Consider the following 137957-nt stretch of genomic DNA (forward strand, 5'->3'; position numbering starts at 1 on the left):
GAACTCTCTTGCTTTTTCCGTGATCCAGCGGATGTTGGCAATTTGATCTCTGGTTCCTCTGCCTTTTCTAAAACCAGCTTGAACATCAGGAAGTTCACGGTTGCAGCAGCCCTCACAAACTCATACAAGGACCTGCAATAGGAGCCAGGCTGCACTAATGTTACAAAGATTAAACAAGCTTTTTTCTGCTTAGAACCATCTCTGGCACATAGGTGTTCAACAAATGCCCGGGCTTGGTTCAGTTTGAGACCTGTTCGCCCTAGAGGCTCAGCGGTAAAGAATCTGCCTGCAATGCGGGAGACATGGGTTCAACCCCAGGGCTGGGGAAATGGCAACCCACTCCAGTGTTCTTGCCTGGGATACCCCACGGACAGAGAAGCCTGACAGGCTGCGGTCCGTGGGGTCACAGAGAGTCGGACACAACTTAGTGACTGAACGGCAGCACCTACACGCTGCCCTCTGGCCGATGGCGTCCACCCAGCGAGGGCGAAAATCGGGCAGTCAGGCAGCTGGCTCATGGGGTCCCCGTCGGCTTGCTTCGGTCATTTTCCAAAGGGTTTTTACAGTTCGGGATGACATGACGTGACCTGAAATGCAGTGGTTCCAGCCGGCAGGGCCACCTGACATTCATCAGGCTGAACACCTTCTGCTGTATCACGAACCTTCCAGGCACATGACCCAGTTCTGCAGCTGATCCCCTGATTTATCTTGGCCATTCAAACTGTCTTTTGAGCTCACCAGAAAGTCACCTGGCTTCTTGGCTCCGTTACTGCAGACGCAGGTGAACATCTGTGAGGCCTGCAAATGTTCATTCTTTTGCCTCTTCCTCTAATCTCAAAGCCGTATATCCATCCTGCCCATGGCCAGGGCAAAATGGAATCTCTGCAGTAGACGGCTTTTATTTGCAAACTTGGATAAGGGATAGTCTTAAACAATGACTGGAGAGCTATTGATTAGAGACCAGTTCTGCCAACTGGGGTTCTGTCACAGGCTGGGAATGCGCCATGAATTGTAAGCATCGTTGCAGAGGCAGAGAAGGGAGCGACTGGAAGATATAAACAACATACAGACATTGATGCAACTGATTTTGGTCTTGTTTTTCCTGGATCTGAAAAATCAGACTGGACTCCCAAGGTGTACCTGGTTCCATTCAAATTTCTCCTGGAGTCTCTGACATGAAAGCAGGGACAGTGCTCAGGTGAAGGCTAACTTCTTCCTTGAGGTGCTGTAAGATCGTGACCCCCTCAAACCCTCAGGAAGAAAAGCGGGTGTACTGGCTGCAGGTGCTGGACAGAGCAGAGGCCCAGCCAGTACTACCTGAGTGCCCTTCAGTCTTAGTGTTCCTTAGCCAGCATGGAGTCTCGATGACTAGCATTCTATACTCTACTAATAGACTAGAGCATAGGGCATAGCTGGAGAAGGGAATAGCAACCCACTCCAGTGTTCTTGCCTAAAGAATCCCATGGACAGAGGGGCCCGGCGGGCTACAATCCATGGGGTCGCAAAGAGTTGGACACGACTCTGTGACTAAGACCCACGCGCTATGAAAGTGAAAGTGAAGTCGCTCAGTCGTGTCCAACTCTTTGCAACCCTATGGACTGTAGCCTATCAGGCTCCTCCATCCATGGGATTTTCCAGGCAAGAGTGCTGGAGTGGATTGCCATTTCCTTCTCCAGGGGATCTTCCCGACCCAGGAACCGAACCCCGGTCTCCCTCATTGCAGGCAGATGCTTACCGTCTGAGCCACCAGGGAAGCCCCAAGACCCACGCGCTACAGAGCACAGGGATGGCAGCTGGGCTCTCAGCGGACTGCTCTGTTTATTTACGTGTTTGTTTGGCTGTGCCGGGTCTATGCTGTGGCGAGCAGGATCGTCAGCCTTCGTTGTGACAAGCAGGATCTTTGGTTGCTGCATGTGGGATCTGTTTCCCTGACAGGGGATCAAACCCACGCCCCCTACGTGGGGAGCATGGAGTCTTAGCCTCTGCACCACTAGGGAAGTCCCTGGAAATAGACTGAATAGCTTCTGCAGGGCACAGACAGGGAGGCTTTCCTTGAGGAAGGTGACATGACTTCAGGTAGCACTTTTCATACTTTAAGATGCATACAAATCGCCTGGGGGATCTTAATAGGAATGCAGGTTCAGAGTCGGTAGGGCTGAGGCCTGAGATTCTGTTTCTAACAAACGTCCAAGTGATGCAGCTGCTGCTGGGCCAGGGACCACACCGAGCGTCTACCAAACTGATTCAGGAGGACTGAGTTCTTCCTGACTCTCCTCCCAGCCTGCTGTGTGGTCTCAGGTACTCTCAGTGCCTCTCTCGGCTTTGGTTCTTCATCTGGATATGACATAGGTCAACAAACATACATGGGTGGCTGACTACATGCCAGGCTGCCCTGGGTGGTTGCTGGAGAAACAAAGACGAATGAATCATAAGACTAGTCCAGGAGAGGCTTACAGACTGGGGAGCTTAAAGATCCAACGATAACATTTAAACCCCTTTGGATTCTAAAATTTCATGACTTAATGGTAGAAAAGGCCTAAAAGATCTTCCCTTCCTAAAAAACATCTTTCCAAACAGTATGACAGGGACCCACCACCAACCATTGTCCTCAGAATTAGGGAACATTTAATCTAGAAGTAACACCCCATCAGTTTAGCCCAGACCCTTTCTTGCCATTTTACTGATGGGGAAAACTAGAGAATAGAGGCAGAAAGCGCTGGGTCCAGGGCAAATTGCTGGGTTCCAGGCTGTTTCATTTGTCTGTTTTTCCACCACATCGCACGTGGTTGGGGAGCTCAACTCCGGGTCCGGGGTTGGTCCCACTCCCGTGGCAGAAGTCTCCACCGTTGGACTGCCGGGAAAGTCCTCCAGTCACACTTTCAAAGGTAGTGTTCTCTAATCAAAATAAAATAGGAAGAACCACAAAATTTTATAAAGGTCATTTAAACCTTTATAAAGGCCACACTGAAAAGATGAAAAAGAAATACTACATTTACCTAAAGGTCAAAAATGTTATCATTCCAACATGGGATCGATACAATAAAATCAGTGATGATCGATTCCGTACTCCTTTATGCTGCCCTGAGACTTGGAAACCCAGGGTGAGCACACCAACGGTAAACCTCATTTGCACTGGTCACATTTCCAGCATGCTCCCCATGTTGGATGGTGAAGATGCAAGGTGTATTTCCTTCTCCAGAGCATCTTCCCAACCCAGGGATGGAACCCAGGTCTCCCGCATTGCAGGCAGACGCTTTACCATCTGAGCCACCAGGGAAGCCCTATATTATCTTAGCCTAACCCAGAGAAGGCAATGGCACCCCACTCCAGTACTCTTGCCTGGAAAATCCCATGGACGGAGGAGCCTGTTAGGCTGCAGTCCATGGGGTCGCTAGGAGTCGGACACGACTGAGCGACTTCACTTTCACTTTTCACTTTCATGCATTGGAGAAGGAAATGGCAACCCACTCCAGTGTTCTTGCCTGGAGAATCCCAGGGAATGGGGAGCCTAGTGGGCTGCCGTCTCTGGGGTCGCACAGAGTTGGACACGACTGAAGCGACTTAGCAGCAGCAGCAGCAACCCAACTGCACAGAGACCAATTTTTCAGTGGGCAGTAGCATCATTACCTAACCCATATCAGTGATCATTTTTTTTATAGATACTGGACCAGAAAGTTAATCTTCCAACAGGAGGTGTAGCCTCCTGTGGCCGAGTTGAATAGCATTCCGTCTTTGGGAGGGGCCTTAATCGGAGACTACTCTCACTTGAGTATGACTGTATGAACACTCGGGGAGGCAGCCTTGGGTCCTGGTGATGGCGGGCTGGAAGGCAGAACCCACACATCTGAGGTTCTGTGCTTGCAGTGCCTACAATGCAGTGCCAGCCACCCAGCAAGTGCCTGAGAAACCTTAGCCACCTTCTCTCCTTTCTCCTCTTCCAGTTTTGCACCAAGCTGGTCTGTTCCCGGAGAAGTGGCTCCATTCAAGTGAGATCCAATCAGAGCCCATCTCGGAGGTGGAAGTGTCATTTCCAGCCTGTCTGGTAGGTGCGTCTCCCTGGGTGACATTCGTTACATAAGCCGCAGCACGGCACACCTAAGTGATGAATGTCGGCCGCACACCCATTTGGAAAGCCACACCGGCTTCCCCTGGGAGAACACTGGTGTGGAACTGAGGCATGTAGTTGCAAACATTAATTCTGCCATCTGACAAGTAGGGCCAGTCTCGGGTGTTCTACCCGAAGCGCTTTTCTATGGCAGCACAACCTCAAGAAAAACCAGTTTCAGGGGCACCACACCTAGGATCGTATGATGCAATCTGATATGAGCGTCTCATTGCATCAGTGTTTCTGACGCCGTGTCTTTCAAGCCGGCAAAAAGCTTTATAATGGAGAAATAGAAAAAAGAAAAAGACTCGCTGGCTGACATCTAAAGGTCCTGTCTGTACGGCTCCTAACTGGCCACACAGGGTGTTGGGCGGATAACCACCCACCCACCCACCGCAGCCTGACAAGCATTGGCATGCCATTTCCTGGAGGGGTCTTGATGGCATATTCAGGCAAAATTCTTGTCTGGTTGGCTCTGCTTATGTTTTGTATCAAAATATCAAGGTTTAATCTCCTAAATCTTTTTAAAGGCACAACTATTAAGAAGAGGCTTTCAAAGGGTGTTTCTACAGCCTGTCTTGACCTTTCTGAAAATCTCTGAAATGCACCAGCTGATTTCTTATTTCCCAAGTTCTTTTACATAAACGGCCTTGGCCCCCTGGACACACAGACTTTCGAGTCTGATCAAATGCTTTAGGTTTAGGCCTCTTGCTTTTTCTGTCTTCCTTTAAGCATTTGTTGCCGCCTGAGTCCTGCTTCTTGTAATAATGGTTAAGAAATGAATCAACTGCAAAGAATCCTGGTAGTCTAGCCATCTTCAGCAAGTTGCCTAAAAGAGAAATTTCCTTGTGCAGAACGCTTAAGGAAAAAGAAATCAGGTAAAAATCGTTGTAGGAGGCTGAGTGATGTTGGAATAAAGATGTGGAAAGGCGGACCAGGAGGAAAGTCAGCCTTTCTCCTCCGGTTCCCAGACTGAGGTAACAAGATCTTCCAGCAAAAGGCAACCCTTAACGTGGCAACCAGGCTCTACACGAGCTAGCACTTGCCTGTCTCTTCAGCTCAAACCACACTGTTCTTCTCTACCAACCCTGTAAGTGCTCCTGGTGGCTCAGATGGTAAGGAATCCCCCTGCAATGCAGGAGAGCTGAGTTTGATCCCTGGGTTGGAAAGATCCCCTGGAGAAGGGAATGGCAACCCAGTCCTTGAGGATTTTATGGACAGAGGAGCCTGGCAGGCTACAGTCCATGTGGTCGCAAAGAGCTGGACTCGACAGAGTGAGTGACACACACACCAATCCCATGGGATACCTAGAAAGCAGGTCTCTCAAGGTCCCTAGACTTTTAAAAAACATTTATTTATTGTGGCATGGGGGATCTAGTTCCCTGACCAGGGATCGAACCTGGGCCCTCTGCATTGGGAACGATGAGTCTCAGCTACTATCCCAGGGAAGCCCCAAGGTCCCTAGGCTTTTGTGTGAATTGTTCCCTCCATTAAAGCTCAACATTCAGAAAACGAAGATCATGGCATCCGGTCCCACCACTTCATGGGAAATAGATGGGGAAACAGTGGAAACAGTGTCAGACTTTATTTTTCTGGGCTCCAAAATCACTGCAGATGGTGACTGCAGCCATGAAATTAAAAGACACTTACTCCTTGGAAGGAACGTTATGACCAACCTAGATAGCATATTCAAAAGTAGAGACATTACTTTGCCAACAAAGGTCCGTCTAGTCAAGGCTATGGTTTTTCCTGTGGTCATGTATGGCTGTGAGAGTTGGACTGTGAAGAAGGCTGAGTGCCGAAGAATTGATGCTTTTGAACTGTGGTGTTGGAGAAGACTCTTGAGAGTCCCTTGGACTGCAAGGAGATCCAACCAGTCCATTTGAAGGAGATCAGCCCTGGGATTTCTTTGGAAGGAATGATGCTAAAGCTGAAACTCCAGTACTTTGGCCACCTCATGTGAAGAGTTGACTCATTGGAAAAGACTCTGATGCTGGGAGGGATTGGGGGCAGGAGGAGAAGGGGACGACAGAGGATGAGATGGCTGGATGGCATCGCTGACTCCATGGATGTGAGTCTGAGTGAACTCCGGGAGTTGGTGATGGACAGGGAGGCCTGGCATGCTGCGATTCATGGGGTCGCAAAGAGTCGGATACGACTGAGCGACTGATCTGATCTGATCTGTTCCCTCCATCCGCCCTGGAAGTCTTCCTACCCCAGTTCATCTGGTGAGTCTTACCCACCTGTCAGTAACTCGGCTCAGATGATCTTTCTATAGGGATGCCCGTCCCTGACCCAGAATAGGATGGATTCCCTTGCCAGGGCAGTCCTACATAAGTATCACTTTGCAATGCTTATAGAAAGAAAGTGAAAGTGAAGTCGCTCAGTCGAGTCCGACTCTTTGCGACCCCATGGACGGTAGCCTGCCAGGCTCCTCTGTCCCTGGGATTGCAATGCTTATGGAGGGAGAAAAAAGCTGTCCTCCACCTGGTCCCTGGCTGGGTTTGAAAATTTTGCTGACAAAGACAGATCAACAGGAAGAAAAGCATTACAGACTTATTTTAACCTAAGTTTTAGGTGACACAGGAGACTTCATAAGGAAGTGAAGTCCCAGAGAAACAGCTGTGTACTTTACTGCGAGGTGTGATGACGAGCGGACAGTCTAGAGGACCGGGAGAGGGGGACCAGCGTGAGGTTAGGTGTAGCACACTGGAGGCAATTTAGCAAGTCTTGTTTATCAAGATTCTTCCGAGTTTCCCTTCGTCTTCAGAGATAAGGATGTTCCTGTCGTCCTGGAATGTGAAGGGCATCTCTCACCTGAGGGATTTATGATTGGTTTTTGGGAAGAAGGTCAGCATGACCTTCTGATTCCTTCTGTTTTCTCAAAATCTTTTCTTCAGTTTATTGGTGGCATAATTTGGGATAGCGCGTCCTGAACCACATCACACACTTGGAAGAACTCGTTTAATCTTTCCCGTTACACTGTGCATTCCACTAGGGCAGAAGCCTAGTTCTCAACCTTTGCACCTAGCACTGCGCGTCTTGCATGTACGGGGGCCTCAGTAAGTACTGGTCTCTAAGTGAAAATTTTCCATCAGGAATTCCAGTGCCTCCCTGGCCTCCAAATTTATTACTCTTTAATTCGCTAATACAGGAAACATGTATGTATGTAACTCGACCATGTTAACAGCATCTTGCTATAGTGGGGCACGTTCACAGGCAAGTAAAACACACAACTTCTCTCGGCGCTGGAGACAATTATTCAAATTGTATTCATCTTTCATTCCAATCACTCAATTAGGGCACGTCCCTTGTTGGCAGATTCGTAAGAAAAGTAACTGTTTTCCAGCGAGTGTCCTCAGGTGACCTGTCTAGACGTGCCCGGGAAAAACAGTCCAACACTCGCCTAACCCCCAAAGTAATGTCTGATGCGCGGGGCACGTGGCACCGCCCACGAAACGCGCAGAGGGGAGCGGTGCCTGCCGGCGGGGCGCCGGGCGCAGGCTCCGGTGGGCCGCGCTGCCCCGGGACCGCAGCGAGGGCCAGGCCGCCGGGTCCGCCGGCCGGCAGGGGGCGCGCGCGCCCCGGGCCCCGCGCCGCCCGCCCTGCCGCGCTCGCTTGCCGCCCGGCCGCACATGTGTTTCTGTTTTGTGTTGTAGCATTTGTTCTGGAAGCTCGTATTTACATTTTAAGTGTATCTGGTGAGTGGGCTGGAGCCCTCGTCTGGGCCGGGGAGAAAAAAAAGCCCTTCGGTTCGTCTTTTAGCCTCGCCTCTTCCTTTTTCTGTCCGGTTTCTCATTACTCTGAGCAGGTAGGGGCTGAAAATGAAATCGACAGCGATCAGTTTGTGGGGTCTGGGAAAGTTTGTTGGGTTTTTTTTTTTTTTCCTCTTTTTTTTTTTTAAAGAGGAGAAATGGTAAAAAAAAAAATGGGGAAGGGGGATGGGGGAATTGAATGAATAAAAAGGGGAAGGAAGGCGGATCCACGTGGTTTAATCGGAGACAGACAGAGATCCCATTGTTCAAAATCAATAAAAAAAAAAAAAAAAAAGGGCAGACAGGGCTGAGGCGCGGGGACGCTGGGGAAGGTAGCGGCGGAGCCGGCCACTCGGCAGCTGGGATCGGGGGACCGGCCGAGCCGCACGCTCGGGGAGGGGCTGGGAGACAGGAGAACACCATTAAAGTTATTATTTTTCGTGTCTGCGAGCAGGTGTTTGGGGCTGGGGGCCGGCTTTATTCGCGCCGCTCCTCACTTCTCCGCGGGGGACAGCCCCCCCACCCCGAGGGGTTCGGCTCCTTAGGGCCGGAGGTCGGAACCCCCTGGCTGGAGCAGAATTGGGGATTCAGGCGGGCGGTGAAGAGAAGCGCATTTGAGTGGGCTTGGGGAGGGGGTCGCGGAGACAAAAGCAGCAGGTGGGGCCGCCAGAGAGGGGTAAGCTCCTTCATCCCCCAGGTGCCGAAAGGGGACCTCTGAAGTGCCCCGAAGCCTTCTGTAATGAAAACCTGGTGGACCAGAGACTCCCTTTTTCTCTCCCATTACTTTTTTGGGCACCGGGCTGCAATTAGGATGCGATGTGGGCAAAGCTAACTTGAGGATGGGCCTTGGGGGCTTCCCATTTATTTGTTCTTTGCTTGAGCGGATTGCAGTCGGAGACCTGGGCTCCCGTGCGGGATTCCCCGGAGGCGGCGCGATTTCCTCCGGGCTCGCCCCCTCTCCGCCCGCCCCGTGGCCGCCACTTCGGGGCGGGCAGGGGAGGAAGTGGAGGCCGCGGGCTCGGCTGGCTCCCCTCCCCCCGCGCGCTTTATAACCCGTCCATTGTGCGCCGCTGCCCCGTGTCTCCTCCAGCGCGACCATGCCCAGGAAGAAGGCGGCGGCGGCCTGGGAGGAGCCGAGCTCGGGCAACGGCACGGCCCGTGCGGGGCCCAGGAAGCGCGGCGGCCCGGCCGGCAGGAAGCGCGAGCGGCCGGAGCGCTGCAGCAGCAGCAGCGGCGGGGGCAGCAGCGGCGACGAGGACGGCCTGGAGCTCGACGGGGCCCCCGGCGGGGGAAAGCGCGCGGCGCGGCCCGCGGCGACCAAGGCTGGCGGCGCGGCCGCGGTCATCACCGAGCCCGAGCACACCAAGGAGCGCGTCGTGAGTGCGGGGCCGAGCCGGGGGGCGGCGGGCGGGGGCCGCGGCGCGTCACCGCGCGTCCCGGCCGGGGGCGGCGGGGCCGGCGCAGGCCGCGGGCTGAATCATCGCCGCCGCCGCCGCCGCGCAACAAAAGGGCGCGGGCCGGGGCCTACCCGACCGCGCGGCCGTTGGCCGTTGGGGCGCGCGCCCCGGGCCGGCGGGGGAGGGGCGGCCGGAGCCCGCCCGCGGGGGTCAGGGCCCCGCCCCCGGCGCCGCGCCCGCGGACGCCCTCCGCCTCCCCCGCGCGCCGGGAAGGGGACTTCTGCAAGTTGTCTCCGGCCGGAGGCGCGCGCGGGGCGCGGAGGCGCGCGCCCTCGGCCGTCCCCGGGCCCCCGCGGCCGCCGGGCAGCCCGGGTGCTGCGGGAGGGGTCCCGTCTGCGCTCCCGGGGCGCGGCGATCCTCGCCGGGGCTTTGAGGTTCCCGCCGCCTCGGCTCCGGCGCTCCGGGGGGGCGGGGCCTGACGGCCTCGGCGCATGCCCCGTGCGGCTCCGCGCGGTCTCGCGCCGGCGGGGGTGGCGGGCTCCGGGGCCCGGCGCGAGGGCGCATGCTCTGGAGAGCCCTCCCCCTCCCCGAGGTCGGGAAGAGGTCCCCCCCCCGCCCCCCCCAGAGGTGTCTGAGCTTTGTTCGTCGCTTGTGGTCATTGTCAGAGGGCCCGGGCGCTCCGTGTGGGCTCTGCACAGGGTTCTCCTCCACCTCCCGTGGCCTGAATGGGCTTTAATTTGCTCGTTAGAGTTGGATCTTCCAATCTTAGTTAAGGTTGTGACCAGTCCATGTGCCTGCAAAACCTTGCAGAGCCATAGATCTTAATCTGGTGTCAGGGGGACATGTGTTTAGGGAGAGGGCCAAAGCTTTCAGCAGATGCTCAGATAACTCCAAATAGTGCGAACTTGCACTTGGGCTATAGGGTCACGGTCTGGAGGAATCCTTTTCTCAGTCCCAACCAGCGTGATTTTCCCCAGGGAAGCTCAGGCAGTATTTAAATGGTTAACAACCGTGCCCTTCTAGGTCCACTTTATAGGTGAGGAAATTGGGGCACAGAGTCTGAGGGCCTGACCCAAGATCACATGGAGCTAGATTTCCACTGGGCTCAGGGTTTTTTTCTCCTGATGTCATCCTTAACACCTCTGCAGATTGTGAAGAGACGCTCTGTAAGTGCCATCTCGTCAGAAGGGTCAGTGTGTTGGATGGTGGAGGAGGGTGATGAAATGTGTCACCTCGGCTTGGGGACCAGCCCAGGCCAATGTGTTGAGAAAAGGAGCACAGGGACAAGCATGACCCTCTGTGCGGGACTCTGGACATTTTTTCCCTCCAGCCCGGAGGGAGCGGAAGCGAAGGGCCAGTGCTTCCAGTGGAAACAGTGGGCGTTTCAGAGCAGTGAGTTTAGTTATCCCGAAGTAGGGGATTCTTACCCTGCTGCTGAGACTGACCCCAGGAGGCAGTCATGGGGAGAGCATGTGCAGTGAGCTGGCCAGCACCCCGTCCTCGGCTCAGGGCACGCAAGAGACTGAGGGTCCGACGAGGGATACTCCTCAGTGTTTCATAGCTCAGCCTTTAAGTTCCTTTTAGCATCAGTTGGTCCAAGGTCAAGGCCAGGGCCAGGCTGCCCCCATTGCATTCCCAGTGCCTTGCCATACGTGGGCACTGCCCCTCTCTTGGGTGTGTTCCTGGACTCCAGGGCAAGCACCCAGGAAGCAGCCCTGGGAATCCTGTCTGCTTCTGCAGGCTAGCGACCGTCCTCAGCTCGTTTCAGAAAGAGGCTTTTTACTGAGATTTTCACAAGCCTCGCTGCCTTCCAGGACTTTTGGAAAGAGGTTTGCGTGAGGGCAGCTGCCAGGAGTTGTCTGAAGCCATGCTGCCTTCAGTTAACAAAGCTGCAGATGTTGGGTTTGTGAAAGATAAACCCCAAATACTAATATGGTTGAGGGACGGAGTCACCTTGAGGAGAAGCTGTGTGTATAAAACATTCTTAGCATTTCAGTCTCGGAAAATGCTCTCTCCGAGGACCTCAGGTTTCTATGTGGTTGTATCAGATGAGCATTCTCCGATCCTCCAGTGTCGGTGCAGCCTGAATTCCCTGTGAACTTCACAACCCTGTAGGTAAAGTGAGCAGCCTTGGGTGACTCCTGGAAGACAGCTGAGTGTCGCCAGCTGTCCAGGTCTTTGTAGTTCGTCCCGCGTTGGGTTGCTCAGGTTTTGTGGACCCTGAGACAACTCTGCCTCATCTGAAAGGACCAGATAGATGCAGCTGAAAACTGAGCTTGGAGCCTGTTTCAGTTGATAGCCCACTAGGGAGCTGCTGCTGGCCTGTCTCTGAATGGTCTTCCCTCTGCCGGGAGCGGCAGCTTTCTAAATGGATGTATGTTCACGGCTGACTCTCAGTCTTGTAAACACGCTTCTTGCACAAGGGCGGTAAACGTCGTGTTGGACCAGAAACCCCACTCTGTTGACTGAAGAAGTTCAGTAGGTGTGTCTGCCGTGGCGTTCTTCCGCGGCCCACAAAATCTCACCCATCCTGGTGGGAGACTGTTCGCCCAGCTTTTCTGCCACGTGATCTATAGGCACTGGCAGCATGGCTGCTGATGGCAGCTACAAACCAGTTTCGGCCCCACGGTGAAGGCCGGTTACACCTGGGCGGCCCGGGACCCTCTGGGGCTCACAGCCCTGGCAGCCGTCCTTGGGGTGCCCTGCGTGGAGCCCTTCCACGTCTGGGGTCCCCCACGAGTGTGCAGGTTCAGCTCTGTGGCAAAGAGGAACCTGGGCTGTGATCTTTAAGGGATGTTAGAGGAGTTCCAGTCCTTACTTGAATCTTTTATTTCATGTCATGTGAAGGGAAGAATGGAATAATAAAGAAATAAGGATAGGCAGCCTACAGCAGAGAGTTAGGTACATAATACAACATTTCGTGTGAATGTTGTGTTAACCCTAACCATGAATGTTGTATTCATGGGCCATGAGGCCCATGGCATTAAAAACCCAGACGGGTACCGCTCACCCTCCTTCCAGGACCACTGACCCTGGAGGAGACACAGCTGACCAGTTCACCAAGGATTCTCACAGAGCATCTTGTGTTCCCCCGAAGGCTTGGGGGTTTGTGTAAATGCTCAGCTGGCTCAGTGGCCACTCATGCAGCTGCTGGCACCTCCAGGGCACGGGAGACACTTCTGCCCAGGGTGATGGCGCTAGTTCTGGAGGACTGCAGGTCCTACAGCGGCTGCCAGCGCCGTGGCCTGTTAGTGTGTCGAGCGGACCGTGGTATGGAGCGGTTTACCGGTCTCTGCCCGCCTAGGGGGTCATGGGCAATTCCGGTCTCTTCTGTCCACTGTTCTGGCCTGATAGCTCATTCCATGGTGCTTAGGTTCATCCCGAGTCTCTGCTGCCCCTCCACGCGGACCTGAGAAACAGTGGAGAGCAAGTTGGTAATGAAGGCAGAGACCCGGGGCTGCTGCATCCACGGGGGCTTGATGGTCTCCTGATGCTGTTGGTCTCCTGCAGTAGACCTGCAATGTTCCAGCCAGGGCTGCCGGTTAAACAAAGAAGGAGAGATAACTGGGGGAAACTCGGCTCCCGTTCAAGTAATCGGAGTCTGGCTGCTGTGGGGTGGACTACCCCAGCTAAGGTCATTCTCTGAATAATTGAAATGTGGCAGAGTCGCTCTGCAGCCCTGGCTGCTTCGTGGCCCTTTGCACGCAGACGGCAGATGGACTGCCTGCCTCCAGCCCCTGCACGTGGCCAGGCCAGCGAGCACGATGGGATTGGGGCGGGGGGTGCCTGTGACGTCAGGTTAGGTCACAGAGTTCCCCAAGAAGTGGAATCCGGCCCCCCGCCCCCACCACACACACGCTGGGCTGCCAGGACGCCTTGCCAGGGCGGTCAGCGCATAGGGTTAGATGACTGGAGTTGCAGCTGTTTGGTTTGTTTCTTCTCAAAGCCTTCCAAGAACTTCTCTAAACTGAAGGAAAACCCCTTCTTTGCCTTTAACGCCCTGGGACGATGATGGCGTGGAGGATGAGAGCAGAACAGGAAGTAACTGCTCCCCTGGCCTGCGTGGAGCCGAGTGGAGACTCAGAAGTGATTCTGACAAACGGTTGGCCTTAATGAGTGTACCGGGCCGATCTCAGAGTGAATCCAAGGCGGGACTGGACAGTAGCCTCTTGAAGCGGCACGTGCTCCCCCGACGGTGGGCGCCTGGCCCTCAGGACAGAGGTGTGCTGGCCCACAGCCCCTGGCTCTGGGCCAGGAGCGAGGACAGGCCCGCCCAGCCCGCCCGCCCTTCCTCCCTGCTGTGGAGCCCTGGACCCAGGGTGCTGCTGTGGCCAGGAGCGCCCAGGGAGGGTGGGGAGGCGCCGGGCCCCAGGGTACAGGTGCACGTATGGCTCGCCGCGCTCATGTTGGGAAGGTGCCGCCTTGGCCCCGAGGACAGTGGCTTTAACGCGCTCCCTGCGTACCGTGGCAGGCCTCTTGCAGACACCTGTGTGGCAATCTGCAGAGCCGAGAGGGCGAATGTCATTTGGCTGCTTTTGCAGTATTTAGCCAAAGAGATCTTAAAGAGAAATCAAAGGATAACGCCGAGCCTGGGCTCGACTGGTGAGTTGCTGGGCGCTCACCAGTTTCCACTGGGAAAGCGATGGCTGTGCCAGGCCCCTCTGTCTGCTGTGCAGGCCTCTGGGGGCAAGCATTCATGTTGCATTATTACTGTTATCTTGGTTGCTGCTGTCGTTGGACAGGTGTGGGAAGTTAGAAGCAGCACTGCAAGCTAATTTTCCCCCCTCTCTCTCTCTCTCTAGAAACTTGAAGGGTCTAAGTGCAAAGGGCAGCTTCTGATTTTTGGGGCGACCAACTGGGACTTGATTGGTCGAAAAGAAGTGCCTAAACAACAAGGTGAGAACCGCGTCTAGAGCCGGAGGCGCTCACCACCCCGGTGCTCCCCGTGTGCGTCACCGCCCGGGTGCTCCCCGCGTGCGTGTCCAGCGTGGTTCCGCCCGAGTGCTCCCCGCGTGCGTCACCTCCCGGGTGCTCCCCGCGTGCGTCACCGCCCGAGTGCTCCCTGCGTGCGTGTCCAGCGTGGTTCTGCCCGAGTGCTCCCCGCGTGCGTGTCCAGCGTGGTTCCGCCTGAGTGCTCCCCGTGTGCATGTGTCCAGCATGGTGCCGCCCGAGTGCTCCCCGCGTGCGTGTCCAGTGTGGTTCCGCCCGAGTGCTCCCCGTGTGCGTGTGTCCAGCGTGGTTCCGCCCAAGTGCTCCCCGCGTGCGTGTCCAGTGTGGTTCCGCCCGAGTTCTCCCCGTGTGCGTGTGTCCAGCGTGGTTCTGGTGTGCCTAAACAACAAGGTATGAACCGTGTCTGGAACTGGAAGGCACTGTCACCGACCGAGTGCTCCTCGCGTGCGTGTGTCCAGTGTGGTTCTGATGGCTGCCGCCAGGTAGGTGCTGTTTACAGAGGCGCTCAGAGAGGCCACATGATTGGCCCAGGCCACACAGCCACTCTGTGATGGGACTGGGTTTGAACCCAGGTCTTCAGCAGGACTCTCACTTGGGCACAACTCTGGTTTTGATAATTCTGTTGAGATAAAAATATAAATATTAGCCTCAGATAAGCATTGATACTCTTTTCCCGTTTTTCTTTCCATGTCACTTGGCTTCATTAAAACGGAGAGGCTGGTGCTGTGGAATGTCAAAGTGTCCTCAACATGGGTCGCATGTCAAATGTCAAACTTGATACACATTTCAGAAGAGCTCATGTTTCTTTGCAAACTGCCAAATGGTTGCAGAAACGGGTTTGACAGAATAAGGAACAATCTGGAGTTGGGAGTGGAAAGGTCCCAAGAAGTATCTTGGTCCCCAAATGGTTTTTGAAAGGTGGTGTCTTTCCTTGGGATGAATACCAGCCCGTCCAAGAGGAGTGAGGCTGGCGCTTTGCCATGTCTTATGGCTTCTTGATTTCACTTGGAAAGATTCCCAAAGTACTTTCCAGCATTGCCCAGTGAACAAATATTTGCACGCTGACACTCCCTGGGGCCTCAGGGCAGGCATTGGAGATCATCTTAGTCCATGAAAACAGCAGGCGGGGGCTTTGGTGACTCAGGGTCCAGCTGAGTTAGAAATGGGTTTGAGCCACTTCCCTCTTGGGGCCAGCGCCCAGCCTTCAGGACCCAGCTGTCTGGGCCCGAGCTGCCTGGTGGCTGGTGGCACCTGGCGCCTCTCCCGGGGCGTGACAGCATCAGTCCCCCTGCCAGCTCCTGTGCAGGTGCTGCATTTTCTCGAAGCTGCTCTGTAAATGAGAGGCCTGTGTTTGCGACTAGAGACGCTCGGGGCCCTGAGTAGGAAGTAGATTCCAGAGGGGAGCCCTTGGCAGAGCAGGGCAGCGTCTGGTTTGGGAATAGCGCCCTGCTCGGCCTCGCTCTAAGAGTGCCTTTTTGTCTTCTCCCAGGCCTACCTTTGCTTCCCAAATGTTTCTCCCTCTGAATGAAACAAAGAAAATTTTTAAGTGTTTGCGTGTCTTTCGGCTGCCATGAACTTTCCAGTGGACATGAAGGGAAGGGAGGGGGAAATAGGTTTCCCACCTGTGCCAAACCTCAAGGGAAGGAGGGTCTCACCGCCTGCCCCAGCCTCCCCCCAGCAAAGCGGCCTCCCGTCCAGAGCCCATCTGCCCTCGGGTACGCATCGCTGGGCCTCAGACAGGCAGCTGCTTCCTCCCTTTTCAAGACGGCACAGGGATGGCGTGCTCCCCGACTCGGCCCAGGCCCGGGCATTAGTGAGCTCCAGCCTGGCCCGCTTGCCTGGACCGCTGCATTGCCTTTCATTGGGAGGCCCTGAGAACTCCTGCCTCTCACGAACTGATGACATCTTGGCCTCTGACATTTGTGGAGCTCAGCCAGAGAAGACGCTCTGGCAAATCAGACCTTCCACCAACCGTGAGGGTCCGTTTAGGGCCATTGGGTCGGCCGTGGTGCCCCGGCCCTGTGTGTTGTCCACAGACATGGTGCCCAGCACTCACGCCACCGTGATGAGCCGCCCTCAGCACAGGCGTGAAGGCTGTTGTTTCCAATGTGCTTTTCCCAGGAAGTTGCTGGGTCTCCTCTCACCTTCTAGTAGTAGAGCAGTGTTTGCAGGTGGAGAAGCCCAGGGGGTCCTGAGTCGTGCTGGAGAACTTCTCACTGTTGTGGGACCCTGCCCGTGTGACTCCCCTGGAGAAGGAAACGGCAACCCACTGCAGTGTTTCTTTTCTGGAAAATCCCATGGATAGGAGCCTGGCGGGCTGTAGCCCGCAGGGTCACAGTCAGACTGAGCACACACACGCCACATGCTGTGGAAGTGAAAGCTGGTTGCAGTCATGTCCAACTCCCTGCAGCTCCACGGACTGCAGCCTGCCCCTGCCCCTCTGTCCACGGATTCCCCAGGCACGAGTACCGGGTGGGTTGCCCCGCGCCCGAGGCCCCGTGTGAGTGCATGAGAGGCTGGCCTGGCGCCCTCTGCTGGCGGGGCGCTCGGCGCGGGGACTGACTGGGCCCGCGAACAGACTCCCCCTGGAGCCAGGTGCACGACGGCCAAGTCGACCTTTCAGTCAGTTCCTGCCTCCAGGTCAGTCTGACACGGTTGGTTTGGCAGCAGCTAGAAGAAGATGGCAACCCACTCGAGTGTTCTTGCCTGGAGAATCTAAGGGACGGCGGAGCCTGGTGGGCTGCCGTCCATGGGGTCGCTAAGAGTCGGATACGACTGAGCGACTTCACTGTCACTTTTAACTTTCATGCATTGGAGAAGGAAATGGCAACCCACTCCAGTGTTCTTGCCTGGAGAGTCCCGGGGACGGGGGAGCCGGGTGGGCTGCCGTCCATGGGGTCGCACAGAGTCGGACACGACTGAAGCGATGCAGCAGCAGCAGCAGTATTTCATGAAAGTCACCACAGGCCTAGAAACGAGCTCGCTTTTCTGTCTGAGCGCCTCCAGTTGATAGAATTAGGCCAGAAGTTGGCCACACCCTGTCCACTAGGAAGGCGAAGTGGGGCTGTGAAGGGGGCCTTGTGCCTGGAGCAGCACGTGGGGCGCGCTCAGGGCAGGAAGCAGGGAGGTGAAGGAGGCTCAGTCCGCGCTGGCTCGGAAGGGCCGAGCTGGAAGGGGCCTGTGGGCAGGGAGGGCCTCCCAGCGCAGGCTGCGGGGTGGGCGGGGCCTTCGGGGCCTCCCCGGACGGGAGGGAGACGCGGGTCTGCAAGCCCCGGGCTGCGGGAGGAGGGCGCTTGTCTTCGGTCGGCAGCAGCGTCCCGGGCGAGGCAGGGCCAGAGACGCGAGCCGTGTCCTGACGGCCGCCCTGGAGCCCCCGAGGGGGTATTGGAGGGGGGAGGGGGTGGTGACCCAAGGGCGGCTCTCCCATCAGTTGAGCTCTGGGGGTGTTTGACGCGCGGTCCTTTGCTCCCCGCAGCTGCTTACCGCAACCTGGGTCAGAACCTGTGGGGGCCCCACAGGTATGGGTGCCTGTCGGGGGTCCGGGTGCGGACGGTGGTTTCGGGGTCGTGCGCCGCGCACAGCCTCCTCATCACCACGGAAGGGAAGCTGTGGAGCTGGGGTAAGTACCTGGGGTCGCGGTAACTCACGGAGGGGGTCGCCGGGGGGCTCGCGTCCTCCGTCCCCTGGGTGAAGACCCTCAGCTGCCCCTGCTCCTGTGTGTCCTCTTCCCGACGCCCAGCCAGCCTGCCCCCAGAGCAGGCCACTGGTCTCTGCCCTCCTGCCCCCGCTTTCTCGGAATCCTCTTCTTGAAGCAGCCCTCTCCCGAACGTTCTGCCTGAACCTGCAGCTTTCTGAGATCGAGGGGCCTAGAACTGAATCCTGTTTTATTTTAGGCTTGCGGTCCCCCCCAGCACCCAGCACAGTATGACGTAGACCTCTGTTCCTGCCACTTTAAATGCCACCAGCTTTTACATCCGCCACGCGGTGACACAGCCCGAGTCTCTGCTGGGCTGTTCCGCAGTTTCTTATTCCGTTTGCCCAGAGAGTTGAGTTAACTCTCCTGAAGTCATCTGCTATCACTGCTCCTGGCCTCCCTGGCCTGGGTGCGGGGGGAGCTGTCCCTGGGTCTTCACCTCCCTCATTTCAGGGTCCCCTGCAGGGGGCTTCCGTGCCAAGTGCCGGATCCCTCTTGCAGATCCTTCGTGCAGGCTCTGGCTGAGGCTCTGTCTCCTCCACGCCCTCTGCTGGCTCTGGGACTCTTCTTTCCGCGGGGGGTGTTGGCATTGATCCTCACCCTTTGTTTCTGGCCCTTTGGCTAGCTTTGAGTCCATATGACTGCATTTTTATTTTGGGCTGTTTGAACCATTTTTTGCAATTTCATGAGCGGCTGTACCAAAGTCCAAATACATTAACATCTGTTGTCTTCCCTGCACTCTGCTAATTTTGTGATTCTGTTGGAAAAAAGCTAAGCAGCGTGTCTGGCCCAAATTTAAACTTTGTAGTTTCTTGGTGACACAGTGGCACTGCACGATTGCCATTCTCTCCCGGGGGTACCGAGGTCTCTCCCCCAGCGCCCTCCTCCCGGGGGGCACCGAGGTCTCTCTCCCCCAGCGCCCTCCGGGGGGCACCGAGGTCTCTCCCCCAGCGCCCTCCTCCTGCTCACTGTCCCCAGCTCTGGGTGCAGCCTTATGTGTCGGGGTCCCCAACGTCAGGTGTCTTTATTTCTCATCTTTCTGCTGAATTTCACTCGTGGTGTTTCTGAAAATGTGCCCTCTCTTGACCCTGTGGGCAGAGAATGACTGTAAAAGCTGTGCATCTGACCTGGCCCCAGAACCCAGCTGTGTCCCGTGAGCACGCTTGTCACTGTGGGGCGGGGCAGGGCCGGGGGGACAAGCTACAGGGGGTGTCCCGAGGCCTGGGAAGGTCCCGGGCCCAGTCCAGCGCCTGGGAGCATTGGTGCAGGGCCCCGGAACTCACGGGGTCTGCACGTGCCGGCCACCCGGGCCCCTCGTGTTTGTAGAGGAATTGCGCCCCGGCGTGTTCCCGCCTTTCAGTGAACTTGGGCAGTTTCCACTTGACCTGGTGTCCCTCTGCCCTCCTGGAGCCTGTGATCAGAGCCCGAGGATGGTTTTCCTCTCGTAGTGGCAGCCAGTCACCCCTTCTTGAGCCCCGTCCAGGCCAGTTGGGGCTCGCCTTTGTGGCTTTCCTCGCCCTCTTTCATGACTGCAAGGTCAGAGTTCATTGTTGGGAAAGGATATGGAAACCTCCCACGGTTTCCAAATTGCTTGGCTTTCTGGCCCCATAAAATCTCCCAAAATGTTTATTTACAAGTGTGGTTCTTAGAGAGACCTGGGAGAGGCCCACCAAGCTGTTTAGATTTGGAACTACTGTGACCTGAGTTGAAAACTTAGGGAAGGTGAAGGGCAGGCCAGCCTTCTGGTCCACCCAGCCCTCCCTGTTCCCTTGGAGCTGAAAGGCTCTGTTAGGGGCTGGATGTGGGTGTTGTGCTCAGTCATGGGAGACTTTATGACCCCAGGGACTGTAGCCCGCCAGGTTCTTCTGTCCATGGGATTTTAAAGGCAAGAATACTGGAGTGGGTTGCTATGCCCTCCTCCAGGGAATCTTCTCAACCCAGGGATCGATCCTGCGTCTCCTGAATTAGCAGGCGGATTCTTCACCACTGTGCCACCTGGGAAGCCCTGGGGGCTGTGCAGTGCAGGGGGCCGGGCAGGGCCCAGCCTCCTGGAGCCTTCCTGCCCCGAGTCCATGCCAGCACAGCCAGCCAGAGGCGGAGGTGGACCCGTGTCCAGGAGAGCCTGTGTTCAGAGCTCTGTGTTCTGACCTTGGGCCCTTGCTGGGGTTCACATGGCTCAGGGTCCTGTGAAGGCTGACCAGCAGGAGGTGGGGTTGGAGAGGAGAGAAGTGCGGGGTCTATGGTAGATGCCCGGAGCACTGCGGGAGTCAGACTCCTGTGAGGCAGGTGTTACTGTCTTAAAATACCTTGGAGTGGAGCGGATGAAGGGATTGGCGTCTGGCAGGAACGGGGAGAAGCGAGAGCTGTGAGTTTCCATGAGCTTGTCTGCTCGTGTGTGACGTCCTGGCTGAACCTGCTTTATATCATTTCCCTGGAGGACAGAGCTGACGAAAATGCCAGGATGGGTCCTAGCCCTGCCCCAGAAAAGGTCAGAGCAGGTGAGGTGGTGGCTGGCGGCTGCCCGCAGAGGTGACTCTAGGGACAGCTCTGCACATCTTACCTGGTCACCCAACCCAACCCCACCCGGCAGCCTTGAAAGGCTGGCATCGCCTGCAGAGCTGGGCTTGCTGTCACCCGGCTCTCAGCTGTAGGTTTGGAGGGCGCCTTTTGGGAGACCCCGACTCGCCCTGCAGCTGCTCTGGCTGCCCTGTCTCCTCCTCCCCACTGTGTCTGTCCTGCTCCTGACCCACAGGGCGAAATGAGAAGGGGCAGCTGGGCCATGGCGATACCAAGAGAGTCGAAGCCCCCAGACTCGTCGAGGGGCTCAGCCACGAGGTGATCGTGTCTGCGGCGTGTGGGAGGAACCACACCTTGGCCTTGACGGGTAAGGAAGGGCCACTTCCCTCCAAATGGGGTCAGAGGCCAAATAGTCCAGCTGGGTTGGGGGTGGCGCTGCCCCCTTGACTCACTGTCACGATCATAAGGATGCCCAGGGAGCCTGGTGGGCAGCTTCTCAAGGCATCATGAGCCACACCCACGGGTGTCAGTGGCCAAAGCTATGGGAGGGTCTGTGCCGGGCAGTGGTTCTGCTCTGAGGTGTCCATCCCACCCCCTTGTGGAAAATTGTCTCACTTGCGTTCTTCCTGGCAAAGGAGCTGTTTTTCTGATTTTAGAGTCTTTGATTCTCAGTCTTGTTCAGGGTCCTCAGCATTGTTTTCCCTTTGCTAACGATGTCGTTCTCTCCTTCCAGAAACGGGCTCCGTGTTTGCCTTTGGAGAGAACAAGATGGGGCAGCTGGGCCTCGGCAACCAGACCGACGCCGTCCCCAGCCCCGCGCAGGTGCTGCCCGCGCCCCGCCTTCAGGGCCTTTGCTTCTCTTTGTTTCGGGGGTGGGTTTTCGAGGGGAAGATCAGGCATCTCTCCCCCTTGTTTGAGTTGCTGGCTCCTTTCTAAAAGCAAGGTCTCGATGCTTTTGAGTGGATCGGGTTTAATAGACAGCCACAGTTGAAGAACGCCCTAGAAACAGTTTTTTATTCTGACTGGAAATAATTTGTTCCAGGGGCCTGTTTGAAGCCTGTTCTGCTCTGCAGTGAGAATTGTTCCATGGATGTGATTTGTCTTTGTCTGAAAATACTTTTGAGTTTTGACCTCATAACAAGTGACTTGCCAGGTGCTCAGCACACAAATAGGTTAGGCCATCTCTTGTTCCTGAAAAACTCTGGAGTCAGCTGGGGGCTGGGATTTATACCTAAATATTGAACTTCTGCCATAAGGCAGCAGGAGGCTTGTTAGTATCTTTGAGGGGAGGGACTTTGACGTCTTAGTCTTAAAAAGAGACCTTGGACAAACAGACCTGTCGTTCGGAGGATTTTTGAAATGTTTTGTCAGCCATTTGCTCTGCAGTGGGATGAGATGGTTTCAGAGTGAGCCGGGCCGGGTCAGAGCCCGAGGCTCAGCGCCCCCTCCCAGTCTCATCGCCTTTCCCCACGATTTCCTGCAGTGCTGACACTCCTCGCCCCCTGGTTCCTCCAGTCTGGCTTCCCCAGGCTGATTAGTTTGCAATAGAGAGTCTTAAGCGCTTTGTCAGATTTGTGTCCAAACCCCATGTTAAATTAGTCAGGGCCTTTGCTGTCTTCTACTTCCTAATTTCAAACCGTTACATTTCCTATTCACACTTTCAATTAAGGCTAATTAGCAAGCAGCTTTTACGGTAGTAAAAAAGAGTGTAAACCAGTTCATTTTACTGGTTAGTAGTAATGCTTATGAAAGCTTTTCTTTTAGTCGCCTAACATCCGAGGTGGTGAGTGGAGGGAAATCTGTGGACTAAATGTGATTATAGCTTCTGTTTTCTTGTACCCTCTTGCCCACACCCCCAGTCAGTTGAATTCAGCGTTCACTGGGCACTAGAAGGTGTGAGGCACGATGTTAGACATTTTGAGGGTTAGAGAGGCCCAGCGGCATGGTTTGCCCATCTGCGAACGGATTCTGTACTGCGTGTGTTTTTTTACATATGTGCAAAGCCTTGCCTTCAGCGTTGTGGCATTGTGGAGTCCATTAGAAATCCTTAGTAGCCTAGTAATTGTTTCACACCAACCTGTGGAGACTTTATCAGTCTTTAAAAAAAAATATGTCTGCAAGTCTGCTGTCTTTTCTTTTCAGATAATGTACAACGGCCAGCCAATTACCAAGATGGCCTGTGGGGCTGAATTCAGTATGATAATGGACTGCAAAGGAAACCTCTATTCCTTTGGGTGCCCTGAATATGGTCAGCTGGGTATGCAAGTACATTTTTAAAAAGCTCTGTAATATAACTGTATGTTTAGAACCAGCAGTCAGCGCGGGGCTGCACACACATGGTAGAGATGTGGGTAATTGATCGCAGATAATGGCCTTGATCCATTACGTGGATGTCCCGTTTGTGGAGCAGCTGTCGTAACTCAGGGGCTGCGGAGTCTGACGGGGACTTGCCTTAATGAAAGTCAGGGCGTGAGTCTGTCCAAGGATTTTTTTCTCATTTGGGAATTCATTTTTGTATAAAAGGATTTCAAGTTTTGCTTTTCTTTTCCTTATCAATTTTTAATCAAACCTCTGTTCATTCATTTTCATGTTTAAAGATTTGCCTTTATCAAAAGTGAGGAACTTATACAAGAGTAAGGTTGTTTGGAGCGCCCTGGCCTGGGCCACTGTTTCAGGTATACGGAAGAGCCAAAGTCATTTCAAAGTAGGATTCCCTTCCGGATTTTCACCCCTGAACAGAAGGGATGAAGCTGACTCGCATTTCACCGAGTAGAAAAGTCAAACGCAGAAGGAGCCGGCAGTGAGTGGCGGGCCTCCGTGCTCGCTCCCCGGCGCCTCCCAGCCCCGCGCGCGCGGGCGGCGCGGGCGCCCCCTGCTGGCCGCGCGGCCCGCGCGCAGGCTCCGCGCCCGGCCGGCCGGAGCTGCCGGGCTCCGCGTCCCCGGGCGCGCGGATGCGAGGCGGCATAAATAGACTCGGAACAGCGCCTTTGTGAAACTAAATATACCTTAGTCAGAAGTGAGAGAGCAGGAACAGCCCCGTGCACACGCCTCTTGGTTGCCAGGGAGTTGCCAGAGCCTGCCGGAGAAACCTTCTCCGTGGCCGTGGGTGCCGGTGCTGGCCGGCGAGGCGCCGGAAGTGAGCCTCCGGCCTGCTTCCGGGACCGCCGCCTGGCTCCGCTGGGCAGCCCGCTCTTCGGGCGGCCGGCGGGCAGCTGCTCCCTCGGGGACGCGAGGCGCCCTTGGCGACGGCGATGGCGGCTGCCGCTGAAACGTCAGCGAGTCCCGGGCGCCCGCCCCCGCTGCGGCGCGGATGCCTAGACGCCCGGGCTTGGTACCCTCGCCGGAGGGGCCCTGCGGGACTGGCCTCGTGTGTGTCTGGAGCCCGTTAGTCCTAACTGCCCAGCTTGCTGGAGAACAAGCCCTCAGGCCCGTTGTCTGAACCCACGGTGGTCTCGGGGAGCTAGAGCTTGAGTTCCGCGCTGTGCACGCGCCCCCGCGACAGACTTCCTGGGTCAGCGCAGCAGAGACGACAGCGTGCCTGGTTCTGACAGCCACTCTAGTATGTGGGGTCGCTGGGGACGGGTTGGCCTTTCTGGCCCGTGGAGGCCCCCGGAGGCCCCAGCGTGGGCACGGAGCAGACCAGCCTGTGGGTATGAGAGCCTCCCGCGTGTCTGGCCCCAGCCCAGCCTTAGCCACGCAGACAGGGGTTTTCACAAATCTCCCTGTTAGGGACCGTGCCCTTGGGTGTTTCTTATTCTGATTTCTGTTCATTTTTTAAAGTAACTGCTTTCAACCCACAATATCAATTCCATGCCCTGGACATGCCTCAGATAGGAGGATGCTACCTTGGCTGACCAAAGTCCCCGTGAGGCCCGGCTAGACTGGACAGGTGCCCTGCGCTCTGGTCCCTGCTGACTGATGGCTACCTCTGTGGTCACTGCAGGACACAACTCGGACGGCAAGTTCATTGCCCGGGCGCAGCGGATAGAGTATGACTGTGAGCTAGTGCCCCGGCGTGTGGCCATCTTCATCGAGAAGACAAAAGACGGCCAGATCTTGCCCGTCCCGAATGTGGTGGTGCGGGATGTGGCCTGCGGCGCTAACCACACGGTAAGGCTTCAGTGCTTCTCACCTCAGTGGAGACCCTGGGCTTTGCAAAGCAAATAACGGCCCCTGGCCGCCTGGAGGGCGCACACCCTCGGATGTCTGGGGGCATCATTTTCACCTGCCAGCTTCTGCATGGCGTCCACAGACGGGGCTGAGTGGACTGACTGTAGCTTGGGGTCAAACCCTTCAAACAGAAGGGTTTTCTGTTTCTATCTTTTGTCTTCTGTCTTTCCAGGTTGATGGTATCTCAGGGTGTTGAATGGGTTCAGGCACTGAGGGTGTTTACTTACAGGTCAATTCGGATCAAGGCGATGAAACGTGTGTGTGTGCATCTTTTATCTCAGTTGCCTGCAAATGGCTGAGCGTCGGACTTGGGGCTCGTCTTCCTTGTCCTGCTGAGCGTTGAGGAACGGGTCAGTCTCTGTATGTGGGCAGCTGGCTGCGTGACCTCAGGACTGGGCGGTCTCAGTCCCTTCACGTCCAGTGCTGCTTCTCGCACAGCGTGTCAGAAGAAGCAGATCGTACTTACGCCTCACCTCAAATCATGTTTATGGGCTCTACATTTACACGATCCAAACGCCAGACGTCAAGGAGACGGGAGAGAGGAAGATGGATTTTTAATTGCAGTGTGGCTGGGTGATCGCGTTGTGCTTGTTCATGCTTTCCAGCAGAGGGGTCGTACGCGTTCCGTGTTCTTTTCCGTATTCCTCCCCATGAGGGTTTGCTACAGGACACCGGGTGTAGTTCCCTGCGCTGCAGCAGGACCTTTCTGGCTGTCTCCTTGGTGTGTGTCTGCTAACCCAGACTGGGAATTTACTCCCCTGCCCCCCACTTCCCCTGTGGTCGCCGTGAGTTTGCTCTCTTGGTCTGTCAGCCTGCTTCTGTTTCATAGATGAGCTGCTTTTCGTTGTGTTCTGGACCACTGATGCCCTGTGGCTTTCCCTTCCTGACTTGGTCTCACTTCCTGTGATGGCCTCCAGGCCCCTCCGGCCACTGCAGACGACAGTCCTGCTTTGATGCTGAGTCGTAGTCCGTAGCGTTTGTATCTTTTTTTCCAGAAGAGGAATTGGTGTTTTAATTTTAAAATTTTTTTAACTTATTTAATCTTACACTGGAGTGTAGCCGGTTAACAGTGTTCTGTTCATCTCAGGGGCATTCTCCCCTAAACTCCCCTCCCGTCCAGGCTGCCACGCAAACACCTCGTTTACCCATTCATCTTCCGTGTAGTCCATTCAGCTTCTGTGTTGTCCGTTCGTCTTCCGTGTTGTCCATCCAGCTTCCGTGTTGTCCATTCAGCTTCCGAGTTGTCCATCCAGCTTCCGCGTCTTGCCTGTTGTAAGGAATGCTATGGTGAACGTTGGGGTGCACGTGAAGATGGGTTAAATTGTGACTTGTCACCACGCGCACTGCGCCTTGGCCAGGTGGACATCAGCTGTGTGATGTGAACCCGCCTGAAGAAGGATGCAAGGTGGGCAGGGCTCTTCCTCGGGGGCTCTGTCTGCAGTTGAGTCAGGGCTGAAAGAGGAAGTGGAGTGCGGCGGCCTGCTCTTAGAGACATCACTGAAATGGGGAAAGGGGAAGGCTTACACCTTGAATAGCCGTGTCTTAGGGACATCACTGAAATGGGGAAGGGGAAGGCTCACACCTTGAATAGCCGTGTCTTAGGGACATCACTGAAATGGGAAGGGGGGAGGCTTACACCTTGAATAGCCGTGTCTTAGGGACATCACTGAAATGGGGAGGGGGAAGCCTTACACCTTGAATAGCCATGTCTTAGGGACATCACTGAAATGGGGAAGGGGAAGGCTTACACCTTGAATAGCCGTGTCTTAGGGACATCACTGAAATGGGGAAGGGGAAGGCTTACACCTTGAATAGCCGTGTCTTAGGGACATCACTGAAATGGGGAAGGGGAAGGCTTACACCTTGAATAGCCGTGTCTTAGGGACATCACTGAAATGGGAAGGGGGGAGGCTTACACCTTGAATAGCCGTGTCTTAGGAACATCACTGAAATGGGGAAGGGGAAGGCTCACACCTTGAATAGCCGTGTCTTAGGAACATCACTGAAATGGGGAAGGGGAAGGCTCACACCTTAAATAGCCATGTCTTAGGAACGGCCGAGGAAGCAGTAGGCGTCCTGGCTGTGCCCCCTGCTGCTGGCGGGCCCCTCCCCTGTCCGAGGCAGGCAGGGGTCGCCTCGCTGTGTCTGCCCTGGGCCCTCGGCCACGGCCGCAGACTCGCAGAGCAGCAGCCCCCTGTGCGTCCCATCCCAGCGCTGTGCTTTGTCCCTCCTGCAGCTGGTCCTGGACTCCCAGAAGCGGGTCTTCTCCTGGGGCTTCGGAGGCTACGGCCGGCTGGGCCATGCCGAGCAGAAGGACGAGATGGTCCCTCGACTGGTGAAGCTGTTCGACTTCCCGGGGCGTGGGGCGTCCCAGATCTACGCTGGCTACACCTGCTCCTTCGCCGTCAGTGAAGTAGGTCAGTGATTCCTTGTCTGGGCCTTGGGAGGATGGCGTCCAGAGTCCCGGTTTCCCTGCCTGGCTGCGTGCTCTACTGGGGAGACCAGTGGCCATGGCCTCTGCCGTGTTTGAGACCAGGGACCTGATTTCGTCAACCGCCCAGGCTCTTTGGCCAAAGCTCTCTGTGGTCCCTCGTGCCTCGCGGGTCCCCTTCCTCTCCTTCTCTCGTCGATGCTGCTGAGATGAGGAGGCGCTCAGCTCCTGAGATGACTCGGGTCATCTCAGCGGACCTTGCGGGTCCCCTTCCTCTCCTTTTCTCGTCGATGCTGCTGAGATGAGGAGGCGCTCAGCTCCTGAGATGACGCGGGTCATCTCAGCGGACCTTGCGGGTCCCCTTCCTCTCCTTCTCTCGTCGATGCTGCTGAGATGAGGAGGCGCTCAGCTCCTGGGATGATGCGAGTCATCTCAGCGGACCTCGCGGGTCCCCTTCCTCTCCTTCTCTCGTCGATGCTGCTGAGATGAGGAGGCGCTCAGCTCCTGAGATGACGCAGGTCATCTCAGCGGACCTCACGGGTCCCCTTCCTCTCCTCCTCTCCTCTGATGCTGCTGAGATGAGGAGGCGCTCAGCTCCTGAGATGACGTGGGTCATCTCAGCGGACCTCGCGGGTCCCCTTCCTCTCCTCCTCTCCTCTGATGCTGCTGAGATGAGGAGGCACTCAGCTCCTGGGATGACGGTGACAGTGGGCGTGTTTCTCTTTCCCAGGTGGTCTGTTTTTCTGGGGGGCCACCAACACGTCCCGGGAGTCCACCATGTACCCGAAGGCCGTGCAGGACCTCTGTGGCTGGAGAATCCGGAGCCTAGCTTGTGGGTACGTGACCGTATCTCCCGTAAGCGGGACGTCTGCCCCTGCCTTGGGCATGTTGGACACACACAGGAGGTGCCCTGTTCCTAGAGGGCTCCACTCTTCCACTGGGGTGTCAGGTGCCCCGAATTCCAGAGTCTGGACGGGAGGGACTCTGCTCAGAGCAAGGGGCGTTGGGAGGTCCTTGGACAGGTGACTCCCTTTCCTGCCGCTGCAGAAAGTCACTGAGGGTTTCACTTTTCAAAGTTGATGTGCTCTATCCATGGTGCAGGTTCAAAATCCTGTTTAGTTAGGACATTTTAAGTTACTGTGATACAGTGGGACTGAGAAAGTGATTTTAAGTCGGTGGTTTTCTGTTTATTTTGAGGGTACTTGTTGAGCTATGTAGCACTTCTCGGGGAGGAGTTTGGTGATGTCCGTCACCTGCCAGGTTTGGGGGAGGTGGCTCTGTGGTGGTTGGGTCGGTGTGGCTATAATCTGAAACCTGTGGCCCCACCCAGGTTCCTGTCCAGCAGGTTCCACCCCTTTGGAATGAGCTCTTCATCCTGGTTTGGGGTGTCTTCCTTTTCCCAGTGTGTTTGTTGCTCTGAAAGTGACCTCCTGCCCTAAGGGCCCAAGGACTAAGAGTGGGCATGGGGGGGAGATGGGGGCCCGTGTTTCCAGGCGCTGAGGGCTTCTCCTGTTTGGGTCTGCTCCAGATAGCGGGCTTCAGGAGGCGCTCCCTGGCCCCATGCTGTGCTGGCGCAGATGGAGGCTTGGTGGGGCCAGCTGGGTTTATGCTGATAGTTTCGCGCCCTTCAGGGAGCCCACGAAAGCGCCTGGGGCCGCTGGGTGGTGGGGTGCAGGGCTGGGCTGCTGGACGCCGGGCTGACGGCTGCACCCGTTTGCAGGAAGAGCAGCATCATCGTGGCTGCGGACGAGAGCACGATCAGCTGGGGCCCCTCGCCGACCTTCGGGGAGCTGGTAAGCTGGCCCCTGCCTGAGGGGCAGAGCCCCGCTTGGGCTCCTGAGCCGCCTCCTGAAAATGCGCAGAAAGGAGGTGTGTGCGTGTGTGGGTCTGTGTCCTTGTAGCATGCAGGTCTGAGGTCGCTTCAGCTTTCAAAGATCAGGTGCTTTTTTGAAAGTCCTTTTTGGCCACATTGTTAGTGGAAACTGGGAAGTTCCAGGTCCTATTTCCCCTCACATTGTGTAAACGGTACTTGTGGGATGACGCGATAGGAGAGAGGCTGGTTGCTCTTCGCTCTCCCCAAGAGGGTTTCAAGCTACAGGATCAGCGTGTCCTCCTAAACCGTGGGCCCAGCGGTGACCATGTATCCAGTCTTCCTGGTTTCCAGCCTCTGAGGTCATTTGGGGACATTGTTCCCTCATTTTTCCCAATAAGTTTGTCTGTGTTCCTGCTTTTAACCTCAGTTACTGGACTGATTAACCTTCCCCACACGCTTGGTCTTCTCACCCAGAGCTTCTGGGCGTGATGAGTTCCGAACTTTCAACGTCTTCATCAAGAACAGCTGGGCCGGGGCTCACCCTGACGCTTGCCTGTCCTCGTGGTTTGATCATCAGCCTGGCTCTTGTGTTTCCTGCTGGAAACGAGGCCTGTTTCCTGTCCCCCTGCCATGGGTGTGGGGCAATGGGGTGCTTCTCGACCCCTGTGCCATCTCCAGGGCCGGTGGCCTTGAACATGCTGGAACCTTGAAAGCGATGAGAACCTGGCCAGTCTTTACGGGCCGTTCTCAGAGATGTCCCTAGCATCTGTCAGAAATAGACTCTGAGTATCGATTTGGAGACTTGGAGGGAACAAGGTGGACTTTGGGGGCAGCCTCTCAGAGCTGAGGAGCCCGTGTGGCCCTTGGCTGGTGGCGGAGGAAGCTGGCCCTCCGTGGGGGCCCTTGTTGGAGCTGGGCTGGAAGGCCTTCACACCGTAGCACGTATTCTGTGCCCCCCCTGCTCCTCCATCCCCAGGCCCGGGCTGCCCCTCCGTCCCATGTCCTGGAGTCCCTGCTGATCGTGGACACAGGTGGGGAAGGGGACAGCCAGCACGTGCGGCCTAGGAGCCCTGGGGGCTGAGGCCGCCTTTCCCCCGGGCTCACCGTGCTGCCGTCTGGGGACTCTCCCCAGAAGGCAGCAGAAACCCTACAGCTCACGTGTTTAGCACCTCGGTCCTGGGGTTAGGACAGGGCACCTGCTGGCGCCTGGGGGTGCCCGTTGCTGCCCAGGCCTGGCCTCGGGTCTGAGACGGCGGGGCTTAGCCACAGAGGCCCTGGGTCCATGGGAGGCCCAGGCAGGCTGCCTTGGTGCCCACTTTCCGGCTGGTGTGCACGAGCATCCCTCTCTTTGCCTCACCAGGGCTACGGGGACCACAAGCCAAAGTCTTCCACAGCAGCTCAGGAGGTGAAGACGCTTGACGGCATCTTCACAGAGCAAGTGAGTGGGGAGCCCTGGGGAGCAGGGAGAGAAGGTGGCCCAGGCCGTGCTCGTCTGCCTTTGCCCTCCGCACGCTGCCTGGTCTCGCCTGCCGTGTCCCTGTGCACCACTCTGGGGCTTTCTGGTGGGCGACCAGGCTGGCACAGAGGCGAGCCGCACTCACCCTGAGGGCCACCGGCCATGCCCAGCACAGCCAGTTCGCTCCAGTGTGGGCGCCTGCTCCTGTCTGCATCTTGCCTTCCCCCGAGGCTGTGGGGCAGGTGGCGGGGTGAGGCCCCTGCGGGCGCCAGCCCTTGTCACTGAGACGCGAGGGGCTTGTCCTTCCCACGAGGCAGGGCTGTGGTTCAGAGGGGCAGAGGGAGCCGCTGGCCTCTGCTGGCCGTCGGTGTCCAGGCCTGCTGGGGGGGCCCAGACGGTTGGAGGCGGTCTCGCCGACACTGGGGGTCCTCAGTCGGGGCCTTTTTGAGCTTTCCAAGGTGCTTCCGCTTTGACCTCTGTGCTGACCCCGGCCAGCTAGCTTCCCAGTGTCCCACGGTCAGCCTTGAGCTTGTCAACCCCAAACTCAGTGCGTGGCTGACGCGCCCTTGCCCACCCGGTGCCCGTGTCCCCCTAGGTGGCCATGGGCTACTCACACTCCTTGGTGATTGCAAGAGACGAAAGTGAGGCGGAGAAGGAGAAGATCAGGAAACTGCCAGAGTACAACCCCCGGACCCTCTGACGCCCCGGAGCCCCCACTCCACACCTCTCGCGGCAGCTGGCATGTCCACTTGCACTGGGACGGGAAGTCAAGCGAGGAATTTCAGAAGCAAAAGTTGACCGAAGGTGCATTTCTGTTAGACTCCCTGAGGCTCCGTTTTATAAGTGATTCAACGCCAACTACCTTTTCTGTATGCTTTCCAAAGTGGGTTTTTTTCCCCCTCCTCAATGTTTAATTAAAATATTTGCTCATAGTTGACTTACCATTCCTACGAAAGAAGCAGAAACTTTGAGCAATCTAGGCTTTTTTTTTTAGGCCCCCCCCCTCCCCCACCCTGTACACTTCTCAAAAACACCCCTTTCCATTGTGGTGAGCATTGTGAGCCCAGCGGGTGCCGCCTGGCACAGGTCTCCACGTGCTCAGAAAACACATCAGCCGTGGGGGGCAGCCCGGTTCCCGCGGTCCCCGACGCCTTCCTGCTTCTCCTTCTAGACTGGCCGCGTGCGCTCTGCTCTTCCCCCGGCCGCCTGTAAGCCCGTGGCCTTTTGGCTGTGACATTAATAGAACCTGCCGTTTCCCCCCGGTGGGGGCTCGTGGGTCTGTGTTTAGCCATTTATATCTACTTTAGGTGTCAGAGAAGTCCAAGTGAAAACCAGGTGATCATGGAACCAGTGGGGACTTGGGGGTGGACAGACGTGGTTCCAGAGCCGGGGTCGCCTCGCCAGTGCCTGCCGTCGGCGGCTGACCAGCAGGACAGTGCGTTCTGGAGTCCCCGCGGAGGAGGCTCATCCTCTGTGTCCCGGCCTTTATCGCCTTCGTGTTTCTGTGTTTATCCCGAGCCCCTGGCTGGATCCTGCTGGAACAGCCCAGTCTGTTTACGAGGCCCAGGTTCCTGCTCCATGAACCCAACTCTCTAGTCACATTTGCTTGGCTGTGCTACCAAATAGTTGGGATCGTGGAAGAAGTCCCCTTCCCCGAGTCAGCGCAGAGGCTGCGACCAGCTCCCCGCAAGTGCCCTGCGCACCAGCATGTCCCTGGCGCTGCCTGAGTTACGAGGTGCCTTTCCCGGAACCCTCCTCTTGCTCGGACCCGAGAGAGGCGGCGGCTGTGGCCAGGTTCTTGGTTTCGAGAGGGTCTGGACTGGTTTGGGTGCTTTAAAATAGCCGTTTAGGTCAGTGGTGCTTGTGGGGAGACGGGAGAGAGGTGCAGTGTGAGATTGGGTGGAAGGGAAAGTTCAATATTGGTCTTTTTTATTGTTTTTTTTCTTTGCTTTGCTCTTGTTACCATTTTTGTCTCGATGTTAAAATGCCAAAAATGACTAGTCGTTGCTTTTCCTCTTCTCTTCCCTCCCGCCCCATCGCTCCTGACGGTGGCTCCCTCCTCCACGGGGATGTGGTCGCTCCTGTCCTGGCCAGTCCTGAGGCCTCGTGGCAGGAGGCCGGCCTGCACCTTTGCTAAGGTTTAGTCTGACTTCACGCTCGTCTCTGCTGTCTGTGTTTATAGTCCAGGGGAGAAGCTTCTGCAACTCCAGAGCTTCTGCTAAACTAACCTGATTGGTCCAAATCACCCTCTAACCACCATCTCTGACTCAAGCCTCCCCGCGTAGAGCCCCTCAGTTTCCCCCGACAGAGCTCTTCCTGAAGCGGGCCTGGCGCCCGCGCTCCTGGACAGTGTGCGGCTCCCTGGGGCTGTGCGCCCACCCGGGTCCTGGCCCCTTGCCGGGGCTGGAGCAGGAAAGGGACGTCCCCTCCACATGAGGCTGCCCCGTTCTCTCCCAGTCACTGCTTGGAGCTCAGAATTGTAAAATGAACTTCCTAACTGGGAAAACCCTTTAGAACAGGGAACTGGGAGACAACTTGGCCCAGGGAGCGGGTGCGGCTCAGGAAGGAGACGTCGCGGAGCCTGGGCGTGAGGGGGAGCCCAGGAGGAGGAGGTGGTCCGGCTGAGGTGCCTGGTTTAGTGCTGTAACTGTCTTTTTTATATATATATTTCTCGGAGTAAACATTTTAAATAAACGGCATCGTTGTTTGCTCTGTTTCGGCTTCTGCATTTTTTTTTCAGTGGAACAAGGAAGAGCACAGAAGTGCTTCCCAATGTGCCCCGCCGCCCCCTCCACCGCAGTCCCTGGAGGCTCCCTGTGACCCTCAGGGAGGCTTCAGGCCCCATTGGCCCAACTCAGCTGGCTAAGGGTGAGGCGGGGGAAGCTTCCTCGCCCCGCCTGCCTCCCCCGCCCTTCATAGGGAGCCCTGCAGATCCCCACCTGGCAGTGTGGCGAGCTGCCCACCAGGGGGCACCCTGTGGACTCTGTTCTGCCTGAGTTGACAGCTTCTCCAAGCCACCCGCCTTCCAACACCTTCCCTGAGATGCCAGCTGCTTTCTGTACTCAGATCAGCCCCTCCTGTCGGCCCCACCCCACTCCCAGTGTCTGGACTGCTTGGAGCTTCCAGGGGGGCAGGGCAGGAGCAGCTGTGGTTAAACCTCAGCATCTTCATGCTGTGGACACAGGAGTGGGCCCCTCTCTCCTGGACATTTCAGGCTTCCTAGGGACTGAGGCACAGCTTGCCCTTTAGAGGCTATACCTGCCCACCCAGGAGACGAGCCTGTCCTCGCTGAAGCCCCCTGTCCACAAGGCCCAGGGTCAGTTCCTTAGGACTGGCCCCCAGCAGCTCCCACCTGGCCAAAGGGGAGCCCTCTCCCTTCTCCCAGCCTAGAGTCTCACGTGCGGTTCAAGCATCAAGATCCACTGGGGAAGATGACCGTGACCCGAGCCGAGCCACTTCCTGCTCCAGGCAGCTCCGAGGCAGCCTGACCCCGGGTGTCCCAGCTGTTTCACTTTCCGTCCTGAGCGGTTAGTCCCTGTCCCCACCACCCCCCGCCCCAAACAAGGAGGTCACGGCCAAAGTGCAGTCAGAACAGCTAGGACTTTACTGGGCCCTCAGTAACTTCTCCACTGAAGGCCGTTTCCAAGCTTTCCCCAGGGGCTCAGGCTGCCAGCGCTGCCACCACTGAGCAACGGGGAGCTGGAGACGCATAGGGAGAGGAAGGGGGCCCCTGAGCAGAGCACGAATCACGCTGTCGGGGGGCGACAGCAGGCCTTGCATGCTGCGCAGGGCGGGGCGGGGCTGGCGGCGCTCACGTGGTCTACGGGACCATGCCCCACCACTTGAAGGCAAAGGGCACCCGGCGGATGTTGGCACAGGAGCAGAAGTCTCCGATTTCGGTCAGGTAGCAGTCGAAGTCATCGATGAAGGTGCACTGGAAGCCCAGCGGCTCCAGCAGCTGGCAGATCCGCTCCTCCAGGCAGCAGGTGCCATTGATCCGGGGCCCGAAGGGCTTGGGGATGCCCAGGTTCAAGCCCATCACGACCATCTCCAGCTGTCGGGGGGCGGTTAGGTGGGTCAGGCCTGGACAGGGGTCAGAGCCGTGGAGGAAAAGCCCCCCAGTTCTCTAGGCTTCAAGGAAGACCACGGGGTTCAGTGCAGGGAAAACGCAGCTGCGTCTGCGGTTGGGCTAGGAAAGACGAGCACAGCGCACCGTTCCCCGAGCCTGTGCTCAGGCAGGTGTTGCTCATCCCTCTGAGCAAACCTCCCCACTCCGCTGAACCCTCCAGTGACTCCTGCATTTCTCAGTAGCAAGACCAGATCCTGCCCGGCCGGGGCCCAGCTTCGCAGCTTCCCCGGCCCCCTGTACTGCATTTCTCCTGCCTGGACGTTCAGTCGCGTTTGTGTCCCCTCGCCTGCCTCTGCTGGGATGCTCTCTACCCCTGGTTTCGTCACTGGACTTCTGTCCACTTCACACTCCAGCGTCTCTTCCTCAAACACAGCTTCTCCCACCATTACCCACACCTCCCTTCTCCCCGGGCCAGGAAAGTCTCCTATATTCCACGCCCAGAGGGCCTCCCTGGTTTTGTAAAAAGAACCATTAGCGATTGAATGCAGGTCCTGCGTCCCCAGGGCTTAGAGTTTAAGAAATTGACAGGTGTCTCAGATCGTTTTAGGCGCCTCCATCAGGAGTCACAGTGGTAAGAGAAAGGTCAGGTGTAGACCACGGTTGGAAGAGGCTTGGCCTAGCAGAGGTCTCTCATAATACCCACACTGCCAAATGCCCCATTCCTGTTCTAAATCGGAGGGTGCTGCAGATGCACGAAGACCCCACGAGAGAGACTGTCTGGTCTTGTGGCCAGCAGATGGGCCCCGCTCACCTGCTCCCTGCAGGGGTCTCCCCTAATGGGGGGCCGCCCCTTCCTCTCAGGCACCCCTGTCTGCGGGCCCCCTCCTCTAGTCTAGCCCCGAGGCCAGCCAGCCCACAGCCCTCACCAGGTCGGGGAAGTAGGGCCGGGCATAGAGCTTCTTGGTCTGCTCGCTGGGGGGGGCGTTGGCGATGTGCTCTAGGCAGAAGAGCTGTGGGACGGGGATGATGTCCTCCTCCTGCAGGCCCAGCTCCCTCTTGAGGATGCCGCGGTTCAGATGGATACACTTCTGCAGGGGATGGGGGCAGGAAGGGAGGGCGCTCAGGCGCAGCACCGAGGAGCTGGCCTCCTTGGCAGTGACTGTGGGCAGGGGCCCGGCCCTCTGCAGCGGGGCTCAGCGCAGACGCCTGGTCTCTCAGGCCAGGATCTGCCAGCTCGTCAGCACTGGGCCGGCTCCTAGTCCCAATTCCATGGTAACGTGGGGGCCCCCTGGGCTTTGATCCTGGCTAGAGTGGGGGACCTGGGCGAGGGCAAAAGGGGTCCTCAGGTCGTTGTCAGGGAGACGGACACCAGCAGTGGACTGCCGGGCACGTCCCTCCCCAGACCAGCTAATACCCAACGCCTGAGCCACCTCCCAGGTTTATGACAAAGGGCTCATGACCCTACGCCCAGGGTGCGTGTCACAAGGACTCAGGGGTGCTGTTTGGACCCCCACCTGGCTGCTGCCCACCCTGCAGTGCCCAGAAGCTTCCCCTGCTTCCAAGGTCACAGCACAGTGCATGCCTTGGCTGGGAGCCCTAAGGACTCAGTGGGGCAAGCAGCGTTGTGCTAACGGGTGACCTTGGGCCTGTCCTTGCCCTTCAGGCCCCAGCTTCCCCATAGGAGGTTGTTTACTTTCTGGGACATCCGCTTCTCACAGCTCATGATTCGCATTTTCAAAGATTTGAGGTGCCGGGCAGTTTCATCCAGGAAGAGTCGAGAAGGCCCCGGGGTGCTCTGGAGCTCAGAGCTTCCTGGAGAAGCTGGGGGTGCTGAGAGAGCCCCGACTTTGGTCCAACACTAGCTGACTTGGGCCACCCTGGGGTTCAGACCAGTCTCCAGCTCACTGGCATCAGCTCTGAGCCTCGCCATCGCGTGGACAAGGCAAGGTCACTTCATAGGGTCCCTGTGAGGACTAGAGTCGGGTGTTGTGCGTGATGCTCGGTCAGTTATCACTGTGCAGTTGGGGACCCGTTGCTGAGGTGGTCCTTGCCTTCCCCTGCCTTTTGGAGCAGGTCCCCCCACCATCCTTGGTCCGTACCTCTGCATAGTCATTCTGCTTCCTCATCTTCTCGTCAGCCAGAAGCTGGTTGATGGTAATGGCCTCCCTCCCTGTAGGAAGGAGGAGAGGGCAGGCAGGCTGGGCGTCAGGGGTGGGCACCGTGGTCCAGGGCTGGGCAGACTCCTGTCCTGGGGACAGCTCACTAGTCAGGCTGCCATGCCAGCCAGGGGCTGTGGCGGGTGGCCTGACTCGTCTCCAGGGGCCCACTCTAGGTCAAATGTCACAGCTGGAGACCCAGTGGGGTCCGTCAAAGGCCAAGGAGGACGCCCACCGCCACAGCCGGCCCCTCCGTCCCTGGCTGGAGTGGGGGAGCCTGCCACAGGCTGTGAGGCAGGCAGTCTGGGCCAGGTTAGTGGCGCCGTCAGCCCGCGCCCGCCTGGGCGCCCCCTGCCTCCCGACCTGGCTGCCTGCCGCCTGTGGTCTTGACCGCGTTATTCAACGTTGTTCTTCAGTTGCCCAGTTCTGCCATCAACTGAGACGACAGGGTCACTGGTGTGTGATAGGCAGTTCGTGCTCAAGGTCGCCTGCGCAAGTCCTCAGACAGTGAGATCCTGAGCCCCACCCCAAAGACTGGTCTGAAGTTCTGCGTTTCTAGCAGACTCCCAGTTGGAGCGCTAAAGCTGCCGTCCTCAGGCCACACTGAACGACAGCAGCACCCCACTCCCCTTCCGGGTCCCCAAAAGGCAGAGGCCCCAGTCCGCCCACTTCGTCCTCCTGAAGGGCGACCAGAGACCCGAAGTCCCCACGCCCAGATACGTGATCCGGCGTTCCCAGGGAGGTCCAGACGCTGGCGTTGGTAGCATCTGGTTTGTCCCCCTGGAGCACGCGCCGCCCGTGTGTTAAGCTCCCCGCTGCATATATCCTAGCAGCCTCTCAGCTGCCCCAGGGTTTCTGGCTGATCTGCCCTAACACCACCAGAATTACCCTGAAAGGGAACACGACGTTCCAAGATGGCGTGTTTTATGCTCCCATGCTTCTTGAGGACCCCTTCCATCAGGAGGGACAAAGCGGAGGTGGCCGTCTGGAAAGGACACAGGGGCCCGAGGGGCTCCCTTACCGTTAGAAAGGAGCTGGTCCTTCCTAAGCCCTTCAAAGAGCATCGCATCTCCATAGCCCTCCTTCTGCCTCTCCTTGAACAGTTTGTAGCAGGAGCTGGGGCTGGCCAGGAGCAGCCGGAAGTCCTGGGGAACAGAGGAGGAGGAAGCTTGCAGGAGTCTTCGGAAGAGGGCGGGAGACATCCCCGCCTGCCCCCGACACAGACCTTTTTACCCTCCACCTTGTACTGTGCGGGGATGAAGCGCATGAACTCGCAGGCATGGCCGGTCATCAGCCAGTCGGAGAAGAGCTCCACCGGGGCCTGGACTTGCTGGGCACGGAGGAAGTCCTGGAGGCTCCGACTCATGTTCCGGGAGTCCTTGCTAAAGGGAAGGTGGAAAGAATAGCCCCGGGGGTGGTGTGGCCCAGGTTGGCGGCCAACTGCTCCCTGAGAGCCAGGCAACCTTCAGGTAATACGGTGCGCTAACCATTGGCCAGGCCGTGGCGGGGGACGGTGGTTATTAAGAATCCCTTACTACTGCACAGCGCAGGGCACGACATTGGACATCCTGCGATAAGCCGTAATGGAGAAGAATATGAACACGTGTATGTATAACTGAGTCGCTTTGTACAGCAGAAATTAAGACATTGTGAGTCAACTACACCTCCATAAAAATTGAAATTCTTTACTCTGGCTCCACTCAGGACTGAGCCAAGGGATTCTAGATAAAGACTGAGCCCCAGGACGCAAGTATTTCCTGGCTCTATAACAGATGAACAGCCACCAAGAAATCTAGCCACACCGCCTGTGGCAGTACATCCTGTTGGGTCAACAGGCCGACCAAATGTGATGTGCTTCCTTTGAAACCCTGGAAATCGCCACTCGGAATGAGTGGTTCGTCTGCCTTTCTCCCGCCAGTCTCCTACATGAGGACTCAGGGGGCCTGACTTGATGGGTTAAGGCCCAGAGCAGATGACCCGTTGAGTCCCCTGGGAATCAGGTGGATCCAGGCGAACTCTGAGGGTCCCTCCCCTTGGTTTTAAGGCAGCCACCACCTGGCCTCCTGCCTCACCTGGGGTAAAAGCTGCTGCCAATGAGGACCCTGCCCAGAGGGTACTCTCTTCCTTGGGCCTTCACAGGGGGGGACACCATCAGTTTCCCAATGACATCTATGCTGGCCACCGTGTGGTCCTGGGCGTGCAGAGTCAGGTAGCCAACCCCAGGGCTCTGGAAGGAGACCCGGCCGGGGTGGCCGTCAGGAGACAGGGGCTTCAGGCCTCCGTCTTACCCATTCCAGACTCCTGGTAGAGTCCCAACGCCTCCCCCAGGCACCACCAGGGCCCTCTCCCCGGCACCCATCGCTTCCCGGCAGGCACCAGACCCGAGAAGGCGGACCAAGTTCAGATCAGTCAAATCGAGCCCCCACCAGTGAGTATTTCATGGGGAAATCGTCAAGCTTGGCGACCCGAGGGGTGTCCAGGACCAAGGAGACAGTCTTGTGGGGAGCCTGGGTATAGCAGAAAGCCATTTCATCCTGGAGGAGACAGGGAGATGGGGGGTGAGTTTCTCTCGCTCCATCAGCTCCTTTCCCAATGCTCCCTCTACCCGGGCCCCCTCTGGGTCCAGAGAGACTCCCCCTGGCTTCCTGCAAACTCCTGCTCCACCCTCAAAACCCTGCTCAGGCATTCCCCTGCCTTGGGGGCTTTCCCTGACCAGTCGCCCTGATGAGTCATCCAAGATTCTTCCTCCTCTCGTCTCCCTAGTCCATGAACAGACCTCGCTGGCTTTATTTCCAAAATCTGTTCCCAGCGGACTCCTCTCTGGGACTGTTCAGGTGAAGCCACCTGGGGTTGACGGCCTCTTGCCTGTATGACTGCAAGACCCTCCAATCAGCGTCTCTTCTGTTCTTGTCCCTTCCTAAGGTTGGCTCTATTTCTCAACCAGAGGGTCTCTTCAAAACCTAAGTCAAGGACTTCCCTGCTGGCCCAGTGGTTAAAAGACTCCACGCTTCCCCTGCAGGGGCACGATCAGGGAACTAAGACCCCACGTGCTGTGCAGCACAGCCAAAAAGAAAGTTTTAAAACCCTAAGTCAGAGTATTCAACTCCCCTGATTCATATCTTTCCGTGTCACCTTGCTTGGGATTGGTTTCTCCCCTTCCTTAACTTGGCTTAATATTTCCCCAATAAATAAAACTCGGCTCTTAGCTCTGACGACTGTTGGGTCTGGTCTGGCCACACCAGCTCTTCTGTTCCACACGGGGTGGATGTCAGCTGTTTCTGTGCCCGAAGGCCTCCTACTTCCAGCCCACCCCCACCCCAACCTTTGCACAGCCAGCCCCTGCCTCCTCAGCTTGAGGATCGTCGTGAGCACCCACAGCCCCGAGGCTGATCTAGGAACTCATCCGATCGTCTCGCTTTCCCGCTCTCACAGCACTTAGAGTTCTGCTGAGGTGAGATCGGGGCAGAGGTCGGTATTCTTTCATCTCTGCCACATAGAGCGGGGCTCGTTTGTGAGCAGAGAACCGGGCCTCAAAAGGCTGGGCTCGACACTTCGTGCTCAGCCAGGGCTGAGCTGGACCCTGTAGCTGGAGATGTCAGGTCCTCGGAAACCTGGGGCTTAGGGCTGTGTGTCCTCTGGTCCCGAACATGAACATTCCGGAAGGGGAGGAGGCTGGACCCTAAGCTTTACCCTTAGTGGCTAGGGCTTGGGCAGGTCATTTCATCTCGGCCCCCGCTGAGCACAGGGCCGTCCCTGGCCGGCTTAGCTCCGCCGGGGGGCTGAGTGAAGCTGGCGGGGCCTGCTGTGTGTCGCTCCTGGGCCCGCCCCCGCCCCTCGCCACAGGGCTGTTACCTGGAGCCACCGGCCCAGGCGGTTGGGGTCCTCGTAGACGGACGCCACCTGGCTGTTGCTCCTCTCGCTCAGCTCCGTCACCGTGCTCACGAAGCCCTGGACCTGCAGCTCTCTGCCACGGGAGACGCGCCGGTCTGGGGAGGCCGCCAAACTCTCCCACCTGCCGTGACCTCTCAGTCCCAGAGGAAAGGGGTGCCCCTGCCCTCGAGGGGGGCAGAGTGCTGTCCCCCCACTCATGGAGCCCCGGCTAGCACGCCCAGGGTGTGCCCGCCCCAGCCTCACTCTGCCCAGCCCACGGCGAAGTCAGATCAAGAGTTACTACCGTCAGTCTCTGCTCTGGGGTCCTAGGACCGGCTCGTCCCTGCCCTGCAGTCCCTTCCGCCCGCTGCCCAGCAGTCTGGGAACTGCCTCAGTCTACCCAGGGGTGGTCTCTTCTCTCCCCACAGAGGCTGCGTTTTTTCCCTCGAGAAGCCGAGTTCCCCCTTGAGATGGCCCTGCGGCTGTCATATTCACAAGGGGGTCGGGTCTGGGTGCTGAGCCCCGAGGCCTTATCTGCCCCTGGGGCTTTGCCCCAGGCTGACAGGCCCACAGCGTGCCCCCGTTCAGTGCTGGAGAGAAATGAAGATGTTTGAGGCGGACACTGAGACCACCCCATTCTACAAACAGGTCCTCATGAACTGAAGGCCAGCACGGTCACCCTTGGGAAGTGTAAACAATTTGGAGTCTACTCCAGATCCAAAACTTGAATTGCTCTTCCATGCTCGTGTTCCAAATGAACCTATTTCTCAGCTCTATACAGACAAGACTACAGGGAACGGAGCAGCTTGATAAGGTCTGGGACGTCTGAGGTGCGTGCTGGGGGGGAGATGCAGCCCCAGGCTCGCACACCATCTGTGGCAAGGCTGGGTCAAGCCATGCCTGAATACCTCCCCCACGGGCGAGTCTTCAGATCAGAGTTTCAGCAGATGCCTCCTGTGAGTGAACTTCTGTCTTCAGATACAGAAGGCAAAGACACACCCGGAACCTGGATATCTGTTGTCAGAATACCTCAAGCTCTGCCCTCCTCCCTTCTCATTCTGAAGCCTGGCTTTCCTCAGCAGACCCTACTCCCCTATCAGCCCCTTCCACGGCAGAGCTGTTTCTATCCTTTCCCTCCACTGGGTTTGGAGGAGGGACGGAGGTCCTTGCCATAAGATGCTACATCCAGGCCACCGGACCTCTTCTGATCCTGGACTTGACAAGGTCTTATCTCTGCCCTCCCATCCCGGTGGTCTCCCCAGCTCCAAGACCAGCCGTCCCGCTCCACCACCTCCATCTTCCCCTCACTCGGTCTGCTCCCTGGGTCCGCAGCTCGACCTCACCGGGATGCCTGGCTCTCAACCGCTTTTATCCCATCGGCCCATGTCTTCGCCTTTCTCCATATCCTACGTCGAGTCTGTGATGCCCCATAACAATCACATGCTCGTCCTTCTCCTTGGGCTTATCTGCCTGGAAAAACCCCCACCCTGGTTGGATTTAGTTCTGTATTTATTCTTCTCTAGAACTCTTTACTGAAAACAGTTGGGGAAACCCCACACTGGCAAGTCTCTAAGGTGGCAACTTCACCAGGTCCTTGGCGCCAGGCAGCCTCTCACCTCTGACACTTCCTCCCATCAGTGCGTCCCGCTTTCCCTCCTAGAAAGTGGGTGGGCTGGCAATTTAAGGCCATGTGACTTGTCTGCTCTTTGCCCCATTAAGTTTTCCTTTCTCCGCTGGATCTTATCCATTACCATTATTTTTTGCTTCCCTTAAAAAAAAAAAAAGACAGCCTTCCTGGGACTTCCCTGGTGGTCTTGTGGCTAAGACTCCATGGTCCCAATGCAGGGGCCCTGAATTCAATCCCTGGTCAGGAACTAGATCCCACATGCCATAACTAGAACCCGGCACAACCAAATTAAAAAAAAACCCAGTGTTTGAGGGTCTGTTGCAGCCTCAGAGGCTACAACCTAAGCACGCCCAGCCCTGTCCACCTCGCCTGTCGTCCTCCCCGCCCCCTCTCCCCACCGTCTCCTGGTAGCTCATGCCTCCTTGCTGGAACAGTCCCAGCCTTACCCTCTGTCCCTTTATTAATACCTGGCTTTATAGCCCTCGATCCTATGGGGAACTCTGCTGTTTGCCTCTTAGTAAGAGCAGGCGGGGACCGTCGTGGTCACTGCTGCAGCCCTTCTTTAAGTATCCAAACAAGCCCTGGATGACCGTCTCAGGGGGAGGAGTTCGCCTTCCTGGTGGGAGGTCTAGTCGCCCTTTCCCGCCCTGCCGCAGACATAGCAGTTACGGAAGCGGCCCGGCCCGGCTGCCGGGGTCTCCTACCTGCACAGGTACACCTCTAACGGCATCTGGGTGCTGGGGACAAAGATGCAGGGGGCCACCCGGAACAGCACTGTGTCCTTGCACAGCACGGCCTCTGGGACCAGCTGCAGTGCGAGACGAGGTCCCGCTTACACCGCGCTGCGATGGAAGACCTGGCTCCCGCCCACCCTCCCCCGAGGCCTCTAGCTGTTCAGCTCAGCACACCCACCCCGGCCCCACCGTGCCCCCATCTTCTGCCCGGCTGTGTGAGGTCTCCTTCCTCCACAGTCCCTGCCCCGAGGGCTGCTTGGCTACTAGCGGGGTCGTACCGGGTCTTGAGACTCTTCCACCAGCGAGGCCGAGAAGGAGATCAAACCCGAGAAGCTGGCGGATGGAAACTCTAAGGCTTCAACGTAGAAGGTTTCCCTCAAGGTGCCCTTCACTTCATCCCACTGGGGCGCCAAGGTGTAGGCGTGCTGCTCAGGCCCCAGAATCAACTCGAAGGTCATAGAACCATCATCTAGAAGGAAAGGAGGGCAGACCACACCCGATGTCACGTTCCTCGGGTCAGAAGCCAGGCTGGGAGCCCCGGGCTGGCTGTGCCCCTAGGTTCCTGGCGTTTGGGGCTTAATGAATAGTTAGATGTTTGTTCATCAGTGAGGGCCAATTGCTCTTTAAAGAGCTGCCGGGGGCTGGGACTCAGAAAAACACCTGCCTTCAGGAAGTGAAGGCTCATGGTGGTTCTATGCTTTGACCCACTTGGGAAGAGTGTTATAAGTCTTCAAGGTGAAAGACTGTTCAGAGACAGGCTTGGGAGCCTCATCCAGTACAAGCCAGGGCCCAGGCCCGGGCCACCAGCCTCTTGCTCTAGGTTGTAACAGCGATCACCGAGCAGGGCTGTGGCTCCCAGGCAGACGGGCTCCAGGCGGCTCAGAAGAGCCTCGTCACAGGCACTAGGGGTGCCGGTGCAGGCTTGGCCAGGGTGTGCGGCGGCCCAGCCGGCCACCCCAGCGCTGGGGACGCATGCTCACGGCCCCTGCTCCCTTCTGCCTGCGGGGCTCCTCGCTGGCCCGGGCCCGGCCGTGATGGAATGAGACTGCCCCATGTCCCCTGCTCCCGTCTGCCTGCGGGGCTCCTCGCTGGCCCGGGCCCGGCCGTGAGGGGGTGAGACTCCCCCACGTCCCCGCAAGGCCCCTGCTCCCGTCTGCCTGCGGGGCTGGGGTGTGGCCACCCGCCCCTGGGTCTTTCCCCTCTGCTGGGGCCTTCTCTCACATCTAGAAGCATAGCCGATTTCCCCGTGGGCTTCCCTATAAACTGGCCGCTAAATGGGGGGTTGGGCTCACTGGCATCCTCGCCCCTTTGGGGGCAGGTGCTTAACGACCATCCGCGTCACACAGAAAAAGCAGCCGGGGACTTCCCTGGCGTCCAGGTGGTTAAGCATCCACCTTGCAAGGTAGGGGATGCCGGCCCAATCCTCAGTCAAGTGATTAAGACCCCACATGCTGCGGAGCAGCTAAGTCCACATGCCACAACTCCTGAGCCCTTGTGCCCCAGCCCCCACGCACCACAGCAAGAGCGCCTGCGAGATTCAGCAAAGACCCAAGAAGGCCAAGTTAAAACAAAAATAAGGCGGCAGCAGGACCAGCCACAGCGGTTACCTTCGCCTGGAGGCCCTTCCTGCTCTCGTCCGCCCGGGCCTGGCCCTGCTCAGCCTGCCTGGAGGCCCTTCCTGCTCTCGTCCGCCCGGGCCTGGCCCTGCTCAGCCTGGCTCCCCCGTGCCCTCCCCACCTCCATCCCAAGCCCCTGCTCGGTCCTGCTCTCGTCCGCCCGGGCCTGGCCCTGCTCAGCCTGGCTTCCCCTGTGCCCTCCCCACCTCCATCCCAAGCCCCTGCTCGGTGCTTGGCTTTCTGTCCATCGCCCTGGGCTTTGGGAGCAGGCGACACGCTTATCCTTCTAGAGCTGGTGCCCCAGGGCACCGAGTAGGCACTTGCTTGAACCGTGCGGCTTTCTCCTACCTTCCGTGGACCACTGGCCTGGAGGTGGGGCAGATGCCCTCTGATCTTCGATGGCACTTCTAGACCACCTCTTCATTCCTCAGGACTCCCACTCCTCTGACGGGCATGCTCTCAGATAATGCCACCTGCCGCCTTCCCCCCCGTACCCGACTACCCCCTCACCATCCTCCGTGGGCTGTTCCAGCAACGGCTGTCTCTACCCCTAGCGTGGTGGGAACCATCTCCACCAGAGACCAGACCCTCCAGTCCACTTCTGCCACCTTATTTCAATGAACTCGAGGTCTGCACCGCCTTGGACGCCGGCGTCAAGGCTCACAGCTCAGACGCCCCCTGCAAAACAGAGCTGGCACCTTCTTCAGTCTTCTCGGCTCCCCACACTCTCATCCCAGCCTCAGACCTTTCTACGGGCCCATTTCCAGCCTTCACTGCCCTTGGTGTTCCCTTGTCTTCCAAGACCCGTTACCCCCACGCCCCCACACACACTGCCAGCTGCCCACCGAGACCTCAGACCCTGGCATTCAAGCCACTGGAGAAACCGCCACCCTGCAACCTCTGAGGCCGTGATCAGTCAGAGCTGCCTCACAGCACGTGTAAACACTATTCTGTGTCCACTAACTCGTGCACTTCCTGTATTCAGAGTACTGATTACTCATTCCTGTAACTTCTCCTAAATCCACGTCCCACCTCCATTGGGGGGTCCCGTCTGCACACGGATGTGCTGTGTTCCGCCACGTTTAGATCCAGCCCCCACCCCGCTGCCCGGCTGTGCCAGCCCTCAGCCAGTTACTGCCGCCATACACGTCCCTCTACGGTAGGTCCCTTCCGTGGCCTGTGTCCACTCGGCTTGCCTGTTTCACTGGCTTTTTGGCCACGCTGCATGACTCGCGGGTTCTTAGTTCCCCAAGCAGGGACTGAACCCGGGCCACTGCAGTGAAAGCTCCAAGTCCTAACGACTGGGCCACCAGGAAACTCTACTCGGACTGTGTCTCCACTGTTCTTCTCAAGGGCGTAATGACCGGCTCCGAGGACCGAGACTTTCCTGTTGACTTGGCATCATCGTCTCCCAACCACATCGGCTATCGTCAGTGGCGGCTTTCACAGCAGCGGCTCTGTTTCTAGAACCACGTGGGGTTGGGGGGCGGCAGCCAGAGGGCCTCAGGGACACACGTCCGGCTGCAACAGACCCTGAGCTGCTGCCCTAGGTCCCTAGCAACCTGACAGGAACCCTGCCCTGGGCGGCGATGGCCACAACCTGCCCTGACATGCTCACACTCACTCACTCTGTGGCCGGTAGACTCTTGCCTTCTCCGACTCTTCCTTGGAGGTGTGGAGAACCACCCGGTAATTCTTTGTAATGCAGCTGGGCCCCTGAACTTTCAGCACCATCTGGGACAAACTCTTTACTTCTGAACAAGAGAGAAGGTAAAGGTTTAGGGGCTTCTGGAGGCCAGAGCCCCAGGGGTGGAGGGGGCAGTAGGGCTGGGGTTCGGGGGCTTGTGTTAACAGTGGAGCTCCAAAGACCCCTGACCTCCTGCCCTGGCCCAGGCCCGCGTCACTGTCTCTGCCACTCGCCTCCCACATGGCCACAGGCAGCTTGCCGTCCTGGGGGCCTACTCCAGTGAGGCTGGCAGTTACCCTTTCCGTTGTAAGGGGCAGATGGGTCCCCACAAACTCCTAGATCAGGGCCTGGCACATCAGCCCAGCCGGGGTTCCCCTCCAGCTTTGGTGTGAACCAGGACACCCCATCCTACAGCTGAGACTTGGGATCTACATCCTGATCACAGATCAGGACCAGATCTAAGAGGGCTTTTGTCAGGACACTCAGGGTCCTGCCCCCAGGCTACAAGTGGGTTTTCAGGAAGTGTCTGGCCTACGCCTTGTAGGTCCTTGTTTAGTCCTCAAGCCCCCACGATGTCCTTTGTATGACCCCCGTTTTACAGGTGGGGAGACAAAACCAGGAAAGTTCACATACTCAAGTTCATGGCCAGGAAGTAACAGCAGTTTGTTTTCTGACATCGGAGCCTGTGTTCCTGCCTCGGGCCCCTTCCTGCCCAGTTACCGGCTCGATCCATTGACAAGAGGCCCAGAGCAGGGAGTCAGCTTGGAGTCTGGTTTGCTGCAGGGTGGGGCGGAGCCCAGGGAGGGGAGGGGTGATGGGCCTCGGTCAGAGGCCCGTTCTCACCTTCAGAGGAGAACACCTTGCTCTTGTTCACGGGCTGGCCTGAGACAGAAGGGCTGCAGTTCACAAGCAGGATGGCACCCCAGCCACCAGGGCCCCAGACCCAGGTTTTCTGTAAAGAAGACAGGAACACTTGTTCAGGCCAAAGCCAGGTGCATCCTCAGCTTTAAAGATACTGCTCCACCTCAGGGCAGAGTCAAGCCTTCCTCCAGGGTGAACTCTTCATCAGAGTCAACTCAAAGAGCCTACAAAATGGGACAGTAGCATCAGGTAAGAGCGCTGGGAGGAGGGCAAAGATTTAGAGGTAGGTTACTAGTTTCCAACCTTGGCTCAGGGTCCCAGGAGGTAGGGTTTGAGGAAAGTGTAACTCACTCAGTTGTGTCCGACTCTTTGCAACCCCATGCACTGTAGCCCAGCAGGCTCCTCTGTTCATGGGATTTCCTGGCAGAAATACTGGAGTGGATTGCCATTTCCTCCTCCAGAGGATCTTCCTGACCCAGGGATCAAACCTGTGTTTCCTGGGTCTCCTGTAGTGTAGGTGGGTTCCTTACTGGCTGAGTCATAGGGGAAGCCCCTGTGGGTTTGAGGAAACATGTTCCATCTGAGGAGAGAGCTGACCCTCTGGCCTACCTGGCTACATGACCAGGCTAGGATGGGAGCCTAGTGACACCTAATTACTGACATTTTAATTTTTTGAAAGTGTTAGAAATTGATGCCACCCGTTCTGATTTGTATTGATGCTTTTGAACTGTGGTGTTGGAGAAGACTCTTGAGAGTCCCTGGGACTGCAAGGAGATCCAACCAGTCCATCCTAAAGGAAATCCGTCCTGGATATTCATTGGAAGGACTGATGCTGAAGTTGAAACTCCAAAACTTTGGCCACCTGAAGAGCTGACTCATTTGAAAAGACTCTGATGCTGGAAAAGATTGAGGGCAGGAGGAGAAGGGGACGACAGAGGATGAGATGGTTGGATGGCATCAGAGACTCAAGGGACATGAGTGAGTAAACTCAGAGTTGGTGATGGACAGGGAGGCCTGGCGTGCTGCAGTCCATGGTGTCGCAGAGAGTCGGACACGACTGAGCGACTGAACTGAATTTGACTTAAGAGACACTAAGACCTCCCTAGCATTGCAGTGGCTAAGTCTCCATGCTCCCAAAGCAGGGGGCCTGGGTTTAATCCCTGGTTCGGGAACTAGATCCCACATGTTGCAGCTAAGACCTGGCCCAGCCAAATATATATGTGTGTGTGTGTATATATATATTTTATAGAGACACTGTGGACACAGGACTTCCCGGCAGTCCAACAGTTGGGACTTCACCTTTCCCTGCAGGAGTGTGGGTTCAGTCCCTGACTGGAGAGCCAAGATCCTGTATGCCGTCACAGCAAAAGAAACCAAAGCATTAAAAACCGAGAAGTAATATGACAAATTCAATAAAGACTTTAAAAATGGTCATTAAAAAATAAATCTTAAAAAAAAAAGAACTACAGAGGCCACAATGGGCCTGTGGGCCAGGCCTGGCCGAGTCTGCGCTTGCTTCCAGCCTCACCTTAGCCTGTTTGTCGGCCGCCTCAAAGCGCCCGCTGCGGTAGATGTCCACGTCCAGGGAGAGCTCTGCAACAGAGGGGACGCGGTCTCAGCCACTGAGGCCTGCGGACGCAGCCTCTGAGCTGAGGGCAAGGACCCTCCGGGTGGCCTCCGGCTGGTGGTAGGGTCCTCCAGCCTTTGGGGCAGGCTGCTGGCTTAGAAGACCGTTCTTCAGAGACAGACGGCGTCTCGTGAGCCAGCCTGGAGGGTCCCAGGCATCCGTGGGTCTCTCCCAACCTCCCGGGGGCCCACAGAACAGGGGCACTGTGGTCACGATGCCGTTTGTGCCTCTTGGCTGCTTCCCCGGTGATGCCTACTTGGAAGGCCCACCTCCCTAGACATCAGGAACACTCTTGGCGCTGAGTCACAGCCAGGGCTCAGTATGTGGGAATTCCAAGCCCCTTTAGGGCTGAGGATCTAGCCTGCTGCCAAGTATCACCATAGAGGCTCCTCCTGGGTCTTTATTTCCCACCTCCCGCACCCTCCTCCAACCCTACTGATTACCATGTGGCTTTACCCCAGCTCATAGCTCTTGACATCTAGGGTGCTCTCTCTCAGCTGGAATGTCAGGGCCAAGGGAACAGCCCTCCTCTGCTGCCGCCCACTCAGTGAGGCCTGTTGCCAACCAAGTACCGTTCTAGGTTCTCGGGATCCGGCAGCACACAGACAGGCCCTGTCTGCTTTGATCTTAGGGATGCGTGCGTGTGCCCAGGCACACACCACAGTGGCAAGGGGTGAAGAAACAAAAGGCACGTCATGTCCGATGGTGACACGCTGCAGGAACAAGGGGACAGCGGGGTGTCTCAGAGTCAGATCAGAGAAGCCTCCTAAGTGTGAGCAGAGGCCTGCAGGAGACAAGTGACCTGTGTTAGATCAGAGAAGCCTCCTCAGTGTGAGCAGAGGCCTGCAGGAGACAAGTGACCCATCTTAGAATCTGGGGTAAAAGCTGTTAGGATAAGCAGCGCACGGGGGCAAGTTCCAAGATCAGAGGCCAGAGTACCTAGAACAGGATGAGCAAAGTAAGAGAAAGAGGGGTCAGAGGGAGCCTGGAGCCAGGCTGGGTAGGTTGCGTGGGCAGTGATGATGCCAGCTTTAACCTGAGCATGGGCAAGCAGGAGCAGGCTCTGATTGGATGAAATGTTAGACAGCCTTCTAAAGAGGGGGCCTCTCTAGGGGCCGAACTGAGACTGGACCTGCAGAAGATCAAAGACGGAGCGGGGAACCCCCTTGAGGACCTCGCCAAGGGCTGATCAGTGACCTGGGCAGAGGTGACCGGGCTTAGGCCAGGCTCAGAGCTTCAGAAGCGGCGGGTGGCTGGACCTGAGCTAGACTTGAGGTAACCCGGCAAGATTCACAATCAACTCGGGGAAGAGAATTCAGGGTGAACCCAAGGGCTTGGCCCTGACCAGCTGCAAGGACGGAGCTACCATCGAGCCGCACGCCAGGACTATTAGGAAAGAGACGTCTGGGGTAGGGGGAGTCAGCCCAGTGTCATTCGGTGTGAGACTTTGCTCAGACAATCAAGGGGCTACGCTGGCCGGTAGGCCTCCGAGTTTATGGGAGACGCTGGGCTAGGGGGTTTTGAGTCACCCACGGGCTGCCCGAGCCTGCAGCACTCCGCCAGGCGGGTTGGGGGCGTGGGTGTGGCCAACGAAGGATCTGGAACCGGAATCTGGGGAGGAAAGGGCAGCCGTGGAGGAGGAGATCTGGGCACAGGGGCTCTGTAGTGTTCCAGGTGAGACGGCTCCAGAGAGGACCGCCAGGGTCACGAATGCTGCAGAAAGGCCCAGAGGGAGGAGAGTGGGCCACTGAGGTGAGGACAGGAGAGGCTGTTCTGGTACCTGGGGCGGTGGGCATCTGGTCTGAGCAGGCTCAAGGGAAGGTGAGGAAGGTGAGGAAGAGCTAAGGATGCAGAGAGGCAGGGGGCAGAGTTTGAAGACACCATGGAATTAGGTCTAAAAGCAGACATTATAGCTAGTTCCTTAAGAGAACAGGCATCACAACTTGTTTCTATTAAGGGAATAGTTTGCTCTGGAACAATCTAAAAAAGGGCAGGGACTTCCCTGGCAGTCCAGTGATACAGAACTCTTCTGCCAGTGCAGGGGACACAGGTTCGATCCTCGGTCCCAGAGGATCCACATGCCGCGGGACCACTGAGCTCCGTGGGCCACAGCTACCGAGCCTGAGCTCCAGAGCCGGTGCTCAGCAACAGGAGACGCCCTGCCGTGAGACGCCCGAGCCCCGCAGCTGGGGAGCGGCCTCTGCTCCCGCAGCCATAGAAAGCCCCGGCACAGCAACGAAGATCCGCAGCAGCCCAAAATACAAACAAAAGTTTTTTTGAAAGAATACAGTGGAGGGCAGGAGGGGAGGTGGCTTGCTCCAACAGTAAGAGCTGCTGAAGGAATACTCTTGAATGAGGGAGAGTTTGTCATCGCTAAGATCAGCTTGGGACCAGACATCACCGACTATTAAGAGAAGCGGCCGTAGGGCCCTGACACAGGTGGCTGGGGGACGTGAACACGAGGGGTCCTGACGGCCTGTGTTCTGCTTAGAGAGCGAGTGAGGCTGGCAGAGCAGCGGCTGAGCTTTGAGGGAAGCGGGCACCGAATGAGCCCACAGGGGCGTCTCGTTACAGGGAGAGCCCCTGCCATTCCCCCTGGGCCGGGGGACACTCACCAATGCCTGTGAGGTGGAGCACAGCTGTGGCCATGGGGGCATCCTCGTCTGGCTGGTGGTAGAAGATCATGACCTGTGGAGACCCCCCAGGACCCCCGGAGCATTAGTGGACGGGCCGGGGACAGGGCCCCGTACCCGGCTCCGGCCGTTTGCCTTCGGTCTCATGTCACAGCTTCTGAGCTTCCAGTGTCTCCCGGGAGCCAGCACAGGGTGACTGGGCTGTTAAAACCCCCGGTGTAATGCGCCACGACCCTCCACCAAGCCCTTCCACACCAAGGCCTCACCACTGCCCGTCCAGGCGGGCTCTAACCACAGGACAGAGAAATCAGGACTAAACTATTAGCCAGTAAAAGGGGTGGAACCGGATTTATGATCTGGGCTGTGCAGCTCTAGAGGTCAAGCTTTAAGTTGCCCTCCATGTCCTGCCCGCTACACCACCCCTCCTAGGACCCCATAAGATGGGCCGTGAGGATGTGGGGCCTCTGACGGGCCAAGCTGCCCAGAAAGAGGCTGCTGGGGGTAGGGGGTGCCTGTCCTGGGTCTCACAGCGACCTCTGCTTGCAGAGGAGTCTTCATACTTTCGAGAAAGCTCTGGCCTTGACCACAGGCCTTCATCACGAAGCACAGAACCAGCTGTTAGCTGGAGTCCAGGGTAAGCATCTCAGTCCTGGTGCTGCTGAGGCGGAGCCCTGGGCAGAGGCGCTTCTCAGGCGCCCTGGGCTCAGCTGGGCCACATCACAGCCTCAGTCCTTATCTGAGACGCTCGATAAGTGTCCTACCTGTCTCTTGGGCTTCCCTGTGGCTCAGCTGGTAAAGAATCTGCCTGCAGTGTGGGAGACCTGGCTTCAATTCCTGGGTTGGGAAGATGTCCTGGAGAAGGGAAAGGCTACCCACTCCAGTATTCTGGCCTGGAGAATCCCATGGACTGTATTGTCCATGGGGCTGCAAAGAGTCAGACATGACTGAGCCACTTTTTCACCTGCCTCTTGGGGAGTCACCTGCCCTGGGCACGGGTGTAGAGGGTGCTGTGTACTCCCTCTCAGTCATCCCAGCTTAGCCCCCTGCTGACTATCCTCTGGAACGTTCTGGCAACAAGAGCCCCTGGGTCCTAAACGTGCTTCCCTCAGCTGTGCTGGCTCAGCCTCACACGGGAGTCACCTGGGAGCTATGAGGCCCAGGGGATGGTTTGGCTGGCAGGGGCCGAGGCCTGGGCATCGGGTGATTTTAATTACTCAGCCACCACTAACCGCTCAGATTTAGCTGAGCCCATCGTTCGAGCTGAGAGTCCACCTCTCTGCCACGGGCCCCATCAGGGCGGCATCCCGCCCAGAGGATGGGCTCGGGCTCGGATCCTGGGTCTGCCCCCTTAGGCTGGGGCTCCGTTTCCTCACACATGAACAGAGGGAACGCCGACCTCGGGAAACGTGACCTGGTAATCGGACCTGTGGTAGCTCTTAAGTTTCATCAAGAGGCTCCATGTCTGCGAGACCAGCCTGAGCCAAAAAGCCTGAGTCCTACTGCTGAAACCTTTTAGGCCAGACTTTAAAAAAGCTAATTTGGAAGCTAGTGCGGTGGTCAGAAGCACGAATGCAGGAGACAGACACACTTGAGCTTGAATCCCTGCTCGGCCAGCTACTGGCTTGGGCAGGGTGCTTCCCTGACTCTGTGCCTCAGTTTCTTCGTCTGTAAAATGGGGTCAAAGGTTGATTGCAAGCACTGAATGTGATCAAAGCATTTGGCTCTGAATTTTTCAGACTCGGAGCTCAGGAAACCCCAGCTGTCAGGAGGGAGCCCCCAGGGCTTTTGTTAGCGCCTCCTGGGAGAGCTGCCCTCACCTCCCCCAACCCCAAGGCCTACCTTGCCCTCGTCTTCGGCGAAGTTGGGGGACGTCATCGCCACCAGCACGTCCGTGGGGCGCGACAGGGGCCAGCGGGGCGCGGCCGACTTCTCCCTGCTCTCCACCGGGTCTGCGCCGCAGACGCGGACCACGACCCCCAGAGACGCGTCCACGGAGAAGGACTCGCACGCCCGCGGGGCACACCTGGGGGCGGGCGAGCAGACAGAGCTTGGCGCACAGGAGCCCCGCCTTCTCGTCCCGGAGCCCAGCTGAGGGGGTGCCCCCCGCCTCTCCGCTGCTGAGGCCCTCCAACTCACAGTCAAGGCACTTTTGGGTCCTAACATGTCAGCCTTCCCCTCACCACGCCCTGCTCCCAGGACCCCTGTGCAGGCCTGAGACAAGCTGCAGCCCAGACCCCACCTCCCACGGATGCTCTGGAAGTTCCCAAGCTACATCTTATTCATGAACGCCCACCTTCCAAGGAGGGGAGGGCCCCCTGTCTGAGCCACGAGGGCTCCCTACGGGGGAGAAGCAAGGCCCGGCAGGTCTGTGCCATGACCAGGGGGAGGCAGGGGCCTTGAGAGTCACCTCCCATGGCAGCTCCAGCTCACAGGAGCCTCCTTCATCAGTCCGCACAGCCTCCTCAGGGGTCACCCTCACCCCATTTCATGGGGAAGGGGACCGAGAGAGGGCAGGGCACGTGCCTCCAAGGCCCCACAGCCTAGGAGCAGTAGAAACAGGACTGGGAGGCCCTAACAACCCAAACTCGGCTCCTTGAGATGGAGCAGGACAGCGGGGTAGGTTACAGAGCGTGCAGTTAACCCCCGACTCCCGCATAAGCCAAGGGCGCCCCAGGCAAAGAGCCTCGCCAGCCTCCCCGCCCGGACCCGCTCCCAGCTCCTCACCCGCTGATGTCTAAGAAGATCTCCATGCCCAGCACACACACAGCGTGGGTTGGGCTGTCCAGGGACAGAGGGACGATGTTCCGGAAGGCCATGGCACAGCCCTCTGGGCTGACTACCCCCACCCGGCACGGTAACCTCTGACAACCCAGGGGTTGCTCCCACCGCCCGCCCCTCTTATGGGCCAGGGCCCTCCCCCTTGCTAAGGAGGCTGTAGCAGCTGCTGGAGGTTTGCTGGGAGGAGAAGTGCTGCTGAGGAGCAGCTGGGGTCAGAGCCCGGGCAGCACCAATTCATTAAGCAGCTAATGCCTGCAGACGTGCAGGGGCTGGGGTTGGCTGCCTGGAGCTCTGGCCTCCAGCTGGAAAGCTGGTGCCTGGGATTGGTCAACCTGGCCTTGGCGCTGGAGGCTTAACTAAGCTGGGAGCTGTCAGGAGCAAGGATCTGTAGGGGGTGCATGGGGCCCTGGTCAGGAGAGGGGCACGGGGCATCCCCTCTAGACTTTGGGGCCTCCATCCTACGGTGTGGGCTTCCTGGAAAGTGGTAATTGATGGACCAGTGGTTCCCAGGGCTCTGATGGCTGCAAAACTGACTAGGGGGTGGCTCCTGTTAAAGCTGCAAACTCCTGGGGTGTGGTCCAGGCAGCTGCGCCCCTCCCCAGGTGATTAGGGGGCTCCTTGAGCACAGCTGTGTCAACAGCTCCCAGCAGGGGGCAGGCAGGGATTGGTGGAAAGAGCGGACGAAGGACCCCAGCTGCACAAGGTCGCCAGCAGCTCCGCATCTCTGCTGAGTTCACTGAGCCAAGAAATGAGAACACCTGCTCTAGCCCACGGGGCTCACCAGCGAAGTTTAAGACTGTTTTAAGGGTGGGTTAATCCAGTACTTTGGCCACCTCATGCGAAGAGTTGACTCATTGGAAAAGACCCTGATGCTGGGAGGGATTGGGGGCAGGAGGAGAAGGGGACGACAGAGGATGAGATGGCTGGACAGCATCACCGACTCGATGGACGTGAGTCTGAGTGAACTCCGGGAGTTGGCGATAGACAGGGAGGCCTGGTGTGCTGCGATTCATGGGGTCGCAAAGAGTCGGACGCGACTGAGCGACTGAACTGAACTGATGGTTATTCTTGAATACATATGACAGTCATACGGGTCCAAGTTCAAAAGGGGGCTTGCAACAGTTCCCCTCCTCCTGTCTCTCCCATTAGTTCCCTAATGTGGATGCAGCCAGTGGCATCGGGTTCTAAATCTTTCCAAACAGATGTTACAGGTCACGAAGCCAACAGAGCCTATGTCTGCCCCTCCCTTCACTTTTATACTGCTCAGTGTTCCATACCTTGCTACATTCACTTCACAGTATAACTCAGAAGTTCTTCACATCATGTACGTATGAGGTGTGTGAAAAAGCACCCCCGATCCTTTTTCAGGGCTGTGTAGTATTCCGAGTAAGTCTCATCATTAACAGACATTTGTTTTCAATCTTTTGCCCTGGCACGTGATGCTGTGATGATTAAGCCACATATAACAGCCTGGGGGGACATAAATTGGGTACCGTGTGAAGGTCACTCAGTGAGCCAGGCTTGGTGAATTTGAGATTAAAAGAAAAACCTTTGCTGGAGGTTTCAAGTTTGCAGTGTAACTGTCAGGGGTGGCTTTGTTCTGGGGGCTCTTGCAGGCAGAGGGTGGCCAGGAAAACTCTAAAATTTTAGCCCCTCAGATAGGAGGCACCGGCCATGTGTAAGCTCACACCCCAAGTGACTCACTCACACCCAGCCATCTGCTCATACACGTCAGCCAGAGGCTGGCTGGTGGGTGGGGCGGCCTGACTAGGGAGGGCTCGAGAGGGCTGGGCTCAGGGCTCAGGGCTCTGGAGCAGAACAGCTCGGGAGCTCGGTCCCTCCCACCCGGGGGCAGCCCTGCCTTGTGTGGGGCTCCGAGTATGGTTGTGGGGGGGCCCTCGGCCTGGTGCACAGAGACATCTCAGGCGCAAGAGGGGCTTGTCTGTGTCTAGCGCAGGTCCTACTCCCCCTCTAGGGGATGCTTATTCGCCACTGACTCCCCAGCACCCACAAAAGGGAGGGGCCTGGACACAGTAGGTGCTCAATACACTCTTGTGGCCTCAAATGACTAAATGACCCCCACTCCCCTCCCCATGACGGGTCGAAATAACCCAGTGGGCTTCCCCAGGTCTCCCAATGAAGCGAGGTGTTTGTGACCTTAAAACAGCTCTGCATGGATCTCTACACTTCCACGCATGCTCATCCCATGTAGGAAGTCCTGCCTCAGCCCCGCAGTGACATTTCCGCATCACTCTGAGGTGGTCAAGTCCCAGTGTCCCTGGCGGACACCGTAGTATTTGGGGCGGAGGCACTAACTCCCCACCTGCTGCAGGCGACGGCTTCTGGCTGCTCGAAGCAAGTCCCCTCCTAAAATCGTCTGCTGCCAGTTCCTGAGGTCATCATCACCCCGCCTTGGGGGCAGCTACACCCACCGTGGGGAGACAACGGGCAGGCTGCTTGTCTCAATTCAGGACAACTCTGAGGACCCAGCCCCAGAGCGTCCCGGGGGGGTTTCCCAAACCTTCGGTGGCCGCTGCTTCCCAGCTCATTATCTCCTGCTGCCCCGCCCTCATACCCTCCCAGGTGTGGTTCCTAAGAGCACCCCCACAGCCCCCCAAAAACCTCCTGCGAGGAAGCCTTCATCTCAGAATCTGTTTCCAGGAACCAGACACAAAACAGTCACCAATCTCAATTCAGATGTTTGAAAGTTGCTGTGCTGTGCTCAGTCGTGACTGTCTAGTCAAAGCTGTGGTTTTTCCAGTAATTTGATGTGAGAGTTAGACCATAAAGAAGGCTGCTGCTGCTGCTAAGTCACGTCAGTTGTGTCCGACTCTGTGCGACCCCATAGACAGCAGCCCACCAGGCTCCCCCATCCCTGAGATTCTCAAGGTGAGAACACTGGAGTGGGTTGCCATTGCCTTCTCCAATGCGTGAAAGTGAAAAGTGAAAGTGAAGATGCTCAGTTGTGTCTGACTCTTAGCGACCCCATGGACTGCAGCCTACCAGGCTCCTCTGTCCATGGGATTTCCCAGGCAAGAGTACTGGAGTGGGGTGCCATTGCCTTCTCCAAAAGAAGGCTGAGCTCTGAAGAATTGATGTTTTCCAACTATGGTACTGGAAAAGACTCTTGAGAGTCCCTTGGACTGCAAGGAGATCAAACCAGTTAATCCTACAGGAAATCAACCTTGACTATTCATTGGAAGGACTGATGCTAAAGCTGAAGCTCCAATACTCTGGCCACTTGATTCGAAGAGCGGACTCATTGGAAAACATGCTGATGCTGGGAAAGACTGAAGACAGGAGGAGAAGGGGACAACAGAGGATGAGATGGTTGGGTGGCATCACCGACTCGAGGGACATGAGTTTGAGTAAGCTCCAGGAGATGGTGAAGGACAGGGAAATCTGGTGTGGTGCAGTCCGTGGGGTCGCAAAGAGTCAGACACGACTGAACGAATGAACAACAACAACCCACTCCAGTATTCTTGCCTTCTTGCCTAGAGAATCCCATGGACAGAGGAGCCTGGCGGGCTAGAGTCCATGGGGTCACAAAGAGTCAGACACAACTGAGCGACTAACAGAAGGGCTGCTCCGGCTTCTCAGGTGACTCAGTGGTAAAGAATCCACCTGACAACTCAGGAGACACAGGTTCAATTCCTGGGTCAGGAAGACCCCCTGGAGAAGGAAATGGCAACCCACTCCAGTATTCTTGCCCAGGAAATCCCACGGACAGAGGAGCCTGGTGGGCTACAGTCCACGGGGTCGCAAAGAGTCGGACACGACTGAGCGACTTCGCTTCACGACTACAGATCTGCAGTACTGTTGTCTCACGTCCCTCTAAAGCTGAGACGGTCTGTGTTTGAACTGTCGGTTGGTGTGAGTCCTGGAATGAGTGACTGTGTCCATCGAGAGCGCCAAAAACGGTCCTCATGGCAGCTAAACCTTGAAGTGGTCTTTGAATACCTTTAATAAATTTATTTTGATAAATGATGTTATCGAATATTTGGTCCAGATGTGTGTTGGGGTGTTTTTTCGGTAATTAAATCTGGCAGAAACAAGTATCTCCTCTAGGAGAGAGGAGGTATCAGTTGATGGGCCGGTTGAGTAAGAATTGACCATCCTTAGAACTGGGAAATCACAGCTGCTGGAAAGATGCTGCTCCCATCTCTAATGCTTTGGTGGGTCACAGGAGGTCAGACCATCACCCTGGGATCAACCTTCTAACATAGTCTTGTAAAAATCAAGCTTATTGTTGAAAATAGAAGAACATTGCTTTAAAGCCCTTCGTGAGTATAGAACAGCTAAACATGAGAAGTAAATTGCTGTAACAGAGACAAAGCACCGAAATTATTCACGTAACTAAGCCGGAGCCAGGCCAGGCGCCTCCCGAGGCGGCCGGCTCAGGGCTCCATGTGCCACCGAATCCAGGCCAGGAGCCTCCCGAGGCGGCCGGCTCAGGGCTCCATGTGGCACCAAGTCCAGGCCAGGAGCCTCCCGAGGCGGCCGGCTCAGGGCTCCATGTGCCACCGAATCCAGGCCAGGAGCCTCCCGAGGCGGCGGCTCAGGGCTCCATGTGCCACCACTTGAAGGAGAAGGGCTGCCGGCGCACGTTGGTGCCGCAGTGCACGTTCCCTTGCCGGACGTGGTAGGCGTAGTAGTCGTCGAGGAAGGTGCAGTGGAGGCCCAGCGGCTCCAGCAGGGACCGCACCTTCTCCTCCAGGCAGCAGCGGCCGTTGATGACGGGCCCGAAGGGCTTGGGGATGCCCAGGTGCTGGCCCAGCACCAGCATGTTCACCTGCAAAGCGGGCGTCCAGGTCAGGGGCAGCCGAGTGTGGCTTGCGGCACCACCTGAGTGTCCCCTATAACAGCCCACTTCACAGACCAGCAAACGGAGGCCCGGAAAGGCGATGTGAGCTACTGAAGGCCAGGGAGTGAGGCTAGGTCCTATACCCAAGCCTTCGGACTCTGGGGTCCACGTTCTCAACCCTTTCCCCCTCTCCTCGATGCCACCCTCCGGCAAACTCGATTCCTCAAGGCCCGGCTCCAATGCCACTGCCTCTGTGAAGCAGCCTGTGACTCTCCAGACTCTGGCAACTGGTCATCCTCTGGGTTCCCACAGCCCCCAGCTCAGTGCCTGGCACACAGGAGGCACTTAATGCAGATCTGTTGATACTACGATCCGGTGAATAAGTGACTACACACTTTATAGCACTTTCCATACACAATGCGTTATGTAAACGACCGTGTTTCCTCCACAGTGGTTTAATAAGGTATTACCCTGGGAGGCGGCCTGTGGATTCGAATCCCAGGACCATTCTACAGCTGTGCGGCCTCGGGCAAGTCACTTGGCCTCTGCGCCTCATCAGCAGAAAGAGCCAACCAAACACATTTCCAGGTGTGACAGCTGGATGAGGCTGCAGCCTGGGCACCGCGCAGTGAGCTCAGGGTCAGTCTCCAGGGCTGAGTCACTGAAGGGACATCTCGGCTCTCAGACTCGTGCCGGCTGCCTGGCACTCTCAACTGCTCCGCCTGCTCCACACCCAGGCCCTAGCCCCAGCTCCCATCACGGCACCCTGTGAGGCCTCACAGGGAGGAGGAACCGAGTCAGCCCTCAGGGTGGCCGATTCTGAGACGCTGCAGCCCCAGCCTCAGGCACCCGCTTTCTTTCCCCCTGGGCTAGACTGCAGAAAGAAATGAAATGCTTGGGGCCAAGGAACTATTTAGCAGTGGGGGTTAACAGGATGGTGCTCCCTCCTGTCTTGTTTGAGCCAAGGAATCTTTTTTCTAAGCAAAATTTTCTGCAATATCTCAAAGCGTAAAACGGAGATGAGTCTAAACCATGCGAGGGAGGCCCTGTCTTGGAACCCCAGGGTCCCGGAGAACCCAGTTTGCAGACCACCCGGTCTGACACAAGGGAGCCCACAGCGGGCAGTGCAGCCACACCCCAAGCTCTGAACCCCAGCTCTTGCCAGAGACCTGACTCCCCTGCGCATCATCTGTAAAGCGGGGTGACGACAGTCATTCACCCCTAGGTGGTTGCCTCTTAAAGGCGCTGTAAGCTGGAGAGGGCCACGCAAACCCCAAGGGGTGAGGAGACAGCCAAGCCTGCTGGATCCACAGCCAAGTGGCCTCTTGGGCTTAAGACTGCGGGCAAAGCTGGGCGGGCTCAGGGGTCTGCCTCCTCACCATGTTTGGGAAAAAGGCTTCGGCCTTGGGGGTCCCTCGAGAGTCTTTGATGAGCCTGAAGAGCTGCGGGATGTCCACGATGTCCCGCTCGGTCAGGCCCAGCTCCCTCTTCAGCACCGCCCGGTTCCAGTCGATGCATTTCTGGGGGGCGGGAGGAGGGGCGGAGGTGGGGCGGCGGTGGGCGGGGCAGGGCGGGGACTCGGGGTTCGGGGGTGGGGGTGCAGGCCGGTCGGTTTAACCGGAGGACCTGAGACAGGGCCAGGAAGGCAGCGGGGTACCTCCTGGCCCCACTCCTGCTCGCCTTTGCTCAGCCCCTGCCCGGGCTCTGCTTCAGTGTCCTGCCTTTCCCGCCACTCCAGCGCTTGGCCTCTTGCACGCCTCCGCGCCTGTTTCTGAGTCTGCCCTGTCTTTCTCTGACTTTGCCAACTCTTCTCTCTCTCTCTCTCTCTCTCTCTCTCACACACACACACACACACACACACACACACACTGACCCAGATCCCGGCACTGATCACCCGGAAGGCTCTGTCCTGGGCTTCTAACCTCGGGGAAGAGAGCCGGGCGTGGGGGTGGGGGCGAGTGTCAGGTGGCCGGGGCTGTGACGTGCCCTGAATGGCCAGGCTAGTACCTCCACGTATGAATTGTGTTCTCTCAGTTTCTTGTCTGACAGAATGTCCTTTATTTTCTGCTGTTTTTTTTCTGTCATGGAGAAAAAGAAGCAGGTGAATTCAGAGATCCACTTTGCTCTTCCCAGAAGGTCCAGTAGGGACTCAGTTTTCCCATCTATAAAATGGGGGCAGTGATGATTCAGAACACACAGGTTTGTTATGAGTATCTGGGAGGTAAATGACTTTAATAAAGTAGTTTACACGGGGTAAGTTCTTAAGAGCATTACTTTCAGTCCCGTAAATTCTCTCGTCTCCAGAGGGATCCTGTTTCCTGAGGGGCAACACAGGCCTGACCATTGCCTGACACTCCAGGACTTGTACAGACACTACGTGAAAACCCTCAGCTGTAGTGACTTCAACCTCTGACTCCAGCCTCAGTCTGTGCACATCATTGAAAAAAATATTTCATTCTCTGCTCCATCTGGATTAAACTTTTTTTCAGGTCCTCTTGCTTTCTCGTGCCTCTGAGCCTTGGCTGTTCCTTCTGCCTGGATTATCTGGACTATCTTTAGTCCCCATGCCACTGCCCCGTTTATCTGGCCAACTCCTGCTCACCTCTCATACTCAGGCCTGATCTTTGCCTCCTCCAGGAAGCCTTCCTGGGGCTCCTCCCAGACACCCCTCAAAGCCCCTGTGTTGCTGCCTCCTGAACTCACTCTCCCCGGACTGTGAGTCCCGAGGGCAGGGACCTCCCCCTCCCTGTTCACGAGGCACCCCCAGTGCCCGGCACAGCGCCGGGTGCCCGGTGGCTGGGCGGAAGATGCCAGCGGCCTGAGTGATTCCATCTGGGGATGGGAGACCACGTGCAGGCAGAGGAAGCTTCCCGGGGAAGGACCAGGCGCGGCCGACTTACTCTTGACCCCTGGAAACAGCAGGGCCTCCCCGTGGCCCTCCTTCAGCTGCTCCTGGAACAGTTGGTAGCAGGCCCTGGGGCTGGCCAGGAGAAGCCGGAAGCCCTGGGGGCAGAAAGCCTGCGGTCAGAGGTTAGTTTGGTCCCTGGGGCTCCCGGGAGGAAGGCTCTGCCAAGGGTGTGGGGAGTGGGGGCTTGGACCTAGGCTGGCTGCTTCTTCCATGCCCCCTTCTGGGTGAGGGAGAAAGATTTGGGAAGATAAGGTCAGTGTCCCCCACCCTCCCCGGCAGAGGCAGAGCTGAGTCTGGGAACCTGGGAAGGAGGCCTGTGGCTTCCTTCAGGCAGCCCCCCCAGACCACACCTTCTTTTGCACCGGAATGAAGCTCAGGAACTCGTCCACATGGCCCACAGACAGCCAGTCAGAGTAGAGTCTCAGCGGGGCCTGCACCTGCTGGGCACCCAGGAAGTCCTGCAGGGCCCGGTGCATCTCCTGGCTCTCCTGGCTGCCAACACAGGGTGTTATGGGGAGACAGGTATGCTTCTGGGCTGTGGTGCTGGAGAAGACTCTTGAGAGTCCCTTGGACAGCAAGGTCAACCCAGTCAATCCTAGAGGAAATCAACCCTGAGTATTCATTGGAAGGACTGACTCTGAAGCTGAAGCTCCGGTACTTTGGCCATCTGATGCCAAGAGCCGACTCATTGGAAAAAGACCCTGATGCTGGGCAAGATGAGGGCGGGAGGAGAAGGGGACGACAGAGGATGAGATGGTTGGATGGTATCATCGACTCAGTGGACATGAGTTTGAGCAAGATCCAGGAGATGGTGAAGGACAGGGAAGTCCGGTGTGCTGCGGTTCATGGGGTCACAAAGAGTTGGACGTGACCGAGCAACTGAACAGCAACAGCAGCAATGGGAGATGGGCTTCCCGGGTGGCTCAGCTGGTGAAGGATCTGCCTGCAGTTCAGGAGACCAGGTTCAATCCCTGGGTTGGGAAGATCCCCTGGAGAAGGAAATGGCGATCCACTCCAGTATTCTTGCCTGGAGAATCCCATGGACAGAGAAGCCTGGTGGGTTACAGTCCATGTACTCACAAAGAGTTGGACACAAGTGACCGAGTGACTAATGCTTTCCCTTAGTGGGGGCGTCCACAAGGGTGGGAGTTACCAAGGAAGTCTCTGAGGGCCTGGGACTTGGTGAAGCGGTCAGGATTCTTCAGGGAAGGGATTCAGACCCTGGGATGCCTTTTGTTATTATCATATCTCCTACCACCTGAGAAGTTTAGAAAATGTCACCCCAGTTTTACTGGGGACAACCGAGGCATGGAGTCAGTGAAGGACGTAGGACCAGTCCTTAGCCTCTGCAAGTGCTGCCTGTTGACTCTGCCTGGATGCTGGTGTCGTGAGCAGCGTCGCGGGGGGTGTGGAGCTGGCCCCACCGAGTCCATGCCCCCTTGTCAGCTGTGCGTCCTCGGGCACACCCCTTCACTGTCCCGGCCTCCGTGCTCCCCCTGCCCTGACCTCCAGGGACCCTCGTGACCCGGCCTCCGTGCTCCCCCTGCCCTGACCTCCAGGGGCCTTCGTCACCCAGCCTCTGTGCTCCCCCTGCCCTGACCTCCAGGGGCCTTCGTCACCCAGCCTCTGTGCTCCCCCTGCCCTGACCTCCAGGGGCCTTCGTCACCCAGCCTCTGTGCTCCCCCTGCCCTGACCTCCAGGGGCCTTCGTCACCCAGCCTCTGTGCTCCCCCTGCCCTGACCTCCAGGGGCCTTCGTCACCCAGCCTCTGTGCTCCCCCTGCCCTGACCTCCAGGGGCCTTCGTCACCCGGCCTCCGTGCTCCCCCTGCCGTGACCTCCAGGGACCCTCGTGACCCGGCCCTTCACTCTTGCTCGGTTTCTGTTTTAGCCTCTCTGACCTTGAACCCACCACGTTCATTTCTGCCTCAGGGCCTTTGCCCATGATCTTTTAAAAAAACTATTCATTTATTTGGCCGCACTGGGTCTTAGATGTGGCTTGTGGATGCTTTGGTTGCAGCCCGCAGACTCTTAGCTGCTGCATATGGGATCTGGATCTCGTTCCCTGAGCAGGAGTCGAACCCGAGCCCCCCTGCGTTGGGAGCTCGGAGTCTCAGTCGCTGGACGACCAGGGAAGTCCCTGCCCAGGAGCTCTCTGCTCCAGATCTCCACGCGGCCACGTCCTGCTTGTCATTGGGCCTCGGGCCCCACCCCAGAGAAGCCCTCCTCGGTCTCCCTGCCCTGCTTCCCTCTCCTCTTCTGCCCCACTTTTGTGCTTTCTTTATTGCTGGAAATTATTTGTTAGCTTTTCTGTGGCACATCGTCCCCACCAGGACAGCGGCAGGGCTTGCCCGTCCTGCCCAGGGCTGCACTCCCTGCCGGCTCCTGGCACAGGGCCTGCGCAAAGCAGATGCTCAGCAAACATTCACCGACCCGCGGCATGCAGGTGGCCGAGGTGAGCTTGGTCATGCTGGGCTCCTCACTGGGTGTTCTTTGCTGTATGCTTTGATTCCCCACAGTCCCTCAAGTTTGTTGAGTCCTCTTTTTTTTTTTCTGCACTGAGAAGCATGTAGGGTCTTCGTTTCCCAGCCAGGGATCCACCCCACGCCCCCCATGTTGGAAGCGTGGAGTCTTAAACCACGGGACCCCAGGGATGTCCCCTATGAGCCCTCTTGGCCAGGAGCCAGCAGGGAAGCCCTCTGCTCTGGCCTCTGCTGCGCCCCACTCCCCTGCACCCCTGAGTCCGCCGCCCCCTCCCCCCACCTCTCCTTACCTGGGGTAACCGCTGTCTCCAATGAGAATCCTGCCCAGCGGGTACGCCTTCCCCCTGACCGTCACGGGGGGGCTCACTTCCAGGTTCCCAAAGGAGTCGAGGTCAGTCACACTGCCCGTCTGGGGCCCGCGAGTCACGTAGCCAAAATCTGGACCCTGGGGTGAGAGGAGCAGGGGCCAAGAGTTAGAGAACCCAGGGTCTTGGGGAAGAGAGTGTGGGGTCCAGGTTTAAAGATGAGCTTGGTCTCAGAAGAAACCCCTCGGCCACTGGTTCAGAGCAGGTCCCGTTACTATCTGAGGGATTCTGAAGGAAGGCTGAGTCAGCGCGGGCAAGAGAGGGGGTTTGTGAGTCTCTGAGGGGCGCCCGCGGCTTCTAAACCTCTAAACCTTGTGTGCGTGCTCAGTCGCTCAGCTGTGTCCCACTCTTTGTGACTCCGTGGATTTATAGCCTGTCAGCCTCCTCGGTCCACTGGATTTCCCAAGGAAGAATACTGGAGTGGGTCTCCATTTCCTCCATCAGGGGATCTTCCTGACCCAGGAATCAAACCCATGTCTCCTGCATCTCCTGCGTTGGCAGGTGGATTCTTTACCGCTGAGCACTGGGGAAGCCGCATCATAAACCTTAACTCGGGTGTGAAAATGAATCTGCTAGGTACCATCTCTGTCCTCGGAGCAGAAACTACGGTCAGGAAGACTGCGACTCGAGCTGTCTCTATAGCAGATGCTCCTGGTCCACACGGGCGCGTCCTGACCTGGGGCTGCAGCAGGCCTCCCCACGGGGCTGCGGCCCCTCGTCCTCGTGAGAAGACCACAGGGGCGGCGCCCCTCCTACCCCGCGTTGGTTTCCGGCTGCCGCTGTGAGCCGACGGCTCTGAGCTCAGAGGTCTGAAGTCAGCCTCACGGGACTGAAATCAAGGGGTGGCAGGCTGGCTCCTTCTGCAGGCTCTGGGAGAGAACCCGCTTCCTTTCCTTTTTCAGCTTCTAGTGGTCAGCTGGCTGGCGGCTCTTCTGCCATATTCAGTGCCCATCACTCCAGTCTCTGTTGCTGACATCAGAAGTCTTTTCCCATCCCGACCCTGCTTCTCCCCTTTCATGAGGAGCCTTGTGATGGCATAGAGTCCTCCCAGATCACCCAGGGGAGTCCCCATCGCAAGATCCCTGACTTAATCTCATTCACAAAGCCCCCGTTGCCATGTAAGATGGCATCTGCTTCTGGGGGTTAGGGCCCATTTGAGGGGACATCGTCCAGTCCACCCACTGAACCTCTAACCCTCTGCTTCTGTGCGTGCTCAGTCACTCAGTCATGTCTGACTCTTTGTGACCCCATGGACTGTAGCCCACCAGGCTCCTCTGCCCATGGGGACTCTCCAGGCAAGAATACTGGAGTGGGTAGCCTATCCCTTCTCCAGGGGATCTTCCTGACCCAGGAATCGAATTGGGGTCTCCTGCATTGCAGGCCATTCCGAGGGATCAAACCTGCATCTCCTGCATGGCAGATGGATTCTTTACCAACTGAGCCACCAGGGAAGCCCACCTCTAACTCTACTTCCTACAGATTGATGATTTGTACCCTGGGGCTTTACGGGGGCCACAGACGCCCTGAAACTAGATGCCAAATAGTGGGCTTGGGTGCATTTTTTGTGGGAAGATGAGTAGTCTGAAGGGGGTCTGTGACTCCACAGGTCTAAAACCCATTATTTCCAAATCCTTCTTCTCTCTCTAAAACCCTTGCCAACCTGACCTCCTCCCCTGCTGGGCCATCGAAACTGCTCCCTTGAGCTCCTCTGGTGGTCCTGTGGTTAAGAGTCCACCTTGCAATCCAAGAGACACGGGTTCAATCCCTGGTCCGGGAAGGTCCCACTTGCCACAGGACAACGCAGCCCGTGCCCCCAACTACCGAGCCTGTGCCCGAGACCTGGGAGCTGCAATTACTGAAGCCCGAGCGCCCGGAGCCTATGCCTTGAAACAAGAGGAGCCACTGCAGTGAGAAGCCTGCCCCACAGCTGGAGGAAGGCTGTACACAGCGGAGAAGCCCCCACAGCAAACACCAACCAAGCAACAGTCAGCATGGAAAAGATGCCGCTCGGGGTCTCTGTGGCCGCAGTTAGCTCAGCGGGCAGTGCCTGGGCTCCCTTGTCCACGAGACCTGAAGGTGGAGGAGCAGCCAGACCCTGAACGGGGCGAGCACTGCAGGCAGCAGAAACAGCAGGTGCAAAGGCCCGGGGTGAGCACAAGCCGGGCACATGTGAAGACCAGGAAGGAGGCCAGTGGGGCTGGAGCCAGGAGAGGGGCAGGGAAGTGGCCCAGGGCTGGAGAAGCAGATGCGGCTGTAGCCTAGTGAGGAGGTTGATTCTTATCCCAATTCATGTTATAAAATTTATTTTTATTTACGTATTTGGCTGCATCAGGTCTTAACTCCCTGACTAGACGAGGGGGAGTCTTAGTTCCCCAACAAGACGTTGAGCCCGCATCGCCTGCATTGCAAGGAGGCTTCTTAACCACTGAGCCACCACGGAAGTCCCTCAAAAAGTAAGTGAAAACTGTTAGTCACTCAGTCCGGTCTGACTCTTTGCGACCCCATGGACTGTAGCCCTCCAGACTCCTCTGTCTGTGGAATTTTCCAGGCAAAAATACTGGACTCGGTAGCCATTCCCAGGGATCGAACCTGCATCTCCTGCATGGCAGATGGATTCTTTACCATCTGAGCCACCAGGAAAGCCCAGGGAAGTCCCTATCCCCTATCCCCAATTCTTTTCCTGAGTGATTTGAATCAAGATACCCCAGACCTGGTGGCTCAGATGGTAAAGAATCTACCTGCAATGCAGGAGACCTGGGTTTGATCCCTGGGTTGGGAAGATCCCCTGGAGGAGGGCATGGCAACCCACTCCAGTATTCTTGCCTGGAGAATCCCCATGGACAGAGGAGCCTGGTGGGCTGCAGTCCATGGGGTCACAAAGAGTCGGACACGACTGAGTGACTAAGCACAGTGACTAACACCCCTGACTGATGTGGGGGGCTAAGGGGCCACCACAGCCTCCCTCCACCTGAGGCTGTCTATAGGAAGGTCAGTTTTCATTCCAATCCCAAAGAAAGGCAATGTCAAAGCATTTTCAAACTACCGCACAATTGTACTCATCTCACACACTAGCAAAGTAATGCTCAAAATTCTCCAAGCCAGGCTTCAACAGTACATGAACCGTGAACTTCCATATGTTGAAGCTGGATTTAAAAAAGCCAGAGGAACCAGAGATCAATTTGCCAACATCTGTTGGATCATCAAAAAAGCAAGAGACTTCCAGAAAAACATCTTCTTTTGCTTTATTGACTACGCTAAAGCCTTTGACTGTGTGGATCATAAGAAACTGTGGAAAATTCTTAAAGAGATGGGAATATCAGGCCACCTTACCTGCCTTCTGAGAAATCTGTATGCAGGTAAAGAAGCAACAGTTAGAACTAGACATGGAAAAACAGACTGGCTCCAAATTGGAAAAGGAGTACATCAAGGCTGTATATTGTCACCCTGCTTATTTAACTTCTGTGCAGAGCACATCATGTGAAATGCCCAGCTAGATGAAGCACAAGCTGGAATCAAGATTGCTGGGAGAAATATCAATAACCTCAGTTATGCAGATGACACCATCCTTATGGCAGAAAGTGAAGAAGAACTAAAGAGCCTCTTGATGAAAGTGAAAGAGAGTGAAAAAGTTGGCTTAAAGCTCAACATTCAGAAAACGAAGATCATGGCATCCGGTCCCATCACTTCATGGTAAATAGATGGGGAAACAGTGGGAATAGTGACAGACTTTATTTTTGGGGGCTTCAAAATCACCGCAGATGGTGACTGCAGCCATGAAATTAAAAGACACTTGCTCCTTGGAAGAAAAGCTATGACCAACCTAGATAGCATATTAAAAAGCAGAGACATTACTTTGCCAACAAAGTTCTGTCTAGTCAAAGCTATGGTTTTTCCTGTGGTCATGTATGGATGTGAGAGTTGGACTATAAAGAAAGCTGAGCGCTGAAGAATTGATGCTTTTGAACTATGGTGTTGGAGAAGACTCTTGAGAGTCCCTTTGGCTGCATAGAGATCCAACCAGTACATCCTAAAGGAAATCAGTCCTGAGTATTCATTGGAAGGACTGATGCTGAAGCTGAAATTCCAATACTTTGGCCACCTGATGTGAAGAACTGACTCATTTGAAAAGACTCTGATGCTGGGAAAGATTGAAGGCAGGAAGAGAAGGGGACGACAGAGGATGAGATGGTTGGATGGCATCACCGACTCGATGGACGTGAGTTTGAGCAAACTCTGGGAGTTGGTGAGGGACAGGGAAGCCAGGTGTGGTGCAGTCCCTGGGGATGTAAAGAGTCAGACACGACTGAGCGACTGAACTGAACCAAATGGCAGAGACGTCATGACCCCAACTAAATCCCTGCGTCGGCAGCACGCAGCACAGGAGAGCCAGTGAGTTAAACTCAGGTTTCCTTTCAAAGCCTCCTGCGTGGGCCAGGTCACCCCCTTTCCCTTCGGGAACAGAGGCTCCTTGGAAAGCCGTTCACCGCAGCACAGCGTTTACCCCGTGGTCTTTCCTTCGTCTTCTCTGGGTGCCTGAGGTCAGGGGCTGTCAGGGCTCAGAGCACAGGCCTGGGGTCTCTCTGACAAAGCAGGGGCAGGGTGCTCACGGCCTGCTTTGCGTTCCAACTTAGCTGTCTTTTTGTGTGACCTCGAGAAAGCCGCTTCACCTTTTGAGCCTGAGTTTCTTCATCTATAAAATGGGCCTAGTAATAGCACCTACTATTAGAGGTTGTCAGACAAATTAAATGAGCTCATGTAGGCATTCAGCACTGTGACTGCCCCAGGACGTGAGCCCCCAGATGTAACCATTATTATAGTTGTTATCATTTTTATTATTCTGTGCTGAGTTTGCAGGAAGCTACCCAGTTAGTCAAGCATGACTCAATAATTTGTCACCCTCACCTGACCCCGTAAACACATGTAGAGACCTTGGCTGATAAAGTCACACTGAGGAAATGCCCACTCTGGTCCTGAACACCCTGCGTGTCCCAAGGGGAGCCCCTGAAAGTCACACTCCCACCCAGAAGACAGAGCCTCCAGCTGGATGCTGAGGAAGCTTCTGGTCCGGGCCCTACCCCCACCTTGCAGAAGAGCATCTTTTTTTCTTTTGGCTACACCACAAGGCATGAGGGACCTTAGTTCCCTGGCCGGGGACTGAACCTGGGCCCCGTTCAGTGGAGGTGCAGAGTCCTAACCGCCGGACACCAGGGAGGTCCCAAGAGCATCTGCAGCGGAACAAGGATGCCCGCACCCCACCTAATGCTCAGCAGGGTTTCTTGAGGGAGGCTTGAGCTCATAGCCAGAAAGGGCTTTGGGAAAGGCAAACCCAGATCTCATCACATAACAAAAATATCCCAGCCAGAGCCTTTCTGAAGATTCAGTGGCTGAGACTCCGCGCTTGCAACACACGGAGTGCAGGCTTGATCCCTGGTCAGGGAACTAAGATCCTGCAAGTCAAGCCATGCGGCTGAAAAAGAAAATTAAAATAACATAGTAACTTTAAAAAGGGCTTCCCTGGTGGCTCAGCAGTAAAGAACCCGCCTGCCAATGCAGGAGACTTGGGTTCAATCCCTGGGTCAGGAAGATCCCCTGGAGGAGGAAACGGCGACCCACTCCAGTCTTCTGGCCTGGAGAATCCCATGGACGGAGGAGCCTGGAGGGCTACAGTCAAGGGGGTTGCAAAGAGTTGGACACGGCTGAGCATGCACACACACAGAGAAATACAAACTTAAAAACAAAGATAACGACAGATAAGATGGATAATTTAATAAAACTGCCCCTCCACCCGTGCAATGGCCGCTGGGCTCCTGCGGCCCTAGGCACGGGCGGCCGCTCAGTGCGGGGTCGGGGATGGGAGCCAGGAAGGAGGCGGGAGCCGGGCGTTCACCCTGCGCCCAGCCCGCGCAGCACGTACCAGCATGCACTTGATGGGGAAGTCCTTCAGGCCTCTGTTCCTCGGGGAGTCGAAGACCACGGGCAGCGTCCTGTGCGGGGCTTGGGTGTAGCCAATCTCCATCTCATCCTGCGCAGGGACAGGGGCAGGGAGGCTGTCACGCCTGCTCCCGTCACCCGGGGTAGGGCCGGGGGCTGGAGAACCATCTGCTCTCTCTCCCCGTGGGGTCAAGGGCAAATGCACTGGGTTATTCAACCCCAGAAGAGAGGCTCTGGGAAAGCAGAGCTTACTGTCCTGTACTTGAATCCACGTGCAGTGGAATCAACCTGGGTGCCCTTCACTCTTGCTCCTGATGGGTGCCAAGGACGGGCCCTGAGCTTGAGGGGCAACCCTAGAGCTGGGCGTTCAGCACCCAGAGCTAGGAGGGGAGGGGAGGGAGGGGAGGTGTCCGCGGGAACACAGAGGGGGACTCCCAACGCAGCCGGGATGGCGCAGGGGAGACTTCTTAAAGAGGTTCTAGGATGGTGCAGGGGACTCTACCCCGCGCTCCATGATGACCCAAATGGGGAGAGAATCTAAGGAAGCGTGGATAGACGTGTGTGTGTGGCCTTCCCTGTGGCTCAGTTGGTAAAGGACCCGCCTGCCCTGCAGGAGACCCCGGTTCTATTTCTGGGTCGGGAAGATCCCCTGGAGAAGGGATGGGCTACCCACTCCAGTGTTCTTGGGCTTCCCTGGTGGCTCCAGTGGTAAAGAATCCGCTTGCAATGTGGGAGACCTGGGTTTGATTCCTGGGTCAGGAAGGTCCCCTGGAGGAGGGGATGGCAACCCACTCCAGTATCCTTGCCTGGAGAATCCCATGGACAGAGGAGCCTGGCGGGCCACAGTCCACGGGGTCGGAAAGGGTCAGACACGACTGAGGGACTAAGCGCAGCCCAGCACATGTATGTGTATAGCTGACTCACTTTGCTGCAGAGCAGAAACTAGCACAGCACTGTGAAGCACTGATTCTCTAATACAAATGAACGATGAGAGTGAAGTGAGAGCTGCTCAGTCATGTCCGACTCTGCGACCCCGTGGACTATACAGTCCATGGGATTCTCCAGGCCAGAACGCTGGAGTGGGTAGCCTTTCCCTTCTCCAAGGGATTTTTCCAACCCAGGGATTGAACCCAGATCTTGCACATTGCAGGTGGATTCTTTACCAACTGGGCCACAGGGAAGCCACAAATGGATAATAATAATAATAAAAAGTGCATCTGAGTTGGAGCCTTGAGGGCAGAGGTAATCCTGTCCCAAAAGAGGGCGAGTAAGGCCCCAGCTGAGCCCCTGGGACAGAGCTGGGAGGGTGCAGGTCGGATCGGGGCACACCTGGCTTGTATTCCAGCCGGCAGGCGTGACGTTGGCCATAAAACACTATTAAGCTGGACCATCTTGGGGGTTCAAACTGCCGTTCTCTGAGATAAAGAATGGTGACGTTTCAGCCATTTCATCTGTTTGATCTAACACACGTAGAATGATAGGAGAGGAAGAGAGGGCATTATTTGGGGGTTGTGTGTGTGTCGAGTCTGACTCTTTGAGGTCGACCCCGTGGACTGTAGCCCATCAGGCTCCTCTGTCCATGGGATTCTCCAGGCAAGAATACTGGAGTGGGCTGTCATTTCCTTCTCCAGGGGATCTTCCTGACCCAGGGATCCTCCTGACCCAGGGATCCAACCCGGGTCTTCTGCATTGCAGTCAGATTCTTTACCGTCTGAGTCACCAGAGGAGGCCACATTTGGGGGTTAGAAAGGAGTGCTGATTGAGGGTGGCAGACGTGGGGCCACTGGATCGGGAGGTAGCTGAGAGGGGGAGACGGGTGCCTCGGAAGACGCTGGAGCAGGGCCGTGGCCTGGCCTGGAGGCAGGCCGCTGGACCGGCCGCTTGAGCCCCAGCCCCCGAGCTTCGCAGCATTTGTTCAGTTTCCTGAGGTCGTCTGAGAGTTTTCAAGCAGGAAGGAGGTTATCTCAGTGACACAGCTAGCAGGCTGTTTAAATGTCAGTAGGGTCACTTTCCTGAGCCTTCCCCGTCTGCGGGGACCCTAGGATGCTCTTAACTCCTCGCCCGGGGAGACGAAGGGTGGCCAGCAGGGTGCGGGGCCAAGCCCGTGAAGCCGGGCCCCGTGTCCCTTGACCCTCGGAGCGTGCGTCCCGAGTGCCCAGCCCGCCTGCCCCGAGGGCACACACCTGCATCCACCGGTCGTCCACGCTCTCCTCCTGTGCACAGACGGTCAGCTTGCAATTGGCTTTCTTGGCCAGCGCGGTCAGTGATGTCAGGAAGTCCTCGTTTTCAAATACCCTAGAACGATCAGGAAGAAAGAAAAGGTCCTCGGTGCCCCTGATTCCGCACCCAGCGGCCTTGGCTGGGCTCTGAGGAGGCCGGCTGGACTCAGGGTGGAGCAGGCGCAGGAACTGAGGCCGGGACACAGGCCGGGACCCCCGCGGTGCGTGCTTCGAGACCCCTGGAGCCCGATGGAGACCCCCGCTTGCCCTGTCTGCCTGCTCTCAGCACGCTGCCTCCCTGAACTCTGCTGACAACCCGGGGGGGACCAGCGGGCAACCTTCCAGCGAGCAGAAGGCAGAGCGCGGAGGTGAGAGTCAAGGTCATGCCACACGCATTCAGGTCCAGGCCTTGCTGGCTTCCAGGTTGCATCCTGAGCACCAGGTTACACTCGCAACCCTCCTGCCCCCAAGCGACAGGAAGAGGCCGGGGGGAAGGGGGAAGGCCCCCGAGGCCCTGGGTGGTTATCAGGGGCTCTCTGACTGCGGGATGGACGCCTGGGGCCCCCCGCCGTGTGTCCTGCCCCAGGGTGGGGAACGCGAGCTCAGAGGTTGGTCAGGAACGGGCGTTTGAAATGAGTGTCCGGGGTTCCGCGTGCAGGGCCGCCCTCGTGGGAGCCCCGAGGCCTTGCCCAGAGGACCAGAGCTCTCATCTTCTGGGTCTGGTGAAGTCCAAAGTCCCCCAGGCGCTAAAGCCACCCTCAGGATGCCTTGGGCCAGACAGTGACAGGGAAACAGTGCCCACGATGTTCCCTGCCTGCTTACGGCTCCAACCAAGCCCCCGCCCTCAGCCGGCCGCAGCGGGAGCACCCCTGCCCCCATCCACACCGCCGGGCACGAAGCACTCTGGGGTCCTGCTCCAGGTTCTCCCTGGGGTGTGTGTGTGTGTCTGGGCCCTGCCTCAGCCCTCCAGGGCCCCTCACCTGCACACGTACACCTCCTTCGGGGGCTGGGTGTTGGGGGTCATGATCCAGGGGGCCACACGGAAGACCACGCTGTCCTGGAAAAGCAGGCTTTGGGGGAGCTCCTGTGGGAGGGGGGAGGGCGAGAGAGGGGCTGTGAGAGCAGCCAGGCATGCGGGGAGCCCCTCCCCAGCTGGGCCGGGGCCTGGAAGCCCAGCCGCCCCCTGCTCCCCAGGCCTACCGGGTTGGACACGTCCAGCAGGGAGAGGTGGAGGGAAACGAGCCCCGGGAAGCTGGCGTCGGGGAAGGCCAGGCCCTCCACGTAGAAGTGTGTGCTGTGCTGGCCGCCAGGGAGCTCCAGCAGGTGAGACGGGCGCTCTGGCCCCAGGACCGCGCTGTACCGGGAGGGCTGCTGGCCCCCTGGGAGTGAGCAGGGGGTCAGCGCTGCGTCCCTGTTTCTGAGGAGCCCGAGCCCCTCCTCAGGGGGAGAGGGCTGAGCCTCAGCCGCGACATCACCGGATGGAGGCCCAGGACCGGCGCGATGGGGGTGCCTGCGTCCCCCCAGTGCTACAGAAAGCCCAGCATACGTGATAGTCCGCTCTTTCTCTCGTCCACTCCCTGCCTTTCACCTGCTCGCAGCTGACCCCGAAGGATCAGGGAGACAGCCTTTGTCCTTGGCCCCAGGGAGCCCACGGTCTACTGGATAAGTCACTCCAGTCGTGTCTGACTCTTTGTGACCCTATGGACCCTCGCCCACCAGGCTTCTCAGTCCATGAGATTTTCCAGGCAAGAATACTGGAGTGGGCTGCTGTGCCCGCCTCCAGGGGATCTTCCCGATCCAGGGATCGAACCCATGTCTCTTATGTCTCCTGCATCGGCAGGCGGGTTCTTTACCACTAGGGCCGCAGCAGGGAGAGGAAAAGACAGTCAAAATCACAGACAGCAGTAAGTGCTGGAAGGTCAGGGAGGGCTTCCTGGAGGAGGTGATACCTCCACAGAGGCAAGGAGTTGGTTTGTGGCCAAAACAATGTCAGTCTAATCCCTGCGGTCTGAATGGAAGTAAGTCAGGTCGGGCTGCTCCTCGGCACAGCCCTCATAGGCCCCCACCCCGTACAGACGAGAAGCCACAGTCATTCCCTGCCTCTGAGACCGGCCCCTCCCCTCTGGCCTCTCTTCTCTACCCTGTTCACCCTCGTAAACCTTGTCTGGTGCTCAGCACACTGGCCTCCCTGCATCCTCGATCCCGCGGGCACATCCCACCTCAGGGCCTTTGCACCCGCAGTCCCCCCTGCCCCAGAGTGCCTGATGTTCCTCCATCTCCCAGTACTCAGCGACCTTCTGGGTGGTCTCCCCGACCGCCCTCCCCCTCCCCTGCTGCATCCCTCTGTGCAGCATTTAGCGCCGTCTGAGGCTGCAGACAACGATTTTTCACGTATCATCACCCCCATCCCGCCGAGGGCAGAGACTTCGCTAAGTTCTTTGCTCTGTTCCCTGTGCCTAGAGCCAACCTAGCACGGGGTGGTGGGGGCTCCTGAGCCACTGAGAAGCTACTGATGCTTCTGATCAGCAGATTGTTGAACACATGGTTACATGTCACAGTTATTATGTGCAGTCGGCTTGGATTCAACAACCCCTGTGGGAACTTCTTCGGCAGCCCCTTGGGTAAGACGCCGCACTTCCACCACAGCGGGAGGAGGTTCAGTTCCTGGTTGGGGAACTAGGGCCTTAGCATGCCACATGATGTGGCCAAAAAAAAAAGGAAAACAAACAAAAACCCAATTGCTTTAAGAAACAAGAACAAAACAGCTCCTGCAAGAGTTTGCGCATGTGTGTGAAAGAGAGAGAGGAGCCGGACACACAAGATCAGCTTCGGCAGTGCTTGGGAGGGAGGGCGGGCCCTTCTCTGCATTCGCCCAGCACCAGATCTCGTCTGTTGCCTGCGTCTTGTCTGCCCCCTTTCTGTGCCCATCCGTTCAGAGAGGCCCTCCAGCTCGCTCCCTGCTGCTTCCTCGATTCTTAGACCCTGGCACGGGGGAGGTGCTCGGGAGTTTCCCCCCGAGCAGGGTGTGGAGAGGCTGAGTCCCTTTGGCGGGGGCGGAAGGCGACACTGAGGTAACAGCCGGAGACGACTCACCGTTGTCTTGAAACACCCGGACTTTGTCCATCTCAGCTTTGGCCACGTGGAGCACCAGCTGGTGCTTGCTGAAAAAGTCCCCGGGGGTCCTGGTGCTCAGGGTCACCAGGGACAGGTCCTCCAGGTCTGCAAAGAGAAGGGCGAGGCCTGAGACAGCCCCTGAGGCCACCCTCCCCCCAAGACCACCCTTCATCTCGTCACCTGGCTTTATTTTCTTTACGCTCTTTCCAGTTTTTAAGTGACAGTTTTCACTTTAGAATTAAAGCGAATCAGGGTTTGGACATGACCTCTCCCACCAGGATGAGCTTAGGATGTTAGCTTGGTGAGGCAGAAACCACATCTGTCTTGCTTGTTGCTTTGTTCCCAGCTCTGAGAAGCATCCAGACCAAGGCCGAGCGCAAGGCAGATGCTCAGTAATTGTGGACTGAATGAGTGGAGAAGTTTCTCCCCGGGGCCCGCGGGAGATGAACCGGCCTGAGTGGTGGCTGACAAAGACGTGGGGAAAGCAGAGCCGGATAAGAGTCGCGTGGTTAAGGGTGCTGGAGTGGGCGGGGCGTGAGCCCTGGGTCTGTGTGAGCTTGGGGAGTCGCTTCCTTGCTCCACGCCTCTGCTTCCTTGTCAGCACACAGGGCTAAGCACAGAGCCCTCGCGGAAAGGGTGCAGTCACAGGCCCAAAGTCCGTATTACAGCGCCTCACCCTGGGAGGGTCCATACAGGCACGTGTGTGCCAGGCGCCATGGAGACGCGCTCCCTGGCATCAGGACACACCGACTGCATGCAACTTCAAACCGCATCCATCTAGGCCATTCCAGCAAGTCCCGCAGGAAGGCAGTCGCGGCTGCCCTGGCCAAATGACCTCACTCCCTGGGCGCCCTCCTCCAGTGCAGCTGAGCCGAACATCTCCCATCCTGGCCCCCACTCGGAGGTGTGCCAGCAGGGCTCCTAGACCTGCCCTGGTGCCAGGATGCCCTGTGACCCGGAGCAAATTGCTTAACTTCCTGTGCCTCGGCTTTCCCATCTGTAAAGTGGGATGAGAACCATACATACTTCTGAAGGATCAATTGAGTTAATAATTCTGAACTGGTTGGAGCAGTGCCCAGTCTGGCCGGGGCTCAGGGCCGCTCTGACCTGAGTTTGGGGCTCTAGTCAGGCTTTTATTTTAAATTATTTGGGGCCCCAGACTTGACCTGAGAGCAGAAGTTTGGATTAGGCAACAGGCTAGGGATGGAACCTGGGCCCTGGAGGAGGCGCTGGGACACTTGACATTGCCCCCAACCCTCCCCTGGCTGCTGTGTGAGCTTGGGCGGGTCACTTGCCCTCTCAGGACCCTTGTCTATCCCTTCACCTACGTAACCCGTGTGCTAACAAGAGCATGCTTCCAATAAGCCTGATTTCTGAGCGCTGTTGCCAGGCTCAGGACGAAAGCCTTTACAAACAGACAAAAGCCCTGTTTCCACTAGATCTTGGGGGTCTTTACCGTGGCTGTCAAGCTGCTCATCCTTGTAGTCCACGGCGGAAGAGTTGGGGTTGTCTCTGTCACAGTTCACCAGCAGGATGGCGCCCTGCCCTCGGGGGCCCCAGGTCCAGGCCCTCTGTGGACCCAGCAGAGACGAGCATGCTTAGGAACACGTGTCTGCCCTCCCGCTCTTGGGGAAGCCCGCCACCTTGCCCAGCACCCTGCAGGCTTGCGTGTTTACACATCTTGCTCCCCCATCAGGTAGTATTTTTGTCCCGAGAGTGGATTTTTGCCTCCCTCCAAGGCCATAAGCAAATTCAGTTCATCCATTTTAGAAAAGGAACCCGAGGGACTCCCCTGGTGGTTCAGTGGTTAAGACTTTGCCTTCCGGTGCCAGGGGTGTGGGCTTGATCCCTCAAGGAGGGGCTAAAACCCCACATGCCTCGTGGCCAAAGAGGTCAAAACGTGAAACAGAAGCAATACTGTAACACACTCAGTAAAGACTTTAAAAAGGTCCAGATTAAAAAAAAAATCTTTAAAAAAATTTTAAAAATGAAGATAGGCGCCCAAGACAGTAAAATTGATTTCCACAGCTTTTAAAACCTGTTGAGTTGGCAAACCAAGCTGAGCTAAAAGTTTGTGTCAAGATTCAGATCTAAATAGTTCCTCTTATGACAACTCTTAACTCTTTCATCAAAGTGTGGGCACTATCCTTCGCAGCTGGTTGCTATCTCTGTGAAGACGAAAGCAAATGGAGCACCCCTCCCATCAAGACTCTAAACAGTGACGACTCTTCTGCTTGTAGCAGAGCGTTCTGCCCTGGGCGATGACTGCAATTTGGGAAAGACAGAAGGACGGGTTCCACCCCCAGAGCTGCAACTCTTCCCTTCACTGTTGACCGGTCCCACAGGGGACCTTAATGTTTGACGGGCCCTGTCGTCCTTAAGAGCACACCAGCGTGTGGGGTCGCCCTGACGTCCAGTGAAAAGGTCTTGGCATTTTCCCTGCCTGGGGCAGGGGAACAAAGACCTTGCAAGCTGCGCAGCGTGGCCAAAAAAATTAATTAGTTAATTAAAGTCCAGATCAGCATAAAAATGTGCAGGCCGCTTTGGGGTTTCCCCTGAGGTTTAAGGCAACTCATCACCTGTGTAGCCCAGCACACTACGTTTCTGCAGCGTAGACTCCCTGCCCCACCCGCCCCCTTCCCTCCGCCATCCACCGCCTCTGTTCTCTGTTATCCACCCCGTGTGAACCTCGCCCGCCAGTCGCTAAACTCTAGCACAGGGGATATTTTTTGGCTACGAGGCACGTTGTTGCTGTTCCCTCGCTCAGTCGTGTCCGACTCTGTGTGACCCCGTGGACTGCAGCCCGCCAGGCTCCTCTGTCCGTGGGATTCTCCATGGCAAGAATGCCATGCCCTCCTGCAGGGGATCTTCCTAACCCAGGGATTGAACCCGCATCTCTTATGTCTCCTGAGTTGGCGGGTGGATTCATTATTACTGGGAAGTCCCACGTGTGGGATCTTAATTCTCCAGCCGGGGATTGAACCTAGGACCCCTGCAGTGGAAGCGTGGAGTCCTAACTACTGGGCCATCAGGGAATTCTCCACAGCCTAGATTTTTGGGCCAGGGTCCTGACCTGCCTGCAAATTTTCTCTGCTGTGCATGAATCTAGTTTTCAGTTTGTGGGATGACACGTTCTCTGAATGTGCCATCATGAAAATCTAGTTTTGCAGACTCGATGGGGCCTATATAAACCAAAGCAATAATGGTATTGGAGATTTAAATTTTCTTTTTCTTTCTGAACTTGTGTTTCTTGGCCTATTAACACGGATATATGAAGCACACTGCTGTTCATCCATCACCACCAGGGGGCGTGTGAGGCGAGCCCAGCAGAGTCCGGAGGCCATTCAGGGCCCGGCCAAGGTCAAGCTGTGCATACCTTGTCCTTCACGCTTCCCGTGGGCTTCATTTTGCCAGTGCGGCTGATGTCTGCACTCAGGGAGATTTCTGAAATCCCAGAAAATAAGAGGAGAGGGTTGGTGAGGATACCAGCCCAAGGGTGGGGCACTTAGTCTGGCCCCAGACGGACAGTCCTTTCCCCAGGAGACTTACCTGCGCGAAGGCTTTTTTGCCTCCCCTTCAGAGGAGACACAGGGTGTAAGACTCCCCATGTCCCCCAAGAAGAAGTCTGGCTGCAATTCAGACAGAAGTGCAAGGGCTCCTGACCACAGGCATCCTCCTTGGGTGGGAGGCCATGCCACAACCTGGATGCCAACCAGACCCGTGCGCCCCCCACATAGGGCTTCAGAACGAGTTCCCAGCCACCCCAACGGGAGTGTGAGGCAAAGCTCCTGCAAGGACACCTGCCCCTCACAGGAGCCTCTGGCCGCAACTTCAGGCCCCGTGAGCTTGCAGAGGGGGCGCAGTGGCTGCTTCCATCCCACCTGACTTTCCGTTCTGTGCACCCTGGGACAAAGCACAGCCTCAGGCATAGCTGCTCTGTCCACACGGCACGGGGGAGAAAGCACATGCTCCCCTCATCAGAGCACTCGGCAACACGACCATTCCAGTGATAACCGTGCGGTGACCTTATGAGGTCACAGAATGAGACTGGCCTGGATGACCTTGTAAACACACACACAGCCGTGTGTCAGTGCTGGGCCAGAGCGCACGGCACTCGGTGGCCAGAACGTCCTGGCTCCCTGGCTAACCAGCTGTGTGGTCTTAGCCAAGTCTCTTTAGCTCTTGTACCTCAGTTTCTTCACCTGTAAAATCGGATAATAATAGTGGCAATTTCATTGGATTTTTGTAAGGTTTAAGTGTAAAGTCTTGGCACTCTGTCCAGCATAGAGTAAGTGCTAAATAACAATAATAAAATTATTAAAATGTGTTTTAGTGAAATAATGAATGAAATTTATTTATATTCATATTTATTAATGAAATAAATAAATGACATTTATTATGAAATAAATAAATGAATAAAACCTTCACATGCTGTTCATATATTTAATGTACATTTAAATAATGCTGGTATTTGATATTACTGCCCTATATGAAGGCAAGTTCAAACATACTTTATTTGAAGAAGAATACTAAATAAATATTAGTATAGATCACTGATACGGCAAAAATGGTGAAGGTGGGATGTAAATCATTTGGGGAAACTGGTCTGTATTATTGTATAAGACAGTATCATCATCTATTTTTCTCATAAATATTTGAGGTTTCAAAAAGGTATAGAGACTCATATGTCGAAAACCCACATGCCAATTCCTAAACTGAGAAATAAAATACTGAGATGTAATTGAATCTCCCTGCAAATGCCTCATCTCCAGCTGTATTTGTGGTTCACTGACTGGGGAAGGAATGTTTATGAACTACCAGATGTATGGCTGTCTAGAATTTTTCTTTTCTCCACTTGGTCTCAAGTAAGCGTCGGGGTGTAGTCTCTCCTGCGTGGGGTGTGTGGAGGGCAGGGGGCTGAGCTCCGAGCTGCTGGGCATCACTTACCGACCCCAGTGAGGTAGAGCAGGGCTTCAGCCGGGGTGGGCGCAGGTCCATGGTATGAAATCTGAACCTGCAGAACAGGAGCGAGCCGTGAATGGCGTCCTTAGCCATTCAACACGCTCCACGCGGCCTGCTGCATGCCGGCTCAGAGTGGGGTGCCAAGGAGACAGGGACGGGGCCCCCAGCCCATGGGGAACACCCCAGCGCGTGGGCTGGAGGGGCAGCAACACACTCAGGTGACCGTGATGCGTAGAAGGGGGTCCTTCAGGAGCCTGGCCAGGGCCCAGTCTGCCTGCCTGGTGTTGGGGGGTCCGGGAGGGACCGCAGGAGTCCAGCAGTTGGGGGTGTGATGGGAGAGGCATGAGAGGGATGCTGGGGTGACAGCCGCAGGGAACGCTGGCCAGCAGGGGCAGGGAGGAGGCCTGAGGAAGCAGACTGGGAAAGGCTGGGCCCCAGCCCTCAGGGATCGGGGAGCAGGGGCTTTGAGCGGGCCTGGCCTCTTCAGGGCAGGTGCTGTTGAGATCAAGAGACACCAAGCCCTGTCTCCCAAGGCTCCAGGTCCAGGGAGAACCCATCCTATGGGCCCCGCCTGGCTGAGCATCAGGAACCACGCTTCCAAGCAAGAGGGCGGAGGGGAGTTCCCCAGGGCAAAACCCAAGCGATGCCCCCAGAGGAAGCGGAGCTCCCGGGGGCTACACTGAGGCATCTGGACCTGCCCTGTAGATGGCGGGCACCCAGAGAAACGCAGCTTCCGTCACCTTGCGTCTAGACCACGGCGTCCACCTCCTGACCGGTCGCCCTGCCTAGATCTAATCGACGCACTCACTGCAGCCAGTGGCTCTTTCTAATGTACATTTATGGTCTCGCTGCTCCTGCATGAAAGGTTCCCGTTGGCTTCCTGTTTCCCCAGGAGAAAGAGGTCCCGGATGCCAACCCCCTGACACTTGCTCCCTCTCTCCCTGCTCCTTTCTTTCCATACAAGCCTTTTTCAGCTTCCCCGACACACATCTCACCCTCTCTTATCCAGAGTGCACACTCGGGCCACACCCTCTGTGCTGAGCTCTAGCTCCTCTTTACCCCTCTCAAATAGGTCGTGCAGACCACCCTTCAGCTTGCCGCTTCTTCCAGGAAGCTTTCCCTGAGTACTCACTCGCTGACCAGCTTTGATGCCCAAGGTCTGTTCCTACAACAGGAAATAACTCTCTGCCCCCGCGGAGAGACTGCTTGGCCTCCCCTGCTGGGAACAAGAGGTTATTGGCCCAGATCTGTGTATGAGACCCTCTGGAGGGCCCTGATTATCTATCTATAGTCAATGTGAGTACAGCGGGTTAAACGGTGATTCCCCAAAAGATATGTCCACATCCTAATCCCTGGATCCTGTGAATGTGACCCCATTTGGGGGAAAAAAAATGTTTGCGGATGTAATTAAGGACCTTGTGATCATCCTGGGTTATCCAGACAGGCCTTAAGTGCAGTGACAAGTTTCCTGCTAAGAAGGAGGCCGAGAGAGACTGAGGAGGGGGTACGGGCCCCGGGGCAGAGCCTGGAGCCACGTGGCCATCAGTCCAGGGCTGCCGACAGCCAGCAGCCGCTGGAAGAGGCAAAGAACTGATTCTCCTCAACGAACTGATGCCACACAACACGGTCCTGCTGACACCCTGGTTTCAGACTTCCGTCCTCCAGAAACGTGAGAGAATATGTTTCTGTTGCTTTAAAATTGTGGTCCTGTGTTACAGCAGCCGAAGAAGCTAAATACAGGGCAAGGACCAGTGTCCCGGGGCTGCCGGGCTGAGCGCTTCCCAGCCGCACCACCGTTTCCAGTCGTTTGTCTTGTCTGATGCTCGCCCACAGGCCGCAAGCGCCACGCGGGCTGCGATCTCACCTTCTTGTTCATTAGAATCTTCAGGGTCTGACAGTGCCCGGCACAGAGAAGGCGATTATTAAACATTTGCTGGGTGAATAAATTTAGTCAAAACCCTGACCTCCGTAAGCCCCCGACATCATCTCAATGTGATTATGCTATGGCTGGAACAAGCTGTCATGAGCTCTGCCAAAGACAAGGAGGCTCTGTCTTGTTAGGACATGTTGGGACCTGCTGACCCCGGACGGGCCGAGGAATGGGCCTGTCGGAACCTGGTGGCCGCCCTGCCTCCCAGCCCCGTGCTGCCCTCACCTGCTGGTCCCCTGTGCTCTCGCTGGCCACTCTCAGCTTCAGGCTCACGTCCAGTCCGGGCTCCAGGCGCCACTGGGACGCGCCTGTGGGACTCTTCTTGGCTGGGGGCCTGTGGGCGACCTTCACAACCACTCCTGGGGAGGCGGTGATGCTGAAGGACGTGTAGCCCTTGGGGGCAGAGCTGTGGAGGAGACAGATGGGGAGGACAGATGGACATGGTGAGGTGGGGCCCGGCCCACTGTGGCTGGCCCCAGGGCTCCTCCTTTCCCACCAGTGCGGAGACCACAAGGCAGCCACACTGCCCCTGACCGGTGGTAATAAGGAGGTTTTCAGGAGGCAGCGGGCTTCCCCGGTGGCGCGGTGGTAAAGAACCTGCCTGCCAACGCAGGAGACATAAGAGACACGAGGTCGATCCCTGGGTTGGAAAGATGCCCTGGAGGAGGGCGTGGCAACCCACTCCAGTGATCCTGCCTGGAGAATCCCATGGACAGAGGAGCCTGGCGGGCTACAGTCCACGGGGTCACAGAGAGTCGGACACGGCTGAGCGACTTAGCACGCACGCACGCCCACAGGAGACAGTGAGGAGCAGAAAGGAAATCCCCTGACCCGGAGGACTGATTCTTGAACTGGGAAGGGACACACCAAGGCACATGCACGGGTGTGTGTGGAGAGTGGGGTGCACACCCAGAGGTTTGCACACAGACGTGCACGCATAGGGGTGTGCACACGTGAAGAATCACACGGGCTTCTGCTTCTGGAGTGGTGGCAGCTTAGTACTCTAGCAAAACACTGGACTGTGGGTAGAGTACAGTCTTGTTTAAAAATTTATTCAATTTCTTTATTTGGCTGCTTTGGGTCTTAGTTGCGGCACTCGGCCTCAGTAGGCTCAGCACATGGGACTTTAGTTTCCAGACCAGGGATTGAACTTGCGTCCCCTGCATTGCAAGGCTGATTCTTAACCACTGGATCACCAGGGAAATTCTTAGAATGTACTCTTTGATGCGTTGCTGAGATATGGAGAGTAACGGAAGTTGTCAATAATTCCCTTCTCTATGTGTACACACACACGTGTACACCCACAGACACACACCTCACTGTGGTTAAGAATACCAAAGACAAACAGATCTTGAAGGTTTCCAGAGAGAAGAAAAGTCTGGTCACCTATAAAGGAATAATAATTAGATTGAAAGTAGACTTCTCAACAACAGTAATGAAATCCAGAAGACAGTTAAGTAACATCTTCAAAGTATCTTGAAAAAATAACCATTAACTTTTATTTGTGTACATAAAGTTATATTTTAATAAAAATGTTTTCAGATGAAGAAGAACTGGCATTTTAATTTAAAACCAATGCATACCTTAAGAAGAAGATATCTAATGTTAGAAGCATCTGGATGCAAGGAAGAATGGTGAGCAAATAAAATGGTAAATACTTTGGTTAATCTAAAGAGTATTGTCTGTATTTTAAAAGTTTATAAAAATATCAAAATTGTGAGATTAAGAAAAAAAAAAGGCAGAATGTAAATTGGGAGGGGTATTGACAGTTAAAGTATTCTGAGGTGCTTGATTGAAGAGAGGATTAAGATAGTGTTTAATTCCTGGTGGCTCAGATGGTAAAGAATCTGCTTGCAATGTGGGAAGCCCAGGTTTCACCCCTGAGTCAGGAAGAGCCCCTGGAGGAGGGCATGGCAACCCACTCTAGTACTCTTGCCTGGAGAACCCCCTGGGCAGAGGAGCCTGGTGGGGTACAGGCCACGGAGCAGCAAAGGGTCGGACACGACTGAGCAACTTCCACTTTAAAGATTCTATTATTAAAATGTAAAGGTATTCTCCAAAAGAATAGAAAAATAAATAAATTTCCATACATGGAGAAAACGCAATAATTTTTCAAGAGAACAGGAACATTTCCTTCAAAAAGGCAAGTACAGAGAAAAAGTCAACATAGAAAAAAATGGACGCCTGAAAGGTAAATGGGAAAAACAAGTTTCCTCTTCCGTGAACTGGGGACGGCGCTGCCCACCTCACGGGGGCTGACTGAGCTGTGCGTGCCAAGCGTGCCGCGAGTGTGTGTGCCAAGCTGTGTGTGACGTGAGCTGTGCGTGCCAAGCATGCCGTGAGTGTCACCGTGACCGTGTGAGCCAGCGGGGCTGGAATCCCGGGCTCGAGGCCTCCCCGATGGGCACACTTCCCCGGCGCAGGGTGGCCTGGATGACGGCGGGCCTCCTCTCCCCTCAGTCCTCACCCTCTCAGCCCCCTGCCAGCCTCCGTGTCCCCGGGAGGCCCAGACAGTCCCTGCAGTTCTGCTGCCCCGCTTCAGGAGTCAGGCGACACTCAAGGAGCACAGGTGCCCACCTGCGGTGGTGGAAGCTGGAGGCTGGCACTGCGCCCCCCGACAATGGCAACAACCCAGCCATGCCCACCACGAGCAGCTTAGACCACCCTGTTCAGCGAGAGCCTGGCAGGGGCTTGGATACAATAGTGGCTCAATTAGCATTTGCCGAAGGAAGGAATGAACGAGAGAACCACCACCGGGCGGGTCCAGCACCGCACTAAGTACTCAACAAACATTTTCAGGTTTTTCACACTTGATCCTGCAAGCACCCTACAAAGTGGGTATAATCCCCATTTCACAGATGAAGAAACTGAGGCTCCGGCGCCCAGGGCATCTCAGCTAACCAATAGCAGGGCCAGGCCTCCGCCCCCGCCGCTCCATGCCAGAACCTGTCTCATCACACCGTGCTCTCACCCACCCACGGAGGGAGGCTTGACTGAGCAGCGCAGGGCAGCACAGCACAAGGGGAACCAGGCCGGGGCCGTGAGACCCGGAGGCCAGACTCGTTCCCAGGATCCACGCACTCTGCGACCTTAGGCAAGTCACAGACCCTCCCTGCGCTTCACGGCCTCAGGCATGAAAGGATGTGGTCCAGCTTGCCCTACTAGATTTCCTTTGCGGTGAGGCCCTGGGGAAGCCCCGCTCATCTGTGGCGATGAACCGCTGCCTCGGGTCCAGGAGAATCCCAGGGCCACTCGGCTCTTGGCTCTCCGGCTTCTGCCCGGCAGTGGCCGCAGCTTGCGCCAACCCGCTTGTGTGGCAGCAGAAGCCGTTCATCCACAGCCCCAGGGCTGCCCGCAGCCCCAGAACGTCCCCCGCTCACCTGTAGACATCCAGCTGCGTCTCGGTGCCCAGCACACACACGGCCTGGGTGGGCTGCCCTGGGGCCACGTGCACCACCGTGCCCCAGGCCATCGCTGGCTGGTGCGTCCCTGCGGCTGCAGGACGCCCTGGGGCTGCTTCCTTTATCTGCCCAGCGCCCGGCGGAGGCCATGAGTCAGCGCCTGCGGTCTGTGGCTCAGCCCCTCCTTCTCGGCCCCTCCTCTGTCCTGGAGCTGCCCCCAGGCCCGGGACCCGATTTGGCACTGATGGCAGGTCGGCTCGGTCAGCGTCCTGGCAAGAGCTGAGGGTTTCGGAAGCCTGTGAGGGGGGTGCCAGTCTGAGGACTCATCCCCCGCCCCATCCCCCCCTGTAGCTGTGGACACCTGGGCCCATCCAGACAGGGTATCAGAGAGGAGAAGGCGAGGCTGAGGCACAGACTGGGCTACACCTTCAAAGAGGAGCCAGGAAAGACAAACACCGTGTATGAACGCACGGATATGGAATCTGGAAAATGAGACTGATGAACCTGTTTGCAGGGCAGGAATAGAGACGCAGGCTTAGGGGACCGACTTGTGGACACAGCGGGGAAGGGGCGTGGGGGGCGAGTTGAGAGGGTAGGACTGACACACACACGGCCGTGTGTAAAGCAGACGGCTAGTGGAAGCCGCTGCTCGCCGCAGGGAGCTCGGCTCGGTGCCCCGCGATGGCCTGGGCGTGGGACCAGGGGCAAGCAGGAAGAGCTCCGGAGGGAGAGGGCTGTGTGTGTGGCGGATGCCCTTCGCTGTACCGCAGACACTAACACAACTTTGTAAAGCAATTACACTCCGATTAAAACAATAAAATAAAAGGGATTAAAAAAAAAAGTCTAAGCAGGTTTGGGACAAGTCACCCCAGGCTGGGTCACTCCCGTGATGGCTCAGTCTCCTGGGTTTTCTCCTGGGTGTGTGGGGCATCTTTCTCTGGCCTTGGCGTGGAAAAACTCACTAAGGCAAGCCTCTGAGGTGGGTTAATTCCCTCATTTCATCCTCACAGAGGCTCTCTGAGGTCGGCACCATTATCATCCCCATTTTCCAGAGGAAGAAACTGAGTCATGGAGCGATTTCATGGCTGGAAAGTGGCGGAGCCGGGGCGTGAACCAAAGGCATCCTGCTCTAGGCGCAGCATTCACCGCCTGCCCGAGCAGGTGAGGGGGTGGGGGGACGGGTCCCACAGCCGACGCCCAGAGCAGGCGTGCTCGGGGATCTGGAGTCAGCAGAGTCCTCGCTGAAACATACGGATCTGCAACGGTGTCTAGTTTCTGCTGTACAGCGAGGTGGATCGCTTATGCACATACACGTTCCCACTCCTTTTTAGAGTCTACGCCCGTGTCGGTCATTACAGAGCGTTGGGTCGAGCTCCGTGTCTACATAGTATGTTCTGCTACACGTAGGTTCTTGCCATTAACAGTTAGCTGTTTCGCATCTAGTCGTGTGTCTAGTCAGTTCCAGCCTCCCGATTCGTCCTTCCCTCCTTCCTCCCTTGGTGACCGCGCTTGTTTTCTGCATTTGTGACTGTTTCTGTCTTGAAAACACATTTGTTTATACCACTTTTTAAGATTCTGCATACAAGTGACATCACATATTTGTCTTTCTCTGTCTGGCTTTGCTCATTATGACACTCTCTAGGTCAACCCATGTCACTGCAAATGGCGGTATTTCCTTCTTTTTCGTGGCTGAGTGATATTCCGTTGTGTATACACATACACCGCATCCTCTTTCCTGCTCTCAGCGGCCGTTCCGGCTGCGTCCGTGCCCTGCTGTTGTAAACAGTGCTGCAGCAAAGGCTAGGCGGCACACGTCTTCTCCAACTGCGGTTTCCTGGGAGCTCTATTCTCAGTTTTCTTTTAAGAAACCTCCACATTGTTCTCCATAGTGGCTGAGCCAGTGTACATGCCCACCAACAGTTAGGACACTTTCCTTTGCTCCACACCCTCTCCAGCATCTACTGTTTGTAGACTTCTGATCATCACCGTTGCGACTGGTACGAGGTGACGCTTCACTGCGGTTTTGATTTGCGTTTCTCCAATAACGAGCGCTGCTGAACGTCTTTTCACGAGCCCTTGGACCGTCTGTATGTCTTTGGAGAAATGTCTATTTAACATATATGGAGGTCTGTTTGTTTATTTTCTCTGGCTTTGAAACAAAGCATTTGCCTTATTAATTAAGAGCAGGACTGTGGGATTAGTCAGGCCTGAGTTCCAATCCTGCTTCCTGCCAACGTCCCCATGAAGTAGCTCCTATTGCGATGTCCCCATTATAGATGGGACCATCGAGGCTTTAACACGTGAATTGGGGGTCAATCAGTTCAGTTCAGTCACGCAGTCGTGTCCGATTCTTTGTGACCCCATGGACAGCAGCATGCCAGTCCTTCCTGTCCATCACCAACTTCTGGAGCTTGCTCAAACTCATGTTCATCAGTTAGTGATGCCATCCAACCATCTCATCCTCTGTCGTCCCCTTCTCCTCCTGCCCTCAATCTTTCCCAGCATCAGGGTCTTTTCCAATGAGTCAGTTCTTCACATCAGGTGGACAAAGTATTGGAGTTTCAGCTTCAGCATCAGTCCTTCCAATGAACACCCTTTAGAATGGACTTTAGAATGGACTCTCCTTTAGAATGGACTGGTTAGATCTCCTTGCAGTCCAAGGGATTCTCAAGAGTCTTCTCCAACACCACAGTTCAAAAGCATGAATTCTTCAGTGCTCAGCTTTCTTTATAGTCCAACTCTCATATCCACACAGGACTACTGGAAAAACCATAGCTTTGATGAGATGGACCTTTGTTGGCAAAGTAATGTCTCTGCTTTTGAATACGCTGTCTAGGTTGGTCATAACTTTTCTTCCAAGGAGCAAGCATCTTTTAATTTCATGGCTGCAGTCACCATCTGCAGTGATTTTGGAGCCCAAGAAAAAAAGTCTCTCACTGTTTCCATCGTCTCCCCATCTATTTGCCATGAAGTGACGGGACCAGATGCCGTGAACGGGAGTGGGGGGATGCAGCTCCGTCCGTTGCACCACTGGACGTGAAGGCTGTTTACAGATTTTCCGAGTCATAAGCAACACTGACGCATTCATTGTACCCGTGCCTGGGGTTATTGGCAGGGCCTTTGTGGATTTATCTTTGTCCCTCTTTATCCTTTTGCAGAGCACTCAGTTCTTTTCCTGAAACGTGCCGCAGCTTGTCATTGTGTGTGTGTGTGTGTGTGCGTGGGTGTAAATGTCTGTGCCCCGACAAAGCCTGACAGCAGGGCCCCTGTTGGTTTCGGCTGCACCTCGGTACCCAGCACAGCTCCCGACGCATCGTGCGTGCTCGCTAAACCCCTGGGACTGAAGACCAGGGTGTTCTCCAGCACCCAGCCCAGCACTTGACCCATGGCAGGGCCCCTGCGGACAGCTTCCTGCGAGGCTCCCTGAGGCCCGCCCAGCCATCGCTCTCGCAGAAGACATTAACCCTTTCAGAGCCTGAATGGGACTTTGGGGCTTGGGAAGCAAAGCCTTTTTCACGTGAGGGCAGCTGGCTCAGAGTCTAGGCCAGAAACCCTGGAGAAAGAGGGCATTTCTTCCCGCTGAAACGCAGAAACTCCAGCCCAGCTGCTCCTTGGGAGGAAGTCAGGCTAAGCCAAGGGTTGCCCAGTGCCCTCTGGGCATTTGCCCCTGCGCTGATGCCCCAGGGACCAGCCTGGCTCTCCTCCTCTGGGTGATCGTGATGGTGTCACTCTGGGCAAAGGAACTGGCGTCAGGAATCTTTCCCGGAGACTGAGGACAGGACTGCGTATGCTGCAAAGTCGCGTTTGGAGGAGACGGCGGGGCCATTCCTTCAGTGTTCTTCATCCACTGATACAGTTCAGATTCAGTTACTTAGCTCCTCACGCAGCAGCTATTCATGGAATGCCTCTGAAATCCCTGGCACTCTTTAGAGTCTAATGAGGTTTTGTCTAAAGCAGGTTTAAAGGATGAAGGTGATAACAGACACGGCCATGTGCTAGTCTTGCCGCCAGGTCCTTGGGCTGCATTCTTTCTTTGTGTTTTAAACATTTAGTTAAGTTCAGTCGAGTCTTGGTTTTGGGATCTCTCGTCTGTGTCTCAGCACACGCACTCTGAGTTTCAGCGTTTGCACGCTTGGTTACGGTACGTGGGCTCGAACCCTGGCCCCCTGCATTGGGAGGGTAGTCTTAGCCACTGTGCCAACGGAGAAGCCCCAGGCTGCGTTACTTCTAATTCTCACCATAACCCAGTGGGCAGGACTTGGTCTTGTTTCTGCCGAGGTGAGAAGTGCCGTGCTCGAGGCCAGGCGGCTCCTAGGCGGGTTTCAAGCCCAGCTCTGTCTCACTTGCTCTGCTCTCTGACGCGGCCCTTACCTGCGTCAAGCTGCTGGTGGGCAACACCTGTCATCCTCACAGCAAATGTGGTCTGAATTACACTCTCCCCGTTTTCCAGATGAGGAAACTGAGAGCTGCAGGGGTTAGGGAACTCGCCGCAGCCCTCACCGTTGCAGACGGGAAGTGGTGACTCGGGCTGAGCTCTGCTCGTCTCCCTCCGTGCACCACGCAGCTGCCTCCTGCTCAGATCCCTCGGCCAAGGGATCTGAAGTCCCTTGGAGCACAAGGCCCCCAGCCTGTCCATAGCTTCAGGTAGAAAACAGGAGTGTGTCTGCATTATCCAGACTGGCCCGCGCTGGCAGGCGCCCCCTCTTATTAAAGGGCCGTCTAAGGGCTCCGGGCCGGCCCTCTCTTCCCCTTTCTGCTCCCGCAGGCCTGCCCCGCCCCAGCACCTGGTCCTGCTCTTCTGCTCAGGATCCATTCAGGCTCGGGAAGGATCTGGGGACACTGACTCTGATGGACCGTTTTTACCGCCCCCACTCATGTGAACCCCACAGCGGTGTGATGGAGGGAAAACCTGTGGGTAGTTGACAGATGGCATTACATCAGGGGCTGAGACGGGAGGTGGGATACTCATGACTTTCACTATGTCATCTTTGAGAAAAGGCCGGGGAGCCAGCTAGATGAAGGTCAGTGCCCCTGCATCCCTTCTCCGGAGCTGTCCAAAGGTGGCACCCACCCTACCTCTGACCCCCAGTGTCCGCACCCCTTCCCTAGCATCCAGGAGTTCTCCTGGGGACCGCGAACGTGAGCATGTTAGCACCACGAAAGCAGGAACTTTCTCTGCTCTTTGCCAGTGTCTGGCTCAGAGCAGCTGTACAGAAACACTGTCTCTTGTTAAGAGGAAAACACCATTTGTTTTAAGGTACAGCCTTGCTCCATCACAGTTTGCAGAAAAGACTCTCCTTCCTCCATTGAATCTCTTTTCAACTTTGTCAGAGACTCGGCTGGCCACACTTGTGTGGGCTGGGTTCTCCACTTCCCTTCAGTGGTCTGTCTATCCACACAGGCTTCACTACTGTAGCTGAATCTTGAAATGGGTAGACTAGTTGCTCCCCCTTTATTCTTCTTTGTCAAAAGAGTTTTAGCTCATATTGTTCCTTTGCAATTTCTATAATTTTAGAGTAATCTTACATATACCAACAAAAAAAGCTTTCTGGGATTCTGATAGTAATTGCATTAAACCTCTGTATCAGTTTGAGGAGGATGGACATTTTCCTGTGTTGAATTTTCCCATCCATGAAAATGGTCTGTCTCTCCATTTATTTAGACCTTCTTTCATCAGCCTTTCATAGCTTTCAGCATACAAGTCTTACACATATTTTGCGAGATTTACACCTAAGTATTTGATTCTGGGGGACTGATCGTAAGTAGTATTGTATTTTTGATTTTGCCCCTCTGTTCATTGTTAGTATATCAAAATTTAATCGATTTTTATCTATTAATCTTATATCCCATGACTTTGCTAAACTCATTTATTAGTTTTGGGAGTTTTTCAGTGGATTCCCTGGGATTTTCTGTATAAATAATCCTGTCATTTGCAAACAGGGGCGGCGTTATGTCTTCCTTCCTCATTTGTGTATCTTTTACTTCTTTCGTTGCTTTCTCACTGGCTAGAAATTTTCAGTACTAAGTTGAATAACAGTGGCAAGAATGATCATCTTGTTTCATTCTGTCTTGTGAGGAAAGCGTTCAGCTTTTCACCGTTAAGTATGTTGTTAACTGTAGGCTTTTTGTAGACGCCCTGTATCATCTTGAGAAAGTTCCTGTCTCTAATCTGCAAAAATTTGAATCATGAATGACTATTGGATTTTTCAAAGGCTCTTTCTTCATTCATTAATATGGTTTTTCTTCTTTACCGTATCAAGGGGGTGGATTACCTTGCATTTTGTCAAACAGAACACTGGGCATCGACAACCAGTGCGAGGAGAGGGCGCCAACTGCTTGGAGGGTAACAAGGTCATCACAAGGGCAGGCACCGACTAGAGAAGTCCAAACACTTCTGCCCGCCGTACCTCGGTACTGAAGTTGCCGAGAAAACAGCCCAGTCAAGCCCTGGATGGAAATGCTTTGCTCACATGGAGAAGAGAGAGCGCGTCAGCTCCAGAGCGTCCAGCAGTCCCTGGCAGCTACCAGGTGCCCCCCGCACCCGTGGCAGGGCTACTGGCTGAGGGCACCCAGCTCGTGCCTCAGGAGGAGAACTGCTCCGCTTCCTCCAAGAGCCTGAAATGGTGAGAGCTGAGGGTGTGCCTCGGGGCCGTTGAGTACACGTTTAAGCAGAGTGCTTATTGATTCTGAAATAGGGACGATGTTCCCGAGCAAGGCAGCAAGACTGGCACAGGCTGCAGGCCTCTCAGTCTCTCGGTGAGGAACCTTTCCAGGCCCAGGCCCCGCTCTGAAGCGGCCTGCTGCTGCTGCTGCTGCTGCTAAGTCGCTTCAGTTGTGTCCGACTGTGTGCGACCCCATAGACGGCAGCCCACCAGGCTCCCCCATCCCTGGGATTACGTTTCCTTAATAGATAAAAGGATATTCAAATTACCTATTTCATATTGGGTAAGTTGCATTCCTTTGTGCTTTTCAAAGAATGGTCCATCCCATCCGAGCTGTCAAACGTCTGTGTGCGGAGTAGCCTGCAGTATCCTTTTATCAAACTTTGATTGTCTACAGGCCCTGTATTGATTATCTCCACTGCATTCCTGATACTGGTAATTTGTGTCTTTTCTCTTTTTTAATTTGTCAATCTAGCTAGCTGTTTGCCAATTTTATTGATCCTTTCAAATAACCAGGTTTTTTTTCATTGATTTTCTCTATTATTTTTGTTTTCAGTTTCACTACTTTCTGCTTCTGTCTTCCTTCCTTCGGCACGTCTCTGTGTCTTTTGCTCTTCTTCATAGAGTTACTCAACGGGAGCCGTACTGACTTTAGATTTTCCCTTTTTTCTGGTTTAAGCATTGAATACTATACATTCCTGCTCAACAGTGATGAATATCACCTATTTGGGTATGCTGTCTTTTCATTTTCACTCAGCTCAATGTATTCTGAGATTTCCCTTGAGATTTTCTCCTTGACCCATTGATTGTTTGGAAGTTCATTATTTACTTTCAAAGCGTTGTTTCCAGTTGGACATTTTCCTGTTATTGTTTTCTAGTTTGATTCCACTGAGTCAGAGAACACACTCTGTATGATTTCAGTTCTTTTAAATGTGTTGAAGTTGCTTTATGACCCAGGGTATGATTTATCTGGTACATGTTCTGTAGGCCCTTGGAAAGAATGTTTATTCTGAAGTTCTTGGATAGTTTAGTTCCTTTCAGTTGCTTAGTCTTTTCTGACTCTTTGTGATCCCATGGACTGCAGCAAGCCAGGCTTCCCTGTCCATCACCAACTCCTGGAGCTTGCTTAAACTCACGTCCATCGAGTCAGTGATGCCATCCAACCATCTCATCCTCTGTTGTCCCCTTCTCCTCCCGCCTTCAATCTTTCCCAGCATCAGGGTCTTTTCTAAGGAGTCAGTTCTTTGCATCAGGTGGACAAAGTATTGGAGTCTCAGCTTTAGCATCAGTCCTTCCAATGAATTTTCAGGACTGATTCCTTTAGGATTGACTGGTTTGATCTCCTTGCAGTCCAAGGGACTCTCAAGAGTCTTCTTTAGCACCATAGTTCAAAAGCATCAATTCTTCAGTGCTCAGCTTTCTTTATAGTCCAACTCTCACATCCATACATGACTACTAGAAAAACCATAGCTTTGACTAGATGGACTATTGTCAGCAAAGTAATGTCCCTGCTTTTTAATATGCTGTCTAGGTTGGTCATAGCTTTTCTTCCAAAGAGCAAGCGGCTTTTAATTTCATGGCTGCGGTTACTACCTGCAGCGATTTCGGAGCCCAAGAAAATAAAGTCTCAGTCTTTCCCTTGTTTCCCCACCTATTCACCATGAAGTGATGGGACCAGATGCCATGATCTTAGTTTTTTGAATGTTGACTTTTAAGTCAGCTTTTTCACTCTCCTCTTTGACTTTCATCAAGAGGCTGTTTAGTTTTCTTCACTTTCTGCCATAAGGGTGGTGTTATCTGCGTATCTGAGGTTATTGATATTTCTCCTGTTAATCTTGATTCCAGCTTGTGCTTCTTCCAGCCCAGCGTTTCTCATGGTGTACTCTGCATAGTAGTTAAATAAGTAGGGTGACAGTATACAGCCTTGACGGACTCCTTTCTCAATTTGGAACTAGTCTGTTGTTCCATGTCCAGTTCTAACTGTTGCTTCTTGACCTGCATACAGGTTTCTCAAGAGGCAGGTCAGGAGGTCTCGTATTCCCATCTCTTTCAGAATTTTCCACAGCCTCTTGTGATCCACAGTCAAAGTCTTTGGTGTAGTCAATAACGTATAAGTAGATGTTTTTCTAGAACTCTCTTGCCTTTTCAATGATCCAGTGGATGTTGGCAATTTGATCTCTGGTTCCTCTGTCTTTTCTAAATCCAGCTTGAACATCGGGAAGTTCACGGTTCATGTATTGTTGAAGCCTGGCTTGGAGAATTTTGAGCATTACTTTACTAGCATGTGAGATGAGTGCAGTTGTGCAGTAGTCTGAGCATTCTTTGGCATTGCCTTTCTTTGGGATTGGAATGAAAACTGACCTTTTCCAGTCCTGTGGCCACTGCTGAGTTTTCCATATTTGCTGGCATATTGAGTGCAGCACTTTCACAGCATCATCTTTCAGGATTTGAAAGAGCTCAGCTGGAATCCCGTCACCTCCACTGGCTTTGTTCTTGGGTGGAGTGTTCTGTAAATGCCGATTCAATTCTGTTATGGAGTTTTCCGTTCTTCTGCATTTTTTCATCTGGTTGTTCTCTCAAGTGTTGAGAGAGGGGTGTTGACGTCTCCAGTTATTACTGTGAACTTGCCTGTCTTTCCCCTCAGCTCTGTGAGCTCTTCACGCCTCTTTCAGCGCTTGTGTTTGGAGCACACACGTGAGCCTGCTGTTTCCTGGTGGGCTGAATCTTCACCATCGTCTTACGTCCCTCTCTGTTCCTTGTACATTTTCTGCTCTCAAGTCTGCACTGTGCACGCATGCTCAGTCGCTCAGTCGTGTCTGACTCTTTGCGATCCCACGGACTGTATCCCGCCAGGCTCCTTTGTCCACGGGATTTTACAGGCAAGAATACTGGAGTGGGTTGCCATTTCCTCCTCTAGGAGATCTTCCCAACCCAGAGACTGAACCCAAGCCTCCTGAGTCTCCTTCACTGGACAGACAGATTCTTCACCACTGAGCCACCTCGGAAGCCCAAAGTCTACATCATCTGATATTAATAAAGCTATTTCCAGCTTTCTTTTGGTTGGTATTTGCATGGTATATCTTTTCCATTCTTTTGTTTTTCAACCTACTTATTTTTATATGTTTGAAGTAAGTTTCTTGTAGACAGTATATAGTTTTAAAATGTATTCTAATCTCTGTCTTTTAATAGGTACCTTTAGAACATTGATGTTTAATGTTATTATTGATATATTAGGGCTTATTTATTTGCTTCTGTTTTGTTTTCCCTGCCTTTATGAGGGTTACTTCAATATTTTTGAGGATTTCATTATTTCGATTTATCTATAGCACTTTTGAGTTCATCTCTTGTCATAGGAGACAATGGTGGGGCTTTTGGTCTCAGCCGATACCATCCTGGTTGGGAGACACAGGCCTGCCCTGTTATTACTCTCCACCCCTGGCCCCGTGTGTGAACAGGTAGTCATGACAGTCCTCCTCCTCCACTGGCCTCCTGTAAAATAAAGGAGCAGTTTTATTATCTCAAGAAAATAGCAACTAGATGTGTTTTGGGGGCAGGAACCTGAAACATAAAGTGATTCTCCCCTGGCCACAGAAGAACCACTGAGCCTGTGGTTTTTAGTTACTATGACAACAGAGAACTCCAAGTCCTTGTCATTTGGAGGGGTAACGATTTATCCGAATTCAAGCTATACCTTCAAGGTAATTCTTTCATTTGCTTTGAGTCTGGACTCCTCTACGGGACTGAGGCTAACTTTTTTCAACTAATTGCTTTGCTGCCTGGTTGAATTCCAAATGCTTTCTCTCTCTCCTCTGGTTTTCAGCTATTCACATTTCATCGAGTTGGGTAATGCAGATCTCAGGCATTTGTCTGGACTGCCAGGGATCTGAACAGGCGTGTGGACCCAGGCAGGCTCAGAGCCCAAGCTGTCTTCCCTCCACCACTACCTGACCTGGATGGTGGAGAGTAAGGGCTCAGATCCACTTCCCTCTTTGTGGGGAGGAGGCCTCCCTGCTTTGGCAGGGATTCACTCAAAGGGCCAATTCTTTTCATCTTTGGGGAAAGCAACCAGCTCATTATTTGAGAGTTTAAAGTAGGCATTTCCTCCACCCCCATAGTCGAGGTTCTGTCTGTAGCTGCTGGAGGAAACTCAAAATGCCTCCAGGGTTGGAGCTTTGTATCCCGCTGATGGATACTCCCCAGAGAAGACTTCATATTTCACATGGTAGGGTTACTGAGTTCCACAGTCTCCTTTTAAAAACATTTATGGGACATTTCCCCCTTCTTACTACAAGTGGCTGATAATAACAAGTCTGCGGGGGAGAAGGCTAGTTGGAGGAAACACAAATAAAAATACTCCCTGATTCCATCAATCACTTTTGCTGTTCGGTCGCTGTCGTGTCCAACTTTGCAGCCCCATTTCTGGCACATAATTTTATTTCCTTCTGTATTTTATATACAGAATTTTAAATTTCATGTCTTATGGATTCTTTTCTGTTCTTATATAATTTTTTAAAAATGTCCAGTCCTTATCCCAAAGGTAATATTATTTTTTTAAGTAGAAAGAGAAATTCCTCCTCATTGACGTCTCCTTGTTCCACTCTCCGCTGCAACCTCTGCTATCAGTTAAGCGTGGATTCTTCTAGAATTTCTTCTAGAGCATTATAAATGATTGGATTAAGGCCAAAACTACTGTTGCACAACTTTTTTCACTTTACAGGACACCAACAAATTTCTATCTTGTACATTTAAATCTGTTTTTTTCCTTCTTTTTTCGTACATTTAAAATTTTAAAAATGTGTTCGAAGTAAATCGTGCAGAATTAAAACCATTTCCCTAGGTAATGATGACTGCAACCACCCCGACTAGTCCAGTTAGTCATTTCCCAGGTCACTTCCTTTTGTAGCCAGATTTTTTCGCTTAACTCGAAGGCACTTATCCCATTATTGTAAAGACCTGGCAGGTTCACGCGGTGGTGGTCTCATATAGTCCATCAAACAAAAGGACCGTTTTCCTGCCTATTCCCAAGTGCCTTTACATTTTGAGCAAGCATGATTCTCGTTTTTTGTTATTATGAATCAAAAAAATAGACATGTATCTCTGAATAGGATCACTACCTTGTTTATTTTTTGGAAGATAGCATTCCTGCTATTTAAAATTGTTTTCCAAAGGATAACGTAGAATCACAGCTCTATGAGCAGTTCACAGGGAAGCTCACTTCTTCCCGGCCTTCCCAGCAGCTTGTGTTTTTGGTTGCCTTTCTGCTATCTTGACGGCTGTATTTTGTGTCTAGCTCCTAATGAGGCTGAGAAATGCTCCAGATGCTTGTCATCTTGCTTGTCTGCCCTTCACGCTCTGGTTTTAAACCGCTTTTGATCAGGCAGGAGCTTAGGGAGGGAAAGGGCCAGAGCCGGGAGCCGGGGCCTGTGGGCAAGCTGTCGCCTCCCGAATCGCAGCTTTGCTTTTTCTGGGTAGATTGTAGATTTCTGCAGCAGCAGCTTGAGGGCTGAAACTGGAGCTGCGTTAAAATAACACTGCTATGCAAACTTGAACCTAGAGCCGGTTTAAAATAACACTGACACCTCACGTTCCTCTCAGCCAGGCTTGTGGGGCTAGCTTGCCCGGATTTGTTTGTTCAGTGGTTTGACTCCCAGCTGGGAAGCTGGCAGGCGGGGCTGGGGATGGTTGTGGGGGTCTGGGCGCAGCCTGCCTGCTGGGGGACCGCTTCTCCTGCGCTCCCTCCTGGTTGCTCCAGACCTCACTGTGCGGCCGCTCTCCAGGGAGGGCTGCCGCGCAAGGACTCTGCGAGTGCAGCATGAACAGACCTCTGGGCCTATGACGTCCCGGGCTCAGAAGCCTTCGCGGAGGAGCAGGAACCCTGGTTGCCGCTTGTCTTCGCGTCCAGGGCTCTTGTCCCGTCTCTCACCGAGCGGGGCCTCCAGCGGCTGCTTCGTGTTCCTTGCGCACGACTCTTTCACTCGGGTATCAGGCATTCGCTGTATGCCAGGACCTCTTCCCTAGTTGAAGGGGGAAACCTTCGATTTTTCTGGGATGTCCTGCTTCCAAGTGTGATATCCCAACACATGCTTTCTTGACTGCCTTCCTGCAGAGAATTTTCCAGTGTGTGCCCAGCGTTGACTAGCAAGTCCTGGGCTCCGGGCAGGCTCCAGGCGAACCCTTGGCACACATCACCTCAGTTGTCCTCATATCAACCCCAGGAGGAAGGGGTTGTCACCCTCGTTCTGTAGGCAAATAAACTGAGGCTCAAAGAGGTGAAAGGGCTCAAACAAGATCTTATACTGGTGGTAACGGAAATCAGGATCTGAACCCATATCGGGCTGATGGCAAAGCCTTAACCACAAGGCTCTGCTGCCCAATTAGGAGGGAAAATGAAAGACACCAGCCCGCTGGTCTACTGATTGAGACTCATTCAAAGACATCAGCTGAGCACACTTCTGCACCTGGTGTTGTGCCTGGTATTAGGGCCACAGAGACAGAAGGTTCTTGCCTTCACGGAACATCAAACAAAAGTCAAAGACACAGAACCAACAGGAGACCTCTCTCTCTCTCAGAATATATACATATGGCTTCCCCAGTGGCTCAGTGGTCAAGAATCCGCCTGTGATGCAGGAGACATGGGTTTGATCCCTGGGTAGGGAAGATTCCCCGGAGGAAGGCATGGAAACCCACTCCAGTATTCTTGCCTTGAGAATCCCATGACAGAGGAGCCCGGTGGGCTACAGTCCATGGGGTCTCAAAGAATCAGACCCGACTGAAGCTCCTGAGCATGCTTATACACACTGTGTGTGCATGGGAGAAGTTTTAAGGAGTCAGCTCACATGACTGGAAGCTGCTGCTGCTGCTGCTGCTGCTAAGTTGCTTCAGTCGTGTCGGACCCTGTGCAACCCCATAGACGGCAGCTAGTGAGTCCCAAATCTGCAGGGTAAGCAGGAAACAGCCCCAAGAAAGAGCAGATGTCGTGGCTTGAGTGTGAAGGCAGTCCACTAGAAGAATTCCCTCTTCATTGGAGGATGTTAGCCTCTAGTCTGCTAAGGAGAGAAGGAAATGGCAAGAACCCACTCCCGTATTCTTGCCTAGAGAATCCCGTGGACAGAAGAGCCTGGTGGGCTGCCGTCCATAGGGTCACACAAGAGTCGGACACGACTGAAGCGACTTAGTAGCAGCAGCAGCAGTCTGTTAAGGCCTTCAACTGATTGGATGAGGCCCCCCACATTACAGACGGTGATCTGCAATATTAACCTCATCTAAAAATACCTGCGCAGCAACATCCGGACTGATGTGTGACCAGATATCTGGGTGCCATGGCTTAGCTAAGTTGACACATAAAATTAACCACCATAGACCATGTAATTTAAGACAGGTGTTCCTTTTTATCCCCCTTATCTTTACAAAAAAACTTTGTTGAGCAGCAGTTGGCAAGTATAATTGTGAACATTTAAAGTGCTCAGCATGACGATTGATATGTGTATACACTGCAGAATGATTACCAAGATCAAGGTAATTAGCACATTCACACTTCACACAGTTACTGTTTGATAATCTGTGTATCTGGGTGTGTGAGAGAATCCTTGCCATCCACTCTCACAGCCTCTAAGTGTGTGACAGTGTGTTATTAACCACAGTCTCCATGCTGTGCATTAGCTCCTCAGAAATCATTCCTGCAACTGAAAATTTGTACTCAAATCGCTCTATTTTGATTTAATGGAGTTAATCACTCTGTTTTGATTTTAACTTAAATCACTCTACTCTTTTCTCCTCATCCAGTCTCTGGCCACCACCATTCTAGTCTCCATTTCTGTGAACCAGAATGTGCTTCTATTTTTTAGATTCCACACATGTGTGCTGCCATACAGCATTCAGTGCAGGTTTCTCTCTCTTGTTTACTTCTTTAAGCTTTTTATTTGAAATAGAGGGTTCACAGGGGGTTGCAAAGGCATTACAGAGAAGCCCCATTTACTCTCAAACAAGTTTGCCCCAAACCAGGGCGTTATGGACACGGACATGGGTCCAGTCTGCGTGTATTCAGTGCCATTTTACGACACAGTAGATTACTCCAGCTTCATCTAGACTGTTCCTTCACTGCAGAGACACCCCTTGGCGCCACCTCTTCAGCCATTCCCACCCACCCACCCCTCCACCTTCCCAACCCCCTGGGAACAGCTGTATGTTCCCCATCATCATAATTTTGTCATTTTGAGAATATGACAGGTGGTCGTTTTTCTTGTACGCTGGTGTTTAGCTGATTAAAGGACAAGGCATAGCTGATTAAGGAGGGGTGTTCTTAATGCTTATGGGTCACTTTCTCTTTTGAGCATTTAGAGGAACCGACAGAGATGCCCTTAGCTTCCCTTCATTTTTGAATGGGGAAACTGAGGCTCGGGGCAGAGCCGTAACTGGCCTGAGGTCATTGTCGAGTTGGTGCAGAACCCAGACAGGAGTCTGCCTTCTTGGCTCCCCGTGAGCAGTCTCCATCTCCCGGCAGGGGCCCGGGGCAGCGTTCACAGCTTTGGTTTCCCCAGAAGGAGATGCCGAGATAAGAGTTTGAGAGCAAGTCTTTATTTGGGAGGAGCCGCACCCACTGGAGAGCAGTGGGAAAACGAGGCAGGGAGGGAAGTCAGGGAAGATGTGCCAGTAAGCCTGTTTCCATGGTTACCACCTGGGGCTGCCGGGAGCTTGACCCACTGGGGAGCCTGGGAAGCGGAGTGGAGCTCACGCCCCCTGAGCGAGCCCACCCAGGGGCACCAATGCGCCTACTCCCATTGGCCTTGGTTAAGGGCCGCTCATGGGGGGCGAGTCCCCTGCACCCTGGGCCCAGCACTCAGAGGATACCTCCGGCAGAGAGCAGTGCTGGCACTTGGGGGCTGGAGCTCTGTGAGCGAACGGCAGGGGATGGAGGGCACCGGCAGCATCTGTCAGAGCAGGTAGGGGTGTCTGCCCCCTTCAAGGAGCAGAGGACACTGGGGACACGCTCCACCCAAACACGTGCGTGGAACGTTCTGCCGGCAGAGTGACGGTTCACAGACGCTGTGGACTCTCCCTCCAGCGACGATTCCTTCCTCTCCCCATCCCTCCCACCCGGAGAGAGTCGAGGCTTTCTGACCGCTGCCCCCCACCCACACGCACCCAGGAACTCTTCCGGAGAGAGGTGCCCGGTGATTACAGGCTGGTCGCCCACGTGTGGGCACCCTCCTCTTCCCTGAGTTTCAGAGCAGCTGGACTCCTGGCCGCCCACCCCCAGCTGCCCTTCCCGAGGTTGGCAAGTCCTCTGCCATCTGCTGCCGGAGGTGGGGACCTGCCCTGGTTCCGTGTGGGCCATGTGCTTGAACTTGAGCCACGCCTGTGTGCTTTCTGCAATTGCCTGTATCTGTGTGCACTTCTGCAAAGGGCAAAATGTATCACGTATTCAGAGGAGGCTGTAACATGCAGCCATTTTAAGGGGTAACAACAGAGTGAATGTCACGTCAACCCCACCCAGGCTGAGGAATAAAAAGTCCTTAGCACCCCTGAAACTGTGTGAGCACACCTCCCTCCCCACTTACAGCTTGCAGACTGCTTTGGATTTCTACATAGGAAACCATTCTTTCCAAACCTTCAACCTTTTATTTCTTTCTCTTGCCTTACTATACTGCAAGAGCTTTCTGTTCAATGCTGAATAAAACTAATGATCATGGACACTCTTATCTTGTTCTGTACCTGGAAGGAACGGTTTCAACATTTCATCATTAAGTATAGTTTTTGATGTGGGTTTCTTGTACATCGGTGGTTGTCAAGCTCTACCAGCACTAGAGTTACCTGGAAGGCTTATTAAAACCCAGACTTCTCCCCAACCCCAGCCCCCAGGGTTTCGGATTCAGTAAGCCTGGATGAGGCCTGAGGGTTTCCATCTCAGACAAGTTCCCTGGCCACGCTGATGCCCTCTGAGAACTACTCTGGTAGGAATTCTTTATCGGGTTAAGGAAGTTCCTTTCTATTCTTAAAGTTTTATTTTAAAATCATAAATGGAAGTTTTTTTCAGCTTTTTTTCTAATTTATTGAGACAATTGTGTCTTTTCTTCTTCGCTCTATTAATCTACCAAACTGATTTTCTGAGACGAAGCTCGCATTGGTGGGACCCATTTGATTTGATCTGATAGTGTACAATCTGATCCTTATCCTCCTTTCTGAATGCAGTTGCTAAGAGCTTTACTGAGAATTTTTTTCCGTTTATGAGTTCCCTGGTGTGCCTATACGTCTCCTCTCTCGTGCTGTTCTTGTCAAGGGCAGTGCTTAGCTTGGGCTTAACACGAAAAATACGGAAGTCATTATAGTCACTGCTGCTGCTGCTGAGTCGCGTCAGTCGTGTCCGACTCTGTGCGACCCCAGAGACGGCAGCCCACCAGGCTCCGCTGTCCCTGGGACTCTCCAGGCAAGAACACTGGAGTGGGCTGCCATTTCCTCCTCCAATGCATGAAAGTGAAAAGTGAAAGTGAAGTAGCTCAGTCGTGTCCAACCCTTAGCGACCCCATGGACTGCAGCGCACCAGGCTCCTCCGTCCATGGGATTTTCCAGGCAAGAGTACTGGAGTGGGGTGCCACTTCCTTCTCCACATGCCCTTACAATTGAACTTCTCCTGCCGTGTTCTCCTTGCCTGTCGGCCTCGCCTCTCTGCTAACCTGTGAGCCTCCTAAAGAGAGGGTTCACGCCTGCTCATTCACTGCTATATCCTCAGAACCTACCCCTGAGCTCGATACAGAGTAGGGATAGCTGTACTTGTTTAGAGTGGTGTGGAGTGGGGTCGCGGGGAGGCCCCAAAGGGAGGGGGTGTATGTACACATGGCTGATTCACAGGCTGCCCTGGCGGCTCAATGGTAAAGAACCCGCGTGCTAGACAGGAGAGGTGGTTTGATCCCTGGGTCGGGAAGATCCCCTGGAGAAGGAAATGACAACCCACTGTGGTATTCTTACGTGGGAAGCCCCATGGACCGGGAGCCTGGTGGGCTACAGTCCATGGAGTTGTAAAGAGTCAGACTCAACTTAGCAACCAGACAACAGTGAGCTGATCCCCGTCGTTGTACAGCAGAAACTAACACAGCCCTGCAAAATAATTATAGTCCAATGAAAATATAATAACGTAGGATTAAATAGAATAAAGTGAGGATTAAATAGCTATACAATAAGAAACCAACAACTATAGTAAGGCATTCATCCTGTAGGGAATGAAGGGGGACAGAAAGTCAAGAATAAGTTTTGGTTGGATGCTTCCTGTCTGCCAGGAGCTGGCCCAGTCCTCAAGCCATGCAAAAGGTCAGCACTGTTCACAGTTTCCAGATGAGCAGAGGCCCCGCCCGGCAGCCTCTCACCAGAGCTTCGAGGTGGCTGAGGACACGGGCACTGCCCCATCCTTTGAAAAACATGCATGTGTGGCAGGAATCGCTTCACATGCCGCCTTCCTTCTGATAATGAGAAGTAGATTCCCAGCTGTGGCTCCCTTCTTGCAGGGGCCGCTAGGAAGCTCAGAGTCTAATTTGAGCTTAACCAGAAGTGCTGGCTCGACCCTCACGGCCATAGATGGGCTTGTCCTTCCCCATGGCCTTTATGTCTGAGACTGTTTCCTGCTTTGAGGTCTTTATTTTTCTCTACTTTTTAGTCACCTTTTTGCTGAACGTTTCCTTATTCTAAGTAGGCTAGAATCCCTTGAGAAACGTGTCAAGGGAATAGAAAATGAAAAACAGGCAATAAGTGGGCCTCCCTGGTGGCTCAGTGGTGAAGAACCCGCCTGTCAATGCAGGAGACGTGGGTTCAATCCCTGGTCTGGGAAGATCCCACGTGCCGTGGAGCAGCTAAGCCCGCGGCCACAACTACTGAGCCTCTGCTCTGGAGCCCGGGAGAGGCAACGACTGAGCCCACGCACCACAGCTCCCGACGTCTGCGTGCCCAAGAGTTCGTGCTCTGCAACAAGAAAACGCCCCGCAACGAGGGGCCCACGTGCTGCAACTGGACAGAGCCCTGCGCCCAGAAGAAAGGGCTGCACGCAGTGACGATCCGGCTCAGCCAGCATAAAGAAATAAACTGCAAAATAGGCAACGAGTACACTGACTGAGCTGCCCCGGGCCGATCGCTCACGCGAAAGCTCCTTCCTGAATGACGGCCTGTCCATGCCCACTCAGGTCTCTGCTCGCCCAGGCCCTGGGAACTGCCTGGGGCAGCTATCACTTCTGTGATGAAGATGTTTCAGGTTGAGATAATTAACACTGAGATGCTGCTCCTCAGGATGCTGAGACTCATTTAGAGACCCAGGAAGTGTTCAGAAAAGAAACTACGGAGCTATCTTTACTGTTGGCCTTAAACCCTTCAAAGACAGGTCAGTCCAGGGAGTTGCTGATTGCGCTTCCTTTGCATCTGCTGGTTCACAACACACACACACACTCACACACTCACGCACACACACACACACAGCTGATGAGCGCTGATAACACTCTTGGGGTTTTCCAAGCATATGTTCCTCTCTAGGAATTCCAGGGTGACTCCTGATCCCCTCCTGCTGATCGATCAGCAGCCACCTCAGATCCTTGCTGCTCACCTAACAAGAAAGTGCGGGGAAGCAGGAGATCCAGCTCTGGTGCCCAGAACTGATGGGGACAGACTTGGAGTGACAGAGTTCAGCCCCTCTTCCACTCCGAGCCTCGTGAACACCTGCCCAATGCTGGGTTCAGCTTCAGCTTGTAAGGGAGTAACCGCTGGCACATCGCGGCGGGCAAATGGGAGACGCCACGGCCCGCCCTCCAGGGAGCAGCCAGCGCTTATACCTATGGCTTTTCTCGTTTATTTTTTATTTAATTGATGGATAATTGCTTTACATGGTTGCTTTGGTTTCTGCCATGCCTGCTGCCTTAGTGAGGGCTTTGCTGACCCAACTTCTTATGGTAGCCCAGATGGTAAAGAATCCACCTGCCATGCCGGAGACCCGGGTTCAATCCCTGGGTCGGGAAGATCCCCTGGAGAAGGGATAGGCTACCCACTCCAGTGTTCTTGGGCTTCCCTGGTGGCTCAGCTGGTAAAGAATCCGCCCACAATGTGGGAGACCTGGGTTCGATCCCTGGGTTGGGAAGGTCCCTGGAGAAGGGAACAGCCACCCACTCCAGTATTCTGGCCTGAGAATTCCATGGACAGTCCATGCGTCGCAAGGAATCAGACATGACTGAGAGCCTTTCACTTCACTTTCAACTTCTTATGTGTCCAGCTTAACTTAAAAAACATTTAACATCAGAAGAAAAATAAAGCAGGCAAGAGACGTCCCTGGTGGTCTAGTGGTGAAGACTGCGTTCCCAATGCGGGGGCTCCGGGGTAGATTCCTGGTCAGGGAAGTAGATCCCACTCGCTGCAACTGAGACCCTGCACAGCTAAATAAATAAGGCGGGAAAGCAGCGAGAGGCTCCCACGGTGGCGGTGCAGAGAAATCAAGGCTTCAGAGATCAACACCCCTGCCTTTTTCGCTTGCTCAGGCAGCCTACTTCAGGTTACAGCCTCCGTCACACGGCTGCAGTTTGCGGGGTGCCAGCCCCTCTGCCAGGCTCCTACTCAGGCCTGCCACTCTGCTCACAGCAGCGCCTTGATGTGGGTACTGTCACTGCCCGTTCTACCAGGAGGAGAGTAAAGTTCAGAAAGCTTAAGTAATCCGCTCGAGGTCTCAGACCGGCAGTGGCAGAGCTGGAGAGCATGCCCTGGCCGCCTGGCCCCAGCGCCCAGGCTCCGGACGATGCCGCAGTCCTCGTGGGCACACAGTTGGTGCTTACCAGGCATCCGCGGGACTAAACGAGGGCGGGCTGGGGAGGCCGTTCCGACTCCTCCCCATCTGCAGAGCTCTCCTGTGCTGGCAGATGAGCCTCAAGCTGCTTCCATGTTGGCACAGTGCTGGCTTCATGGCTGTGGGCAGGGGAGCAGGGACCACGGAGATGCGTCCTCGCGCGCCTCCGGCCACCCCTGAAGCCCTCCCTGAGGCCGTTCCTCCACTTCCCTCGCAGAGACCCTTGACTCTTTCATCTCTCGCCGGGAAATTCCACTCTCAGGGGCCCTTGCTCAGCAGGCAGGACCCAGGACCACCGCGTGGATGCGGCGGAGGGGGGTGAGGGGCAGAGAGGAGCCTGCGGGGTGGGCCTGCGCTGTCTGGCCGCCGGAGAGGAAGACTCGTCTTCGTCCTGAAGGGAGGACACGAAGGGATTAGGGATGAGACTCGAGCTGAAGACAGACGGCAGGGCCCCGGCAGGCTCCCTCTGTGAACCACGTTTCTCTCCTGGTCCAGCCTCCCTCTCCTCCGGTTTCAGGGTGGCCAGGGGCCGACAGGAAAGCCCTCTCCTGGTCTGTAAGGTGGACCTGGCACTGGCAGTGGTCGCCCAGCCAACGCCACATTTCCCAGCGTCCCTGTGCCACGGGACGCTGAGTCCTCACCGTTGGAGAGGAGGCAGGGGTGGCGTGGCCCCAGGGGTTCAGGGTGGGCGTGGTTCTCCAGCCTCTCTTCTCCTCCAGAGGCTCGCTGTCAGGGCCCAGAGTGAAGCTGATAGGGCCTCCGTCAGCCTGGGCCCCTGAGTGGCAGCATGGAGCAGAGTGCCCCACTGCCCCCAGACCTGTACTCACCATTCAGACCCCAAGTGCCTTGGACTGTTGGCCTGAGCAGGAAGGAAGCTCATAGAGTGTCAGGGCCATCACAGTCTCTTTGTTAGAGCAGCTAGCCTCCCTGGACCCATGCTGCTGCTGCTGCTAAGTCACTTCAGTCGTGTCCGACTCTGTGGGACCCCATAGACGGCAGCCCACCAGGCTCCCCCGTCCCTGGGATTCTCCAGGCAAGAACACTGGAGTGGGTGCCATTGCCTTCTCCTCCCTGGACCCAGACTTACTCCCAAACCACTCCCGTTCCTTTTTCCTCCCTGGCATCACCATTCTTAGCGAAGTCAGTAAAGCTAAACACCTTCTAGATACGTGTTCCAGACAGATTTGTGGATGCATACACCAGGAAACTGCCAAGAATGGCCAGAGCCATGTGGTCTGCTAAGGAAACATGGGAAGAATCTGAGACATGCTGGCAGAAAAAGCTCATTCACAGCAGTGAAGAGGAATGGATTACAGTGACCCGGCTGTGTGTCAGAACTGTCTGGGAAGCTTTATAATATACAGATGCCTAGGCCGAGAGATTTGGTCTCGGGAGGCCTGGCTGGAGGGGTTGGTGGCCCAGGAATCTGTGGTTTTAATGACTCTTCCAGGAAATCTTGTGCAATTTGTTAAAGAACCTCTGGCCCAGCAAGAAAATTTGAAAGCAGCAGGAACTGTCTGGTTATTGGAGATGCCATCACAGCCCAGGTGGCTGCCATAAAAGGAAGCCGTGTGTGAGCTGAGTCGCTCAGTCGTGTCCAGCTCTGTGCAACCCCATGGACTATAGCCCACCAGGCTCCTCTGTCTATGGGATTCTCTAGGCAAGAATACTAGAGCGGGTTTCCAGTTCCTTCTCCAGGGGACCTTCCAGACTCAGGGATGGAACCAACGATGCTCACGTCTCCTGCACTGGCAGGCAGGTTCTTTACCACCAGCGCCACCCAGGAGGCTTGGAAGAAGACTGGGGCGGGCGGCCACGCCCTCCTCCACGGGGTCTTCCTGATCCAGGGATTGAACCTGGGTCTCCTGCACTGCAGGTGGATTCTTTACTGCTGAGCCACCGAGAAGGCCCAGGAGGAGGCCACGGCCCCCGAGACTGCTGGCTGCAGATGAGTGGAGGGTGCTGGGTCAGGGGAGGGGCAGAAATGCCCAGGAGGACGGTATGGCGGGGGTTGTAGACTCTCCATCCTGGCTGCGGGGCGGCATCATCGGGCCGCTCTCGGCAACACCCCAACCTCCAGACGGAGTCTCCCAGGGGGAGGAAGGCTCTGCCAGGTTTGAAAGCCTTCCAGATGATTCCAATTTGAGAACCACAAGAATGTCTGGTTAAGAACCAGGTTACAGAGGTCATCCATCCAGGCTCGAACTCGTCTCCCCCACAGACTTGCCATAGCTCCGTGACCCGGGCAGGTTTCATCATTCGTGCCTCAGTGTCCTTGTCTATAAAGTGAGACTAATAACTGCAATTTCACACTAGCCTGTCGTGAAAAGCAGACAAGATGATGTGTGTAAGCAGCCCGGCATATGCCCAGCGCAGCCCACGCTCACCGTCACTCCGCCGTAGGCGGTGGGCATGACGGTGAATTTGTAGGAAAGGACAGCTCCGTGGACTCTGTCCGGTCGTCCAGAATTCCTGTCCAGCCACCCTCCCCTGTAGCCTCAGCCATCCCGCCCAATGCTCCCATCCTGCGGGGCTGTGGGGGAAAGGTCAGGAGACCACAGCGTTGGGCAACCTCCTGCCAGGGCCCTGCAGTTACTCTTTCCTGATTCTGAACGCAGCGTGAGTCAGGCGGGCCTGGGGCCGCCCGAGCCGTCAGTCCCTACGAGAAAGACAGGCTCCCCTCCTGTCTGGGCAGGAGCCTCCCCCGGGTCACTCTCAGGTTGCTGAGTCCAGCGGGCTGTGACCTGAGAGTTGCCAGGACAGCCTTCCCTTCCTTCCTCCCAGGTCCGACCTCTGGGTCTCCAAGGGTCTTTGCCGTCTATTAGAATGCAGACATCGGGAGTATATACACAGAGCGGTCACGTGGAGAGGGTCTGGGGGGTGTTATATGACAGGCATCATTTATCAGGTATTACATGCCGGGCACGACTAAGCACCTCATATAACCCACACAAGCTCGGTGAGGCAGACGGTGTCCATGCCCATTTCACGGAGGAGGAAACAGAGACTCAGAGAGGCAAAGTGTGCCTCCGAGAAAGGCCTTTCAGCATCGGGTCATCCGACTCTGGGGCACGTGGCCCTTCCACTCCACGTGATGCTTTGTCCCTGGGCTGCGGTGTGCGGGGTGTGCGGGCGGAGTGCCTGGGCGTGCTCCGTCCTCTCTGCCCTGAGTCAGGCCCTGGCGGGGAGTGGAGAGGGGCAGGCCGCTTCAGACTGGGCGCAGCGAGGCTGCAGGAACGCGGGCCCCTCCTCCTCCCGCCGCCTCTGCCGCACCCTGCGGGGCTGCCCCGCTCCAGGTCTCAGCACGGCCTTCCCAACGCCTGGAAGCTGGCTTCCCGCTCACCCACCGCTCCAGGCCACCCTCCAGCGTCAGCTCAAACAGCACCGCCTGTCCCACCGAAGCAGGTCGCCTCCCCCTAGTTCTCCGGCCCTCGCTGGCTCCACTTTATGGCACTCATTACAATTTCTAGCTATTTGTGCTTCTTTTCTCGCTGCCTCCCTAGATACGAACTCCTGAGGGTAGAGATTGTGTCTGGCAGACAGGAGACGTGCGTTGAGTATTTCTAGAATGAACGAGTGAGGAGCTAACAGAGGTTTTGAACCAGCGTTTGCTAGGATGTGGCAGCCGGCCCAGTCAAGCCCCCTTCCGGCTCCCTTGGGACCTCCGTCTTCACTCCCCAGGGTCAAGCTGACCCCGTGTGGAAGGAACCACAGTGTGGGTGGGGGAGAGGAAGGAGTTGCTCCACAAGAACTCAGGCCTCACTCTGGTCTCCCCGGGGCTTTCCAGGGACCAAACGGCGCACCGCAGGCAGCCATCTGGGGCGGCCCGGGCGGAGGGGACCCTTGCCCCAGGCTTGAAGAGGCAGCCTGCGGTGCTCTTAGGAGCCACCCAGCCTGCATCCACGGGACCCCGGGTCTCAGGCCGGTGTTGAGGGTCAGGACTGAACGCAAGTGCTGGAGGAGGAGTTCACGGACGGCACCTCTCTCCTGCTGACTCCGTGACACCTGTTCACGGACGGCACCTCTCCTGCTGACTCCATGACACCTGTCAAGAGGCCAAGCTGGATTTCGGAGGGGGCGATTGTGGTCCAGATTGTGGAGATCAGAGGGGCCAGTCTGGTTGCGGTGGCCAGAATAACCGCCCCCCAAGGGGGTCCACGCCCAAACTCCCAGAACCTATGAACATGTTACCTTACATGGCAAAGGGGAATCGAGGCTGCAGATGGAATCAAGGTTGTGAATCAGCTGACCCAGAGACGCTGGAGGAGCCTGGCTTATCCATCTGGGCCCGATCACAAGGGTCCCAGGAAGTGGAAGAGGGCAGAAGAGTTGGGGGAATGTGTGACACTGCAACACAGGCTCTGAAGCTGGAGGAAGGGGCCACAAGCCAAGGAGTGCAGGAGGCCCCTGGAAGCCGGGAAACTTAGAGAAGCGATTCCCCACTCGGGCTGCCTGGAGAAACAACGCCTTCCAGACTTCTGACCTCCAGAATCTAAGATTATAAATCTGCTTTGTTTTAAGCCACTGAGCCGGTGGCAGTTTGCTAGAGCAGTAGAGGAACGCATGCAGTGGCTATACCGCTGCCGTGCGGACAGGTGACGGCGTCTGCAGGGCCCAGGTGGGGGCTGATTTTGCTTCCTCTGCCATCGAGGCGAGGTTCCTGCAGGAGCCTTCCTGGAGCACAGGAGTCACGCTTGAGCCACGAGAAGTGTCTCAGACGTGTTGCTGGGTCCACCCGCGGCCTCACGAAGAGGACCTCGTGGTCAGTCTGGGGGCATCCGGGGTGAGAAATGCCTGCTTGGGAACCCATCTGAGTTCTTCCAATTTTAGGCACTTGCCATCTGGAGGCATGTACCTCCACTGAAACTCTTTCAAAAAATACAGTTTTCTCAACACCCTCATTGGTCTCAGTTTCCTTTGGAAGTGGGCTTATTCTGTTGGAATCCGGTCATGTGAGGGGCGGTGGGAGTCTATTTCAGAGATTCTAGGTAAACAGCGGCCAGGAGGGATGCTGGGGGGAGGCTGTGGGGTCTTTGCTAACCACCCGGAAACCACCCAGCCCTGGGGCTGAGTGAGTTGTTCTGAGGCTTGCACCCCCAGAGAGAACACCGGGGTTCGCAGGGAGGAGCACAGGGAGCGACTTCCTGGGGCTCCAGAGCAAGCCCTCGGGGCCTTTACGGGGTGGCCACGGCCTCCCCGTGGACAGGAAGGAGGGTGTCACTCAGGGCACACGCAAGCTTCCCCAAGGTCCACACCCTGGCTTCACATTGCCACACTCACAGTGCAACTTTCCGGCCACAGCCCAGACCCTCGCCCTGCCATGCTCACTCGGTCCTGGCAGCCGGGCATTTGACCCCTGGGCTTGCATTTTCACATTGTATCATTGCAACTGGCCATGGTGACCCATGGGATGAGTCCCGTGGCCAAGATGGAACAACCTCACAGTCTTAACCAACGTTTGGGCTGCTCAGCCTCAAATTCCTGGAGGCCTAGGCAAGCAGATGCTTCAGCTGCAAGAAAGCCCTCTGCTCCTGCTGTCTAGAGGGAGCCAAATGAGGTTCACGCTGTTTGTGTTTCTGTCCATTTATTAGCCAGTGATGGAAGCACAGCTGGCCCCACACAGAGCACCCATGGAACAGACATACACCTGGAGAAAGCCACCACACCCCTTTCCCTGCCCACCTGAGCTCAGACTGGTCCATCCCCACAGCCCTCCTGTCCTGAGTGGTCTCGGTGGGTTTGGCCCCACCAGGCCCCTTCTCCTGAGGGAAAGCAGGACATGGAACGTTGACCTGGGGTCAACAGAAAGCCCAGGACTGATTGTACCAGGGGTCTCCCCTCCTGCAGAGAGCCCCAGGGCCACTAAAGCACCTTATGTCTTATGAAGGATGTTCTTCACCCTTGTACCCAGTCTTCCCAGTCTCCAGGAATTCCCCAAGCCAGATTTCTAAAGGTCAGATGATGAGATGTTTCTCAGGCTAAGTAAGGAGTCGCTAATGTTGCTTCAGCATACGTCTAGAAGCACGTGCTCTGCTGGGCGCTGGGCAAGGGCGATTTCCACAGCTGGTCAGAATTGGAATGCTGGTCCCACCTCAGTCTAACAGACCTCTGCTCCTTCCCTGTGGGTGAGGCTCTGGGCTAAATCTCTCCTGTCCTGTGACTTTAACAAATGAGTTCCCCTGCAGAGCGAGAGGCAATCAGACCAAAGCAGGATCGTGGGTCCTTCCTTCATTAGAACACACAGGCCAAGAGGGCAGAGGAGGGGTGTGGATGTTTCTAGACTCCAGAGGGAACTAGGCTCCACACAGAGGATTTGGGGAAGGAGAGGGGAATGTTTGGAGGAGTCCCCGTGAGTCATGCAGATCTGCAAGACAGACCACAATAAACGAGGTCCTTCTTGGGAAGCCAAGGGGATCAAGTCTGAGAACCGCACGGGCGGCAGGCGAGGCGTGTGAACACTTGGAGGAAAAGGCCTCCGAGCGGGTGCTCCGTCCGGAACCTTGGGGTCTCTTGATACTTATCGTTCAGGGGCCTGTTTCGGCCTCCATCGCCCAGGCGGACGGCCCACCCCAGGGGTGAAGGGTGGAGGCGGCCGGCTCAGGGCTCCACGTGCCACCAAGTCCAGGCCAGGAGCCTCCCGAGGCGGCGGCCGGCTCAGGGCTCCATGTGCCACCACTTGAAGGAGAAGGGCTGCCGGCGCACGTTGGTGCCGCAGTGCACCTCGCCGTGCAGCATGTGGTACGGGGTGAAGTCGTCGATGAAGGTGCAGTGGAGACCCAGCGGCTCCAGCAGGGACCGCACCTTCTCCTCCAGGCAGCAGCGGCCATTGATGACGGGCCCGAAGGGCTTGGGGATGCCCAGGTGCTGGCCCAGCACCAGCATGTTCACCTGCAAAGGGGGCGCCCAGGTCAGGGGCAGCATCGGCTCCCACCCAGCACCTTCTCTATGCTCAGCAGGGCCTGGTGCTGTCTTTGAAGCCACCTCGCAAACAGCCACTCGCCCCTCAGGCAGCAAGGGAGGGACGTGGCCTGGCAAGAACCCTAACCAGCTGTGCACGTGCAGAGCTCACGATGAGAACTTCTCTCTCTGGCGGCTGCCCTCCTCGTTGGTAGGCAGCTGCCATGTCTGTGCTACGGAATCCTGAATTCCCAGGCTACAGCTGATGGGACCAGGGTAGATGTGTGACCCAAGCGGGGCCGATCAGATTCCCTCCTCGGCTGGTGCCGTTACCATGGTGGGAGAGCTGAGTCTCTCTCTCCCTGTGTCTGCCCTTCGGTGTGGCCATATTCATGTCTGTCCCCTGGGACACAGAGGCTAGGGAGGCCAAGAAAAGGAGGAGGCAGTGGTGGGGGTGGGGGTGGATGAGCAGTGTAGCTGTGGAAACAGGAGCTGGTTCCAGGCCCTCCTAACGCCCCCCACAGTGGCCACCCCGCCACAGGCCTTCCTGGGGTCCTTATGCTAAATCTTCGGCTCTGGCCGAAACCCACTTTGGTGGTCTTCTGTTTCCTACAAACACAAGAATCTGGAGCGCTGCACAAGCTTCTGGGGGCACGGGCCTTATTGCAAAGCCTCCTTGGAGATGCAGGAAGGAAAGGGAGTGATAAGAGGCTTTGCAAGAGGGGAAATCAAGGAGGGCAAACAGTCAGAAAGGGGAAGGAGGAGGAGGGATGAAGCAAGGGTGGTGTGGACAGGCTGCCCGCAAGCCTCTGACGATGGGCGAGTCTGGTTCCTCCGAGGGATGGAGGTGGGGAGGGCTCGAGAGGGAGGGAAAGAGGCAGGAGGGAGCTGTGCTGCTCGAAGGGTGGGCCTCAGAGAGCGCCTGGGGGTTCGCTGTTAGAAAGGCAGCGAGTCTCAGGCCCCTGCGGGATCGGAACGCCTGGGGTGGGGCCCCGAGGTCCCCGTGTTCCAGATGCAAGTTCAAGTTTCAGAGACATCAGAGGCAAAGCCCCCAGGCTCAATCAAAGGCCACTTCTTCCACGGAGCCCTCTTGGGTCTCCAGGCCTACCTCTCAGGCTGGAAGTGCTTTGTTTCACCTCTGATCTGGCACACCACTTTATCACACAAGGTAGATCTTTGGGACAAACCCTCAGAGAGGTGAAGCGAGTTTCTCCCCGACCAGATTTGACTGGTAGCTCCTTGGGAGCAGGGAGCAGCCTGAGTCATCTCTGCATCTCACACAGGGAACGTTAAATATGCAGGGGGTGGGTGAGCGTCCGGGAGCCGGGGGAAAGGGCTGTCTGACCTTCCGGTGGATGCTACCCGCATGGCCTCACGCCATCTTTCGCTCACTGCACAAATACCAGCTGGGTCCCTGGGAGGAGAGGACGGCCTTCCCAGACGGCCCTGGAGTGCAGGCTTGGCCAGTGAGCATTCCGTGGTGATTGTGACAACCGGTCAAGAAGAGGTCCTTCCGCTGGGACCGTGGGACCTCTGAGTCTCCCTGCCCCCAGCCCCGGTCCCTCAACCCCAACACAGCGGTGCCGGGCGTTTGGCCCCCGGGGGAGTAGAGGCTTGGCGCCTAATCTGACAAAACCCAAAGTCCCGGCTGACGGCCTCACCAAGTCCGGGAAGAAGGCCACGGCCTTCCTCCTCTCCATCTTGAAGAGCTGCGGGATGTCCACGATGTCCCGCTCGGCCAGGCCCAGCTCCCGCTTCAGCACCTCCCGGTTCCAGTCGATGCAGCTCTGGGGAGGGGGACGGGGAAGTCAGGGAGGCCTTGCAGGTGTGGTGGGGGGAGGCCCACGGGGGCACGTCTGGTTAAGGATGGACAAGATGCCCAAGTGCCCACAGGTCAGCCCTCCACACGAACCTACTCCTTGTGAGCCTTCATCAAAACATGCCTGCTCGGGTCCCCCCGCCACAGCTTCACCCCCTGGCAGGGGGCACGAGAGCGTGGCTCAAGGTGCCCTGTCCTCCACCCGCTGGTCCCCCCACCACAGCCTCACCCCCTGGCAGGGGGCACGAGAGCATGGCTCAGGGTGCCCCGTCCTCCACCCGCTGGTCCCCCTGCCACAGCCTCAGCCCCTGGCAGGGGGCACGAGAGCATGGCTCAGGGTGGCCCGTCCTCCACCCACTCCCTTCTCGAGCCTCACTCCTCCGGGATCTCCTTCAGTCTTACCGTTCAAAACACTAGACACCGCCAACTCCCATATTTCTACCCCCCAGCCACTATCCCACGGACAGAGGAGCCTGGTGGGCTTCAGTCCATAGGGAAGCAAAGAGCGGGACGTGACTGAACACTCACACAGGAGCCACTTTATAAAGCCCAACGCTTTCCCTCAGCTCAGACGTGCAGGCACAACCAGCCCTGCGCATCTCCACTTGGGTGTCTGACGGGCACGTCAGAGGTGAGGAGTCATTTCTACCCGCCCCTCCACACCCTCCCTTCCGCATTCTTCAGCCCTGGAAACTAATCGCTGCCCAGGCCCAAATGCATGGACGTGTATACGCTACCACACATAGCCCGCAGGAGCTTGCCTACAGCACAGGGAGCTTAGCTAGGGGCTCTGATGACTTAGAAAGGTGCGTGGAGGGTGCGGGAGGGCAAGGAGGGGTGTTATACAACTGACCCACTTCCTCCTAAAGCGGAGGCTAACACACCATTATAAAGCAATCGGGTTCCGGGTGGCTCAGTGGGTAAAAAGTCCGCCCCCAGCGCACGAGGTGCAGAGGAGGTGGGATCCATCCCTGGGTCGGCAAGATTCCCTGGAGGAGGGCCTGGCAACCGTTCCAGGACTCTTGCCTGGAGAATCCCGCGGACAGAGGAGCCTGGCGGGCTATGGTCCACGGGGTCGCAGAGGGTCGAGCATGACTGAGCGACTAACCACGCGCACGCGCACTCCAGTGAAAGAGAAAACCCTGCTCGACGCCGCCCCTCCTCTCACTCTGCCTCCGCGTCAGCAAGTCCCGGGCACCTCCATCTGCTTCCACAACGCGCCCGATCTGACCCCGCCCCCATGCGGGTACAGCGCCGTCCCCTGCGGCCGGGCCTCCGGCTTCTTGCGCCACGCGGTGACCACGACAAGGCTCTCACAGCTGCCCCTCGCAGGACTGGAGCTGCCGAGGGCCCGCTGCGAGCTCCAGCCCTGCAAGCCAGCCTGTGCGGGCGCCCGAGGCCCACACCCGCTGCGCACGGACAGTGGCTAAGCGCAGGGGCAGAAGGCAGACGGTGTCTCCAAGCCGACCTGACTGGCTCGCGGCTCACCCCGCTTTGCTGAGCATGACCCGGGCTGCAGGCCGTCAAGGACCAGCTCGCCTTGCCTCCTCTACTCGCTTCCTCCCTCCCTCCTGCAGGCATGGTCCCTAATTCGGTCCCTGCGACGGTCACCCCCGCCCGGGCGTGCGCTTCTCAGAGGGCCCTGTGCTAGATATTGTCTGTCCTTCTGGACCCACTGCCCCTTCTTCCCTGCGCTGCGTCCTGGGAGGCTGACCTTTGGGAACCAGGGGCTCCTGTACCCGCAGGCTTCCCGCTGGGCTCAGCCCGTGGGGGCGGTGGCAGAAGGTGGGGGCGCTGCTGGGAGAGTGTACTTGGGGTCACGGCAGGATGGCTGTGCAGTCCCAGCTCCTGTCTTACAACCTTTTTTTTTTTTAAATTTCTTTCTTTAATTGGGGGCTAATTACAATATTGTGGCCGTGTTTGGAGCGACCCCTCCAGGCTCCAGTAACATGCTCCTCGGCCAATTCCTCCAGGCCTGGGGGAGGTGAGAGCTCCCCTCTTCCGACCCTGGGAATGTGGAATAGGCCCCTGCTGATTTCCTCAAACTGCCCTGAGCCTTTGTAATCCTCCCTTTACGGAAACCCCTCTCTGGTTATCCGATCGCAGTGCCCTTGCTTCCTGCTGGGACCTCCTGTCACCACCCCCGCCCCTTGCCGTAATAGAAGACAGATCCCTCAGCCCAGCAGCAGAGAGATCATTCCAAAGCCTAAGTCTGATCGAGTCTGTCCTGCACTCGGATCCCCAGATGGCCTCCAGTCGCGCTCAGAGTCACAGCCAGGGCCCCAGCGCTGCCCTGCGGGGCCCTGGGTGGCCCCGTCTCTCCTCGTTCCTCTGGGGCCCCCAGCTTTGTCCTTAAACGCTCCAGGCCTCTTCGTTCCGCCTCAGGGCCATCGTCTGTGCTGTTCCCTCTGCCTGGAATGCTTGTCCTCACATGTACCTGGCGTGGCCCCTCTTTTCTCTCGAGTGAAAGCCGGGATTTAGAGACTCTCTGTCTGGGCCTCTCACCCACCTCCCTGAGCTGTCCTAAACCGTGAGCCTCAGATATCTGTCCACAGCCCCGTCCCCAGCCATGCCTACCCCCACGCCTGGCCTGTGGCCCTGGTACCTGCACAAACTTATTGTAGCTGATGAGGTTTCCGTTGGAGAGGACCTGGCTGATGGAGACGGTGTTGACCTCCTGGTTGCCTGTGAAGGAGAGGGGCAGGGTGGGAGTGGCACCAGCAGAGGCCAGGCTCACAGGCGAAAGGCTGGTGAGCCGGCAGCTCCCAGGCGTTTCCTCCTGGCCTCTAAGCAAGCCTGGGTATGCGAGGACGGCAAGGGCGGGCTGCTGCAGCGCATGGACCTGAGGCCTTCATCTGAGCACATCAGAAGTGGTGATGCTCCTTATTGGAAATGTAACCCCCGACCCCCACCGGGCATTGGATGACGATCGCTCGTTTTTTGGCTAATGGTGCGGCATGGAGCTGGGTCACCCACCTGCCCACCAGGACCCGCCCTGATGGACACTGCTGAACCCAGTCCTTGACCTCCAAGAGGTGACTGCACGGCAAAGGGGCTCCCCCAGACCCATCTCTCCTGGCCTGATGAAGTGCTCGTGGAGACAGGCAGGACAGGGGAGGTCAGAGCCAATGTCTTGAGATGCTCACAGCTTCCATTTACTAATCTCTTACCCTGCACAGGCCCTGAGTCCAAGGCTCCACACTCAACACCTCATTTAGTCCTCACAGCAACCGCACGAGGCATGCGTCAACACCCCCACTTTACAGATGAGGAAACTGAGGCTTAGAGAAGTAAAAAGATTTGCCCCAGGTTTTGCAGCTGGGAAATTGGGGTACTGGTGATTCAGACCCAAGCCAAGTGCTCATGAAGGGCTGAAGCCTCGACCAAGGGCTGGACCCACCTGCCCACGTGCAGGCTTGGTTCCCCCCACTCCCGTCGGAGTAGAGATGCGGGTCCATAGCGTCCCCCTGAGGCAGCTGGGCCAGCAACTTCCCCTTGCTGAGCCCTACATTCTCGGGTGTAAAGCAGACTGAGTCACCCTCACAGGCCCCCCTGAGGTCAGATGGGGTCACATGCCTGGAGCACGCAGCCTGGGGCCTGGCACACGGTGGGTGACCACTGAGACGCCAGGCATCAGTGGCTGCTGCGCTGGTATCAGCTCTCTGGGGCCATCCGGTGGTTACACGTGGCCCGACAGCTGTGGGCTCAGCCTCTCTCTGGGCCCTGCTCACTGCAAACCCCTGCTTCTAAGGAAGATGAAGACGGCTTTCCCTCTGCCCGGTACATGAAATTTGGATTTGAGAATTTTCCAGGTTTGATCTGAGCTCAAGGAGTCTGTTCACAGTCCCAGTGGGAGAGAGGGGGATGGGGGCAACTGTATTTCTTCCATTTTACAGCTGGGCTCCGGGGGGTGGGAAATAGCTGTAGGAAGTTGCATGTGGGGCTTTTAAGTTCTGTGGATGCTTTTCTCTTGGAGGGAGGTTTGGCCCATGGCAGGAATGTTCCTGAGCCTGGGCTCCAAGCTCCCAATAGATGTTCCACTGATCAGTCAGATTTCACTCGCAAAACACAAACTATTCAGACTTTCAAGACAGGAAGGGGCAGAGCATCGAGTCCCGAGTGCTAGGCCCTTCGGCGCAGAGGCCCCTGTACGACCGCACTGGTCACACGCCCCAGAGCGGACCCTGTCTCTGAGTGGCCGTGGCCAACCCCCCATCATGAACCGTGGCGCTCCCTGCCAGACTGTGACTCTGCTGTGCCCGCGGCCAACCCCCCATCATCCTCCGGGGCACTCCCTGCCAGCTCTGCTCCCGCTGTGGACTGCGGGGCCTGCTGAGCCAAGGGGTCTCAGACCTGGGGGACAGGCCACCTTAGAGCAGGACATTTCCCTCTCGAGCCGTGATGTGGCAAGGGGGACAGGAAAGCGGCGATGGGGGGCACAGCACCCACCGGCAACCCCTTGGAACAGGAGGGCGCCCCCGTGACCCCACTTCTGCTTTTCCTGGAAGAGCTTGAGGCAGGCACTGGGGCTGGCCAGGAGCATCCGGAAGCCCTGTGTGCAGAGAACAGACTCAGCTGAGCCCCTCTCCTCCGCTCGGCTCAGTCTCGGGCCCAGATCTGTCCCCCGGGTCCTCACCTTCCCGTCAGCGACAGGGACGAAGCTCAGAAACTCGTCCACGTGGCCGACCGCCAGCCAGTCCACGAAGAGCTCGACGGGCGGCTGCACCCTCTGGGCGTGCAGGAAGTCCCGGACCACCTGAGTGACCCGGCGGCCCCTTGACCTGGGGCCCAAGGGGTCAAAAAAACTTTAACTGAAGAGAATATACACAGAAACAGAAGGACGAGAGTTCAAGATTCTGCAACGTCTGTAAAAAGCTTGCGCTGCCTTTGTAATCAGGAAAGATGATGAATAAATATACATTTAAGTTACACTCAAGGTGAGTTCTCTACGAGGCAGACACAGGCAGCTCAATCACAGCTTACCATCCCGATCTCCCCATCCAGGCAGATCCTCAAGACCACCCTCAGACCCACCCTCATGTTCTCCAAGTGACAGATGTCACCCGCATATTCAACCCGCTGCTGGGCAGTTCTTCTTAGAGTCTAACTGACATCTCTCTTGCTGCAGCCTCAGCTTCCCACATATCAGCAGGGAGAGAGGGTGATCTTGTCTCACAGCCCCAGGATTTTATTTTCGTGAACTCAAACCCCCTTTTACTCTTGCCTTCTGAAAAAGTATTGAATGGCATGGCCCAAACGTCCTCTGTCTGTGAGATCATGCGTTTGAGGACAGGTGGTCCCCTTCAAAGCTTCTGGTTTCACCTGTTATCTGAGCACAAGTCTGTTCTAACCACTTTGCTGAATTTGGTTGGCTGTGTCTTGCTGTCTTCCCACAGCAAATAACCGTTGTCACACGATTCCTTTTGTTTTCCGTCAGCACCCCTGTATCGTGTTACTCCCCTTCTTTGCGTCACTGCTGTCTCCGTTTTCATGTCCTGTACCCTCCTTTCGCTCTCGGGGAAAGATCTGATATTAATCATTTACATCGCAGTGTGAACAAGCCTTGATTTAAATGCAATTTCTCCTGGGACTGTTGAGGCTTAAAACCATTTTCTTCTATAAGTATTCACTGGTATTGACATGGATTTATTTTCTGAATCCAAAGACCCAAGTCTAGTCATAACTTTGCCTCCTGTGTGACCTTCCCTGGGTGACTCACCCTCTCTGGGCCCACTTGTAAAATGAGAGTGTTGGACGGAATGAGCTCTTGGGGCCCTGCTTGCTCTGGGCGTCTCAGACCCCTTGAGACGAGTGTGGACGATGTCTGGGGGGCAGGACTGCCATTTCATCACTGATCCTCTCTGCTTCTCTTCCAGGAGTGGGACGGCCCTCCCCCAGCCACCATCACCACCCACCCTCAGTCTCTCACCCAGGCAAGTTGCCTCCGAAGAGGATCCGCCCCAGGGGGTACTCCTTCCCGTTGGCTACCACAGGGGGGCTGACCTCCAGGTTCCCGAAGGAGTCCAGGCCGCTTACAGAGTTGTCTTGTGGTTCCCGGGTCACATAGCCGAAATCTGGACCCTGGTTGAGGAAACGGAGTCAGGCTCGGAGTGGGCAGGCTCACCAGGAAGAGCTTGAACCAACCTGCTGGGCTCTAAGCTCCTTAAAGATGGGGCGAGAGTGGCCACCCATTCTTCAGATGCAAACACTGAGTCAAAGATGGACATCTGAGCTGACTGCTATTTCCTGCATGCTCATGCCTGCCGAATCTGGGACATACACAGCCCTCCAGCCCTGCTGCCGTTTCAGAGCGTGTTATTCCCCATGGTCACGGGGATACAGCAGAGAGGGCCAGGTGGTCCCCACACCCCCGTTAGATGTGGAGCCGGGGCTGTGGCCACTCCTTTGTCCTCTGCGTGGCCTCCCATCAGTCCTGCCGCGGGGCGGGTATCTGGCTGCTCTAGAGGGGCCTGTTCTCGGGGCCTAAGGGGCAGGTGATGGTCCTTTGAGCCTCAGCTTTCAATCTAGGAAAAGGGACAACTCCCCAGGGTGTCTCTCAGAAGGAATTTAGACAGTCCTGAGGCCAGGAGAGAGCTCCTCCCACCTTCATGCCCCAGCGAGGGGTGGGAAAAGCCTCCACTCTCTATGGCGCCAAGGGGGTCTCCCCTTTTTTCTCAGGAGGGGTCTGTAGGACATATTCTCTCCCTTTTTATGGAAGCAGAGTTGAGTACGACGGTTTGTTAATTTCTGATGTAAAGAAAGTGACTCAGTTATACATATATATACGCGTTCTCTTTCTTATTCTTCTCCACTGTGGTTCATCGCAGGATACTGAAGTCGGTGCCCTGTGCTGCACAGCAGGATCTCGTGGTCTGTCCATCCTGTGTATTAGCTGAGCCCAACTGCCAGTCCTCCCCTCCCCTCTCCGCGTCCCCCTTGCCAACCACAAGACTGATCTCAGTGTCTGTGAGTCTGTTTCCGCTTCACAGGTAAGCCCATTTGAAGACACCCGCTTTATTACCAGTGATAACGCCAGCTATCTATGTTTGTGCTTTCTCTGCTTCACAAACATCTCTGAGACCTGGGCTAACACATTTTTACTGATGAGGAAATCGAGGCTCAGAGAAGGGAACTTACTCATGTAGGGTCGCGTAGCACGTGGGTGACAGAGCCGGGCTGTTCTGACCCCAGAGCCCACGTTCTTCTCTTTTTACTTGGAGGACAATTGCTCCACAGTGTTGGGTTGGTTTCTGCCACGCGGCGTGAAGCAGCCCTAAGTATACAGGCGTCCCCTTCCTCTTGAACCTTCCTCCCACCTCCCACCCCAAAGTCTATGTTCTTAACAGCTGCACTCTCCTGCCTCCCCTCCCCATCTGGGGTTCCCAGATTTAATAAATGAATATAGAGCATGCTCAGTTCAATTTGAATTTTATATAAACAATAAATGTATTTTTAGTATACTCCATGCAGTGTCAGACTTTATTTTTGGGGGCTCCAAAATCACTGCAGATGGTGACTGCAGCCATGAAATTAAAAGACGCTTACTCCTTGGAAGGAAAGTTATGACCAACCTAGGTAGCATATTCAAAAGCAGAGACATTACTTTGCCAACAAAGGTCCGTCTAGTCAAGGCTATGGTTTTTCCACTGGTCATGTACGGATGTGAGAGTTGGACTATAAAGAAAGCTGAGCACTGAAGAATTGATGCTTTTGAACTGTGGTGTTGGAGAAGACTCTTGAGAGTCTCTTGGACTGCAAGGAGATCCAACCAGTCCATTCTAAAGGAGATCAGTCCTGGGTGTTCATTGGAAGGACTGATGTTGAAGCTGAAACTCCAATACTTTGGCCACCTGATGCGAAGAGCTGACTCATTTGAAAAGACCCTGATACTGGGAAAGATTGAGGGTAGGAGGAGAAGGGGACGACAGAGGATGAGTGTTTGGATGGCATCACTGACTCAATGGACACGGGTGTTTGTGGACTCCGGGAGTTGGTGATGGACAGGGAGGCCTGGCGTGCTGCAGTTCATGGGGTCGCAAAGAGTTGGACACAACTGAGTGACTGAACTGAACTGATGCAGAATATGGGACATACTTATGCTAAAACAGTTCTCATGGTTTAGCTGACATTCAGCCTTAACCCAGCTTCTCCTATATTTTACCTGGCAACCCTACTCCCACCCCTGAAGAGCATGGCTCCCAGTCTGGCCCTCGGGGCAAAGCCCCTCGGCCTGCAGGCCCAGCTGTGGTCGCGAACACTCACCAGGATTCTTTTGTAAGGGAAGTTCTGCAGCTCGCCATTCCTGGGGGAGTCAAAGACCACCGGGAAGGTTTTGTGCGGCGCCTGGATGTAGCCCAGCTCCATCTCGTCCTGCAGACCCGGGGGACACCAGTGGTGGATGGTCAGCAGCTTACCCCCCTCGCCTGGCACTCAGGGCTTTGGGGAAGACTGTTCACTCTGCCTCAGGCCTGCTCTACCCTTTGAGGACTGAGGCGGGCAGAGGCCGTGATACCTGCTGGTTGGAGGAAGGGCTGGAGGTTTGGGGGTGGGGCTCTTCTCACCTAGGGCCACAGAGCAAGGCAGGTCAGGAATGAACGAGGACACGGCCTCAGGGTGTCCCTGTGCTGGGTCACAGGGGAGTGGGGGCAGAGAGGGCTTTGGGGTGGCCTGAGTTGGACAAAGAGGCTGCTGGGCACCAGCCATCACACATGGCCTCCACGTGCGGCCCTGGGGACTGATAGCAAGCAGGTCAGAGGCGGCCTGAGGAGGCACAGATCTGCCTCCTTTTGAGCACGTGCCGCGCCCAGGTCAGTCCTGAGCCCCCTGGTCCTGGAGGCAAAGAAAACCAAGCACTGATGGACCGTGTGTCCAGCGAGAAGCTCACTAGAGTGTCCCCGGCCCAGCTCCAAGCATTTCACGAGCGCTAACTCCTGTAGCCTCACAATACGCCTATGGGGAGGCACCGCGATCATCCCATATCACAGCAGATGAAAGTGAGGAACAGCACGGTCTCGTTATCCGCCCAAGGACACACAGCTAGTCAACAGCACAGCCAGGATCCAGACCGAGCCAGTTCTTGCCCTAGCGTCCCGTCCTGAAACAACTCCTGGGACGAACTTCCAACTGAAACGGAAGCTTCTTAGCTTGGTGTTCAAGGCCTCTCACCTCAGTTCTTACCCTTTGCAGAAGCTTGCGTGCATGCTAAGTCGCTTCAGCCACATCCAGCTCTGTGTGACCTTATGGACAGTAGCCCACCAGGCTCCTCAGATTCTCCAGGCAAGAACACTGGGCTGGGTTGCCATGCCCTCCTCCAGGGGACCTTCCCGACCCAGAGATCGAGCTGCTATCTCCTCTGCCTCCTGCATTGGCAGGCAGGTTCTTTACTGCTAGTGCCACCTGGGAAGCCCTCTCAGAAGCTTGATCCTGGCCAAGGAGCACAGCTGATGCCCCTTCTCACATCTCCCACCTCTGGGCCTTTGCGCAGGCCAGCCCTCTGCCAGGACCACCGTTCACGGAGCTCCAGCACGGCCCTCACCAGCTCTGCGGCCCGAGGCATCTCGCCTCACTGAGAGTTCCTTCTTCACTGACAGGGCATTGTCAGGAAGATGAAATGATGCTGGGCATGGCCTGCAGGGAGTGCTCGATAAACCACACAAGTCATTATCCATTTGCCAAATCTGGTCCAGCTCAAATGCCCCCTCCAGGCAGTCCGCACTGATCTCCTTCACAGACAAGGGTGATTCCACCCGCCTCCAGGCCCCCAGCACCCCTGATCCGTCTTAGACAGCTGGAACAGCGATTTCCGTCCCATTCATTCTCTGCACCAGGGCTTCTCAGCCTCGGCTCTCTTGACACTTGGAACCAGCTAGTTCTTTGTCGTGGGGGCTGTCCTGTATATCGTAGGATGTTTGGCAGCATCCCTGGGGCAAAAACGACCTTACATGGAGGATCACTGGTCCAGGCCGTTGAGGACAGGGAGCCGGCGTCCCCACCTCTGCCATCCCGCCCCCCCACCCAGTACCTAGGCCAGATCCTGTGGGTGAATGGATGTCATATTCAATGTCAGTGTGCCTGAGTCTCCAGAAAGTTCTGGAGAGTGGGGAGAGCTCTGGGTCTACAATTAGAAAGAGCAGGGCCCTGGGGAGGGCGGACGCAGCCCTGGTCCTCCTGGATATTCCCAGCAGCCCCTGCGTTGGAGGGGCCACCTCTCCCGCAGGCCGGGGTCACTCGATGCGCTCACAGCCCAGAGGCCACGGTACCTGGATCCAGCGGTCATTGCGGTTCTCAGCCTGCGGGCAGACAGTCAGCTTGCAGCCGGCCCTTCTGGCCAGCTCCGCCACCGCATGCACGAAGCACGTGTTGTTCTTCACGCTGCGGACGAGCCCAGGGAGAGTGTTCAGGACGAGCCTGGGGGGAGTGTTCAGGACGAGCCAGGGGGGAGTGTTCAGGACGAGCCCAGGGGGAGTGTTCAGGACACAGGCAGACTCAAGGGCCAGAGCAGCCAGCAGGGTCAGAGGACACCCGGCCCCGACTCACCGGCACACGTACACCTCCAGGGGCGGCTGGGTGCTGGGCGTCATGATCCAGGGGGCCACTCGGAACACCACGGTGTCGGTGAAGATGGGGGACTCGGAGAAATCCTGCAGGTTGAGACCGGAGGGGAAGCAGACTGGCCTCGGGGCCCCACGCCTGGCTGGGTCAAGGACTACCGTGGACTCAAGCAAGCTGCTAGCTCCTTAGTTTCTGGAGAGGCAGCCGTGGGTGGCCAGGATCCTCCACGCCGGGGGCACCCACCTCTCCTGGGCAGGGAGGCCGTTGCCCACCCTGTCTGTCCTGGCCGCCCCTACCTCGTTGGAGTCGTCCAGCAGGGTGACGTGGAAGGCGACGAGCCCCGAGAAGCCGGCGTCGGGGAAGGACAGGCCCTCCACGAAGAAGCGCTCCTCATCGCCGTGGAAGCGGTGCACCTCGTAGGACACCTTGTTCTGGCCGAGCACGTGCCGGTATGCCTCGCAGGAGTCCCCGGGGCCTGGCGGGGGCAGAGGGGCCTCGCGAGGGGCCCGGGAGCAGGAGGCATCACGCAGCCTCCCCAACACGATGGAAACCACACAACCACCCCCGCTTCCCACCTCCCACTCGCAGAGGACAGAGAGGCTCACACCCGAGTGCGGGCAGGTCTGGGTGGGGCAGGGAGGGCGTTCCTTTCTAAGGTGGCGCTCAGATCTTTCAGAGGGCAATTCGGTGGCATCTAGCAAAGCAATGTTTACCCCTAAGCAGCAAGTCCCTGTCTAGGTAAGTGTCTTTCCTATAAAATACAAGTGGAAGGTGTTCACAGATTATTTACTGAGCACCTACGATGCCCCTAGGAGGTGTGGTTCAGGGCTCAGGACACCGCTGTGAGCACGGTCCCTGCCCTCCAGGAACCAAGATTTCTGCAAAATCAAAACACCACAAAAACCGTACGTTCACGGGACCAGATCAGTTACAGCACCTCCACGCTTTGAAATAGGACGCGGCTGTGGAGGAAGGCAAAGCAGAGCTAAACAAACACACAGAGAGACGTGAAGGATGCATAACTCGGTGAGAGAAACCATGTGGACCGCAGAATGTGGACGCACGCACCAAGCACGATCAGTGCACATAAAAAAATGTCCGGAAGAACACACACGAAATGGCCAACAGAGGACACGTGTTAAGACTCAGGTTTTGGAGTTGGGTAGAGAACTCTCATTTTTAACTTTACATACTTCCGTATTTCTAAAATGAGCATATTACTACTCGTATTGTGTTGCCCCAAAAGTTACATCTTACAGAAAAACCCAAATACATATTTGTATTTTTTGAAGTATTATATATCCTTGCTTGCATTCGTGATAATGACACTGTAGCTATGTAAAGCAATGGTTTGGGGTTTATCGGGGTGGGCGGGAGATGCAGACTGAACAGAGGAGCCAGGGTGTCTGGGACTGGCTTTGAAACACTTCAGCAAACAAGAAAGGACAGATCAAGTAAGAGAAGCAAAATAGCGATCCTTGTTGAATCTGAGTGGTTGGCATATAAGGGTTCTTCACAGTGTTATGCTTCTGGGTATGCTCGAAAGTTTTGATAATCAAAATTTTTAAACGTGCTTAAAATATGTTTAAAAATGCATTCATCTGCTAAAACCATCTTGGGCACGGCTGTGCCAGGGACACCAGGCAACCAGTCGTGAAACTCGAGCATCTGATGCTTCTTCCTCTGGGCCCTCAAGGCGGCCCTGGATCCAGAGCAGAGCCTGCACCCCAGCCTGGGTAGGGAAACTGAGCATCCCCCACCCCCCGGGCAGGGAAGGAGGGCATCAACTCACCGCAGGCGTGGAACACCCGCGCCCGCTCGGCGTCAGCGCTGGAAGTGTGGAGGACGAGTTTGTGGTCGTCAAACAGGGCATTGGGGCCTTGTGTCCGCAGAATCATCACAGACATGTCTTCTAGGTCTGGGAAGCCAGACACAGGGCAGCGGCTCAGGGGGCCTCCAGCACCCCACCCCTCCCCAGGGTAGAGGGTGCCAAGTCCTGGGTCTCTGAGCCCCAGCTCTGCCCGCCCCGTGGAAATACTGAGAGCCACCAGGACCAAAGCAGGAGCATGTCTGTACGCGTGTGAGTGGTGAGATGCTTCCTGCCCTCTCTGTGCCTCCGTTTCCTCCTCTGCCCATAGAAACAGAAGTGCCAAGTGGCCAGCCCGCTGCCTGGCCCAGGGCAGGAGTGCAGGAGCAACGTACGGTGAGAAGGCCGTCCGGGCAGCAGGCGGGTAAGGGCTCTCCTTTCAGGCCCAGTGTCACTTGCTGCTGCCCTGGGCCGGCCCCTCCCTCCCGGAGCCTCAGTGCTCCAGTCTCTGAAATGATCCTGCCAACTTTCAGAGTAGCTTGGGCATCTCGTGGGTGAAGCCCCTGACCCACACCCAGGACACTGCCAAGGCGTCCTTCATGGGGCCATGCACGTGGCTCAGGATGGACTTAGAATGTGGAAAGTGCTCAGTTGTGTCTGACTCTTTGCAACCCCATGGACCATACAGTCCATCGAATTCTCCAGGCCCCCATGAACTACACAGTCCATGGAATACTCCAGGCCAGAATACTGGAGTGGGTAGCCTTTCCCTTCTCCAGTGGACCTTCCCAACCCAGGGATCGAATCCAGGTCTCCCGCACTGAAGGTGGATTCTTTACCAGCTGAGTATACCAGGGAAGCCAAAGAAGGCTGGAGTGGGCAGCCTATCCCTTCTCCAGGGGATCTTCCCGACCCAGGAATCAAACCTGGTTCTTCTGCATTGCAGGCGGATTCTTTACCAGCTGAGCCACCAGGGAATATGGGGCATCTCTGAAATCCAGGCCAGTGATGCCAGCGGGAAGGAGGCTGGATTTGGGTTTATAGGAACCTTGGACCTGCCGCAGGCTGACTGAGTGACTTCGGGGATCCCCTGACCTCTGAGTGTCAACATCGTCATCTCTGAATTTGGGGGAGGCCACCCTCCTGCTTGGATGCTTAGATGAGAATTTGGGGAAAGGCTCTGACGCACAGTAGGTGCTCAGCATTAGCACTTTCCAAGCCTGGAGGGGGAAGAAGAGGAGGCTGCTCCTCTCAAGTTCTGCCCTGGCAGGGGTGCCTGCTGGCGCTGGGGTGCTGGGGAGGGGCAGGTTTTAAGGAACATTAAGGCTCGCCTGGAAGCTGAACCTCTGGCCCCAGGCTCTGCCTTCAGAGCCCCCTCGTGGGTGAGACTCCCGGCAGGGCGCCCCTCACCTTGCAGGCAGCGCACGTGGTGGTCACAGTTGTCCTGGTCGTCAGAGCTCATACTGTCTCTGTCGCAGTTCACCAGCAGGATGGCTCCGTGCCCACTGGGTCCCCAGACCCACTGCCGCTGCCGATGGCAAAGCACAGCGGTGACGGGGGCTCTGGCCAGGCCTGCGCCCCCCTCCCCGGCTCCCTCCGGGCCTTGTTCCTCAGCCCTCCTCTCTTCTCTGCCCTGAGCCCAAAGGAGCTCGAGGAACACAGCAGCTCCTGCTACTCAAACGACAGCCTCTTTCACAGCTGTCTGTGGCATGCCTCCAGCCAGCATTCCCTTTTCCAACAGACAGCTGTCTGAGGATGAGGTCTGTCTTCCCTCCTTGGCTCCTGCTGCTCCTTCCAGCTGAAACGCCCTGCCTCTTGCCGAACTCTGGAGCCCAGCTCAGGTGGACTTCTCCCTTGCTCACAAAGCCCAGCGTGACCTCTGAACTCCCAGCGTCTTCAGTGCCGCCACAATTCAGCCCAGAGTTCTTCTATAGTTTCGGACTTGGTAGATTTCCTTTTCACATAGGTCAGGGGGTCCGCATGCTACAATCTAGCTTACTGCCTGTTTTTCTAAATAAAGTTTTATTGGAACACCGTCACATCCTTTTCCCCATATTGACTATGTAGCTCTTTCGTCCTACACTGGCAGAATCGAACCGTTGCAGCAGAGACAGGATGGCCTGCAAAGCCTAAAACACTTACTATCTTGCTCTTACCAAAAAAAAAAAGTTTGCCAACCCCCAGCCTAGATTGAAAATCCAGAAGGACTTGTCCCTACAAAGGGAGACCTAGCCCAGGGCTGGGCACGCGTGTGCTTACAGTCCTTGATGATGCTTTTTCTGCCAGTGAAAGACAATCCCCAGCCATTCTTGGGTTGGCTCCACTGGCCTTGACATCAGCTGGGAGGCAGGGGGATACCTCTAATGACCTCACCCCTTTTAACCCAGCCTAGAGCAGCTGCGAACTCCATGTCCCTTTCTGGGTCCAGGCAGAGATAGCCTACCTTGTCCACAAAGTCCCTGTCCTGCCTGCCTTCACAGTTCAGGTCACAGTCCAGGGTGATATCTGCAAGGACAGGGCAGAGGGTGAGTCACGACAAGCCTCCCAGGAGCCCAGCACAGGCCCACGACCTCCGCCTTTTAGCCTCAGTCTCAGGGCCCATTCTGGGGCCAGACAAATGCAAATCATTTCCAAGAAGACGCTACCCAGAGGTAGGAGCATTTGGAGCCTCCCTCCCCGGGCTGGGGAAAGAGGCCTTGGGGAAGATGCAGGGTCAGAGTGAAAACCCAGGTCAAATGCTGCCCCCTCCAGGAAGCCTTCCCTGAATTCTCCCTCTTCTGCCCCCCTGTAACCCTCACTGTCTGGGGGACACTCTGCCCCGCGCCTGGGTTGCCTGGGACATTCTGGGTCTGTATGAAGCTCCCTCGTCTCCCAGGGATGGGCCAGTGAGCCTGGACTTTGGTGTCAGATAATCGTGGATGTGGACCTAGGCTCTGGCACCTACTGGCCGCGTGGTTCTGAGCCTCAGCTTCCCCTCGTATCCCCGCCTCCATCCCACCTTCTTAACCACTCTCCCCAGAAGCTGGGGGAGGTTTTACGGTACACATGAAACCTTCAAGGGAGAGAGAAAAAAAATTGAAATGATTTTTAAATATGTGAAAAGATACTCAACCACCATACAAGAAGGGGATGAGTCTCAGAAACGTAAGGCGGGGCGAAAGGCACAACGTGACCCCCCCAGACAGAGGCCAAGGCAGATAAAAATAGACTGTATGAATTGGGTGTGCCTATTCAGATGACAAAACCATAAAGAAAGGAAAGGAAATATTTATCACAAGACGGTGGTTACCGTAGGGGAAGGAGCGAGTTACAATCAGAGAGGGCCTGGGGGTACTTTGGGGTGCTGGTCATGTTCCCTGTTCTATGTCTTGACCTGGGCGATGGCTGCTCAAGGCTTTGCTTTCTAGCTGTTCTTGTATCCGCCCCTCCAACCCCGCCAACACACACACACTCATATCGGGTTGGCCTAAAAATTCGTTCGGGTTTTTCCATAACGTGTTAAGAAAACCAAACTTTTTTTGCCAAACCAATACATACGTACTTTTCTGTATGTGTAATTTTCCAGTAAACAAGGTGTGGGTGTGTGTCCAGGGAGGCGTAGGCAGGGAGATCCCCAACCTCAGTCCTAACTAAACGGAGGCAGAGGAAAGCAACCCTGAGGCGCTGACCTCTCAGGCCGGAAAAACAGAAGAGGCTGGAAACGGACAGTGTTGGCAAGACACTCCCCTGAGCTGCTGGCAGGCATATAAGAAGGTAGGCCTTTCGGGAGAGCCATCTGGGAGCATCTATCACAGCTGAAATGTTCCCTCCCTGTAACTCAGCGGCTCTGCTTCCTAACACGCCTCCTGCAGGCAGAGCCTTTTCAACTCTCTTGCTAACTTTCTTGCCCTCCGAAATGGTTGCCCCAGCGTGAACCCCACGCCTGGTAGAAGGAGTTTCAGTCCTACATCCTTGGCAGCTCTATGCTGAGTATCTTTTCATTTGGGTTCTGAGCACTAGGATTTTCTCCACTGTGATTTGCTGGTTTCTGTCTTTTGCTTATTTCTATTAATTGTTTGGTTGTTCTTTCTTATTGATCAGCATTCTCCATTACCTGCAAACGCTGATCCAGGCATACGCATTGCAAATTGCTTCTCCTAGTCTGACTTTGTCCTTGTCCTCCGTTGCATAGAAGATTTCCATTTCAGTAGAGTCTAATTTAGCAATCTTGCCCCCAATGGGCTGTGCTTTTGTTTTGCCTTGTTAAAGAAAACTTCTGACTACTTTGAAGTTGAAGAGACATTCTCTTCTAAAAGCTTTAAAATGTTGACTTTCACCTGGACTTTTTTTAAATTTTATTTTTAATTGGAGGATAATTACTTTACAATATTGTGATGGTCTCTGCCATACATCAGCATGAGTCAGCCAGAGGTATACATCGTCCCCTCCCTCTTAAACTCGAGTCGTCCCACCTCCCTCCCCGTCCATCCCTCTAGGCAGTCACAGCACCGGCTTTGGGTACCCTGCGTCAGACAGCAAACCCATCTGAAGTTTGTCTTGAGGATGATATAAGCTGGGGTCCAAGTTTATTGAGCACCACAGGATCTGAGTTCCGGTTCTCCATTTGCCCCACTGGTGTTTATCCAGCCTGACACCACCTTCACCCTGCCCTTGGCTGAGGCCCCCGACTTACCCACACAGGTGAGGTAGAGCAGCGCGTAGGCCAGGGGCGAGGAGTCTCGGCTGGAATGGTAGGAAATCTGAACCTGTGGAGAGATGGGCCCAGGGTCAAGCTGGCTGAAACTAGGAGCCTGGCCCCAAAGCACAGGTCTTGGGGGATCTGGCAAGGAGGGAAGGTGCTCCCAGGAACCTCTGTGCAGCCACCAACCCAGCTCTTCCTTTAGCCTTCTCTGCCGCTCTTTTTCCATGCCTCGGTTAGCTCATCTGTAAAATGGGAACTATCTGTGAGGGATTCAATGGAGACCTGCATCCCAGTGCTGCTGCTGACTCCTGTGTGATTTTAGCAAGCCCCTGTTCCCTTTGGATCTCAGTTTTGCCATGGATAAACAAGGAGCTTGGTGCTGAGACTAAGACCCGGTACAGCCAAATAAATAAATACATTAAAAAATAAAATAAAATAAAATGAGGAGTTTGCACTGGGCAGGGCGTAGGGACACCCTCCTAACTGTGGGATTTGGACAGGCCTTTACTCGAGCCCAGCACCTCTGGGTTCTGTGACCTCCACCGAGGCCCTTCACATTTCTGAGCTGCCTCAGTTTGCTCCTCTGCAATATGGGCTTTATACAGGTCTCTACAATCAGAGGACGGTAGTTCAGATTTGAAACAATCCATGGAGAAGACTGATCTGGTAGGAAATGCCCAAGAAATACCAGCTCTTGTTATGAGAGGGCAGGGGGCGTGGTGTATGAGCCGGTGCAGCGCTCCTGAGTCAGATGGCCTGGGCTGGCAGAGGACACCCAGGACAGTTACTGTGCGTCCGGGTCTCCCTCTCCTCCACTGTGGAGCGGCGCTGATGATAGCTCCGTGGGACTGATGACAGGTTGTTCGGATTAAAGCCGGAAAGCGTGGGACGTTTGGCACGGTGCCCACAGCACATGCCCGACAGCTGTTAAAGGTGAGGCTGAAGACGGCGATGATGATAAAGCGAACTCCAGGCGGATGCATCGAAGCCGTTTCACCCTCCGCCCTGCTCCGGGACCCTCCCTCCTGATGCGGTCCCTCAGCTCTCGGGCTCTGATGTCCTGTCTCCCAGGGGGCTCAGGAACTTACCGAGACCCGTCCCTCCTCAGTCCTGAGAGCCCCGAAATCCTGCAGCTGCGAACCCCCAAGTGTCAAGCCCCAGCAGGGATGCTCGCTTCAGGCACACGGTTACCTGGACCCCAGACAAAGGCAGGGATGTTCTCATGGCCCTCCTCTGTCCCTGTGGTCCTCAGGGCCAAGGAATTCAGAGAGTGGCAGCCTCCGCACTGTCCCTGGCTCAGTGCTGGGCACCCATTGCAGGCTGGCCCACCTTCTCGCCGGGCTCCAGGGGCCTCTGTCCTGACCCTCACCCACTTGGCTACTCACTGATCACGTGACTTCAGGTAAGCCATGCCCCTTCTTGGTCTATCTCCTTGTAAAACAGATTCGTGGAATCCTGCCCCACCTGCCGCATGAAACTCCCTGGATAGGCTAATTCGGATCCCTGGGTGGGAAAGACGTGGGGCTCACGGAGGGAGCTTGTCCCCAGGAGTCAGGCAGGTCTGACCCCTGAGCTCTAGTTCCCCCACTGACCAGCTCTGTGGCCCCGGGATGGTTGCTCTGAACCCTAGTGCCTCCCCTGAGAACCGCACATGAGACCCCGCCTCTGAGGCCGTCGTCAGGGCTGGACGAGGGCACGCTGCCTAGTACTGGGCGCCCGGTCAGTGCTCCTCAAAGGGCCAGTTTCCCGAAATGGCGCTCCTGATGTGGAGCGGGAGCCTGCGCCTGCGTGACAGACCTGGCTCCCACTGCACCAAGCTCATGGACCACCCATCTCCTCCGTTTTTCGAATGTCCCCTGCCCAGGGGCCAGAACACTGCCTCCAGCCCAGCCGTGGTAGGCTCGCTCTTGTGGCTGAATGGGCAGAGAGAGGAGAGGAGGGCAGGCACCTTGCCTGAGAAGGGAGCGGTGTCAGGAAGGCGGCAGGTTAGGGAAGGTGAGGCCCTTAGGGAAGGGGCCCCCGAGGCAGCTGCTCCCCTGTCCACCTCTGCTTTCTCTCCCTCATTCATAGTAACGGGGACCACGAATCAACCCTCAGCCTCAGGTGGGGAAACTGAGGCTCCGAGAGGAGACGAGAGTGGCCAGCAGACCCACGGCTTGTGTTCGTATGTTGCAGAGCTGGCGGCTCCAGGGCCAGGCTCTTGCCCTCTGGGTTACCCTGCATTCTGGATAAGAGAGGGCACTGGGCCCTCAGGGAGCTGGGTCGCCTCCCCACCCCCAGTCACCCCCAAACAAGGGGGTGCACTCACGTGACTGTCGTTGAGCTCGTTGCTGGGAGAGTTCATGACCACGATGATCTGGGAGCCCATGTCAAAGTGCCACCGCCGGGCATCCGCACGCTCCCGGTCCCTCTCCACGTTGGGGCAGATGTAGATGTCCACGCCAGGGGTTCCGTAGACCTCGAACGTCTCTGTGCCCTCGGGAACTGACCTGGGAAGGATGCAAGCCATGGGAAGTGCTAGAGGGCAGCCCTCGTTCAGATGCTTGAACTCTGGCTCAAACTCTTGCTTCCTCCAGGAAGCCTTCCCAGACTACCCCAGGCTTCTCAGATCCTTCCAGCAAGCTCCTAGGAGTCAAACTTGGAGCCCACACGCATACACACAGTCTCATATTCCCAGGTTCTGTGTTGGTTAACATTTCCCTTGTGAGTTCTCCAGGTATTCATTGTAGGGTTAAAAAGTCCGTGCTGTCTGATGGCCCTGGACTTCCTTTCAGCTCTAGCTGGTCGGGCGTCTTGTTTGAAACCAGTCTGCTCCTCCTGATGGTGTGTGTGTAGGGTGCCCATGCGCATGCGGGAAGGAGCGCCCACGGCCCCAGAGCCTTCAAGCCAGCTGGAGTGCTGAGGACAGCCCTGCCCAGGGCAAAAGGTGGGTCAGGAGGCAGTGGGGTCACACAGGGAGAGGCCTCTGTGGGGAGAGGACCCGGAAGGCTTCCTGGAGGAAGCGGCACACACCCCAGCGGGGGGACAACTGGCTGAGCTCTTGCTATGTGCCAGCCGTATTCAAGTTTCATTACATATATTGTCATGTAATCCATTAAAAAAAACCCAGATAGGTACTATTATTATCTCCCATTTTACAGACGGGAAAACTGAGGTTAAAGTAACCTGTCCAAGCTCATGGAGCTAGTAGGTGGCAGGACTGGGATCCACATCCAGGCCTCCTGGCTCCTGAGTCCACTTTCTTACCCAGGCATAACGACAACAGAAGTTGAAACCCCCAGGACCCCTCCCCTGCATGATTAGCATGGTGGGCTTCCCAAATATCAACTCATCTAAGCTTCTGCACAGTCCCATTTAATGTGGGGAAACCGAGGCTCAGGATGGGCAAGAGGCATGCCCAAGCTGCACTGCTGGCCATAGTTCCCCCCACTCCACCCCAAGGCCCTCTCCTTTCTCTGCCTCCACATGGAAGAAAGCAGGCCTCCTTCACTCCTCTGCTGGCATGATTCTGGCACTTCTCAGCCCAGCTTCCCTTTATAGAAAGAGAAATATACAGGGCCCAAACAGTATTCCATCAGGTGGGTCCCTCTCCAGGGCTTGGCCTGCTAGGCGTCCTCACCCGGTAGGAGGAGCTGACACACCTGTGTCTCCTCCCAGGCAGGGCTGCCAGGTTTAATAAACTATAGCACATGCAGTCAGACTCGAATGTCAGGTAACCAACAAACAGTTACCTTAGCGTAAGTACACCCCGTGCGATATTCGGGACATCCTTCGACTAAAACATTACTCATTGTTTGGACTTCCGGTTTAACTGAGTGTCCTGGGTTTTATCTGGTAACTGACTCCCAAAGCTGATGTTTCCAGAACTCTATTATGCTGAGCCCTGGGTCTGTGAGCCAGACCGTCGGGGGACAGGGAGAGCCTGCAGTGAGAGGTGTGGGGACACAGAGACGGAGAGACAGATACGGAAGCCAGAGACACAGAGACTCACGCAGCTGGACCTGGTGTGAAAGGCCCCCCAGCACCGCCCCCCCACCCCCCGACAACCCAGGTGCTCCTTGGACCCCAGGCCTCCCCAGCTAGAGCGGCACAGCTTGGGTGGTCCTTCAGACGTGACGCCCACCCAGTTCCCAGGCTGCAGACTGTGGTTTGGGGTATTTCAGCCCGGCTCTCCTGTACCTTCCCAGCCCAGGCCCCATGTGAGCCTCCAGGGGGACCCCAGATGAAGACGGAAGCAGCCCTGTGCAGGAGGGTCCCAAAGAAGCCAGGGGCTCAGGAGTGCCAGCACCAGGGTCAGGACACAGGTTCTAGACCAGGCCGGGCTGCCCTACGGCCAAGTGCCCTTAAACAACTCACCTGGCCCTGCAGCCTTGCCTTTAAAGCGGGGCAATGACAGCCACTGGGCCAACCGCAGGCAACCGTGAGGCTCAAACACGATAACAGATGGGGCAGTCTTGGAAAACCACCGGCCAGGAAGGGGGACGGGGTTATTAAGGTACATTAGGACATAGGAGGTGGGCGTACGGGAGCAGGCTGAGGCTGGGACTGGGGCGTCTGGGGAAGCTTCTCGGAGGAAGGGGTGAACTAAGGGCAAGGAGGAGACACAGCTAAAGGGAAGGGGTTCCCAAGCGGAGGAGGTCAAGGGCGAACTCAGGCTGCAACGAGCTCGTTGTCATTTCATTCCTATGTAGTGGGAGCTAGCGGTGGTTCCTGAGTACGAGGGTGACCGGTGGAGCCGTGGTGAGGAGGCTAAGCCTGAGGGCTCTGGGGTCAGGTCGCCTGGGTTCTGGTCCAGCTCCACTCTCACTAGCTGCGTGGCCTGGACCTCTCTGTGTCGGCATCGATTAAGTGGGGGTGATGAGCGGAGGAGATGAGTGTGTTTGTATGCTGAACACAATGAGCGAAAGTTGAAGGCCCCTGCACCTGCGCCGTTGTTTCCCTGCTGGAGAAACTGGGGCCCAGAAGAGATCAGACCCCCTGTTCAGGGTTTATACCCCCCACACAGCTGTGTGTTAGGAAGACTGAAGCGGCAGCTGCTGGGGGAAGCCCTGCAGCAGGATGGGAGGATCCGAGCTCCCCGGTGCCTGGAGGGCATGGGAGGTGGCCCGAGGCTTACCTGGATGAAGTTCCACCTCCCGTCAGACCACCCTGAGCACAGCCTGCTGCTCCAGATGGCACCCCAGCCCAGCCCTGGGCACACACAGCTGGGGGCTGTGCCCTCCCCCACATGCAGGACCGTCCAAGACCCTCTGCATCGCCAAGTCCTCTCAGGCAGCTTCAGGACGCCACAGCCTGGGAGCTGGTGCGCGCCGGGAAAAACACGGTGGAATGACCCACAGTTTTGGTTGCCAGGGACCGGGGCATTTCCTGGGGTGCAGGACATTCAGTAATAAGACCTAGAAAGTCTTAGGCAAGCAGGGACCGCTGGTCACCCTCACGGCATCAACCTCAGACCTACTTGTTGAAAATGCCGATTCCAGAACCATAAGTTCTGCACGCAGAGCTCTTTTAAACCACCTGATGTCCAGTGAAGTCTGAGGACATAGCTAAGGAGGGGTGTCTCAGAAATGCTGGACCTGCCACCCCGCCCAGGGGGCGTGGGGGGACGCAGCATGAGCTCACGCGCTCCTGGGCGTCCAGACAGCTCAGGCCTGCCTTTAGACTCGTCCACCCTGTCAG

General features: G+C 55.9%; 4 protein-coding genes across 5 annotated transcripts in view; 1 reads left to right on the forward strand and 3 right to left on the reverse strand.

Annotated features, from left to right (window-relative positions):
- The first annotated feature begins 7742 nt into the window (after positions 1-7742).
- Positions 7743-33002, forward strand: RCC2 (regulator of chromosome condensation 2). Of its 2 annotated transcripts, none has more exons than XM_027522213.1 (13): positions 7743-7916; positions 8951-9236; positions 14060-14153; positions 17683-17826; positions 20654-20785; positions 21152-21240; positions 22561-22675; positions 24362-24528; positions 26825-27005; positions 27750-27855; positions 28740-28812; positions 30193-30270; positions 30884-32996. In XM_027522213.1, the coding sequence occupies exons 2-13, from the start codon at positions 8958-8960 to the stop codon at positions 30986-30988; spliced, it is 1563 nt and encodes a 520-aa protein (XP_027378014.1). In that variant the 5' UTR covers positions 7743-7916; positions 8951-8957; the 3' UTR covers positions 30989-32996. The 2 variants fall into 2 exon arrangements, with proteins under 2 accessions (XP_027378014.1, XP_027378025.1); XM_027522224.1 differs by having other exon boundaries at positions 7783-7806; positions 30884-33002.
- An 867-nt stretch (positions 33003-33869) lies between these two features.
- Positions 33870-54095, reverse strand: PADI6 (peptidyl arginine deiminase 6). The gene is made up of 16 exons (XM_027522237.1): positions 53893-54095; positions 53008-53191; positions 51151-51223; positions 48437-48501; positions 46891-46999; positions 45989-46114; positions 43023-43213; positions 42715-42818; positions 40366-40477; positions 38940-39047; positions 38586-38740; positions 37739-37895; positions 37535-37658; positions 36457-36527; positions 35284-35445; positions 33870-34342 (listed from the first exon to the last, which is right to left on the reverse strand). The coding sequence occupies exons 1-16, from the start codon at positions 53982-53984 to the stop codon at positions 34109-34111; spliced, it is 2067 nt and encodes a 688-aa protein (XP_027378038.1). The 5' UTR covers positions 53985-54095; the 3' UTR covers positions 33870-34108.
- A 3882-nt stretch (positions 54096-57977) lies between these two features.
- On the reverse strand, positions 57978-86145 carry PADI4 (peptidyl arginine deiminase 4). The gene is made up of 16 exons (XM_027522252.1): positions 86040-86145; positions 82885-83065; positions 80715-80781; positions 79144-79211; positions 77224-77338; positions 75747-75872; positions 73854-74032; positions 73634-73737; positions 72618-72729; positions 70418-70525; positions 64429-64583; positions 62009-62150; positions 61651-61753; positions 60758-60828; positions 60130-60270; positions 57978-58738 (listed from the first exon to the last, which is right to left on the reverse strand). Exons 1-16 carry the CDS (start codon positions 86129-86131, stop codon positions 58505-58507), a joined length of 1998 nt encoding a protein of 665 aa, XP_027378053.1. The 5' UTR covers positions 86132-86145; the 3' UTR covers positions 57978-58504.
- Positions 86146-112099: 25954 nt separating this feature from the next.
- PADI3 (peptidyl arginine deiminase 3) overlaps positions 112100-137957 on the reverse strand; it is a 29994-nt gene continuing 4136 nt past the window's right edge. The window contains exons 2-16 of the mRNA XM_027522265.1: positions 134587-134767; positions 132270-132342; positions 130041-130102; positions 129008-129125; positions 127583-127708; positions 126087-126265; positions 125776-125879; positions 125499-125610; positions 123502-123609; positions 121169-121320; positions 119876-120020; positions 119689-119791; positions 117845-117924; positions 115082-115207; positions 112100-113411 (exon numbers count right to left, since the gene is read on the reverse strand). Coding sequence (XP_027378066.1) covers positions 113178-113411; positions 115082-115207; positions 117845-117924; positions 119689-119791; positions 119876-120020; positions 121169-121320; positions 123502-123609; positions 125499-125610; positions 125776-125879; positions 126087-126265; positions 127583-127708; positions 129008-129125; positions 130041-130102; positions 132270-132342; positions 134587-134767 — 1903 coding nt within the window. The 3' untranslated portion in view covers positions 112100-113177. The remainder of the gene's footprint in view (positions 113412-115081; positions 115208-117844; positions 117925-119688; positions 119792-119875; positions 120021-121168; positions 121321-123501; positions 123610-125498; positions 125611-125775; positions 125880-126086; positions 126266-127582; positions 127709-129007; positions 129126-130040; positions 130103-132269; positions 132343-134586; positions 134768-137957) is intronic.

This window comes from Bos indicus x Bos taurus, chromosome 2 (assembly GCF_003369695.1).
Source record: "Bos indicus x Bos taurus breed Angus x Brahman F1 hybrid chromosome 2, Bos_hybrid_MaternalHap_v2.0, whole genome shotgun sequence".
Lineage (NCBI taxonomy): Eukaryota > Metazoa > Chordata > Mammalia > Artiodactyla > Bovidae > Bos > Bos indicus x Bos taurus.

Coding starts and splice junctions, on each gene's coding strand:
- PADI6 (XM_027522237.1), bottom strand. CDS start 53,984: ATGGCCTTCCGGAACATCGTCCCTCTGTCCCTGGACAGCCCAACCCAC. Junction 42,819..43,022: donor TGGAAGAGTCTCAAGACCCG/GTACGACCCCGC, acceptor CTCGCACTGCAG/CTGGTCCCAGAGGCCGTGCT. Junction 39,048..40,365: donor GCCTGGGCCGGTGGCTCCAG/GTAACAGCCCTG, acceptor TGTCTCCTCCAG/GATGAAATGGCTTTCTGCTA.
- PADI4 (XM_027522252.1), bottom strand. CDS start 86,131: ATGGCCTGGGGCACGGTGGTGCACGTGGCCCCAGGGCAGCCCACCCAG. Junction 77,339..79,143: donor CGGGAAGCGTGAAGGACAAG/GTATGCACAGCT, acceptor CTGGGTCCACAG/AGGGCCTGGACCTGGGGCCC. Junction 64,584..70,417: donor TCCCCATCAAGTGCATGCTG/GTACGTGCTGCG, acceptor CTCTCACCCCAG/GGTCCAGATTTTGGCTACGT.
- RCC2 (XM_027522213.1), top strand. CDS start 8,958: ATGCCCAGGAAGAAGGCGGCGGCGGCCTGGGAGGAGCCGAGCTCGGGC. Junction 20,786..21,151: donor CCACACCTTGGCCTTGACGG/GTAAGGAAGGGC, acceptor CTCTCCTTCCAG/AAACGGGCTCCGTGTTTGCC. Junction 24,529..26,824: donor CCTGCGGCGCTAACCACACG/GTAAGGCTTCAG, acceptor TCCCTCCTGCAG/CTGGTCCTGGACTCCCAGAA.